At 44.9% G+C, this 144,179-nt stretch overlaps 5 protein-coding genes, 1 long non-coding RNA gene and 1 pseudogene across 8 annotated transcripts in view; 4 read left to right on the forward strand and 3 right to left on the reverse strand.

Moving 5' to 3' along the window:
- Positions 1-10,729: 10,729 nt before the first annotated feature.
- LOC121586798 (serine/threonine-protein kinase Sgk1-like) lies at positions 10,730-22,003 on the forward strand. Its single transcript, XM_041903793.1, has 9 exons — positions 10,730-10,977; positions 12,748-12,823; positions 14,953-15,025; positions 15,271-15,456; positions 15,637-15,881; positions 18,532-18,751; positions 19,086-19,241; positions 19,836-19,925; positions 20,154-22,003. Exons 1-9 carry the CDS (start codon positions 10,908-10,910, stop codon positions 20,313-20,315), a joined length of 1,278 nt encoding a protein of 425 aa, XP_041759727.1. The 5' UTR covers positions 10,730-10,907; the 3' UTR covers positions 20,316-22,003.
- Positions 22,004-25,168: 3,165 nt separating this feature from the next.
- LOC121586793 (eyes absent homolog 3-like) lies at positions 25,169-71,901 on the forward strand. Of its 3 annotated transcripts, none has more exons than XM_041903785.1 (18): positions 25,169-25,257; positions 42,633-42,731; positions 45,319-45,368; positions 47,137-47,231; positions 48,911-48,980; positions 49,753-50,033; positions 51,201-51,347; positions 51,623-51,690; positions 52,456-52,642; positions 58,068-58,237; positions 60,126-60,209; positions 60,473-60,562; positions 60,795-60,853; positions 61,153-61,304; positions 69,250-69,373; positions 69,520-69,641; positions 70,010-70,110; positions 71,726-71,901. In XM_041903785.1, exons 2-18 carry the CDS (start codon positions 42,672-42,674, stop codon positions 71,804-71,806), a joined length of 1,941 nt encoding a protein of 646 aa, XP_041759719.1. In that variant the 5' UTR covers positions 25,169-25,257; positions 42,633-42,671; the 3' UTR covers positions 71,807-71,901. The 3 variants fall into 3 exon arrangements, with proteins under 3 accessions (XP_041759719.1, XP_041759721.1, XP_041759720.1); XM_041903787.1 differs by having other exon boundaries at positions 69,250-69,364; XM_041903786.1 differs by having other exon boundaries at positions 48,914-48,980.
- LOC123492882 lies at positions 67,985-69,200 on the reverse strand. Its single transcript, XR_006661912.1, has 3 exons — positions 69,176-69,200; positions 68,398-68,538; positions 67,985-68,082 (listed from the first exon to the last, which is right to left on the reverse strand). It is a non-coding gene; the product is annotated as an uncharacterized LOC123492882 (long non-coding RNA).
- A 5,518-nt stretch (positions 71,902-77,419) lies between the features above and the next one.
- On the reverse strand, positions 77,420-90,730 carry LOC121586799 (XK-related protein 8-like). Its single transcript, XM_041903794.1, has 3 exons — positions 90,273-90,730; positions 89,421-89,611; positions 77,420-78,738 (listed from the first exon to the last, which is right to left on the reverse strand). Exons 1-3 carry the CDS (start codon positions 90,590-90,592, stop codon positions 77,984-77,986), a joined length of 1,266 nt encoding a protein of 421 aa, XP_041759728.1. The 5' UTR covers positions 90,593-90,730; the 3' UTR covers positions 77,420-77,983.
- Positions 90,731-95,950: 5,220 nt separating this feature from the next.
- Positions 95,951-98,911, reverse strand: LOC121585814 (annotated as a pseudogene).
- Positions 98,912-110,828: 11,917 nt separating this feature from the next.
- LOC121586800 (serine/arginine-rich splicing factor 4) lies at positions 110,829-129,258 on the forward strand. Its single transcript, XM_041903795.2, has 6 exons — positions 110,829-111,067; positions 119,769-119,977; positions 122,019-122,131; positions 122,753-122,970; positions 127,759-127,824; positions 128,259-129,258. The coding sequence occupies exons 1-6, from the start codon at positions 110,961-110,963 to the stop codon at positions 128,779-128,781; spliced, it is 1,236 nt and encodes a 411-aa protein (XP_041759729.1). The 5' UTR covers positions 110,829-110,960; the 3' UTR covers positions 128,782-129,258.
- A 3,029-nt stretch (positions 129,259-132,287) lies between these two features.
- Positions 132,288-144,179, forward strand: part of LOC121586795 (transmembrane protein 200A) — a 15,394-nt gene continuing 3,502 nt past the window's right edge. Inside the window, exon 1 of the mRNA XM_041903789.1 lies at positions 132,288-132,637. The gene's annotated coding sequence lies outside the window, so the exon portion shown is untranslated. The remainder of the gene's footprint in view (positions 132,638-144,179) is intronic.

The raw sequence follows: 144,179 nt of genomic DNA on the forward strand, positions 1-144,179 counted from the left end.
CTAGTTGATGATTCCTGCCCTACAGGCTGCGGTGCATGTGACCACCCGGTCCCACCAAGACATTGGGTCACTGAGCAGTTCAGTTGGATTGAGAGGGGAGAGGTGCAGGCTGGCGTCTTCGCACTCTAGAGACTAGGCATTAAACATCCCATCCCCTGTTAGATCCCTGCAGGGCCAGTGACTAAGTAGTTCAGCTGGTTTGAGAGGAGAGGTGCTGGCTGGTGTCTTTGTTTGCACTCTAGGCATTGGAGAGCTTGTCCCTCCAAGACACTGGGTCGCTAAGTAGTTCAGATGGACTGAGAGGAGAGTGCTGAGGTGCTGGTGTGTGTCTACTAGTCATCGGAGAACTCAGCTTATGATAGGAGGTATAAATAGCTGTCCCACTGAGGTGTTTAGAACCTGTGATCCTAAAGGTGAACTGTTGAGTCACTGTTGAAAGCCAGGGATCGATTTAAGTCGCTAACGCTTTGGCACAGCCCGCTGTTGCAGGTAGTTACCTATAAATTACTTATTAGCAATATGCCAATACTATGTCAAGTTTTATTGCCAAGTATGAGGGTGGGGGCGGTTTCAAAATATATACAGTGGGGGAAGAAAAGTATTTAGTCAGTCACCAATTGTGCAAGTTCTCCCACTTAAAAAGATGAGAGAGGCCTGTAATTTTCATCATAGGTACACGTCAACTATGACAGACAAAATGAGAGAAAAAAAATCCAGAAAATCACATTGTAGGATTTTTTAATGAATTTATTTGCAAATTATGGTGGAAAATAAGTATTTGGTCAATAACAAAAGTTTCTCAATACTTCGTTATATACCCTTTGTTGGCAATGACACAGGTCAAACGTTTTCTGTAAGTCTTCACAAGGTTTTCACACACTGTTGCTGGTATTTTGGCCCATTCCTCCATGCAGATCTCCTCTAGAGCAGTGATGTTTTGGGGCTGTCGCTGGGCAACACGGACTTTCAACTCCTTCCAAAGATTTTCTATGGGGTTGAGATATGGAGACTGGCTAGGCCACTCCAGGACCTTGAAATGCTTCTTACGAAGCCACTCCTTCGTTGCCCGGGCGGTGTGTTTGGGATCATTGTCATGCTGAAAGACCCAGCCACGTTTCATCTTCAATGCCCTTGCTGATGGAAAGAGGTTTTCACTCAAAATCTCACGATACATGGCCCCATTCATTCTTTCCTTTACACAGATCAGTCGTCCTGGTCCCTTTGCAGAAAAACAGCCCCAAAGCATGATGTTTCCACCCCCATGCTTCACAGTAGGTATGGTGTTCTTTGGATGCAACTCAGCATTCTTTGTCCTCCAAACACGACAAGTTGAGTTTTTACCAAAAAGTTCTATTTTGGTTTCATCTGACCATATGACATTCTCCCAATCCTCTTCTGGATCATCCAAATGCACTCTAGCAAACTTCAGACGGGCCTGGACATGTACTGGCTTAAGCAGGGGGACACGTCTGGCACTGCAGGATTTGAGTCCCTGGCGGCGTAGTGTGTTACTGATGGTAGGCTTTGTTACTTTGGTCCCAGCTCTCTGCAGGTCATTCACTAGGTCCCCCCGTGTGGTTCTGGGATTTTTGACCCCACGGGGTGAGATCTTGCGTGGAGCCCCAGATCGAGGGAGATTATCAGTGGTCTTGTATGTCTTCCATTTCCTAAGAATTGCTCCCACAGTTGATTTCTTCAAACCAAGCTGCTTACCTATTGCAGATTCAGTCTTCCCAGCCTGGTGCAGGTCTACAATTTTGTTTCTGGTGTCCTTTGACAGCTCTTTGGTCTTGGCCATAGTGGAGTTTGGAGTGTGACTGTTTGAGGTTGTGGACAGGTGTATTTTATACTGATAACAAGTTCAAACAGGTGCCATTAATACAGGTAACGAGTGGAGGACAGAGGAGCCTCTTAAAGAAGAAGTTACAGGTCTGTGAGAGCCAGACATCTTGCTTGTTTGTAGGTGACCAAATACTTATTTTCCACCATAATTTGCAAATAAATTCATTAAAAATCCTACAATGTGATTTTCTGGATTTTTTTTCCTCAATTTGTCTGTCATAGTTGACGTGTACCTATGATGAAAATTACAGGCCTCTCTCATCTTTTTAAGTGGGAGAACATGCACAATTGGTGGCTGACTAAATACTTTTTTCCCCCACTGTATGTAATTCTTCTTGATGAATTTGCTTTAAATTAGAACGTCACACACCATCAAAAAGACACACTGGAGACTTGCTTGACAGGTGGAGAGTGGAAATAGCCTTGCAGGTATCTTGGTCCAAGGTCAGCAGCAGTCCAGGTAGTGAGTCAGCCCACAGGGCCTGAATTAAATAGATCTTACGATCCTCCCCCACATGACCAGCTAATCAGTCTATAGTTGGCAACAGGCAGGGCCTGTTTAGAGGGTGTCCTACTGTACAGACAGCGTCCGTAAACTCAATCCATCACCCCTCCTCACCATCCCTCCTTCCCTGAGCCGGCCGCCCAGAGTTCCCCTTCCTAATTCATTCTCTACAACGTCAAGATAAGATGGGAATTACTTTTTCAGTTTCATGTTTCCCTTCGTCATACATTTTTGTCTGAATTTTTTTCTATTTTACATACTGAGTTTAATCTAATCTTGGCACCCAGAAGCAAATCTGAGCTATTCCATTAACGTTTAACATTTTAACTTAAAGGCTGTGTCACGAGAGACTGTGGTTGCATCCTAAATCGCACACTATTTCCTATGTAGTGCACATAGTCCCATAGGGCTCTGGTCAAACGTAGGGCACTATGTAGGGAATAGGATGCCATCTGGAACGCAGCCTATACCTCCACAAAAATAAAACAATTACAACATCCCTAATCCATTTATTTGGTCAGGTGCCATGATTTCTAGGGTTTATGACTAATTTAGTTTTACCGGTAGTCATGTGTTATGGGGGACAGTACTGGCCATTTACTAATACGGTCACTTTCAACCTCATACTGTGCTCTGGCCTGCTTATCAATCACGTGCACTTGAGATTATGTGATACCCAGTACAGCATTGACATTTACTTGTATCTATTGGTCTGTGCTCAGTTAGACAGAAAACAAAAGAGATAAGGTTCATGGCTCAATACAACCGTTGAACTGTTGTTTAGTAGAAACTAGTGTATGACTATTATGGGATAGGTGGGTGCCTGTAGAAAATGCAGGACATTTCGCAGAAACGTGTTGGAAGAAAAATACATGATTGTGGTGCTCTTTTCAAAGTGCCTGGAACTAAAACGTTATGGCCAAGGGCAAATATATATGTGACTTGTTATTAACCATAAAACAGACTGTATATTAGCAGCAATAACATAACAACTATTCAGTCGGGTAAAGCCTGTGCCTTCAGTAAATGGGCAACATACTCAATCGTCTTTTGAGCCTTTTTATTTCCATTGTGGTTGTCATTGTTGTTTCTCTCCTGTCATCTGAGAGAAAACTTAACGTCATGACAGATGAGACCAGCTGTGACCAGCTGTGACCAGCTGAGGGACTAACACTATGACAGATGAGACCAGCTGTGACCAGCTGAGGGACTAATATCATGACGGAAGAGACCAGCTGAGGGACTAATATCATGACGGAGGAGACCAGCTGAGGGACTAATATCATGACGGAAGAGACCAGCTGAGGGACTAATATCATGACGGATGAGACCAGCTGAGGGACTAATATCATGACGGAAGAGACCAGCTGAGGGACTAATATCATGACGGAAGAGACCAGCTGTGACTAACTGAGGGACTAACATCATGACGGAAGAGACCAGCTGAGGGACTAATATCATGACGGAGGAGACCAGCTGAGGGACTAATATCATGACGGAAGAGACCAGCTGAGGGACTAATATCATGACGGAAGAGACCAGCTGAGGGACTAATATCATGACGGATGAGACCAGCTGAGGGACTAATATCATGACGGAAGAGACCAGCTGAGGGACTAATATCATGACGGAAGAGACCAGCTGTGACCAACTGAGGGACTAACATCATGACAGATGAGACCAGCTGAGGGACTAATATCATGACGGATGAGACCAGCTGAGGGACTAATATCATGACGGAAGAGACCAGCTGAGGGACTAATATCATGACGGATGAGACCAGCTGAGGGACTAATATCATGACGGAAGAGACCAGCTGAGGGACTAATATCATGACGGATGAGACCAGCTGAGGGACTAATATCATGACGGAAGAGACCAGCTGAGGGACTAATATCATGACGGATGAGACCTGCTGAGGGACTAATATCATGACGGAAGAGACCAGCTGAGGGACTAATATCATGACGGAAGAGACCAGCTGTGACCAACTGAGGGACTAACATCATGACGGAAGAGACCAGCTGAGGGACTAATATCATGACGGAGGAGACCAGCTGAGGGACTAATATCATGACGGAAGAGACCAGCTGAGGGACTAATATCATGACGGAAGAGACCAGCTGAGGGACTAATACCATGACGGATGAGACCAGCTGAGGGACTAATATCATGACGGAAGAGATCAGCTGAGGGACTATTATCATGATGGAAGAGACCAGCTGTGACCAACTGAGGGACTAACATCATGACAGATGAGACCAGCTGAGGGACTAATATCATGACGGATGAGACCAGCTGAGGGACTAATATCATGATGGAAGAGACCAGCTGAGGGACTAATATCATGACGGATGAGACCAGCTGTGACCAGCTGAGGGACTAACACCATGACTCCCGAGTGGCGCAGTGGTCTAAGGCACTGCATTGCAGTGCTAGCTGTGCCACTAGAGATCCAGGCTCTGTCGTAGCCGGCCGCGACCGGGAGACCCATGGGGCGGCGCACAATTGGCCCAGCGTCGTCCAGGGTAGGGGAGGGAATGGCCGGCAGGGATGTAGCTCAGTTGTGGGTTCGATTCCCACGGGGGGCCAGTATGAAAAAAAAAATTTTTAAAAGGTCAAAAATAAGACAAAAACTATGAAAAAAAATTGTACTATAAAGAAATAAAAATTTGAATAACATACAATAAAAATATTATAAAAATAAACTAAAATAATAATAAAAATGTATGCACTAACTGTAAGTCGCTCTGGATAAGAGCATCTGCTAAATGACTAAAATATAAATGTAATGACAGATGAGACCATCTGAGGGACTAACACTATGACGGATGAGACCAGCTGTGACCAGCTGAGGCAGCCATCTCACGGCAAAAATCACATTTGATTCAATGTGTGGTACATCTTCATTTTTTTTGTCATTTAGCAGACGCTCTTATCCAGAGCGACTTACAGTTAGTGAATACATTTTTTTTTTTATACTGGCCCCCCGTGGGAATCGAACCCACAACCCTGGCGTTGCAAACACCATGCTCTATCAACTGAGCTACATCCCTGCCGGCCATTCCCTCCCCTACCCTGGGCCAATTGTGCGCCGCCCATGAGTCTCCCGGTCGCGGCCGGCGGCGACAGAGCCTGGATTCGAACCAGGATCTCTAGTGGCACAGTTAGCACTGCGATGCAGTGCCTTAGACCACTGCGCCACTCAGGAGTACTACTTCATGTTTTCCCAATGCTGGGTGATGACTGCAGAAGAATAGCAATGAGAACGAGACAAACCCTTACCCTACTCCTCTCTCAAATCTGTTCAAGTCAGAGTAGGAGTGCTGATGCAGGTCTACGATCGGTTTAGCCTTTTAAATCAGAATGGAACACAACTGTATGGACAAGGGGAACCTGATCCCAGAGCAGCTTTGTGAATACAGGCCCTGTTATCAAGTTCCATTGAATCAGCCAATATCTCTGTTTGCTTTCCCTGTGAAACGTTTGCTTTAGACTGTTCAGTGTAATGCAAAAAACATGAAAAGAACATCAGGCTCAAGATATAAGATGACGCACTCATCAAAACATTGAAACCTTTCAAGAAAAAGCACATTTTGTATTTCAATACAATTCCATGAAATGAGTGATACTGTTGTAAAAGATACACCAATTTAACAACTCTTACTAACCTCCAAAGATCTGCATTCTTCAATAAGTACAATTTCAAACAGCTTGTGAGCGTGGCTTTTTGTTCAAACTCATGGGTTCAACGCCAGTGCAAATAAGCTTTACTGCATCCACTGCAATATTATACTGGCTTCATCCCAAAATTGCACCCTATTCCCTATATAGCGCCACTATTCCCTATGTAGTGTCCTACTTTTGACCATAGGGTCCTGGTCAAATGTAGTGCGCTAAATAGGGAAATAGGGTGCCATTTGGGACACAGATACTATTGCCTCAATATCAATACAGCAGCAGGATGAATGAATGGGCTGCAGAATGCGGGACTTGGACAGAAGCATTAGAACATGTGGATCTAACGGCCACAGCAAGTCTACTGTTTTACTCCGAGTCATTAAGCACTGTTTTATCACTGAGCTAGCAGAGGCAGCCAGGACGTTTTTCTGCATGGAATAGCACATCTCATTTCCAGAGCCTGTAGATTAAGAATGGGGTGCGTCACAAATGGCACCCTATTCCCTACATAGTGCACTACTTTTGACCAGAGCCCCATAGGGAATAGGGTGCCATTTGTGACGTAAAGTGGGTCTCTGTAGCTCAGCTGGTAGAGCACGGCGCTTGTAACGCTAAGGTAGTGGGTTCGATCCCCGGGACCACCCATACACAAAAAATGTATGCACGCATGACTGTAAGTCACTTTGGATAAAAGCGTCTGCTAAATGGCGTATTATATTATTATTATATTATTACAGCAAGGCCATTAAAACAAAAACAATGTCCATCCTTGGGATATACACTACATTTTTTTTGGGTCCAATAAAATAACATCAAATTGATCAGAAATACAGTGTAGACATTGTTAATGTTGTAAATGGCTATTGTAGCTGGAAACTGCAGATTTTTTATGGAATATCTACATAGACGCACAGAGGCCCGTTATCAGCAACAATCAGTCCTGTGTTCCAATGGCACGTTGTGTTTGCTAATCCAAGTTGATCATTTTAAAAGGCTAATTGATCATTAGAAAACCCTTTTGCAATTATGTTAGCACAGCTGAAAACTGTTGTGCTGATTAAAGAAGCAATAAAACTGGCCTTCTTGAGACTAGTTGAGTATCTGGAGCATCAGCAATTGTGGGTTCGATTACAGGCTCAAAATGGCCAGAAACAAATAACTTTCTTCTGAAACTCGTCAGTCTATTCTTGTTCTGAGAAATGAAGGCTATTCTATGCGAGAATTTGGCAAGAAACTGAAGATCTCGTACAACGCTGTGTACTACTCCCTTCACAGAACAGAGCAAACTGGCTCTAACCAGAATAGAAAGAGGAGTGGTAGGCCGCGGTGCACAACTGAGCAAGAGGACAAATACATTAGAGTGTCTAGTTTGAGAAACAGACGCCTCTCAGGTCCTCAACTGGCAGCTTCATTAAATAGTACCCGCAACACACCAGACTCAATGTCAACAGTGAAGAGGCGATTCCCGGGATGCTGACCTTCTAGGCAGAGTTGCAAAGAAAAAGCCATGTCTCAGACTGGCCAATAAAAAGAAAAGATTAAGGGCAGTCTGAGATATGGCTTTTTCTTTGCAACTCTGCCTAGATGGTCAGAATCCCAGAGTCGCCTCTTCACTGTTGACGTTGTGACTGGTGTTTTGCGGGTACTATTTAATGAAGCTGCCAGTTGAGGACCTGTGAGGCGCCTGTTTCTCAAACTAGACACCCTAGCTGCTCCCCTGTACCATCCACTGAACTGTGCTGAGATAACTAATGCTGAGGAAGTCAGTTATGCGTGACAGGGTACCATTTCGAAGAACAGTCTCAGGTTTGAATTTGGCTTTTCACCATAACACAATGATTATTATCATTAGTAAAGCTTTACTTAAAAATAATAGTAGTAGCAGTAGCTAGCTAGCTAGCTAAAAGTAGTAGTAATGATATAGCAGCAGTTAAATAATGTGATGTGGTGACAGGCCTAGTACATTTAAAAAACAGTGAACCTGTTAAACTCCACCATAAAGCCAACTGTCTGTCCCAGGCATTAGCTAGCATGGGTCGCTCCACTATAGAGCCAACTGTCTGTCCCAGGCATTAGCTAGCAGGGGTCGCTCCACCATAAAGCCAACTATCTGTCCCAGGCATTAGCTAGCAGGGGTCGCTCCACTATAGAGCCAACTATCTGTCCCAGGCTTTAGCTAGCAGGGGTCGCTCCACTATAGAGCCAACTATCTGTCCCAGGCATTAGCTAGCAGGGGTCGCTCCACTATAGAGCCAACTGTCTGTCCCAGGCATTAGCTAGCAGGGGTCGCTCCACCATAAACCCAACTGTCTGTCCCAGGCTTTAGCTAGCAGGGGTCGCTCCACTATAGAGCCAACTGTCTGCCCCAGGCATTAGCTAGCAGGGGTCGCTCCACCATGAAGCCAACTGTCTGTCCCAGGCTTTAGCTAGCAGGGGTCGCTCCACCATAAAGCCAACTGTCTGTCCCAGGCTTTAGCTAGCAGGGGTCGCTCCACCATAAAGCCAACTGTCTGTCCCAGGCATTAGCTAGCAGGGGTCGCTCCACCATAAAGCCAACTGTCTGTCCCAGGCATTAGCTAGCAGGGGTCGCTCCACTATAGAGCCAACTGTCTGTCCCAGGCATTAGCTAGCAGGGGTCGCTCCACTATAGAGCCAACTGTCTGTCCCAGGCTTTAGCTAGCAGGGGTCGCTCCACCATAAACCCAACTGTCTGTCCCAGGCATTAGCTAGCAGGGGTCGCTCCACCATGAAGCCAACTGTCTGCCCCAGGCATTAGCTAGCAGGGGTCGCTCCACTATAGAGCCAACTGTCTGTCCCAGGCTTTAGCTAGCAGGGGTCGCTCCACCATAAAGCCAACTGTCTGTCCCAGGCATTAGCTAGCAGGCCAGAGCAGAGGAGAGACAGTGTTAGTGTTATGACACACTTCCATAATAGACAGGGTTAGTGGACCACATATATGGCTGCTGCTGGACAGAGCACTGGGCTTAAAGATCATCATGTCCTTCATAAATATATAGTTTGTGTAACATACATTGGGCCAAGTCACCTCACAGCCTCACAGCCTCACAACCTTGACCAGCACAGTCACTTTAAGCACAGGTCCACAACTGGGCCTTATATCAGGATAGGGGTAAAGGACATTTTGTAGACATCTGTTTTCAGATGTGATGGTGCATTATAGAAATACTCTACTGTGCACACACTGGTTGAATCAACATGATTGTTTCCACGTCATTTCAATGAAATTACGTTAAACTAACTTGTTATAGATGTTGAATTGACGTCTGTGCCCAGTGGGATTTTGCATGCAGAATGTAATTGAAAATAACTTTTTATTGTTTTATTTTACCTGCATTTGAATTTTTCCTGCATTGACTTACTTCCATCCCACATATTGGATATTTGCTGATGATGCAAACAGGGAATTGGCTGCAGAAACTGAAATGTTTTAATCATGAAATGCATTTCTTTATCCTCATTCAGTATAAAGGAATACTGTTCATTGGTGAAAGTAGCCTGTATTGAGCTCATTATTGTATGAAGCTGGTAACAGTAGTCAGTGACGGGTAGTGCTGAGCGATCAGTGCTTTTTTTCGGTCTTTTTGAGATCGGTTTGGTTTCGGTTCGATTATTTAAAGAATATCACGGTTTTGAATTTATTTTTGTAGACATTAAATGCAATATGCATTATGTGGGTTGAATGCTGTAACAACACTGAATAAAACAATTAATAAAAGTCCCCACAATGGTAGTGACTGCCCATTAATGCTTATCACTTATTAACCATCAGTTATTCACATTACTTTACTTTAATAAAATGTTTGTTTTATTTGATGACTTTATTATTTCATTCCAAGTCATCATCTCATCTCTATAGAGCTGCTGCCTATGCTGTCTGACAAAACCACTATTTTAGTAGTTCTTCAACGTAAATAAAAGCATACTTTTATGACTGCTCAATACAATACCAACTATCAATCACTCAGATCATGTATCTTCAGGCTAGCGAAGCAACTGCTATCTATCCCTCTCAATCGTTCGTTCTCTCTTCAGTCTCTGTGTCTGCTCCGCATAGACCGGACATGTTTAAACTGATACGCAATGGATTATGGTCATTGAAGTTAATTACTATGTTTTCTGCACTAAACTATGTAGAATATTGGCCTGTTGGAAACTACAACTCCCTACGACATGGAAGAGGTCAGGCTTCATCTGATTTATCTCTACAGAAACTGCACATCGAGCTCACAGAAAAAAACTAACGAAAACAGAAAAAAACGAACGAAATGGAATTCAATTATTCAAATTGAACCGACGTCGATCAATTAGTTGTTAAAAAAACGAAAAATAAACCGAAATGTCGGTTAATTGCTCAGCACTAGTGAGGGGTCAATGTAGGCTACTTGTGATTATATCCATGTTAATTATAAACCGATCCAGAGTGCCATTAATCCTATAGGTTCTGGAGAGATTATGGCCAGCAGTATTTTTCCATTGATACATTTTTGGGGGGTTAGTATACAGTCAATGCGCACCACATACGGAGCGCAGCGCACCTCTCGTCATCCCACGCCGCCTGCACGCAAGAGATGGAGCTGCTGAATCCGGTTACATCAGCGCCCCTGACAGTTGCTTGGCAACCAAGTGATGTCAGTGTGCCTCTCCTCCTCAAACCACGTGTTCCGTACATAATAACTTGCTGCTCAGCGCACTGGATAGGCACTTATGACTGATCGTTTTCTCGGGCAGGGCTCTCGCTGTACTCACTTTACGCATGAAGTGGAGCCATTGGTTCTAGAGCAACCAGCGTCTTCTCCATAACGGAGCTCTCTATTTCTACTGCTTGTTTTTTGCAAGTGGATTTATCTTTTTGTTCAATATGGCTGTTACGGAGGCTCCATGCGACTTGTCTTATTGCAAGATGAGAGGAATTGTGTCAGTTCTCACTGGTAGGCATGTTATTCTGTTATTTCTGTTATTCTGAGTTCAATGTTTTTATTTAGATTCTAGGCTTACATTGTGCTGTTGAATGGAATGTGCATCGGTATGCTTTAGATTGTGAGTTTTTGCTGGACAGTCTATTGGTGTATATTCTTTCCTGAGTTGTTATTGTAGCCTTCGATCTGAAACTTGCATAACTGGCAATGGGAGTGCATGCACTAAATTAAACATTGGAATGCGCCCATATGTCAATTGATAATGAGTTGTCCCGATATATAGTGCACTTGTCGCACTATGTAGGCCTATGTGATATAGGCTATGAGCGTTATATTTCACTATGCGACGCTCGGGGTCGCAGAAGGAATAGGCTATATACAGTAATATTGTGTTGCGTAACGACTACATTACGCAGATAATGCGTTATAACGGGATCCATTCAAGCATCATTTTGAAGCTCCGAAAAAATACAACATGACAATTATGCACAGTTTTAGTCCGGCTATATATTTATGTTGACCTGTGTGACGAAATGTAGGCTATGGTTTCCCAGATATCAATGTCCCAGTATCTAGCCTATAGGTAGACTAGATATACAAAAAAGTATGTGGACACCCCTTCAAATTAGTCGATTCGGCTATTTCAGCCACACCCGTTGCTGACAGGTGTATAAAATCGAGCACACAGCCATGCAATCTCCATAGACAAACATTGGCAGTAGAGAGCTTAGTGACGGTCAACGGGGCACCATCATAGGATGCCACCTTTCCAACAAGTCAGTTCGTCAAATTTCTGCACTGCTGGAGCTGCCCCGCTCAACTGTAAGTGCTGTTATTGTGAAGTGGAAACATCTAGGAGCAACAATGGCTCAGCCACTAAGTGGTAGGCCACACAAGCTCACAGAACGGGACCGCCGAGTGCTGAAGCACTTACGTAGCGTGTAAAAATCGTCTGTCCTCGGTTGCAACACTCACTACCGAGGTCCAAACTGCCTCTGGAAGCAACGTCAGCACAATAACTGTTCGTCGGGAGCTTCATGAAATGGGTTTCCAAGGCCGAGCAGTCACACATAAGCCTAAAATCACCATGCGCAATGCCAAGCGTCGGCTGGAGTGGTGTAAAGCTCGCCGACATTGGACTCTCGAGCAGTGGAAGTGCGTTCTCTGGAGTGATGAATCACGCTTCACCATCTGGCATTCCGGTGGACGAATCTGGTTTGGCGGATGCCAGGAGAATGCTACCTGCCCCAATGCATAGTGCCAACTGTAAAGTTTGGTGGAGGAGGAATAATTGTCTGGGGCTGTTTTTCATGGTTCGGGCTAGGCCCCTTAGTTCCAGTGAAGGGAAATCTTAACGCTACAGCATACAATGACATTCTAGACAATTCTGTGCTTCCAACTTTGTGGCCTGCACAGAGCCCTGACCTCAACTCCATCGAACACCTTTGGGATGAATTAGAACGCCGACTGCAAGCCAGGCCTAATCGCCCAACATCAGTGCTGACCTCACTAATGCTCTTGTGGCTGAATGGAAGCAAGTCCCCGTAGCAATGTTCCAACATCTAGTGGAAAGCCTTCCCAGAAGAGTGGAGGCTGTTATAGCAGCAAAGGGGGGACCAACTCCATATTAATGCCCATGATTTTGGAATGAGATGTTCGACAAGCAGGTGTCCACATACTTCTGGTCATGTAGTGTATATTGAAATACAATGCTCAATCTGATCAGTGACGTTGTATTCTCTGGGCACCCAGCTGACATAAATGCCTCTTTTTGAATTGCAGCTTTTATCAAGGAGAGGAAAATGGGCCTGAACGACTTAATCTCGAAGTTGGTGTCAAACCCACATATCTGTCAACAGTAAGTATTATGTGGAGCACTTGTGTGACCAAAAATGAGATGTTTGGATATTATATAGGCCATCAACTTCCGTCGCAACATAACAATAATTTAAGTATAAATATTTATCAAATAGTATCTGCACTGCACACATTAGGCCCCCTCTGTGGGTCAGTTCATCCACTTCCCACAGCATTACATCAGGCCTCTCTGTGGGTCAGTTCATCCAATTCCCTCAGCATTACATCAGGCCTCTCTGTGGGTCAGTTCATCCACTTCCCACAACATTACATCAGGCCTCTCTGTGGGTCAGTTCATCCACTTCCCACAGCATTACATCAGGCCTCTCTGTGGGTCAGTTCATCCACTTCCCACAGCATTACATTAGGCCAATGCATTTATTTATAATTGTATAGGTTTACCCCGCAGGTCAGTGAGTAATCCAATCCAATAAGCCTTTACGTGACGTAACTATCATGAGTGTGCTGGCCGTACATTCTAAGTCAAAGCAGTAATCTGGTGCCAAGCAGGCAAAGCCAGCGCAAGAATAGTTATTTCATGTCAAGTGTGTTCCTGCCCGCTGCCTAAGCACCTTTTCTGCAAATCCCCAGTGTCCCCTAGACAGGGATAGCTGGGTAATTCAATTAAGCACTCACCACACACGATATGGTTTGTTCTCAACAGCCTGGCAAGCGGCCAGGTGGGGGTCTGGCTCAGAGGGACATTCCCAAGCACCTTATCTACCCTCTTCAGTAGCTCTCAAGAACCCAAGTGGGCCCTGTTCACAGCCTCTTAGGTTCTCAGCTGATGGTACTGATCACAGCTCCACTCATGAACTACAATCCCGACCCTCTGTTTAATCCCAACGCTCTGTGTAAATGAAAATAAGCCTAAATTGCAATACGGTTTTGTAAAACCTTTGTAACTTAACTTTTATATAAGCGAGATAGAATCTTTCGAATAGAAAAGATACACCTACTGTGTGCAGTTTAGCAAAGTTGCACCCGGCTGTTTTCACCCGTTGCCTCTGCTACGACACATCCTCATTCCATTGGACCATTCCATTCCACATTTCCTGTGTTTCTCAAAATATAGCCGGGTGCAACTTTCCTAAACTGCATGCAGTAAGTCTATATTTTCTATTAGAAAAATGCGTTCTCGCCTAAACGAAAGTTACATTTAAAATGTCTCCAAAACTGTATCGCGTGTGAGGCGTATATTTGCGTTTAGACAAAGCATGGGCAGTATCGGAGGCGGCAGACAGCTTTGTGAATAGACAATATAACATTTACCGTCTATTTGAATGGGCTACCTTCTCCTGATGCTAGATGCTTACAGCAGTCTGAATCTGGGCTGACGCGCAGAGAGGCTTAATATGTGCAAACTTGTCAAAAAGGAATCCTGGACTATTTGATGAATATTTATACTTTCACAAAAGTTTGTCATATTATTGTCATGTTGCAATGTAAGTTGAGAGGCCTGCTTAGAACTAATGTTCAGATGGTGCTGCAGGTAGCGTTGGGCCAGTAACCGAAAGGTCACTGGTTTGAAACCCAGAGACCGACTTGGTGAAAAAAATCTGCCAATGTGCCTTTGAGCAAGGCACTTAACCCTAATTGCTTCTGTAATCTCGTTATGGATAAGAGCATCTGCTAAATGACTAAAATGTCAAATTTACATGGTGTATTTAGTGGGTCAACAACAACTTAATTGTCTCTCAGTTAGAAAAGAGACCCTTATTGTCTATCAGGAGTTAGAGAAAATACCCTTTTTGAAAGCCTGCTTGTCCTCATGGGTCAGATCAACTTTAAATGACAGATGGAACCTTCTCTATCTATTTGCTAAATGTAATCACTGTAAAACTCACCCTTGTTCACCTGATATACCAACAGTCACAGGCATTGCAATGTCCGACTTCCAAAATGAGTACCAATCATAGTAATTGTAATACTGGCCTTCGATGCCACGCGAATTGATACTGTTATAATTTATGCGCTCTAGAAAATACGATGTCATCAGAGGTCATCCCTAAAAATCACAAAGTGGCAAATGTCAGTCAAAATAACATCAGAGAATCATCAGTGGCGGAGGATTCCATTTGAACGTTCTAAAGTTTTAACGTTCTAACATTCTCTCTGTTCATTCCTCAGCTCTGAAGTTGACTTCCTCAAGATCAATGAGAACCAGAATGAAGAGCTGGATGATGATGAACTTCTGAATCCAGTGAGCATAACACTTGGCTTGGCCCTTGGGGCAGACAGAAAGAGTTAAACCCAAATGGCACCATGTTCCCCATAGTGCACTCCTTTTGACCATGGCTCATAGGGCTCTCTGGTCAAAAGTAGTGCACTATATAGGGAATAGGCTGCCATTTGGGACGTATACTGAAAGATTCACATGGGTGTGAATAGATCATTTAATCCAGAGATGGTTGTTCTTACCTTCCTCCTCTCTCCTACTTTTCCCAGATGTTCCTGACCTCCCCCAGAAGCTCACTGGCTGAGGAGTTGGCGATCAAACCATGTGATTTTGACTACCTGAAAATCATCGGCAAAGGGAGCTTTGGGAAGGTGCTGCTGGCTCGACACAGGGACAGCAACGAGTATTACGCCGTCAAGGTTCTACAGAAGAAAATCATCTTGAAGAAGAAAGAGGTGAGTCTTTACTGATCTTCACTATAAAACACACAATCAATACTCCAAGCCTACTGCAATGGCCACAAACACATACAACCAGTTAGCTGCTCACTCAGAGGTTTCTATTGGTTACTTAATCAATATATTACTGTCATTGTGAATGGTATGCTCACCTCTCTCTTTCTCTTCCTCATCCAGCAAAAGCATATCATGGCGGAGCGAAGTGTCCTGATGAAGAATATCAAACATCCTTTCCTGGTGGGGCTGCACTACTCCTTCCAGACTACTGACAAACTCTACTTTGTCCTCGACTACGTGAATGGAGGAGAGCTGTTCTACCATCTCCAGAGAGAGAGGGTGTTTCTAGAACCCAGAGCCAGGTTCTACGCTGCAGAGATCGCCAGTGCTCTGGGATACCTCCACTCCCTGCATATTGTTTACAGGTACAAACTAAGATCCTATCCTACACCATCCCCTGGTGGTGGCTATATGTAATAGCACATGACAGGAAAAATACCACTCATAATGTGTAGTCTGGTTTTTGCCCTAAAACGTGCACCCGGGGAGGGGGGTTCCCTGGACCGAGTTTGGGAAACCCTGGTCTAGTCTAGTGAATAAGGACCGTAGTGGAAGTTAAACGCTCGTAGATACTGTTTACCCCCCTTTTTTTATTTTGCATGAGCGTTTACCCACCTTTTGTGCAAAAATGCATTGACAGTATAGGAAGCGTTACTTTACTCACCGCAAACCGCGATCATCGTTTACCCACCAATTGTTTTTACCATTACATCACCTAACCACGTTTCAATCCACAGTTTTAATGCGAGTAAAGTCATACTGTATAAAATACAATAAAAAATCAGGACAGCCGTGATGGAAAAAGGAAGTTTCGGTACAATTTAATAAATGCTGAAAGATCATTTCGACAAGGTGGTATCTTTTTGTGTCTGTAAAATTAATTATGCAAGAAATGGATGTGGAAACTCCTTAATGCGCAAATATTGATATAACAACCATCATATCGATATGGTGTGTGGTCCTCCCACTCCATTAAGGGAAACCATGCAGTTTATTAGGCTACAGATTAAATAAATTGAGATGAACTTCACTGGGTGGTGAAAGTTCATCTCAGGCTCTGTCGTAGCCGGCCGCGACCGGGAGACCCATGGGGCGGCGCATAATTGGCCCTGCGTCGTCCAGGGTAGGGGAGGGAATGGCCGGCAGGGATGTAGCTCAGTTGGTAGAGCATGGCGTTTGCAACGCCAGGGTTGTGGGTTCAATTCCCACGGGGGGCCAGTTTGAAAAATAAAAGAATGTATGCACTCACTAACTGTAAGTCGCTCTGGATAAGAGCGTCTGCTAAATGACTAAAATGTAAAATGTAATGTAAATGTATAGAGCACGGTGGTCTTGATGCTCCTTTCCAATACATATCGAGGGGATTATTCTGATGACTGATGCTTTACTGCTGTTTGACAAATACTCACTCTTATCCAGTGCTTAATTTGTAAATCTGGAAGAGCCGGAAAAAAAAGTGACCTGGGGAGCTCTGAGGTACCGGAACACATGAGAAGAAAAACTAATCACCTTTATAATAAAGCATTTCATGCATATCATCACATTTGCGTAGTGGCATAGCGCAGTAGAGTAGAGGACACATGGACACATGGAGGAAAAAATATGTGGCCTAGGGTACGGGACATTTTTGTATTTTTATAAACGCATTTCAAATGCAATTCTACATGACTGGAGATTTAGGCATAATCTTTTTTAATGCCACGTTCAAAACAACTGGGAACTCAGAGCTGGGAAATCTCAGACTTCCGAGCGTTCAAGACAACTGGGAAATCGGGGGGGAAATGAGCTCCGACTGGGAAAATTCGTTTTGAACTGTCATCCAACTCGGAATTCCAAATAGGGAACTCTGGCCTCTTTCTAGAGCTCTGACTTTCCGACCTGAAGATCGCTGACGTCATGATTCGACCTCGTATTCTTTCTATTTCCCAGTTGTCTTGAAAGCACCATAATACAGCACAAAATGTCAGCAAATCAAATGACCGAAATGAGAGGCTACTTTGACGCAGACAAAATGAGAATCTGAGATCAATGAAAACGACCTTGTCTTGAATCCATCAATATCCTAGGCCTAGGTGTGTGGAGACATATTGTAGGCTACAATATGAGGAGGAAATTATAGTCCTAAAAATGCTTTCCAGTTTTACTGACTCACCCAATGATGTTCAGCTCACTCGCTGGTGATGGCCGATGCGCTCGTGCCAAAAGCCTCTCTCTCTCTCTTATTTTACTTTGTAAAATAATATTTTGATGTTGATCAAATATTTTGGTATCCTACAGCTGACAGATTAGTCTTCTCTTTTCAGCAGGAGACATTTGCTTTCCAACCTATGTTTTCCGGCGATTGTAGACTATTTTAAATATTGCGAAAGGCCAGTTTTGTCTGCATAGCACTGCTATCCATAATAATCATGTAGACTAGCCTACCCGCGCTGTATCTGTTAGCTGTTGGCTAGAGAATGCCAAGAACAGAGTAGGCACATTTGCTATTTAACTTAACAGTTTTTGTGACAAAACTATCCGTAGAGTTGAAAATGCGATGGAAACACATTGAACTTTAGATTTCTATTCAGTACATAAAAACTTAAGCGAAAAAGTACATTTTGTGTGCACTACGTCAACACCCACTGATTTTTATCTGCAGCAAGTCTGTTTGGTGGAAACACACCGCTGGTGGGAGAATGCGCATATTGTCTTTGTGCGGAATTTAGAATATTTGCATTAAAATCTGTCGCCCGATTGGATGGAAACCTCGCTAGTGATAAAAGGACTGAATGCTAAAAGGGATACTGAAAAGGACTGAATGCTAAAAGGGATACTGAAAAGGACTGAATGCTAAGGGATACTGAAAAGGACTGAATGCTAAGGGATACTGAAAAGGAGTGAATGCTAAGGGATACTGAAAAGGACTGAATGCTAAGGGATACTAGGTAATGAATGTGACTAGAACAATCTAAATATTGTATTTATTTGGGTGCCTTTTTCATAAACCTCTCCCCCTTCTCTGCCCCTTCACAGAGATCTGAAGCCTGAGAATATCCTGCTAGCCTCTACAGGCCACATCGTCCTGACAGACTTTGGCCTCTGCAAAGAGGGCCTGACGCCCACTGGGACCACTAGCACCTTCTGTGGAACCCCAGAGTACCTGGCCCCAGAGGTGCTGCAGAAGCAGGCGTACGACCGCACAGTGGACTGGTGGTGCCTGGGCTCAGTGCTGTACGAGATGCTCTACGGACTGGTGAGTCATCCGTACGCTTTTTCACCATCTCTGCCTTTCATGGTTCAGTTTTCTTTCACTTTTCACAATGCATCTAAATGTGTTATTCAATATGGTACCCTAAAAAATGGCACCCCTATCCCAAATTGTACCCTATTCCCTGGTCAAAGTTAGGGTACTATAAAGGGAATAGGGTGCCATTTGGGATACAAGCCTATGACACTATGTCACTATGTCAGTTCAATATAGAGAATGCCATTACAAATCACAAGTACACTGACAATCATGGTGCCTGGTGCGTTAGGAGCTTGACTAAGTAGCGTGTACACATTTCTTCTCTTTGTCTCCTCCATAGCCACCCTTCTACAGTCGTAACACAGCTGAGATGTACAGCAATATCCTGAACAAGCCTCTGATACTGAAGCCTAACGTGTCCAACTCAGGCAGGGAAATGTTGGAGGGACTCCTGCAAAAGGACCGCACCAAGAGGCTGGGAGTGAAAGACGATTTTGTAAGTATATATATATATATATATATATATACATTTACATTACATTTTAGTCATTTAGCAGACGCTCTTATCCAGAGCGACTTACAGGAGCAATTAGGGTTAAGTGCCTTGCTCAAGGGCACATCGACAGATTTTTCACCTAGTCGGCTCGGGGATTAGAACCAGCGACCTTTCGGTTACTGGCACTACGCTCTTATATATATATATATATATTATATATTGTGACAGATATATATATCACAAGATGTTGGTGCCACCTTAATTGGGGAGGACGGGCTCACGGTAATGGCTGGAGCGAAATGGTGGAATGGTATCAAATACATCAAAAACATGGTTTCCATGGTTTCCAGGTGTTTGATGCCATTCCATTTGCTCCATTCCAGACATTATTATGAGCTGTCCTCCCCTCAGCAGCCTCCACTGATATACACACACACACACACACACACACACACACACACACACATACACAAAACAACGCAGAACAATCAATGTACTATACAAGACATAAAACAATTCTAACAAGGTGTCAGTAAAGTTGTTCTGTAGTGTTCTGTGCCAGTGGGTTGATGTAGTGTCTCTATGTACCTGTAGATGGAGCTGAAGTGCCACAACTTCTTCTCACCCATCAACTGGGATGACCTGATGGCCAGGAAGATCACACCACCTTACATTCCCTCAGTGGTACGTACATTTATCAGAAGACTGTATGCTGTAGATGGGGAACTCCCTCTAGCCCACGCCTCCACCGATCCAATGCTTTTAGATTTGTGGGGAAGTAGTGAACAAGTTCACACTTCAGGATGAAAGGAGATATTGGAACTTACCTTTATGCGTGTGAAATGTGAATTTAATGTTTGTTGTTTCGGAGCCCGTCTCTAATGCACTTCTCTGGTTGGTTGGCTTTCACAGAGCGGGCCCACGGACCTCAGGCACTTTGACCCAGAGTTCACCCACCTCCCTGTGACCTCGTCGCTGTGCAACACGGACGGCCTGATGGTGACCAGCAGCATCAAGGAGGCAGCTGGAGCCTTCCCAGGCTTCTCTTATGGGCCTGCTGACGGCTTCATGTGAAGGAGTCCTCTGTCCACCTCTATCCTCATCACCTCTGTAGAACAAATAAAACACAGAGATACACGTACTGTATGAGTGATGTGGGAGGTGTGCATGACCCGCTAATAAGGCTCCTGAGAGGAAAAGGGGGTCTAGAACTCCAGATCTTGTGGGATTGTTGCATGAGGGGTGTACATTGCACGGGACTCCAATCTTCAACGCCAACGATCCTAACCTACCTGATGCAAAAGTGTGCCAAGGTGGGACATCGTTTTTTTCTTACCACAGGGAGAAAGGACATTTCTCTCTAATCGCTGTGGACCACGACCACTGTCAGAAGAAAAGAGTGAAGTGCCTGAAGTTTCAAGTTAGCGAGAACAGAGAGCAGCACTGTACCAGCAGGGTTGTATCAAACACAAAAGACTGTCCAGTCTGTTTAGACCTATGACCCCTGGCGCTAGCTGTAGAGGGCCTTGCCTTCCTGATCATTCTGTATATATTGAAGACTTACATTGTCACAATGCATTTGTTGTCATTTGTTGTGTGAATGCTGGATTGCACTTGAGGCATTAAGGGTGATGAAGGTGATTGCATTGCTTAAGCATCCACTCTGTCTCTTGTTCAGCTGCATATCTGTTCACCCCTGAAAATCGTAATATGAATATCTGTTCACCTTCAAAATATTAATATTAATATCTGTTCACCATCACAATCCTATTAGCTAAACAAGTAGGAAAACACCAGAATGGATCAACATGAAATACGTTTGTTTTGGATCAAATAGGGTACTATGGTACAATCTGAACTCAATTCTACCGCGTGACCAATTTTTCTCCACATGCAGAAAATGTTGGGGCAAAAAAATTACAATGTGTAGAAAGCAGACACAAAATATTTTATTTTTTACAAGAAATCTGCAATATAATTTCATGTTATATTAACTGAATCTGACCAAAAAGTCCATTGGTTTTCCATTTCCAGGTACTGTTCATCTTAATACTATATATCCGTCCCGAGTAATTACAAAGCACTCTTTTAAAAACATGTTTTTCACTTGGCTCCTTAACAGAAAGCAAATAGAAATATATTACCAAGCTCTAAACAATTTATACATCTAAAAAGAAATGTACTCCCTAAGTGGGAAAAACCCTGTCTTATTTTCTAACCTATCTTCTTCTAATACCTGCACTTTACACATTTACCCACCTAAGACTGTGTTGACAACTTGTGTTGACATGCTGTTTGTAGAACTCATTCATATATTTGTATCATAAATACAGAAAATGGGGTAAATGATTTTACCAGCAATACTAGGTCTTCTGCAGTAATAGCACATATTATATCAATCATTGTTATTCTCGTGAGTGAAAGTGATTGCTGTTTTGCTGGCAAAACACTAGATAATCCCATTAGATTGTTATGTACTGTATACCCATTTGCATCGTGTACAGAACTCCTGCTAGATTGATAGGAAGGTACTGTGAATGTCTTTCATTTAAAGTGTGCCTGTCTGTCCCAGCCATGTTAGGATAGGAAGTCCTGATCCATATGTGCGTATCTATTTATTCCCTGTTATCCTCATGGTCTAGATCAGTGTTTCCCAAACTCGGTCCCAAACTCTGTATTTTTTGCCCTAGAACTACACAGCTGATTTAAATAATAATAATAATATGCCATTTAGCAGACACTTTTATCCAAAGCGACTTACAGTCCCGTTTGCATACATTTTTACGTATGGGTGGCCCCGGGGATCGAACCCACTACCCTGGCATTACAAGCGCCATGCTCTACCAATTGAGCTACAGAGGACCAACTCATCATCAAGCTTTGATTATTTGAATCACACTGTGTAGTTCTAGGGCAAAAACCAAAACGTGCACCCAGTGTGGGCCCCGGGACCGAGTTTGGGAAACCCGGGTCTAGACAACGACCTGAAAAGTTGTGCTGCTACAATGATGAGAGCTTAGACTGAAATGACTCTTTGTAGACGGTTTATTTACTGATGGCCATGAATAGTGTAATAACCATCACAGGCTTTCTCCATGTATATTTATTTACATGTCATGACACATAATGTACTGTGTTTAAAGACCAGAGGACAAATTCCTAGTATGGATAAATTAAAGATTGAATTGTAATCTATCTTTTCAAAATGGTAAATAAAATGTATTGACCAAATTCAAATGGAATGTGTCAACCGAGTGTTTTTCTGGAGGCCAGTTTGATATTGAATCAAGGAGTTACAAAAATATATACAGTGGGGAAAAAAAGTATTTAGTCCGCCACCAATTGTGCAAGTTCTCCCACTTAAAAAGATGAGAGAGGCCTGTAATTTTCATCATAGGTACACGTCAACTATGACAGACAAAATGAGAAAAAATAATCCAGAAAATCACATTGTAGGATTTTTAATGAATTTATTTGCAAAATATGGTGGAAAATAAGTATTTGGTCAATAACAAAAGTTTCTCAATACTTTGTTATATACCCTTTGTTGGCAATGACACAGGTCAAACGTTTTCTGTAAGTCTTCACAAGGTTTTCACACATTGTTGCTGGTATTTTGGCCCATTCCTCCATGCAGATCTCCTCTAGAGCAGTGATGTTTTGGGGCTGTCGCTGGGCAACACAGTTTTTCAACTCCCTCCAAAGATTTTCTATGGGGTTGAGATCTGGAGACTGGCTAGGCCACTCCAGGACCTTGAAATGCTTATTACGAAGCCACTCCTTCGTTGCCGGCGGTGTGTTTGGGATCATTGTCATGCTGAAAGACCCAGCCACATTTCATCTTCAATGCCCTTGCTGATGGAAGGAGGTTTTCACTCAAAATCTCATGATACATGACCCCATTCATTCTTTCCTTTACACGGATCAGTCGTCCTGGTCCCTTTGCAGAAAAACAGCCCCAAAGCATGATGTTTCCACCCCCCATGCTTCACAGTAGGTATGGTGTTCTTTGGATGCAACTCAGCATTCTTTGTCCTCCAAACACGACGAGTTGAGTTTTTACTAAAAAGTTATATTTTGGTTTCATCTGACCATATGACATTCTCCCAATCCTCTTCTGGATCATCCAAATGCACTCTAGCAAACTTCAGACGGGCCTGGACATGTACTGGCTTAAGCAGGGGGACACGTCTGGCACTGCAGGATTTGAGTCCCTGGCGGCGTAGTGTGTTACTGATGGTAGGCTTTGTTACTTTGGTCCCAGCTCTCTGCAGGTCATTCACTAGGTCCCCCCGTGTGGTTCTGGGATTTTTGCTCACCGTTCTTGTGATCATTTTGACCCCACGGGGTGAGATCTTGCGTGGAGCCCCAGATCGAGGGAGATTATCAGTGGTCTTGTATGTCTTCCATTTCCTAATAATTGCTCCCACAGTTGATTTCTTCAAACCAAGCTGCTTACCTATTGCAGATTCAGTCTTCCCAGCCTGGTGCAGGTCTACAATTTTGTTTCTGGTGTCCTTTGACAGCTCTTTGGTCTTGGCCATAGTGGAGTTTGGAGTGTGACTGTTTGAGGTTGTGGACAGGTGTCTTTTATACTGTTAACAAGTTCAAACAGGTGCCATTAATACAGGTAACGAGTGGAGGACAGAGGAGCCTCTTAAAGAAGAAGTTACAGGTCTGTGAGAGCCAGAAATCTTGCTTGTTTGAAGGTGACCAAATACTTATTTTCCACCATAATTTGCAAATAAATTCATAAAAAATCCTACAATGTGATTTTCTGGATTTTTTTTTATCAATTTGTCTGTCATAGTTGACGTGTACCTATGATGATAATTACAGGCCTCTCTCATCTTTTTAAGTGGGAGAACTTGCACAATTGGTGGCTGACTAAATACTTTTTTTCCCCACTGTATTCACACCCGGTACATTTTGATTATTGGTGCTGCTCTTTTGGAAAAATAGGCTACATTCAATTATTATATTCCATATAATTTCATAAACATGTTTTAATGTAGAAACAAGTTTAGGGGTAATGCCAGGACAACCGCATCAAACAGGCCATAAATCAAAATCACAACAGAGCCTCTACTTCAGGGGTTCCCAAACTTTTCCTGCCTACGACCCCAAATTGACACTAGAAAATGCAGGGGACTCCATTTCGAAAAATGATATTCCATAGTTAACCCTGTTTGATCATATTCACAAAAATGTTGGGTCCGGCATGCTGTCCCAACTCATAATAATGACATGAAAGCGCATAAAAGGCCCTTAGTTGACATTAACATTTGTATTTCATTTTAAGAAAAAATAGTTGTTAATTTGTTTAGAGATTTTGTCACGGGAGCCCATTTCAATTTCAGGGGACCGACCCCAAGTTTGGGAACCGCTACCTCCTTTCATGGAGCACCATCTGTAAAAAAATCCACATGCTGTTACATTGTTACGTTTCATTACTCCACTTTTCATGCTGTTACATTGTTACGTTTCATTACTCCACTTTTCATGCTGTTACATTGTTACGTTTCATTACTCCACTTTTCATGCTGTTACATTGTTACGTTTCATTACTCCACTTTTCATGCTGTTACATTGTTACGTTTCATTACTCCACTTTTCATGCTGTTACATTGTTACGTTTCATTACTCCACTTTTCATGCTGTTACATTGTTACGTTTCATTACTCCACTTTTCACGCTGTTACATTGTTACATTTCATTACTCCACTTTTCATGCTGTTACATTGCAGAATGTAGTCTAAACCAGAGACATGTATAAAAATTGGCACAACTCAAAATATATAGCTCTGGGCCCGGTTCTCCCAAAAGCATCTTAAGGCCAACTGAGTTAATTTTGGGAAACCGGGCCCTGGTCTAGACTGAATATTCAGGAAAACGGCACGCATGCGTACCACAAACAGTAAAAACTTCCTGCGAAATAGTGGTCCCTAACAACAGACAAAGCGGTGTGGAATCAATACGAAGGAATTCAACTAAAATAAAACACATTATCCCAATGGTAAGGTAAATTTGACTAACTCTAATCATATACGTAGCTATATGGCCTACATCCATGTTGGTGAATTTTCGAAACTTTGGAAGGGAAGTTCCATCACTCCGTTGGCTAGCTAGCCAGCTAACGTTGGCCAGCGTAGCATCTCGAGAGAGTTAGTTAGCTAAGCTAACAGCTAACGTAGCTAAAAACAATGCACTTCGCGAACTAGCTAACCAACTCGCTAGCTATGGCCCCGGTACTCACCTTTAATTAATTGCAATATCTCCAAACATATTTATAACGTTCCAATGCCTCCTTTTTTTGCAGTTAGCTAAACGAGAAGCCACCTACTAGCTAACTAGTAATTATTTGCTAACTGGACTTCACCTTACATTTACATTTTTGTCATTTAGCAGACGCTCTTATCCAGAGCGACTTACTGGCCCCCCGTGGGAATCGAACCCACAACCCTGGTGTTGCAAGCGCCATGCTCTACCAACTGAGCTACACGGGGCCCATCATGCAGACCGTGATAATACACAGCAGCTAGCCATTGTCACCTTTTCTTCTAACAGTACAGAAATATACACATGTACTACACATCCTGTGGACAATCATCCTTTTTTCCTACTCTGTCGATTGGTTCAATTTACAAGCGGTTAACTGGGCAGGGTTAGAGTCCATGCCATTTCACTTAAGTCAATTCAGGAAGTAATCTTTCTCATGAAAAAGCTGTGAGGAAAATTTGAATTTGAATTTCAGCTACTGAAACGGACTTCATTGAAATGTAATAGACCCCAGCCCAGATCACAAGTGCTCCCTTACTAACTGGCAGCTTTCGGGAGTAAAACTGCAGCAACGGCTATACTATACACAGGTGTAACATTGCAGCACGCTGTCCTTTAGTAAGCGTGCCATCGCTAGCGCCTTTATTTCCTGAAAATAATTTTAGCTATGTGGAACCTGATTATGTTAAATTCAGTGTTGTTGCTAATGTGTGTAACGTTAGCTAGCACACACTTCTGTTTTGGGCATGCGTGCTAAATTATCTATTTGAAAGTCCCCCCGCTAATTGTTATAGAATGGAACTTGGATTTGCGTAGAAAGCAGAGTTGGTTAGATAACTATGTATCATCCACAACTTCTTGAATATTGAAGTGACAGACTAGAGCAGGGTTTCCCAAAGCACGTTTTGGTTTTTGCCCTAGCACTACACAGCTGATTCAAATAAAATAAAATCAAAGCTTGATGATGAGTTGGTTCTTTGAATCAGCTGTGTAGTGCTAGGGCAAAAACCAAAATGTGCACCCCCGGTGGGCCAGGACCGAGTTTGGGAAACCCTGGACTACAGAAAGGCAGTTATGTCACTCACCCACCACCACAGATTTACATTGACATTTTAGTCATTTAGCAGACGCTCTTATCCAGAGCGATTTACAGTTAGTGAGTGCATACATTTTCATACTGGTCCCCCGTGGGAATCGAACCCACAACCCTGGCGTTGCAAGCGCCATGCTCTACCAACTGAGCTACACTGGACTGAGCTACACAGATAATGCCAGCATGGTCATTGGTAGCTAGCAGATTGTAAGGGGCTGATAGCATGGTCATTGGTAGCTAGCAGATTGTAAGGGGCTGAGAGATTTTGTCTTGGAAAAGTTGAATATTTTGCAGTGTTTGTTATATGTGTCACTTTTATGGGCATGTCGCAGCAGTGTGCAGGAGGACATGGGACAGAGGAATGTGTAGTTTTCGGTGGGAAAAGTTGTGTACTGTAGGGGTGCCCATGTTGCTGGGGATCGGATTTGTCCGGTGCGAGAGAGGCAGGTTGAGGTGGCCAGAGTCAGAGTAGTGCAGAAGATGTATGCTGAGGCAGTGAAGAGAGTAGAGGGAGGATCAAGGGTGAGGGATTCTGAGAGGATCCCTGTGAATAGTAGATCTGTGCCAGAACAGAGGGTTACGCCAATGAGTTATATGTTTCAATAAGGTTGGCTTCTTAGCATTCGTAGCAATGGTTATCAACTGTACCGCAGAGATGGAACGTAAGTCACAGAAAATAGATGTTGTGGTGGCAGCTGCAGTGAAGTACTTGGGGGGGTACGAGATTTGACTTCAGAAGAGATGAGTGGTAGTGTCCCGTCCTCCCAGGTCGTTGGCCTGGGGTAGGATCAGATAGGGTTAAAGTAGTGGAATAAAGTTGTGGCTTTTAATGAGTGTGGGGTTAGTTGTTAGGGTTATATATACAGTACCAGTCAAAAGTTCAATAAACATTTGGAGACTAAATATAGTTTACACGTTGTCAACATTCTTCTAAGCCAAACCCATCTGTTTTGCCCCATAGTTGCGCACGTATCGGGTTTGTTGCTAAACAACCAACCCGTCTATAGCTAGATAACTAGACAGTAGGTTATTTGTTACCAATAGTCCATGAATCAGGGGGGTCAGTCAGAACAAGGAAGTAAGAACAGAATCCAAAGGAAAATCAGTTCTATGGGCCGGTTTCCTGGACACAGATTTAGCCTTGGTCCTGGACTAAAAAGAATGCCAAGTTTGGGTTTAGGCCTAATCTGTGTCCAGGAAACGGGCCCTATATGTTTTTTCTCATAATGTTGCTCATAGAGTTTGATTTGATTTAGATTCATTTAACAAAGATGAGGCTAATGCAAGGACCATGTCAGGGACCATATCAGGGACCATGACTATAGACCAAGCCAGGAGTCAGCTAGGCCTGTGTCTTCATGGAGAGTTATGCTCAATCCCCAACACTTTGCAGACTAAATCTCAGTTCAGGTGATGCAATGATGACAAGACCAATCTTTTGTCGATCCATGTTTTAGTCCAGTTAGCACAGTGCTCCTGTAAACAATCCATGTTTTAGTCCAGTTAGCACAGTGCTCCTGTAAACAATCCATGTTTTAGTCCAGTTAGCACAGTGCTCCTGTAAACAATCCATGTTTTAGTCCAGTTAGCACAGTGCTCCTGTAAACGATCTATGTTTTAGTCCAATTAGCACAGTGCTCCTGTAAATGATCCATGTTTTAGTCCAATTAGCACAGTGCTCCTGTAAACGATCCATGTTTTAGTCCAATTAGCACAGTGCTCCTGTAAATGATCCATGTTTTAGTCCAATTAGCACAGTGCTCCTGTAAATGATCCATGTTTTAGTCCAAATGGCACAGTGCTCCTGTAAATGATCTATGTTTTAGTCCAATTAGCACAGTGCTCCTGTAAATGATCTATGTTTTAGTCCAATTAGCACAGTGCTCCTGTAAACGATCTATGTTTTAGTCCAATTAGCACAGTGCTCCTGTAAATGATCCATGTTTTAGTCCAATTAGCACAGTGCTCCTGTAAATGATCCATGTTTTAGTCCAATTAGCACAGTGCTCCTGTAAATGATCCATGTTTTAGTCCAATTAGCACAGTGCTCCTGTAAATGTCACCTTGTCTCATTATAGCGGGCAATAATAACAGAAAATTCATCATAATACTCACAAGACGTTTGCTTCTCAAGAGAATACTCCTAGGCAGCACAGAGACGTCCCCATATTTGTAGTCAAGCCATCCCACGTGCGATAGGCCTACAGGAAATTCACCCATTATTAGGTGATAAAATATGATAAACAACAGATCTGTCAAATATTTAATAAAGGAGACTATAGCCTATTTATAAAGAGAACGTACGTCTGTGGAGCAGATAGCAAAGCAGTTCTCTCCTTAGCTTGTAGGCTTGCTTCATTGTTGTGCAAAAAGAGTGTGTGTGTGCGCATGCGTGTGTGTGTTGTGACGTCACGAGAGGCTACACAGCTTTCAGCGGGATTGCTCAAGTAGTGCAAGGAGACAAGGTTCAAACAAAACAAGGATTTTATTATAGGTCTTGGGAAATTAACGAAAATATAACAAAATTCTGTTCTCTTGTGGCTCTTTAAGGGTTAACAGTTCAGGGATGTCTCTTCCACATCCAAAATCATAATTCTCACTCGCTCAGATAACTTTTCCCCAGCCTTACTGTAGTCCACGTTGCAGCTGGTGGCCAACCCAGCAAAAAGTCCTTCCAAATGTCTCTCACGTATTTCCACAGGTGCATATATCCAAAGGTGAGTGTTTCCCAAAGGTAAGTATCTCCAAATCCTTATATTCCTCATGGAAGTGGACGTGCAGCACTCTTGTCCTCCAGAGAGCCCAGGTTGGAGACTGTGTCTCTTCACCCCCCACACACTCCCTCAGTGTGTCTCTTCCCTTCCCAAACCTTCAGCTCATCAGCTCCTCATTTGTTTCAGCTGCGTGGGACGATTGGCCATAGAGGGGTGGAGTTCCCGACCATACCAGCAGATGGAGCCATAGCTGTCTGGGTTTGCAGCCACCTCAGGGGGATGTAACGTCCCTCCAGGACACAGCCTCTCGTGACATCACACATCCCCTCTCTCGGGACCGACGTCCTCGTCGGGTAAAGGCAGCGAAGAAGGCATCACGCCGGGAGAGGGCGTCCGCATTGCCGTGGTGCTTGCCAGCCCTGTGGACAACAGAAAAGTTAAACGGTTGCAAGCTCAAAACCATCTGGTTACTCTACTGTTTGATTCCTTGTTCTTGGCCATCCACTGCAGAGGGGCGTGATCAGATACCACCATGAAACGTCGGCCCAGGAGATAGAACCGAAGGGACTCCAGGGCCCAGACTACAGCCAGACATTCTTTCTCCACCGTTGAATAGTTATTCTCTCTTGGAAGTAACTTTCTGCTTAGGTAGAGAATGGGATGTTCTTCACCGTCATGTGCCTGGGTGAGGACAGCACCCAGACCCACCTCCGAAGCATCCGCTTGGACAATGAATTCCTTCTTGAAGTCTGGTGCTACCAGGATCGGACTGGAGCAGAGTGCTCGCTTCAGGTTGAGGAAAGCCGCCTCCGCCGCAGGGTTCCACTTCACCATTCGTGAGTGGCGTTTGGTCGTCAGCTCCGACAACGGTGCAGCTATGGTAGCAAAATCTGCAATAAAGCGTCTATAGTAGCCAGCGAGGCCCAAAAATGACCTTACTTGCTTCTTGGTGATGGGCTGCGGCCAGTCCTGTATGGCCCGCAGTTTGGCTTCCTGTGGTTTGACCAACCCCCGCCCAATGGTGTACCCCAGGTAGTTTGTCTCACTGAAGGCCAGCTTGCACTTCTTCGGGTTTGCCGTGAGCCCTGCTTCCCTGAGCGAATCCAGCACCGCTTGTACCCGGGGTATGTGGCTGGCCCAATCCGGACTTTGTATAACAACATCATCCAAATAAGCCGCTGCGCACCTCTTGTGGGGGCGCAAGGACTCGATCCATCAGGCGTTGGAACGTGGCAGGTGCCCCGTGGAGACCAAACGGAAGTCGGGTATACTGGTAGAGCCCCTCCGGGGTGGCAAAGGCTGTCTTCTCCTTAGACGCCGGGGTCAGGGGCACCTGCCAGTAGCCTTTTGTGAGATCAAGAGTGGTTAGGAAACGAGCATGCCCCAAGGAGTCTATTAAATCATTGACACGAGGCATTGGGTATGCATCAAATTCAGACACTTCATTCAACTTTCGATAGTCATTACAAAATCGTACTGAACCGTCTGGCTTGGGAACTAGTACGATGGGACTTGCCCAGGCACTGTGGGACTCTTCGATTACTCCCAACTCCCGCATCTTCCTTACCTCCTTCTGTATAACCACTTTACGAGCCTCTGGCACGCGGTACGGGCGCTGGTTTACCGTTCGGCCAGGCATGGTGCGGATCTCATGTTGGACCACCTCTGTGTGACCGGGAAGGGAGGAGAAGACATCCTGGTTCTGCTCCACGAGTTCCAGGGCCATCTGTCGTTGATGTGGGGACAGATTTGGACCCAGCTGAACCTCTTCTCGCGCTCGGTTCCTTGGTCTCTGTGGGGGGTAGACAGCTGAACAGCGCCTCTCTGGCGTGCCACTTCTTTAAAAAGGTTAACATGATAAATCTGCTCAGTTTTCCTTTTATCTGGTTGCCTCACCTTGTAGTTTACTTCTCCCATGCGTTCAATGACCTCATATGGTCCTTGCCAGGTTGCCAGGAATTTACACTCAACGGTTGGCACCAGGACCAGCACTCTGTCCCCCGGCTTAAACTCCCTGGGTTGAGCAGATCTGTTGTAGGAGGCTTGCTGTTGCCGCTGACTGGCCTCCAGGTGTTCCCGCATCATGGGATAGATGGCCTTCATTCTCTCCCCTCATAGCCCCGACATGGTCGATCAGTGTCCGCTGTTGGCATGGCTGCTCCTCCCAGGCCTCCTTGGCGATGTCGAGCAGTCCTCTGGGTCTGTAGGAAAGCAAGAGCTCAAAGGGTGAAAAACCAGTAGAAGACTGAGGTACCTCTCTCACCGCAAATAATATGTAGGGTAACAGCTGATCCCAGTTGCGCCCATCTTCCCCTACCGCTTTCCGCAGCATGGATTTTAGTGTTTTGTTAAAACGTTCGACTAGGCCATCTGTCTGGGGTGGTAGACCGAGGTTCTCAGCTGTTTGATTTTCAGTAAAGCACAGAGTTCTTTCATCACTCTGGACATGAATGGAGTCCCTTGGTCCGTCAATATCTCTTTTGGGATTCCCAGACTAGTTGAGAGACGGAACAACTCCTTGGCGATTTGTCTGGATGTAGCCTTCCTCAGCGGAATGGCCTCCGGGTACCGGGATGCATAGTCCAGAATGACCAGAATGTATTGATGTCCCCTGGAACTTTTCGGTAAGGGCCCGACTATGTCTAATCCAATCCTCTCAAAAGGAGTTTCGATAATGGGCAAGGGAATGAGCGGGTTTCTATATGTGGGCTTTGGCGCAACCTGCTGACACTCAGGGCAACTACGGCAGTAGTTCTCTATCTCTTTGTGTACTCCTGGCCAAAAGAAACGTTGCATGATTCTTTCCTTAGTCTTCTCTACCCCCAAGTGGGCCCCCTAGCGGGTGTGTGTGTGCTAGGTTGAGTACTGTGGCCCGATAGGGCTGTGGCACGAGGAGCTGTTCATGCACTTCATCATTTTTCTTGACTATCTGATATACTAACCCCCGGTTTACTGCGAAATGGGGGTAAGTAGGGTTTGTCTTATCACCTAACACTACACCTTCTAATACCTGCACATTTCTTAAGGCATTTGCAAGAGTAGGATCTTGTAATTGAGCCGTACCATACTGGCCTGTGAGAGGGGGAAGCTCTTGGGTGCCTGGGACGTCTTCTTCACTGGAGAACGGAGCACTTTCCTGGGCTGCGTTCTCTTCTCCCGTATCCGGACCAGTCTCGGTGTCGGTCTGGGCACCTGCCATCCCTATCAGAGCCCGGGCGGGAGTGAGTAACTCGGAGGATTGCACCGGAGCCTTCCCAGGATGAGTCTTGCCTCTCCGTTTCCGAGGTACTCGGGTTATCCTCTCCTGAGACTCTCTCCAGAGTGGGTAAAAGGCTGGGCAGTCTCGTCCAATTAGGACAGGGACGGGAGGGAATCAACCACCCCCGCGTCGTCGTGTATGGTTCCCCGTGTGCTGGTCATTGTAAGTTCAGTAATGGGGTATTCTCTGGTGTCCCCATGGACACAGGAAACTGGGAGGACTTTCCCCGGGGTCAGACATGTTGGGCCCACCAAATCCTTACGCACCAGGGTGGCCGGCTACCAGAATCCAGTAAGGCCTCCACATCATGGTGATTCACAGTTACCGGGCAGGTGGGGGGGTCGATCTGGGCCGCCATCTACGACTCCCAAGAGCGAGGCAAAACGGTGTGTGGGTGCTGAGCTGGAGGACTCCGCAGTGGGCATAGGTTCATCGGCTGGTTTCCCACACTGCCAGGAGATATGTCCCATCTCCCCACACCGGTAACACTGTCGAAGTTTCCCCTCCTGGTGTACTCTTCTTGGACCCGCCTGGTTTCTGGCTCCCCCTGGAGCCGGGATAAGTCCTGACGTGGCTGGGTTCGAGACCTTGGGGTCCTTTGGACGGGTTCTTCCCATTTGTGGTGGGGGCCGCACTCCTGGGGTCTTTTCGGGAAGCATTCAGCATCTCCGCTGTGGCCTGGTACTTTTCCACAGCTTCCACGGTCAGATCAGCCGTGGTCAAGGCCTGTTGACTGATGAACCGTTTTGCCTCATAAGGCAGGGCGCGTAGGTAACGATCCACCACAACGGCCTCCACCACCGCCGCTGCTGCATTCCTCTGCGGATCCAGCCATTTCCTTGCGATTCGGACAAGTTCATGCATCTGCGCCCGAGGAGGTTGGTCTGGTTGGAAGGTCCAGCCGTGAAAGCGCTGGGCCATACCAAACTTTGTGAGTCCATATCTGCTGAGGATCTCAGACTTCAGGGCATCATAGTCAGTAACCTGGTCAGGGCCCAGGTCCCGGACAGCATTCAGCGATTCCCCGGTTAGAAAGGGGGCTAACAGACCAACCCACTGTTGCTTGGGCCAGGCTTCCCTAGTGGCCGTGGCCTCAAATGCATGCAGGTATGCCTCAATGTCATCGGTAGCTCCCATCTTAGATATAAAGTCACTTGCCTTTATTGGGCGGGTATTTTGGACAACCCTCTGTCTCTGCAACTGCAATTCCTCTGCCTTCAGAAGGTTGGCTTTCTTTTGCTCCTCCAAGAGAGCCACGTTTGCTTGCATCTGGGCTTGCTGGCCAGCAACAAGGGCTTTCAATATGTCCTCCATTTCAGTCGGGCGGGGAGCCTACGGCCAACTTGGAAAACTGGGTGATCAAACCTTCGGTATCCTCCTCTGACATGCACTATTAACGCTTGAGCGTGCCCGTATTCTCCACCATCTGTGACGTCACGAGAGGCTACACAGCTTTCAGCGGGATTGCTCAAGTAGTGCAAGGAGACAAGGTTCAAACAAAACAAGGATTTTATTATAGGTCTTGGGAAATTAACGAAAATATAACAAAATTCTGTTCTCTTGTGGCTCTTTAAGGGTTAACAGTTCAGGGATGTCTCTTCCACATCCAAAATCATAATTCTCACTCGCTCAGATAACTTTTCCCCAGCCTTACTGTAGTCCACGTTGCAGCTGGTGGCCAACCCAGCAAAAAGTCCTTCCAAATGTCTCTCACGTATTTCCACAGGTGCATATATCCAAAGGTGAGTGTTTCCCAAAGGTAAGTATCTCCAAATCCTTATATTCCTCATGGAAGTGGACGTGCAGCACTCTTGTCCTCCAGAGAGCCCAGGTTGGAGACTGTGTCTCTTCACCCCCCACACACTCCCTCAGTGTGTCTCTTCCCTTCCCAAACCTTCAGCTCATCAGCTCCTCATTTGTTTCAGCTGCGTGGGACGATTGGCCATAGAGGGGTGGAGTTCCCGACCATACCAGCAGATGGAGCCATAGCTGTCTGGGTTTGCAGCCACCTCAGGGGGATGTAACGTCCCTCCAGGACACAGCCTCTCGTGACATCACAGTGTGTGTGTGTGTGTGTGTGCACGTGCGCTGTGATTCAGATAGCTAGAAGCGTAGTGGGCAATTCCAGCGTTATGGATGTAATATTTGCACACAAAATGAGAAACAAAATGTCTCCAGAAAATTGACTTATCAAGCATAAATGTTAATGTGTATATTTGTAGAACCCTGTAGGGGAAGTGTAGACACACAATTACAAAGTTCTAAAGTAATACCGCATTGAAATAACGGAACAACAACTTGCGTTATGGATGTGACGGAAATGGACAGGCATTTTTGGGAGAACGGACACAACAGCAAAATTCTGTGAATCTCAAATATTAATAGCCACTTTGAAAGTAAGGCTTGGCTACGCACAAAAACAACAGTGATGAAAATATAACAATGGTCAATAATACTTTAGAGAGGAGGGCTTACTGTTATGGATGTAACGCTGTGAAAAATGAGTGTTTTATATGTTAAAGATTTCTTCACCAAACTTCATCATAATACTTTTGTTGTCATCTGAAAATGCAGTGTACCTCAAAGAACTAGTATCGTGAATAGTTATTGCATAGGCTATCAAAGTGCACCCGTGGGTCCCGTCTTAACCAACCATACATGCACAAATGTGCTAAAAAAAGGCGTTTACAATTTGTTATTTGAAAATCTCTATTTTCATTGCGAATTAGTGTGCTGCATACCTCAACAATTATATCAATATTTTGACTTTCATAATAAAACTAGAGGAAAATGTTATGTATGTGACGTTCTGCGTTATGTGAAAGACAGACAGCAAATGATGACACTGCACTCAATTTCAAATGTACAATGTTTTAGTAATTTCATTCTAGATCATTAGTGACAGATGTTCTATTTAAAATATTAAATGTTATTATCAATCACCTACTGAGTAACACAATAAACATACAAAAACTCAAACTCAATTCAAAGTTTTTTTTATAAGCTCATGCTTTGTATTAACCTCACACCCTTTAATCTGCCAGCACAAGCTCTATGAAATGCTACCTCCTTCCCCTGATGTCCACAAAAGGACACAGGGACTGGACGACTTGACCTGCAGCCATCCAAGCATGGTCGTCCTTGGCTGGCAAGATGTACACAAATCATGTGTGGTCGTTTCTCTTCAAGAACTGCATTTCAATAGCAACAGAGTCAGTCTTTATCTGTTACCAGTCCCACAAACTGCCTGTATATACACTGAGTATACCAAACATTAGGAACACCTTCCTAATTAAGTCGACAGGTACAGCAAGTTCCAGGTTGCCTAGGTCGACAGGTACAGCAAGTTCCAGGTTGCCTAGGTCAACAGGTACAGCAAGTTCCAGGTTGCCTAGGTCGACAGGTACAGCAAGTTCCAGGTTGCCTAGGTCGACAGGTACAGCAAGTTCCAGGTTTGCGCCTACAGTACGTCGACAGGTACAGCACGTTCCAGGTTACCTACATAACAGCAGGTGCCGGGATTAGGTCGAGCTTGCGTAATGGTTTTCAAGACAACAGAGATGGATTTTGAATTCACAAAAATCTCACGAGCCAGATCTTAACGCTGCATTAGCCTAGAGGCCAGATTCACAATAGGCCTAAATTCAATAGAAAATGCCAAGGTCAGGTCTATTCGCAAACCTTTAAACCACCTGATTTTAGAATTCGTATGTTAAAAATCAATCAGTGTTACACTGCACTGCAGATGACAGGAATGTTTTATACTTTTAATTTTGTCATAAGTGCCCTCATTAGATTCTACAGCTTTGCTTTTTGGTCTTGCCTGCTAGTGTTACTGGGCGATTCCAGCGTTATGGACGTTACGTGTGCACGCAAAATCACAACATTAATGTCTCAGAGAATGGACCTTTTTCTATAGTACCCCCTTCTTTGGGGGAGTGACTTCTAAATATTGGCCATGTTGGAGAAATGGGAGGCGTTATGGATGTTACATGATCAAAATCTATCATAACACATTTGTCATTTGGAATGTTTTAAAAATGTTAACAGAAGGCATATAATCTAAAAGGGTGTTTCCTTCTCTTATATATCAACTGGTAAAATTAACATTTACCAGTTGAAGGTATACACAAATGTTATATTTTATTGTATTACAATTGTTTGCATCAAAAATAGCTAATGAGACAATATACATGTGCTAATACCATCAATCCACTTTTCTAGACACTGGATTAAAGTCAGTATATTTTGGGGTGCTTTTGTTTCAAAAATGCACTCCATGACTATTTACAGATCTTTCGATCTAAAAAAACCCAGTACTGCCACATATGAGATGCATTTCAGCATATATTTTCGAAGAGAATCTTAGCTAGAACTCCATACTTTTCAAGATATCAACAATTGCTTCAGTGAAAGTCTGAAGAATGCATCTCAGAACAAGCGCACAACATGTGGTGAATGCACAACCTTCTGAAGCTAAGATATGAAACATCAATGTCAACCGTTATGGATGTTACGGATATCATTATGCTGGAAAAGGATACTGACAATGAAAAGAGAAACCAATTATAGACCATATAAAGCCTTGATGAAAGTTAGCTTTACAGAGAACGTTTCAAGATGATCCACTGTAAAGTGCATGTTTTACAAAAACGTTAGTGGTCCATGTACTGGGAAGGGTTGCATTGATTGATAAAATAATGGCGCTGGAGAAGATGGCTGCCGTTTTACAGCCCTCTAACCAATTGTACTATTATGTGTGTTTTTCCGCGTTATTTGTAATTTATTTTGTACATAATGTTTCTGCCATCGTCTCTTATAACCAAAAAGATTTTTTCTTCAACGAGACGGCCGCGAAGGATATCCTACAGACACCCGACAAGGCCCAAATCCCCGTCATTCGCATGAGGAAGAGACGGAGATATCGTGGACGTAGGTCTGGGTGCCTCGTAAGGATCCGACGGCGAGCGAGTAAACTGCCGCTCCCATCAATCCTATTAGCCAATCTTCAATCATTTGAGAATCAATTGGATGATTTAAGATTACGGTTATCCTACCAACGGGACATTAAAAACTGTAATATCTTATGTTTCACCGAGTCGTGGCTGAACGACGACATGGACAACATACAACTAGCGGGCTATACGCTACATCGGCAGGATAGAACGGCTGACTCCGGTAAGACAAGGAGTGGCGGTCTGTGTATATTTGTAAACAACAGCTGGTGCACAAAATCAAATACTAAGGAAGTGTCGAGGTTTTGCTCGCCTGAGGTAGAGTACCTTATGATAAGCTGTAGACCACACTCTTTACCAAGAGAGTTTTCATCTATTTTTCATAGCTGTCTATTTACCACCACAAACCAATGCTGGCATTAAGATTGCACTGAATGAGCTGTATAAGGCCATAAGTCAACAGGAAAACGCTCATCCAGAGGCAGCGCTCCTAGTGGCCGGGGACTTTAATGCAGGGAAACTTAAATCCGTTCTACCTCATTTCTACCAGCATGTGAAATGTGCAACCAGAGGAAAAAAAACTCTAGACCACCTTTACTCCACACACAGAGACGCTTACAAAGCTCTCCCTCGCCCTCCATTTGGCAAATCTGACCATAACTCTATCCTCCTGATTCTTGCCCTTAAGCAAAAACTAAAGCAGGAAGCACCAGTGACTTGGTTAATAAAAAAGTGGTCAGATGACGCAGATGCTAAGCTACAGGACTGTTTTGCTAGCATAGACTGGAACATGTTCCGGGATTCTTCAGATAGCATTGAGGAGTACACCACATCAGTCACTGGCTTCATCAATAAGTGCATCGATGATGTCGTCCCCACAGTGACCGTACGTACATACCCCAACCAGAAGCCATGGATTACAGGAAACATCCGCACTGAGTTAAAGGGTAGAGCTGCCGCTTTCAAGGAGCGGGACTCTAACCCGGACGCTTATAAGAAATCCGCTATGCCCTCCGGACGAACCATCAAACAGGCAAAGAGTCAATACAGGACTAAGATTGAATCGTACTACACCGGCTCTGACGCTCGTCGGATGTGGCAGGGCTTGAAAACTATTACAGACTACAAAGGGAAGCACAGCCGCGAGCTGCCCAGTGACAACAAGACTTCCAGACGAGCTAAACCACTTCTTTGCTCGCTTCGAGGCAAGCAACACTGAAGCATGCATGAGAGCACCAGCTGTTCCGGATGACTATGTGATCACGCTCTCCGTAGCCCGATGTGAGTAAGACTTTTAAGCAGGTCAACATTCACAAGGCCGCAGGGCCAGACGGATTACCAGGACGTGTACTCCGAGCATGTGCTGACCAACTGGCAAGTGTCTTCACTGACATTTTCAACATGTCCCTGACTGAGTCTGTAATACCAACATGTTTCAAGCAGACCACCATAGTCCCCGTGCCCAAGGACTCTTACGATAACCTGCCTAAATGACTACCGACCCGTAGCGCTGACGTCTGTAGCCATGAAGTGCTTTGAAAGGCTGGTCATGGCTCACATCAACACCATTATCCCAGAAACCCTAGACCCACTCCAATTTGCATACCGCCCCAACAGATCCATAGATTATGCAATCTCTATTGCACTCCACACTGCCCTTTCTCAACTGGACAAGAGGAACACCTACGTGAGAATGCTATTCATTGACTACAGCTCAGCATTCAACACCATAGTGCCCTCAAAGCTCATCACTAAGCTAAGGATCCTGGGACTAAACACCTCCCTCTGCAACTGGATCCTGGACTTCCTGACGGGCCGCCCCCAGGTGGTAAGGGTAGGTAACAACACATCTGCCACACTGATCCTCAACACGGGGGCCCCTCAGGAGTGCGTGCTCAGTCCCCTCCTGTACTCCCTGTTCACCCATGACTGCGTGGCCAGGCACGACTCCAACACCATCATTAAGTTTGCCGACGACACAACAGTGGTAGGCCTGATCACCGACAACGATGAGACAGCCTATAGAGAGGAGGTCAGAGACCTGGCCATGTGGTGCCAGGTTAACAACCTCTCCTTCAACGTGACCAAGACAAAGGAGGTGATTGTGGACTACAGGAAAAAAAAGAGGACTGAGCACGTCCCCATTCTCATCGACGGGGCTGTAGTGGAACAGGTTGAGAGCTTCAAGTTCCTTGGTGTCCACATCACCAACGAACTATCATGGTCCAAACACACCAAGACAGTCGTGAAGAGGGCACGACAAAGCCTATTCCCCTCAGGAGACTGAAAAGATTTGGCATGGGTCCTCAGATCCTCAAATTCTACAGCTGCACCATCGAGAGCATCCTGACTGGTTGCATCACCGCCTGGTATGGCAACTGCTTGGCCTCCGACCGCAAGGCACTACAGAGGGTAGTGCGTACGGCCCAGTACATCACTGGGGCCAAGCTTCCTGCCATCCAGGACCTCTATACCAGGCGGTGTCAGAGGAAGGCCCTCAAAATTGTCAAAGACTCCAGCCACCCTAGTCATAGACTGTTCTCTCTGCTACCGCACGGCAAGCGGTACCGGAGTGCCAAGTCTAGGTCCAAAAGACTTCTCAACAGCTTCTACCCCCAAGCCATAAGACTCCTGAACAGCTAATCATGGCTACCCGGACTATTTGCACTGCCCCCCCACCCCATCTTTTTACGCTGCTGCTACTCTGTTAATTATTTATGCATAGTCACTTTAACTCTACCCACATGTACTTATTACTTCAACTACCTCAACTAGCCAGTGCCCCCGCACATTGACTCTGCACCGGTACCCCCCTGTATATATAGCCTCCCTACTGTTATTTTATTTTACTTCTGCTCTTTTTTTCTCAACACTTTTTTTTGTTTTATTCTACTTTTTTATAAAAAATAAATGCACTGTTGGTTAAGGCCTGTAAGTAAGTATTTCACAGTAATGTCTGCACCTGTTGTATTCGGCGCATGTGGCCAATAAAATTTGATTTGATAAGTGTTTTTTGATTTAGCCTATAATTCTGGTGGCTGGCATGGGACATCCTGTTCATGGTTTCCTTAACAAGTCAGTGTCTGATAAATTAGTGCTTATTTTCTAATTTGTTCTTCCTGCACATGACAGTTATGTCAATGTTCAATGGCCAGTGCATTCGGAAAGTATTCAGACCCCTTGACTTTTTCCACATTTTGCTACATTACAGACTTATTCTAAAATTGATTAAATTGTTTTTTTCCTCATCAATCTACACACAATACCCCATAATGGCAAATCAAAAACAGGTTTTTAGAAATCTTTGCAAATGTATAAAAAAATAAAAACTGAAATATTACATTAACATAAGTATTCAGACCCTTTACTCAGTACTTTGTTGAAGCACCTTTGGCAGCGATTACAGCTTCAAGTCTTCTTTGGCATTACGCTACAAGCTTGGCACACCTGTATTTGGAGAGTTTCTCCCATTCTTCTCTGCAGATCCTCTCAAGCTCTGTCAGGTTGGATGGGGAGCGTCGCTGCACAGCTATCTTCAGGTCTCTCCAGAGATGTTCGATCGGGTTCAAGTCTGGGCTCTGGCTGGGCCACTCAAAGACATTCAGAGACTTGTCCTGAAGCCACTCATGCGTTGTCTTGGCTGTGTGCTTAGGGTCGTTGTCCTGTTGGAAGGTGAACCTTCCCCCCAGTCTGAGGTCCTGAGTGCTCTGGACCAGGTTTTCATCAAGGATCTCTCTGTACTTTGCTCCATTCATCTTTCCCTCGATCCTGACTAGTCTCCCAGTCCCTGCCGCTGAAAAACATCCCCACAGCTTGATGCTGACACCACCATGCTTCACCGTAGGGATGGTGCCAGGTTTCCTCCAGACGTGACGCTTGGCATTCAGGCCAAAGAGTTCAATGTTGGTTTCATCAGACCAGAGAATGTTGTTTCTCATGGTCTGAGAGTCCTTTAGGTGCCTTTTGGCAAACTCCAAGCGGGCTGTCATGTGTATTTTTCTGAGGAGTGGCTTCCGTCTGGCCACTCTACCATAAAGGCCTGATTGGTGGAGTGCTGCAGAGATGGTTGTCCTTCTGGAAGGTTCTCCCATCTCCACAGATGAACTCTAGAGCTCTGTCAGAGTTACCATCGGGTTGTTGGTCACCTCCCTAACCAAGGCCCTTCTCCCCCGATTGCTCAGTTTGGCCGGGCGGCCAGCTCTAGGAAGAGTGTTGGTGGTTCCAAACTTCTTCCATTTCACAATGATGGAGGCCACTGTGTTCTTGGGGACCTTCAATGCTGCAGCAATGTTTTGGTACCCTTCCCCAGATCTGTGCCTCGACACAATCCTGTCTCGGAGCTCTACGGACAATTCCTTCAACTTCACTGTCAACTGTGGGACCTTATATAGACAGGTGTGTGCCTTTCCAAATCATGTCCAATCAATTGAATTTACCACAGGTAGACTCCAATCAAGTTGTAATTTAATAATTTAATAAATTTTAGAATAAGGCATTAACATAACAAAATGTGGGAAAAAGTGAAGGGGTCTGAATACTTTCTGAATGCACTGTATCAATGTTCCATGGCCAGTTATATCAGTGTTCTATTGCCAGGGCCCACAGACAGAAGGCTAACGTGGGGAGGTTGGTGGCTGAAAATGAGGTTAGATCTTATCCAGCGGACCACCTATTGATACAACAGCTTGCACCTGAACACCTAATGCCTCTGATATAATTCGCAGAGAATACATTTCCCCAAATGTAGGCTAAGTCACATGTAAGGAGGCACGCTCCCCTTAATCCAACTGTAAACACTGGAGTGGTGGGGCCACGGTGCAACGTCAGTGCTGCACGTGGCTCACCGGTCTCGCCTGCCCTCCCGTGCGGGCGATTAGACCAACCGTGCCCCACTTCCTCCCCCGGTGGGCGACATCGCGCCTCTGTTGATCAAATCCTACGATAGTAGGTGGGCGTGGGGCACCGGAGATGCGTCACGGGGGATGGGGGAAGGGATCGTGGCTGGTCAAAGGGAGACTACTTAAAGCAGTGGTCCTGTCCACTCACACTGTGCATACTGTGTTTTGTCTGTCTGTATACGTTTGTGTGAAGCAGTGTCCAGACAGCCTCCCCAAGACGTAGAGAGTGGACATGTCAGGAGGACGTGGCTCAGCGGACATGGACGATGCGCAGGACCTGCCTGAATTGCCGGTGAGTTCACACTTCACACTGACATTTACCACACTGTCACCTCACACCTTGACATACACTATTGTTTACACCAGTGGCGGTTGGTGACGTTTAAAATGAGGGAGGATGATTTTTTTTTTAAATGAGCATGACATATCTATTACAGCATATTGGATGACTGTCATTCATATTCCATTTACCCAGCTAAATGTAATATCGATAGGTTTAGGCTACTACGTGATACTCCAATTTTTCCTACACCCATCATGAGGTTTCTACAACCTAGCCTATGAATGAAAGCTTAAAATGTAGGTGCACAGGTAGAGAGAGAATTTGGAGTAATCAAGGTGACAGACAGTGACACATTCAGTACCGCCTTCCACACTCTTGCCTGCATCTAGCTGATCTAGGGTGTAATCATTAGTCCAACAGTTGGAAACGAGAGTTTCTATTGGACAAATTCAGTTATGTTTATCTCCATTCCGTTTGCTTCAGTTCCAGAAATGTTTTTCAACAGAATCAGCGGAATGACTACACCCCTGAACACACGCAAACACAGTTCACTTTCATAGCAGCCACATGAAAACAGCATGATAATTTTGCTCGTTGTATAATTCCTTCAAGCATCTACACACTCTCCTCCTCTCACCTTTTCTCTTCGCTTGTGGACTTTTTGTGTTTAACACATTAGCTGTCTGTGACCAGGCGAAAAAAACCTTTCCAAGCCAAACCTTCGTATCATAACCAGTAAACGCTACACCCAGCCTACATCGTTCTCACCATATTAGCTAACGTCATAGTCAACATAGCTACTAGAACTAACACGTTAGTAAACTCTCTACAATCATGCAGTACAGTCAGCAAGCAGTTTAGCAGTTACACCAGTGGGCCCAGGTGGCAATAAATTAATAAAACCAAAAGCTTACATTGACTTGGAAGTGTTGGATAGGCATAGCCAGCTAGCTAACATAGCATCCCTCTTTGTTTGAGCCGGGTGTTTGAGTAGGCTAAACTAGCTAGCTTCATTTGCTAGCAAAGCGAAAAAAATACAATGAAATATAGCTAGCTCGCTCTCTCTCTCTTGCTTCTCCTTCATTTGTAAATAAATACATTTGTTCCAAACTGTTAAACTATTGTCTTTCTCTTTGAGTCAACTACTCACCACATGTTATGCACTGCAGTGCTAGCTAGCTGCAGCTTATGCTTTCAGTACTAGATTCATTTTCTGATCCTTTGATTGGGTGGACAACATGTCAGTTCATGCTGCAAAAGCTCTGATAGGTTGGAGGATGTCCTCTGGAAGTTGTCATAATTACTGTGTAAGTCTATGGAAGGGGGTGAGAACCGTGAGCCTCCTAGGTTTTGTATTGAAGTCAATGTACCCAGAGGATGACGGAAGCTAGCTGTCCTCCGGCTACACCATGGTGCTACCCTACAGAGTGCTGTTGAGGCTACTGTAGACCTTCATTGCAAAACATTGTGTTTTAATCAATTATTTGGCGACGTGAATATATTTCGTATAGTTATCTAAAAAGGATAACTTTTTTTATTTTTATGAAATTCACTCCTCCTCTAAGGAGCCTCCACTGGTTGACACTCCAACTGACTGTCATCGTTTGAGGGTCGTTCCACGAAATGAGTGCCTTTTTCGTCCATTTGATATTTTAAATAGAAATTGTGCACAAATATTGAATTTTTAAAAGCCTCATTAAATTAAGTGTCCTTTTTTTAATATGACAAATATAATAAATCAGATTTCTTATATGAATATAAACTTGCTGAAGTGCCAAAATTCTGCATGTCCCTCTGTGACTTCTAGGAAGATTTTAACCCACCTAATCCCAACATTTCTCCATGTTTTCACCATCATTGTAAAACCCTAGTTATTTTGTTGCTTTGACAGTCATTTCTGAAAATTCTAATTAATTTAATGTGGTTAGTGATTCATTGTAACGTAAAAATAAATTAAACTGGCCCTCATTTTAAGGTCAGTCCTGTTAGGTGAACTGAACTCTCGTTTTAATATGGTGAAAATGTTGCTTGAAAAAACTCTAAAGAAACATTAAACATCTAATGTATCTCTTTGAACAGAAACTAGTAGTCAGATCATAGAGTAAAAGAGCTGGTTCTACTCTTTTTGGCCATTTTCTGGTGGAAAATTGAGCGGGTCGAGCAAAACATGTCAGCCCAGTTACCCATAGATAGACCGGCTAGAAATGTTTTAACATTTAAAAAATTTTTTATAAAGCTTTCATTCAATTGCCTCTCCCTGTTGCACACAACAAGCTTCCATTCATCCTGTCACAAGGGGATTTATGGATTATTTAAGATGAAGTCGTCAACCCTGTTAGTCTTCCGTGTTTATTTGGCACTTAATAGGCAGTTACTATAGTTTTTATTTTATTTAACCTCTTGAGATGGGAAATCATGTTTTTATTAAGTTGAACGTGCTCTTTGACAGAATATTAAAATTAGGTGAAATATATATATATTTTTAAATCACCTGCGTTAACTACTCAAAAGGCACCTAATTGGTGGAACGCCACTTGTGTTTTGAGACTTAAAAGAAGAGTTAACGTCATGTAGCCTATGTGTCTTACTTTCACAGACCAAGAAGGCCAGACATGTGCTGGACGTTGGACTGGACCAAGAGCCAAGGTCAGTATTAATTCTTTTATTTTCTAACCTTCAATGCTTTTTAAAATGGCCAATTTCGTCTCCCCTGGAAAGTCACTCAGAATGAATAAGATGCATGTTGTGATAATGTGACCGAAGGAGCAGACATTTGAGAGGGCCTATCCGCTTTGTCACTCACACACACTAGAAGATTCTTGAGTGATTGTTTCTTATTTTTTTTGTATTGTGGCTGTTAGTGGTGTGTTATGCTGTTCATGGCCTTTCAAAGATTCTCATATGGATGGCTAGACCAATAAGTGCATTGCTGAATAGTTTGATGGTCCATTTTGACTTTACTCTCATTACCACAGGTAATGCTGACCAGAGTATGTGAGTGGCGCTGGAGCGGAGCGTGTCCAATTTGACTGGAGTGCGGAGCAAGATTCCCAAAGGCTGGAGCATCGGCCTTCTCGCCCCGCTCCAATTTTCCTCCAATAGCGCTCACTTCACGAGCTCAGGGCATGCCCGGCCCAGCATGCATTTGTAGTCTACTTGTGTGCTGCTATAGCCCCTTGCTTTAGCTACTGTCATGGAGTTCGCTAAATATTTTCATAAAGAAACTGATAAAACACACAGGTGCTAAATCAAGGTGACTTACAAAGATGAGGACCAAGAGCAAGAGAGGGAGTGCGGTGATGTAGTGTCCACAACTAAAGAATCACTGTGGAATCTGAAAAGACACGCATCCTGAAAGCATGATGGGGTACTTATTACTACGTGCACATGCTAAAAGAAAGGAACGAGGTGGGTAGATAATTAAGTGTGTCATTGTAGCAAAGTATTTATACACTAAAAATCAGATCTCTTAAAAGTTTCCTTCATTTTTGTTCTATTATCTATACAACAGGCCATCATTGATTTTGGCCCAATAGGCCTGGCATATTCCCACGTTCAAGGAGCTTTCCGTTTTGATTGAGTTATTTTGCCTTAAAACCTTTAGGTCTACCTATAGAAAAAAAACAACTCTGCATCTCTGCCCAGCCTGGCGAGAGAGGCCTAAAGGGTGTTTAGCGTCCCCAGTGGCTCTGCAAGCGCGGAGAATCTCCGCTGCTGGCCTGACTCAAGGCGCGGTCGCATGAGCCTGAAGCCAGAGACTGGACAAACTCGGGTTTCTAAAAATGACACTGTAGACTGAGCCTAATAAGGCATTTCATTTAATTTGTATTGAATTCTAAGTAAGTAAGTAATTTCTAGGCTATAATGATTTAATAAAATGAAATGTTGTTTAAATGCTGAGCGCTTTAGGTTCCTACCAGCCTAGTGTGTCGCACTCGCTAATGCTTCACAATGTATTTATTTGTAGGCTGTAGCCTTGAAATAATACAGCCCTAAACAATTAATTTTCATTCCTTCTAAGGATCCCTGTCTGTCTCCTGACCTATTCAGAGTGTTTATATGCTGTTTAATATGACATGTAGCCTATTTGAAATGATGTGCGCTTCTTACATTCAGCTTTTCATGTTTATTAAAATACTTTTCATTCAAATCCATATGGTTTTGTTTCAATACTTCAAAACCAAACGGTAGGTCCAGGTAGTCACAAAAATAGATGTGTGTTTAGTTAAATTGTGATTTTAATGAATGGAGAGAATTTGGAGCGGCAGTTTTTTTTTTTTTCTTCCTGTGAGTGCGGAGCGGTATTTAGCGGAGCGGTTGGAAAGGACACTCACATACTCTGGTGCTGACTGTGCTGTGGGTTAGTAAATAGGCCTGTGGTATTTGGTAAATGGATGTCGATGTGTGTTTTTAGGGGATTGGGTGATGACCAGATCCCCCCTACTCTCTTGGGCTCAGGAGATCAGGACAATTCATACTCTACATTGTCTAATGCCCAGCTTGATAGAGGTGAGTGGGTATTAAAAGAAGATGTCTATCTATTGGGGTGTGCGGGAATGAAGAATAGATGGAATTATACTGTCGGTTGAAAAGACAACATTGAATGGGCATCAGTGGTGGTTCATTGGTACAGATGGTTGACTGTTGGTTCAGACAGAGGAGGAGTGGGGCCTTGGGCTTGTGACTAGTCCATAATTCCTACACACACCGATACGAGCACCACACACCACAAACACACACACCGATACGAGCACCACACCCCACACACACACACACCGATACGAGCACCACACCCCACACACACACACACACACACCGATAAGAGCACCACACCCTACACACACACACACCGATACGAGCACCACACCCTACACACACACACACACACACCGATATGAGCACCACACCCCACACACACACCGATACAAGCGCCACACCCTACACACACACACACCGATACGAGCACCACACCCTACACACACACACACCAATACGAGCACCACACCCTACACACACACACACACACACACCGATACGAGCACCACACCCCACACACACACACACACTGATACGAGCACCACACACACACACACACCAATATGAGCACCACACCCTAAACACACACACACCGATACGAGCACCACACCCCACACACACACACTGATACGAGCACCACACCCTACACACACACACACACTGATACGAGCACCACACCCTACACACACACACACACTGATACGAGCACCACACCCTACACACACACACACTGATATGAGCACCACACCCTACACACACACCGATACGAGCACCACACCCCACACACTGATACGAGCACCACACCCTACACACACACACACCGATACGAGCACCACACCCTAAACACACACACACACACACTAATACGAGCACCACACCCTACACACACACACCGATATGAGCACCACACCCCACACACACACCGATACGAGCACCACACCCTACACACACAAACACCGATACGAGCACCACACCCTACACACACACACACACCGATACGAGCACCACACCCTAAACAAACACATACCGATACGAGCACCACACCCTAAACACACACACACCGATACGAGCACCACACCCTACACACACACCAATACGAGCACCACACCCTACACACATACACACACACCAAAACGAGCACCACACCCTAAACACACACATACGATACGAGCACCACACCCCACACACACACACACACACACACACAAACCGATACGAGCACCACACCCTAGACACACACACCGATACGAGCACCACACCCTAGACAACCAGACACACACACCGATACGAGCACCACACCCTAGACAACCACACACACACACCGATACGAGCACCACACCCTTGACAACCACACCCACACACCGATACGAGCACCACACCCTAGACAACCACACCGATACGAGCACCACACCCTAGACGACCACACACACACACCGATACGAGCACCACACCCTAGACACACACACACCGATACGAGCACCACACACTTGACACACACACACCGATACGAGCACCACACCCTTGACACACACACACCGATACGAGCACCACACTCCTTGGGTCTACACACCCTTTTAATTTGTCATAATGAGACCATGTTTTGATAAAATAAAATAAGCTGAAGCTAAGCTACCATTGTTCTTTCTTTCCAGCAGTGGCCTGCAGAGTGCTCACCACCACAACAGCTTCTGACTATAACTCCCACATCTACCAAGGAAGCAGGTGAGTATCCTCTGCTCTGATAGGTTATTCAGTGTTTCCTGGTCCTGCGGAGCCAAATGGAAGCACACATTTGTTTCATGCCTAGCACTAACACACCTGAAAAGGTGTGATGATGAGTTGATTTGTTGAATCAAGTGTGTTAGTGCTAGGACAAAAACCAAAATGCGCACCCCTTTGGGTCCCCAGGACCAGGATTGGGAAACACTGGGTTACTTGTATGTTGGGACTTGCATGCCTGTTCAATTCAATTAAAACATGATTGTTCCCGCAGGGAAATGCATTGTGCAGCCAGAAGTAATCAGTGTTACGATGATTTCTAGTTCTACTGTATAAATGCTAACATAAGACTGTTGAAAGTCTGTAGAGACCTTTTATTGAGCATAGCTGTTCAGGACCCATATTTATCAAGTGTTTCAGAGTAGGAGTGCTTATCTAGGATCAGGTCCCCCCTGTCCATAATAATCTGATACAATGTAAGCAAAAAGGCTAAACTAATCTTAAATCAGCACTCCTCCACTGAGACTCTTGATAAATGCGGGCCCAGTTCTCCTTCGCATGCTATTGGGTAGAACTTAAGTATAGGGTTGCAAAATACTAGTAACTTTCCCAAAATGTCAAAGTTTTCCAAAGATCCCTGTTGGAAGATTCAGGAAGGACTAAGCAGGAGATCTGTGAAACCTTCAACCGGAATTTCTAGAAAACGTTTTGGAAAGTTTCCAGAATTTTACAAACCCTACTCCAGTATGTCTTACAGTTCCTATGTGTCCCACAGACCAGCAGTCACATCCTACACCACCAGCCAGGGTGCCTTTCCTCCTCAGACCCAGCCCACAGTCTACACCGCCTTCCCCCAGGCAGGACAGACCCAGCCCACAGTCTACACCGCCTTCCCCCAGGCAGGACAGACCCAGGCCACAGTCTACACCGCCTTCCCCCAGGCAGGACAGACCCAGCCCACAGTCTACACCGCCTTCCCCCAAGCAGGACAGACCCAGGCCACTGTCTACACCGCCTTCCCCCAAGCAGGACAGACCTACGGCCTCCCACCATTTGGTCAGTCCAAAGTCTTCTTCTAACATGGTGTAAAGCAGGAATGGGCAATGGGGCTCAGTCGGGTCTCAACTTACTGCTGAGAGTTAGAATAGTAGAATATACAAGGTCCAATTTCGATTACATGGTTGTGCATCTTATGTCAGTCACTGACACACTCAATTAGCCCTTGTCAGCTAAAAATGTTTTGATTTGTAAGTTAGTCTAGCCAGTGAGTCACTCTCACTCGAATATCATATTACAAACTGCAAACATTTCTCTCCGCCCCATTGCAAAATGTGTAGAATTGCAGGAAATTAACTCTAAAAGTCTTTTTTTTTTTCTCTCCGCTGTCAAGGGGGGCGGCCGCTACATTTTTTTGCTCGCAGTTCAGATTTTTTTGTGGCCCCCACCCCCATCAAAGATGCCCATCTGTGGTGTAGAGTCAAGTTGCCTCTAGACACTGATCTTGTTGCATTTTCCCCACTAATGGTTAAGGTTGGGATTTGGGAAGCTGATCCTAGATCCGTATCTAGGGGAAACTTCACCCCTGAGTCTCCTAACATCCCCTGCACAATAACCCAACACTACGCTTCGGTTTGTTTATTACACTGAAAGCTAAACAGCTACGTCATGCAACAAATAACTTGACTGAAAAGTTTTTATTTCTAACTTGTTTCCTTCTCTACATCTCTCTTCTTCTTTCCCGTTCCACCTCCTTTTGTTCGCTCCCTCACTCCCTCCCTCCCTCCCTCCTGCCCTCCCTCCCTCCCCTCCCCCGCCTCCTGCCCTCCCTCCCTCCCTCCCCTCCCTCTCCCTCCTCCCTCCCTCCCTCCCTCCCCTCCCTCCCTCCCTCCCCTCCCTCCCTCCCTCCCTCCCTCCCTCCCTCCCTCCCTCCCTCCCTCCCTCCCTCCCTCCCTCCCTCCTCCCTCCCTCCCTCCCTCCCTCCCTCCCTCCCTCCTCCCTCCCTCCCTCCCTCCCTCCCTCCTCCCTCCCTCCTGCCTCCTCCCTCCTCCCTCCTCCTGCCCCTCCCTCCCTCCCTCCTCCCTCCCTCCCTCCCTCCCCCCTCCCTCCCTACCTCCCTCCCTCCCTACCTCCTGCCCTCCCTCCCCTCCCTCCCTCCCTCCCTCCCCTCCCTCCCTCCCTCCCTCCCTACCTCCCCTCCCCTCCCTACCTCCTGCCCTCCCTCAGGTGCTATGTGGCCAGGTATTAAGTCAGAGACGAGGCTACCTGATGCAGCGCCCTCTGTTGGCCAGCCTGGGTTTCTCAGCTTCAGATCTGCATATACCTCAACCCAGCCAGGCCCAGACCATGTGCACTGCTCATACCCCAGCCAAGGCAAGCCATCTATCTCACCGCCGTGCTGGAAAAGACTATCAGAGCCAGCACATTCCGGTTCTGATCGGTCCCATAGTGTGAACCAGGAAGTTTACTGGACAAGACTATCAGGGGGGCTATAATTTAAACAGATGTGTTCTTGCACTTTTCACTACTGATGCTACTGCGGACCCTGGAGTGAAGGATCTATTCATTGAATAGTCAGAATGAGTTGAAGTATTGATTCCAGTCGGTGTTTTTCCAATGTTTTGACGTGTCTAGTTTTTGTCCGCCAGGCTCCAGTTTCACTACATCCAGCGTGTTCACTAGCATCCCCTCTACAACCGCTACGGTGGCTCACCAGGTAAGGACTGGCCGGCTGGCCTGGAACAGGGAAATTACAGCAAAATGTCACTGGAGCCTATGTGAAGTGAACTATCTAAGGCATGCACAAAAATCTCTATACAGAGCCTTCCGTGCGGTGCGTGGTGAAGTCACTATGCTGTTACGTATGGAGGATGTCTAATGGAGTAGATCTGCATCCCAAATGGCAGCCTATTCCCTACATAGTGCACTACTTTTGACCAGAGCCCTGTAGTACCACCCCCTTTTGCCCTCAGAACAGCCTCAATTCGTCGGGGCATGGACTCTACAAGGTGTCGAAAGCGTTCCACAGGGATGCTGGCCCATGTTGACTCCAATGCTTCCCACAGTTTGGGTGGTGGACCATTCTTGATACACACGGGAAACAGTTGAGCGTGAAAAAACCCAGCAGGGTTGCAGTTCTTGACACAAACTGTTGCGCCTGGCACCTACTACCATACCCTTTTCAAAGGCACTTAAATAGTTTGTCTTGTCCATTCACCCTCTGAATGGCACACATACACAATCCATATCTCAAGGCTTATAAGTCCTTCTTTAACCTGTCTCTTTCCCTTCATCTACACTGATTTGAAGTGGATTTAACAAGTGACATCAATAATGGATCATAGCTTTCACCTGGTCAGTCTATGTCATGGAAAAAGCAGGTGTTCTTAATGTTTTGTACAGTCAGTGTATAGGGAATAGGCTTCTCATTTGGGACGCATTGATCTTCATGTCTCGTCTCTGTATGTCTGTCCTGCTGCAGGGGTTCAGCAGCTATAACGTCAATTCTCTGGGCCAGACCCAGTTACCTCAGTACACCGCCCCGCCCCTTAGCTACGTGCCCGCCGGGCTGCCCAATGGCGAAGAGAATGGATCCAGTGTGGGTGTTGGCGGGTATCCAGCCATAAAGACGGAGGGCAGTGCCTCGGCTGGACTCACCAGCACTACAGGTACTTCAGCCGTTCCTCATAACAATAGCTACTAGTTACCTGTTGTACCAGTTACAATAGCTACTAGTTACCTGTTGTACCAGTTACAATAGCTACTAGTTACCTGTTGTACCAGTTACAATAGCTACTAGTTACCTGTTGTACCAGTTACAATAGCTACTAGTTACCTGTTGTACCAGTTACAATAGCTACTAGTTACCTGTGGTACCAGTTACCATAGCTACTAGCTACTTGTGCTAAGCAGTTATCATGGCTACTAGTTACCTGTGCTAAGCAGTTATCATAGCTACTAGTTACCTGTGCTAAGCAGTTATCATAGCTACTAGTTACCTGTGCTAAGCAGTTATCATGGCTACTAGTTACCTGTGCTAAGCAGTTATCATAGCTACTAGTTACCTGTGCTAAGCAGTTATCATAGCTACTAGTTACCTGTGCTAAGCAGTTATCATGGCTACTAGTTACCTGTGCTAAGCAGTTATCATAGCTACTAGTTACCTGTGCTAAGCAGTTATCATAGCTACTAGCTACCTGTGGTACAAGGTACCATAGCTACTAGTTACCTGTAGTACCAGTTACCATAGCTACTAGTTACCTGTGCTAAGCAGTTATCATAGCTACTAGTTACCTGTGCTAAGCAGTTATTATAGCTACTACATTTACATTTACATTTACGTCATTTAGCAGACGCTCTTATCCAGAGCGACTTACAAATTGGTGCATTCACCTTATAGCCAGTGGGATAACCACTTTACAATATGTTTTTTTTGGGGGGGGTGGGGTAAGGGGGGGGCGGGGTAGAAGGATTACTTTATCCTATCCCAGGTATTCCTTAAAGAGGTGGGGTTTCAAATGTCTCCGGAAGGTGGTGAGTGACTCCGCTGTCCTGGCGTCGTGGGGGAGCTTGTTCCACCATTGGGGTGCCAGAGCAGCGAACAGTTTTGACTGGGCTGAGCGGGAACTGTGCTTCCGCAGAGGTAGGGGGGCCAGCGGTCCAGAGGTGGATGAACGCAATGCCCTCGTTTGGGTGTAGGGACTGATCAGAGCCTGAAGGTACGGAGGTGCCGTTCCCCTCACAGCTCCGTAGGCAAGCACCATGGTCTTGTAGCAGATGCGAGCTTCAACTGGAAGCCAGTGGAGTGTGCGGAGGAGCGGGGTGACGTGAGAGAACTTGGGAAGGTTGAACACCAGACGGGCTGCGGCATTCTGGATGAGTTGTAGGGGTTTAATGGCACAGGCAGGGAGCCCAGCCAACAGCGAGTTGCAGTAATCCAGACGGAAGATGACAAGTGCCTGGATTAGGACCTGTGCCGCTTCCTGTGTAAGGCAGGGTCGTACTCTCTGAATGTTGTAGAGCATGAACCTACAGGATCGGGTCACCGCCTTGATGTTAGCGGAGAACGACAGGGTGTTGTCCAGGGTCACGCCAAGGCTCTTCGCACTCTGGGAGGAGGACACAACGGAGTTGTCAACCGTGATGGCGAGATCATGGAACGGGCAGTCCTTCCCCGGGAGGAAGAGCAGCTCCGTCTTGCCAAGGTTCAGCTTGAGGTGGTGATCCGTCATCTACACTGATATGTCTGCCAGACATGCAGAGATGCGATTCGCCACCTGGTTATCAGAAGGGGGAAAGGAGAAGATTAGTTGTGTGTCGTCTGCGTAGCAATGATAGGAGAGGCCATGTGAGGATATGACAGAGCCAAGTGACTTGGTGTATAGCGAGAATAGGAGAGGGCCTAGAACTGAGCCCTGGGGGACACCAGTGGTGAGAGCACGTGGTGCGGAGACATATTCTCGCCACGCCACTTGGTAGGAGCGACCGGTCAGGTAGGACGCAATCCAAGAGTGAGCCGCACCGGAGATGCCCAACTCGGAGAGGGTGGAGAGGAGGATCTGATGGTTCACAGTATCAAAGGCAGCAGACAGGTCTAGAAGGACAAGAGCAGAGGAGAGAGAGTTAGCTTTAGCAGTGCGGAGAGCCTCCGTGACACAGAGAAGAGCAGTCTCAGTTGAATGACCAGTCTTGAAACCTGACTGGTTTGGTTACCGTTGGTACCAGTTACCATAGCTACCTGTGGTACCAGTTACCATTTTTTTTTTTTTTTTTCACCTTTATTTAACCAGGTAAGCCAGTTGAGAACAGGTTCTCATTTACAACTGCGACCTGGCCAAGATAAAGCAAAGTAGTGCAATAAAACAACACAGAGTTACATATGGGGTAAAAACATAAAGTCAGAAATACAACAGAAAAATATATATACAGTGTGTGCAAATGTAGCAAGTTATGGAGGTAAGGCAATAAATAGGCTATAGTGCAGAATAATTACAATAGTATTAACACTGGAATGATAGATGTGCAAGAGATTATGCAAATAGAGATACTGGGGTGCAAAAGAGCAAAATAAATAACAATATAGGGATGAGGTAGTTGGGTGGGCTAATTTCAGATGGGCTGTGTACAGGTGCAGTGATCGGTAAGGTGCTCTGACAACTGATGCTTAAAGTTATTGAGGGAGATAAGTGTCTCCAGCTTCAGAGATTTTTGCAATCGTTCCAGTCATTGGCAGCAGAGAACTGGAAGGGAATGGCGGCCAAAGGAGGTGTTGGCTTTGGGAATGACCAGTGAGATATACCTGCTGGAGCGCAGACTACGGGTGGGTGCTGCTATGGTGACCAATGAGCTAAGATAAGGTGGGGATTTGCCTAGCAGTGATTTATAGATGGCCTGGAGCCAGTGGGTTTGACGACGAACATGTAGTGAGGACCAGCCAACAAGAGCGTACAGGTCACAGTGGTGGGTAGTGTATGGGGGCTTTGGAGACAAAACGGATGGCACTGTGATAGACTACATCCAATTTGCTGAGTAGAGTGTTGGAGGCTATTTTGTAAATTACATCGCCGAAGTCAAGGATCGGTAGGATAGTCAGTTTTACGAGGGCATGTTTGGCAGCATGAGTGAAGGAGGCTTTATTGCGAAATAGGAAGCCGATTCTAGATTTAACTTTGGATTGGAGATTCTTTATGTGAGTCTGGAAGTTGAGTTTACAGTCTAACCAGACACCTAGGTATTTGTAGTTGTCCACATACTCTAGGTCAGACCCGTCGAGAGTGGTGACCCATTGCTACTAGCTACCTGTGGTACCAGTTACCATAGCTACTAGTTACCGTTGGTACCAGTTACCATAGCTACTAGCTACCTGTGGTACCAGTTACCATAGCTACTAGTTACCTGTGTTAAGCAGTTATCATAGCTACTAGTTACCTGTGCTAAGCAGTTATTATAGCTACTAGTTACCTGTGCTAAGCAGTTATCATAGCTACTAGTTACCTGTGCTAAGCAGTTACCATAGCTACTAATTACCTGTGCTAAGCAGTTATCATAGCTACTAGTTACCTGTGCTAAGCAGTTATCATAGCTACTAGCTACCTGTGGTACCAGTTACCATAGCTACTAGCTACCTGTGGTACCAGTTACCATAGCTACTAGTTACTGTTGGTACCAGTTACCATAGCTACTAGCTACCTGTGGTGCCAGTTACAATAGCTACTAGCTACCTGTGGTACCAGTTACCATAGCTACTAGCTACCTGTGGTGCCAGTTACAATAGCTACTAGCTACCTGTGGTACCAGTTACCATAGCTACTAGCTACCTGTGGTACCAGTTACCATAGCTACTAGCTACCTGTGGTACCAGTTACCATAGCTAGTAGCTACCTGTGGTACAAGTTACCATAGCTAGTAGCTACCTGTGGTACCAGGTACCAGTTACCATAGCTACTAGCTACCTGTGGTACCAGTTACCATAGCTACTAGCTACCTGTGGTACCAGTTACCATAGCTAGTAGCTACCTGTGGTACCAGTTACCATAGCTACTAGCTACCTGTGGTACCAGTTACCATAGCTACTAGCTACCTGTGGTGCCAGTTACAATAGCTACTAGCTACCTGTGGTACCAGTTACCATAGCTACTAGCTACCTGTGGTACCAGTTACCATAGCTACTAGCTACCTGTGGTACCAGTTACCATAGCTAGTAGCTACCTGTGGTACCAGTTACCATAGCTACTAGCTACCTGTGGTACCAGTTACCATAGCTACTAGCTACATGTGGTACCAGTTACCATAGCTACTAGCTACCTGTGGTACCAGTTACCATAGCTACTAGCTACCTGTGGTACCAGTTACCATAGCTACTAGCTACCTGTGGTACCAGTTACCATAGCTAGTAGCTACCTGTGGTACAAGTTACCATAGCTAGTAGCTACCTGTGGTACCAGGTACCAGTTACCATAGCTACTAGCTACCTGTGGTACCAGTTACCATAGCTACTAGCTACCTGTGGTACCAGTTACCATAGCTAGTAGCTACCTGTGGTGCCAGTTACCATAGCTACTAGCTACCTGTGGTACCAGTTACCATAGCTACTAGTTACCTGTGTTAAGCAGTTATCATAGCTACTAGTTACCTGTGCTAAGCAGTTATTATAGCTACTAGTTACCTGTGTTAAGCAGTTACCATAGCTACTAGTTACCTGTGCTAAGCAGTTATCATAGCTACTAGCTACCTGTGGTACCAGTTACCATAGCTACTAGCTACCTGTGGTACCAGTTACCATAGCTACTAGTTACTGTTGGTACCAGTTACCATAGCTACTAGCTACCTGTGGTACCAGTTACCATAGCTACTAGCTACCTGTGGTGCCAGTTACAATAGCTACTAGCTACCTGTGGTACCAGTTACCATAGCTACTAGCTACCTGTGGTACCAGTTACCATAGCTACTAGCTACCTGTGGTACCAGTTACCATAGCTAGTAGCTACCTGTGGTACCAGTTACCATAGCTACTAGCTACCTGTGGTACCAGTTACCATAGCTAGTAGCTACCTGTGGTACCAGTTACCATAGCTAGTAGCTACCTGTGGTACCAGTTACCATAGCTACTAGCTACATGTGGTACCAGTTACCATAGCTACTAGCTACCTGTGGTACCAGTTACCATAGCTACTAGCTACCTGTGGTACCAGTTACCATAGCTACTAGCTACCTGTGGTACCAGTTACCATAGCTACTAGCTACCTGTGGTACCAGTTACCATAGCTACTAGCTACCTGTGGTACCAGTAGCATCTTACCTTAGGACCACGCAGGTACTTCTGATACCTCCCATTATAGGTGTCAGTCTGTCTTACTGTATGAATGTCAGTCCCATATTCATTCCATGTGGACATATACCTGGATGGATAGCACTGTGGGATCAAGTAAGAAGTTAAAAACCATTGTTTTGTGTTATCTACATTGCCTTGATTATGGGCTTGTTAGGCCATTTTGGCTGAGGTGTTCAAATTTCAGAAACATGGAGGATTTAATGTCTTTATGTGTGCAGTGTGTCAACTGTCAGTCTTCAACATGTCTGTGCCCTCTACCTCAGATGCGTGCCCAAGTGAGAACCTCCCGACCGGGGTTGCCCTGCCTACAGGTGTGGCCCTCCCCATGGGGGCCCTGGACCAGGATGAGGCGGGGAGGAGGAACCCTGCTGGGAAGGCCAAGGGGAAGGCCAAGAAATCAGACAGCAACCAGCCTACTGACGCTGACCTGGAGGTAACTATAAGGCCCACATGAACACAGATATACAACCAGTCATTCATATAGCTACAGTGCCTTGCAAAAGTATTCAGCCCCCTTGGCGTTTTTCCAATTTTGTTGCATTACAACCTGTAATTTAAATTGATTTTTATTTGGATTTCATGTAATGGACATACACAAAATAGTCCGAATTGGTGAAGTGAAATGGAAAAAATTACTTCTTTCAAAAAATTCAAAAAAATTAATAATGGAAAAGTGGTGCGTGCATATGTATTCACCCCCTTTGCTATGAAGCCCCTAAATAAGATCTGGTGCAACCAATTACCTTCAGAAGTCACATAATTAGTTAAATAAAGTCCACCTGTGTGCAATCTAAGTGTCACATGATCTGTCACATGATCTCAGTATATATACACCTGTTCTGAAAGGCCCCAGAGTCTGCAACACCAATAAGCAAGGGGCACCACCAAGCAAGCGGCACCATGAAGACCAAGGAGCTCTCCAAACAGGTCAGGGACAAAGTTGTGGAGAAGTACAGATCAGGGTTGGGTTATAAAAAAAAAATATCTGAAACTTTGAACTTCCCACGGAGCACCATTAAATCCATTATTAAAAAATTGAAAGAATATGGCACCACAACAAACCTGCCAAGAGAGGGCCGCCCACCAAAACTCATGGACCAGGCAAGGAGGGCATTAATCAGAGAGGCAACAAAGAGACCAAAGATAACCCTGAAGGAGCTGCAAAGCTCCACAGCGGAGATTGGAGTATCTGTCCATAGGACCACTTTAAGCCGTACACTCCACACAGCTGGGCTTTACGGAAGAGTGGCCAGAAAAAAGCCATTGCTGAAAGAAAAAAATAAGCAAACACGTTTGGTGTTCGCCAAAAGGCATGTGGGAGACTCCCCAAACATATGGAAGAAGGTACTCTGGTCAGATGAGACTAAAATTGAGCTTTTTGGCCATCAAGGAAAACGCTATGTCTGGCGCAAACCCAACACCTCTCATCACCCCGAGAACACCATCCCCACAGTAAAGCATGGTGGTGGCAGCATCATGCTGTGGGGATGTTTTTCATCGGTAGGGACTGGGAAACTGGTCAGAATTGAAGGAATGATGGATGGGAAGTTCTTGAGGGAAACCTGTTTTAGTCTTCCAGAGATTTGAGACTGGGATGGAGGTTCACCTTCCAGCAGGACAGTGACCCTAAGCATACTGCTAAAGCAACACTTGAGTGGTTTAAGGGGAAACATTTAAATGTCTTGGAATGGCCTAGTCAAAGCCCAGACCTCAATCCAATTGAGAATATGTGGTATGACTTAAAGATTGCTGTACACCAGCGGAACCCATCCAACTTGGAAGGAGCTGGAGCAGTTTTACCTTGAAGAATGGGCAAAAATCCCAGTGGCTAGATGTGCCAAGCTTATAGCGACATACCCCAAGAGACTTGCAGCTGTAATTGCTGCAAAAGGTGGCTCTACAAAGTATTGACTTTGGGGGGGTGAATAGTTATGCACACTCAAGTTTTCTGTTCTTTGTCTTATTTCTTGTTTGTTTCACCCCCCCCCCAAAAAAAAAAAATAGCATCTTCAAAGTGGTAGGCATGTTGTGTAAATCAAATGACATAAACCCCTCAAAAATCCATTTTAATTCCAGGTTGTAAGGCAACAAAATAGGAAAAATGCCAAGGGGGGTGAATACTTTCGCAAGCCACTGTACAGACTAACACATTAATCAGCTACTCAGGTGATTCTCTTTAGGTCTCTGCTCTACTAAAATGTGTTGTTCTTGTTTCATATATGAATGTTATTTAATAAGATCGTGGAATCATGAAAATAATTTCTGATTAATGCCTTAATTCCTTAGTTACTTACTAATTTGTCCTCTCTCCTCTCTTTCAGCGAATCTTTCTATGGGATCTGGATGAAACCATCATCATTTTCCACTCTCTGCTCACTGGGTCCTTCTCTCAGAAGTTTGGCAAGGTAGGTCAAAATCATACTGGATATATTTTGAGCCATCATGTTATTCAAGGCAGTATATTAAGATTTTATTTGTAGATTAAAGATGATCAGATGGCTTTCCGTTGACGCTAACCTCCATATCTCCTCTGTATTTGGGGCTGTGCAGGACCCCAGCCTCTGTACCGACATCTGTTATAATAGAGATGAATTTCTCTATTGATATGCGATCAGATTTATATTGCTATGAGTATAAACCTCTGTCCTGTCCTGTTGGGGTTGTGTAGGACTCGGGCACTGTGCTGAACCTGGGTCTTCAGATGGAGGAGCTGATCTTTGAGCTTGCAGACACACATCTCTTCTTCAATGACCTGGAGGTAGCTGCAGTCCCTGACTACTCACTGTCTTTCTCAATGAGCTAACGGTCAGAAGAGGCTAAGCACGTGGCAACTAGGCGACTGTACACGTCGAATGAAGTTCTAAAGCTGTTGCCGTTAGATTAGCCGTTGTTGGTGCGAGTTAAGGACTGTGTCAATGAGAGCATGTTGGATTGAATGGAGACCATTTTCGACTAACGGGTTGACACCCCCCTTCCTTTTCTATTCTTAGGAGTGTGATCAGGTCCATGTTGAAGACGTAGCCTCTGACGACAACGGACAGGATCTGAGGTATGTCTGTGATGCTACTGTAACCAACCAAGACATTCAGATACCCTCCTTTGTTCAGTGGTCACATACAAACCTCTCTGTATTATGATGATAGTCGAATTGAATAATGCTTTTATGTCCACCAGCAAACACAGGAGTCCCTACTTTCCTTACTAGACACATACAAAACATCTCTCTCTCTCCTAACTAGCCACATCTCTCTCTCTCCTAACTAGCCACATCTCTCTCTCTCCTAACTAGCCACATCTCTCTCTCTCTCTCTCTCTCTCTCTCTCTCTCTCTCTAATTCCTCCTCTCAGCGCCTACAACTTCCTGGCGGATGGCTTCAACGGCCCCAGTGGTGGAGGGGTCACCACTGGAGTCCAGGGTGGGGTGGAGTGGATGAGGAAACTGGCCTTCCGTTACCGCCGCCTAAAGGAGATCTATAACAGACACAAAGGGAACGTAGGAGGTGAGATGCGTGTCAACTGTATTTGTGTTCAAATTCTGACTAATCACCTGACTGGGGCTTGCAGGGAAACGCTTATGGCACGATGTCCACAGTCCTCACGAATTACATTTAAATAGTTGCTGCAATGTTTATCTACTTTGTGACTATTTGAGATGTTAAAGTTAGCAGATAATGTGTTCTTCAAATTAAAAAAACATGCACCTCTTTATGCTTTTGCCTGCCATCATATTTCCTAGAAGAGTATTCTTGTTGGTGAAGGAATAACATTCTTGAATTAGTTCCATACTGGAATCTACAATCTATCCAGACATTTTTCTAGTAGTCAAATCCTGATTATTATTATTTTTTTACCAGGTAAGTTGACTGAGAGCACATTCTCATTTACAGCAACGACCTGGGGAATAGTTACAGGGGAGAGGAGGGGGGATGAATGAGCCAATTGGGAAGCTGGGGATGATTAGGTGGCCATGATGTGATGAGATTGGGAATTTAGCCAGGACACCAGGGTTAACACCATGGGATCTTTAGTGACCACAGAGAGTCATCTGTCCCATCCGAAATACGGCACCTTACACAGGGCAATGTCCCCAATCACTGCCCTGGGGAATTGGGGGATATATATATACACTGCTCAAAAAAATAAAGGGAACACTTAAACAACACAATGTAACTCCAAGTCAATCACACTTCTGTGAAATCAAACTGTCCACTTAGGAAGCAACACTGATTGACAATACATTTCACATGCTGTTGTGCAAATGGAATAGACAACAGGTGGAAATTATAGGCAATTAGCAAGACACCCCCAATAAAGGACTGGTTTTGCAGGTGGTGACCAAAGACCACTTCTCAGTTCCTATGCTTCCTGGCTGATGTTTTGGTCACTTTTGAATGCTGGCGGTGCTTTCACTCTAGTGGTAGCATGAGACGGAGTCTACAACCCACACAAGTGGCTCAGGTAGTGCAGCTCATCCAGGATGGCACATCAATGCGAGCTGTGGCAAGAAGGTTTGCTGTGTCTGTCAGCGTAGTGTCCAGAGCATGGAGGCGCTACCAGGAGACAGGCCAGTACATCAAGAGACGTGGAGGAGGCCGTAGGAGGGCACCAACCCAGCAGCAGGACTGCTACCTCCGCCTTTGTGCAAGGAGGAGCAGGAGGAGCACTGCCAGAGCCCTGCAAAATGACCTCCAGCAGGCCACAAATGTGCATGTGTCTGCTCAAACGGTCAGAAACAGACTCCATGAGGGTGGTATGAGGGCCCGACGTCCACAGGTGGGGGTTGTGCTTACAGCCTAACACCGTGCAGGACGTTTGGCATTTGCCAGAGAACACCAACATTGGCAAATTCGCCACTGGCGCCCTGTGCTCTTCACAGATGAAAGCAGGTTCACACTGAGCACATGTGACAGACGTGACAGAGTCTGGAGACGCTGTGGAGAACATTCTGCTGCCTGCAACTCGGTATTGAGTGTTGCAACTGAGGACAGACGATTTTTACGCGCTTCAGCACTCGGCGGTCCCGTTCTGTGAGCTTGTGTGGCCTACCACTTCGCAGCTAAGCCTCCAGCAAGACCGGTTTGGCGGTGGGTCAGTCATGGTGTGGGGTGGCATTTCTTTGGGGGGCCGCACAGCCCTCCATGTGCTCGCCAGAGGTAGCCTGACTGCCATTAGGCACCGAGATGAGATCCTCAGACCCCTTGTGAGACCATATGCTGGTGCGGTTGGCCCTGGGTTCCTCCTAATGCAAGACAATGCTAGACCTCATGTGGCTGGAGTGTGTCAGCAGTTCCTGCAAGAGGAAGGCATTGATGCTATGGACTGGCCCGCCCGTTCCCCAGACCTGAATCCAATTGAGCACATCTGGGACATCATGTCTCGCTCCATCCACCAACGCCACGTTGCACCACAGACTGTCCAGGAGTTGGCGGATGCTTTAGTCCAGGTCTGGGAGGAGATCCCTCAGGAGACCATCCGCCACCTCATCAGGAGCATGCCCAGGCATTGTAGGGAGATCATACAGGCACGTGGAGGCCACACACACTACTGAGCCTCATTTTGACTTGTTTTAAGGACATTACATCAAAGTTGGATCACCCTGTAGTGTGGTTTTCCACTTTAATTTTGAGGGTGACTCCAAATCCAGACCTCCATGGGTTGATAAATTTGATTTCCATTGATAATTTTTGTGTGATTTTGTTGTCAGCACATTCAACTATGTAAAGAAAAAAGTATTTAATAAGATTATTTCATTCATTCAGATCTAGGATGTGTTATTTTAGTGTTCCCTTTATTTTTTTGAGCAGTGTGTGTATATATATATATATATGGGAGACCAGATGCTGGATGGGAGACCAGATGCTGCTGGAAGTGGTGTTGGAGGGCCAGTTGGAGGCACTCTTTCCTCTGGTCCCCCATATATACATATATATATATACATACACAGTGGGGGAAAAAAGTATTTAGTCAGCCACCAATTGTGCAAGTTCTCCCACTTAAAAAGATGAGAGAGGCCTGTAATTTTCATCACAGGTACACGTCAACTATGACAGACAAATTGAGGAGAAAAAATCCAGAAAATCACATTGTAGGATTTTTAATGAATTTATTAGCAAATTATGGTGGAAAATAAGTATTTGGTCACCTACAAACAGGCAAGATTTCTGGCTCTCACAGACCTGTAACTTCTTCTTTAAGAGGCTTCTCTGTCCTCCACTCATTACCTGTATTAATGGCACCTGTTTGAACTTGTTATCAGTATAAAAGACACCTGTCCACAACCTCAAACAGTCACACTCCAAACTCCACTATGGCCAAGACCAAAGAGCTGTCAAAGGACACCAGAAACAAAATTGTAGACCTGCACCAGGCTGGGAAGACTGAATCTGCAATAGGTAAGCAGCTTGGTTTGAAGAAATCAACTGTGGGAGCAATTATTAGGAAATGGAAGACATACAAGACCACTGATAATCTCCCTCGATCTGGGGCTCCACACAAGATCTCACCCCGTGGGGTCAAAATGATCACAAGAACGGTGAGCAAAATCCCAGACCCACACGGGGGACCTAGTGAATGACCTGCAGAGAGCTGGGACCAAAGTAACAAAGCCTACCATCAGTAACACACTACGCCGCCAGGGACTCAAATCATGCAGTGCCAGACGTGTCCCCCTGCTTAAGCCAGTACATGTCCGGGCCCGTCTGAAGTTTGCTAGAGTGCATTTGAATGATCCAGAAGAGGATTGGGAGAATGTCATATGGTCAGATGAAACCAAAATAGAACTTTTTGGTAAAAACTCAACTCGTCGTGTTTGGAGGACAAAGAATGCTGAGTTGCATCCAAAGAACACCATACCTACTGTGAAGCATGGGGGTGGAAACATCATGCTTTGGGGCTATTTTTCTGCAAAGGGACCAGGACGACTGATCCGTGTAAAGGAAAGAATGAATGGGGCCATGTATCGTGAGATTTTGAGTGAAAACCTCCTTCTATCAGCAAGGGCATTGAAGATGAAACGTGGCTGGGTCTTTCAGCATGACAATGATCCCAAACACACCGCCCGGGCAACGAAGGAGTGGCTTCGTATCTCAACAGATCTCAACCCCATAGAAAATCTTTGGAGGGAGTTGAAAGTCCGTGTTGCCAAGCGACAGCCCCAAAACATAATTGCTCTAGAGGAGATCTGCATGGAGGAATGGGCCAAAATACCAGCAACAGTGTGTGAAAACCTTGTGAAGACTTACAGAAAACGTTTGACCTGTGTCATTGCCAACAAAGGGTATATAACAAAGTATTGAGAAACTTTTGTTATTGACCAAATACTTATTTTCCACCATAATTTGCAAATAAATTCATTAAAAATCCTACAATGTGATTTTCTGGATTTTTTTTCCTCATTTTGTCTGTCATAGTTGACGTGTACCTATGATGAAAATTACAGGCCTCTCTCATCTTTTTAAGTGGGAGAACTTGCACAATTGGTGGCTGACTAAATACTTTTTTCCCCCACTGTATATATATATATATATATACATACATACACTGCTCAAAAAAATAAAGGGAACACTAAAATACGCTAGTGTATATATATAATTTTTGGGGGGACCAGAGGAAAGAGTGCATCCAACTGGCCCTTCAACACCACTTCCAGCAGCATCTGGTCTCCCATCCAAGGACCGACCAGGACCCAGGGTGGTAAAAACAATTATAGAATGGGTGGTTCAAGCCCTGAATTCTGATTGGCTGAAAACATTTATTTGTACTGTTCTAATTACGTTGGTAACCAATTTAGAATAGCAGTAAGTTACCTCAGGGGTTTGTGGTATATGGCCAATATACACTACATGACCAAAAGTATGTGGACACCTGCTTGTCGAACATCTCATTCCAAAATCATGGGCATTAATATGGAGTTGGTCCCCCCTTTGCTGCTATAACAGCCTCCACTCTTCTGGGAAGGCTTTCCACTAGATGTTGGAACATTGCTACGGGGACTTGCTTCCATTCAGCCACAAGAGCATTAGTGAGGTCGGGCACTGATGTTGGGTGATTAGGCCTGGCTTGCAGTCGGCGTTCCAATTCATCCCAAAGGTGTTCGATGGGGTTGAGGTCAGGGCTCTGTGCAGGCCAGTCATGTTCTTCCACACCGATTTCAACAAACCATTTTTGTATGGACCTCGCTTTGTGCACAGGGGCATTCTCATGCTGAAACAGGAAAGGGCCTTCCTCAAACTGTTGCCACAAAGTTGGAAGCACAGCATCATCTAGAATGTAATTGTATGCTGTAGCATTAAGGTTTCCCTTCACTGGAACTAAGGGGCCTAGCCCGAACCATGAAAAACAGCCCCAGACCATTATTCCTCCTCCACCAAACTTTACAGTTGGCACTATGCATTGGGGCAGGTAGCATTCTCCTGGCATCTACCATACCCATATTCGTCCGTCGGACTGCCAGATGGCAAAGTGTGATTCATCACTCCAGAGAACGTGTTTCCACTGCTCCAGAGTCCAATGACGGCGAGCTTTACACCACTCCAGCTGACGCTTGGCATTGCGTATGGTGATCTTAGGCTTGTGTGCAGCTGCTTGGCCATGGAAACCCATTTCATGAAGCTCCCGACGAACAGCATTTAATGTGCTGACGTTGCTTCCAGAGGCAGTTTGGAACTCGGTATTGAGTGTTGCAACTGAGGACAGACAATTTTTACGCGCTTCAGCACTCGGCGGTCCCGTTCTGTGAACTTTTGTGTCCTACCACTTTGCGGCTGAGCCGTTGTTGTTCCTAGACGTTTCCACTTTACAATAACAGCACTTACAGTTGACCGGGGCAGCTCTACAAGGGCAGAAATATGATGAACTGACTTGTTGGAAAGGTGGCATCCTATGACTGGGCCAAGTTGAAAGTCACTGAGCTCTTCAGTAAGGCCATTCTACTGCCAATGTTTGTCCATGGCGATTGCATGGCTGTGTGCTCGATTACTATTTTTTATAAAAAAAATTGTGGCTGAAATAGCAGAATCCACTAATTTGAAGGGGTGTCCACATACACGGCTAAGGGCTGTATCCAGGCACTCTGCGTTGCGTCGTGCGTCTCCTCGATCTTCCAGGCGTGCTGTGGTAGTAACACCTCTAACCTCTCTCCTCCAGGCCTGCTGTGGTAGTAACACTTCTAACCTCTAACCTCTCTCCTCCAGGCCTGCTGTGGTAGTAACACCTCTAACCTCTAACCTCTCTCCTCCAGGCCTGCTGTGGTAGTAACACCTCTAACCTCTAACCTCTCTCCTCCAGGCCTGCTGTGGTAGTAACACCTCTAACCTCTAACCTCTCTCCTCCAGGCCTGCTGTGGTAGTAACACCTCTAACCTCTAACCTCTCTCCTCCAGGCCTGCTGTGGTAGTAACACCTCTAACCTCTAACCTCTCTCCTCCAGGCCTGCTGTGGTAGTAACACCTCTAACCTCTAACCTCTCTCCTCCAGGCCTGCTGTGGTAGTAACACCTCTAACCTCTGTCCTCCAGGCCTGCTGTGGTAGTAACACCTCTAACCTCTAACCTCTCTCCTCCAGGCCTGCTGTGGTAGTAACACCTCTAACCTCTAACCTCTCTCCTCCAGGCCTGCTGTGGTAGTAACACCTCTAACCTCTAACCTCTCTCCTCCAGGCCTGCTGTGGTAGTAACACCTCTAACCTCTAACCTCTCTCCTCCAGGCCTGCTGTGGTAGTAACACCTCTAACCTCTAACCTCTCTCCTCCAGGCCTGCTGTGGTAGTAACACCTCTAACCTCTGTCCTCCAGGCCTGCTGTGGTAGTAACACCTCTAACCTCTAACCTCTCTCCTCCAGGCCTGCTGTGGTAGTAACACCTCTAACCTCTAACCTCTCTCCTCCAGGCCTGCTGTGGTAGTAACACCTCTAACCTCTGTCCTCCAGGCCTGCTGTGGTAGTAACACCTCTAACCTCTAACCTCTCTCCTCCAGACCTGCTGTGGTAGTAACACCTCTAACCTCTAACCTCTCTCCTCCAGGCCTGCTGTGGTAGTAACACCTCTAACCTCTAACCTCTCTCCTCCAGGCCTGCTGTGGTAGTAACACCTCTAACCTCTCTCCTCCAGGCCTGCTGTGGTAGTAACACCTCTAACCTCTAACCTCTAACCTCTCTCCTCCAGGCCTGCTGTGGTAGTAACACCTCTAACCTCTAACCTCTCTCCTCCAGGCCTGCTGTGGTAGTAACACCTCTAACCTCTAACCTCTCTCCTCCAGGCCTGCTGTGGTAGTAACACCTCTAACCTCTGTCCTCCAGGCCTGCTGTGGTAGTAACACCTCTAACCTCTAACCTCTCTCCTCCAGGCCTGCTGTGGCAGTAACACCTCTAACCTCTAACCTCTCTCCTCCAGGCCTGCTGTGGTAGTAACACCTCTAACCTCTCTCCTCCAGACCTGCTGTGGTAGTAACACCTCTAACCTCTAACCTCTCTCCTCCAGGCCTGCTGTGGTAGTAACACCTCTAACCTCTAACCTCTCTCCTCCAGGCCTGCTGTGGTAGTAACACCTCTAACCTCTCTCCTCCAGGCCTGCTGTGGTAGTAACACCTCTAACCTCTAACCTCTAACCTCTCTCCTCCAGGCCTGCTGTGGTAGTAACACCTCTAACCTCTAACCTCTGTCCTCCAGGCCTGCTGTGGTAGTAACACCTCTAACCTCTAACCTCTCTCCTCCAGGCCTGCTGTGGTAGTAACACCTCTAACCTCTCTCCTCCAGGCCTGCTGTGGTACCAACACCTCTAACCTCTCTCCTCCAGGCCTGCTGTGGTAGTAACACCTCTAACCTCTAACCTCTAACCTCTCTCCTCCAGGCCTGCTGTGGTAGTAACACCTCTAACCTCTCTCCTCCAGGCCTGCTGTGGTAGTAACACCTCTAACCTCTAACCTCTCTCCTCCAGGCCTGCTGTGGTAGTAACACCTCTAACCTCTAACCTCTCTCCTCCAGGCCTGCTGTGGTAGTAACACCTCTAACCTCTAACCTCTCTCCTCCAGGCCTGCTGTGGTAGTAACACCTCTAACCTCTAACCTCTCTCCTCCAGGCCTGCTGTGGTAGTAACACCTCTAACCTCTAACCTCTCTCCTCCAGGCCTGCTGTGGTAGTAACACCTCTAACCTCTAACCTCTAACCTCTCTCCTCCAGGCCTGCTGTGGTAGTAACACCTCTAACCTCTAACCTCTCTCCTCCAGGCCTGCTGTGGTAGTAACACCTCTAACCTCTAACCTCTCTCCTCCAGGCCTGCTGTGGTAGTAACACCTCTAACCTCTCTCCTCCAGGCCTGCTGTGGTAGTAACACCTCTAACCTCTAACCTCTCTCCTCCAGGCCTGCTGTGGTAGTAACACCTCTAACCTCTCTCCTCCAGGCCTGCTGTGGTAGTAACACCTCTAACCTCTAACCTCTAACCTCTGTCCTCCAGGCCTGCTGAGTCCCATGAAGAGGGAGCTTCTCCTCCAGCTGCAGTCTGAGATGGAGAATATGACAGACGCCTGGCTCAGCACGGCACTCAAATCCTTGCTGCTCATCCAGTCCAGGTCAGCACAGTGAGTTGGACATTTAGAGAGTGTACTCTCATCTTACAGTTTTTAACTAGATGGTTTTATTTAGGTCAGACCGTGTGTATATATAGTAGTGGAGTTTTTTTGTGTGTCTTTGCTCTCTTCTGACGTGTCCGTGTGGGTGTCCACAGGGGTAAGTGTATGAATGTCCTGGTGACGACCACCCAGCTCGTACCTGCTCTGGCCAAGGTGTTGCTCTACGGTCTGGGGGACGTCTTCCCCATAGAGAACATCTATAGTGCCACCAAGATCGGTAAACCAAACCACTCACACACGCACGGCACGGCACACACTGACCTCAACATGTGTTTTACTTAGCTTTTGGGTTTAAAGGGATGCTTTGGGATTTTGGCAATGTGGCCCTTTATCTACTAGCACGCTAGCTGATACCATAGACTTCCAGTCATTGCGCTAACACTAATTAGCATTGGCTCGCAAAACTACCTCTAACTTCCTTCGTACTGGACACAGAGACACATAAAAGATGGTATCGACAAGTTCATCTGACTCTGGGGAAGTAGATAAAGGACCTCCTTGCCAAAATTTGAAAGATTTGTATTTGATCCAAGTTGGATGAAATTGATTAACTCCAGAGTTGCTTTTCCTGTGGTCTTTCCGTAGGGAAAGAGAGCTGCTTTGAGCGCATCGTGTCTCGCTTTGGGAAGAATGTGACCTATGTGGTGATAGGAGACAGCCGTGATGAGGAATTGGCAGCCAAACAGGTAGGCTTAGTGCAGTATGTGCATTTGGGAAACACTTTTAGGGTTGCACGTACGATCAAAGCATTTTGGCAAGTTATTAAGACTGAACCAAACAGCCGGGAGTAATTATTCGGTGTTGCATACAGTATGTCAAGTACTTCTGCTGTTCACCAAGGCCCCGATTCTGACTTAGGAAATTAGGCCTTGCTTCCGCATGCCTTTTCCACGCACTTCTCAGTAGTTGGTATTCAGACTTACCTTATGAAGGCGCGTATCAGGCTTTGCAGGTGTGGTTCCCTTTGCGCGCGATGAATAAATGTAAAATCGACCGCTGAAAACCATCCCACTTGCTGGCCAACAGATTTTCTCGTGGAGTTTTCATTCAATAGGGTTTTCAGTACAATTATCTTAAGCCAGCCCTTTAAAAATCGGTGCACCTACAGGGATCAATGAAAGAAAGACATCTATGCATCTTGGTCTCTGTTTCAGCACCAACTGGTAGATTTAAAAACACTCTGATCTGGTAGATTATTTAGGCACATTTCAGGGTTTGAAAGTATGTATGAATCATAAAACAAACTGGTTTGGAGAGCCTTGACGCACAAAATATATTGATGAATTAAAAATAGTGGTTTGATTCAATCCATGAACTACTGGAAGGTGGATTATTGTAGAACAATAATCCTATAAATTGACCCTAATTCTCGCTTATCGTGGAACTGTTCTGACAACGGTCCAGTCATCATGAACCAGGCTCCAGGTTTAAACTGATACGTGTGGTCTGAGTTCCATAACGATTCAAATAGGCTACATGTCCCATTATTATTGCACAACATTAGCCTAATATGATCCACTAATGCAAGCGACCCTCAGTAACAACTACACAGACGTGACAGAGGAAGGAAAGGTACACGGAATGGAAATGACGCAAAATGTAAACTACAAATTTAAAACTAATACTAAAGTGACAGTTATACATATATGTGGGTATTACTGACGGTGGCTCCTTATAGTGGCTAATATTTAACATGATACAAATGGTAAAATAAAAACGGAGAAAAGCCCGGGCATAATTAAAACATTGTAATGCGCATACATCAGCTAGGTAGGTTCAGCCCTATAGAGGCCTATAGCTTGGGTGTCCAAATTTAATCCACGCAAATTATGAGCGCACACAATTCAAATTCTGAGTAACGACACAGCTATTTATAGCCTATATAAAACAAAGTAGATGCTTTTTCCACTCGGAAACGGCAGGTTCGCTCGACCTTATTCATGGTTTCCTCGTGCATGAAGGTGGTGGAATTATAATGGAATGAAGTTCCAGGTCAGAATACAGTGTATCTGTAGACACGCCTCCGCCACACCTTCATGTATTAGATCTCCACCCTGAAGGAATAGTGGGTGAATAGCATCCTATTCTGATGCTTAAGTTCCAGGTCAGAATACGCTTAGAGAGAAAAGTGCATAAAAAAGGAATTACGTTCCATTTATGCGCGATTTAATTCGGGTCGGAATCGGGGCCCAAGTACTTCTGCTATTCACCACTTACACTCAGCACTGCAGTAAATAAGTCTTGGAGTATTGATTAGACTCTGGTGGTTTCTCATGACGTCTCCCTGCTCGGTCTTTGCAGCACAACATGCCTTTCTGGCGCATCACCACCCACGGGGACCTGGTGTCCCTCCATCAAGCCCTGGAACTAGACTTCCTGTAGAGCGGAAGGAGTGGGGGTTAGACACAAAGGGAAACTTGGTCCACAGACACCAACCGACCAACAGACACAGACCAACCGACAGACACAGACCGACCGACCAACAGACTGACACACAGACACAGACCAACCGACAGACACAGACCAACCGACACCGACCGACCGACACACAGACACAGACCAACCGACAGACTGACACAGAGACAGACCAACCGACAGACCGACACAGGTTAGACACAAAGGGAAACTTGGTCGACAGACACCGACCGACCGACACACAGACCGACACAGACACAGACCAACCGACCAACAGACTGACACACAGACACAGACCAACCGACAGACTGACACAGAGACAGACCAACCGACAGACCGACACAGGTTAGACACAAAGGGAAACTTGGTCGACAGACACCGACCGATACACAGACACCGACCGACCGACAGACACTGACAGACAGACAAACACCGGCTACTTAGGAATGACCTTCTGGATGTTACCTTTCCACTAGTTCACTAACGGTACTGACGTGTTCTCCATAGAGACCTCCGCTGTCCTGACCTCTCCACTGTGTCACAGACTTCAACAGCCTAACGGACTTCTGTGGTCTTTTTACATAACAAACTGATGTGTGGTCAGAAGGACTCAATGAAGACCCTAACTAACCTGTATTCCACTGCATGATATTAAGGACGCCAGGTTGCTGTGTAGTTCAGCGTAAGACGAGCCAAACCAGGCCTTTCTATCAATTTAATTTAAGAAGCCAAGGATGGGCCTTCGAAAACAATGTGCATCTTCTTCAGCATGATGCTGATGTGAACGTGTGTACATGTATACATAACCTTTAGAAGAAACCTCTCCTTGGGATAACTTGTTCCTCAGAGCACAGCCGTACGTGTCCTTGAATTCCTGCAAAGAGACTTAACTTGACAGTGAGCATTTAAAAGCAGTTGGAAGGGAATAGCAAATCGCACAATGCAATCACGTTATGTTAGATACAGTGGAATTGTTATCTGTTATTGTGTTGGACCAAGAAGTCACCTGAGGTTTGCCTGGCCAAGGTGATCCCAATTTCCTCACAACGTGACAGAAATATTTGCATCACAAAGATCAACTGTTGTCATTGATCAATGGAAATGTTTCTAGGTCTCTGTTGTAGAATCAATCTCTAGTTGATTTTCCTCCATTTGAATCGTGAGGGTCAGACAAAACCCCATTATTTTATAGTGCTGGTTACCATAGTGCTGGTTACCATAGTGGTGGTTACCATAGTGCTGGTTACCATAGTGCTGGTTACCATAGTGCTGGTTACCATAGTGGTGGTGTATTGGGGAATCACCTCTAAATGTGCTAATGATTGTGCAGCACCGCAGCCCAGAAGATACCGCCACTGTCTGTGTGCAGTGTAGTCAGTCTACCCTTGTCATTATACACATTGGAAAACACCAGGAATGACTGTGCAATACATTTCTGCTCGGGGGAATGCCTGTTAACTAACTAGCCTGTATTTCAAGGGACATTTTGTTGCTGCATGTAGCTGGTCAAGAGGTGGTTCGAGGGTAGATATTATTGATCCCTGGTCCATGTGAGATATACGACTGAACAATACTGAGCCTAAAAGGAGATGATCATTTTGACACACACTTGCAGCTTGACCATTAAGAATGTTTTCTTTGTGTATTTGTTTGAGTGTCTGTGCATACGTATACTGTGCCTTTCTAACCATCAATGTTATATATACATGCGTCATCTCTACAGGAAATGCTTACGATGTGTTAAACGCATGATCAAACATGGTTGTCGTCTTTATTTTACTACGCCTACCTTTTTTATACTTGTCGTTAATCTGCTGAAACCTTTTATTTTTAACCATCGGTAACTTTTATTTTTAACCGTCGGTAACACGGAAATGGTTACTATGTGAATGTCATTTTCCCCTTTTACAGTTTTTAGTGTAATTCTTTTTTTGATTGTTTTGCAGACGCATAAATGTTACAGCTGAAACACTCAAGACGAGTCACAGCTTTGCCCACTAAATCAGAGCATCCTTCTCCTTTCCACTAAATCGGAGCATCCTTCTCCTTTGTTGAAAACGAGTCACAGCTTTGTCCACTAAATCGGAGCATCCTTCTCCTTTGTTGAAAACGAGTCACAGCTTTGTCCGCTAAATCAGAGCATCCTGCTCCTTTGTTGAAAACGAGTCACAGCTTTGTCCACTAAGTCAGAGCATCCTTCTCCTTTGTTGAAAACGAGTCACAGCTTTGTCCACTAAATCGGAGCATCCTTCTCCTTTGTTGAAAACGAGTCACAGCTTTGTCCACTAAATCAGAGCATCCTGCTCCTTTGTTGAAAACGAGTCACAGCTTTGTCCACTAAGTCAGAGCATCCTTCTCCTTTGTTGAAAACGAGTCACAGCTTTGCCCACTAAGTCAGAGCATCCTTCTCCTTGTTGAAAACTTAATCCCTGCTGTCACCACCTTAAGTGTTGATTATTTTAGCATTTTTTTGAGTCGCTGTCTTGTTTTCACTGCTTAGACAATCACATCTCAACCATGCACATGTATAAAGGAGAGGTTACAGTATGTTTGTCCGAAACAGTACATGTTTCTACCTAATGGAGTTGAGAGAATGTAAGCATTGTAAAAATGATGAATTAGATCCCCTTGGAATGAAAGGTTGTCCTGGACATGGAATTTTGTGAGGTTGACAGACAGACCGGTGTCTTTAATTGACTGACTGCACATTCATATTACGGTCTGTTTCCACACGTTTATTTTGTCAGAGATGTGAATATAAAAAAATCAGCCAATCCTGATCCTCCGACCTACATCTTGAATATCTTACGTCATGGAAATCAATCTACCACAACCAAAAACATTGTCATCATTGTGCTGATCACATCTCTAGTGTTGCTTTTCACCCTTTTTGGTTGGTATGATTTAGTTTTTTTGTTGTCATGGAAGGTGTTTACAGTGCATTTATTTCTATCAGTGATGGTTTCTGTTTTAAAGTACTCTGTTGCTAATAAAGAGTATGATTCTGGATTTTTTTTTTTTTTTTACTTATTAGTCGGGGATGGGACTGTTTTATGCATCCCTTTGATTTGTGTTCAAGGCCAAGAACTATGTACCATTTATATGCTCTTAACAAACCGTTTGTTGAAGTGCATTTTGACCAGTCTGTGTTGGCTGTCATGTAGAAATGTTTAGTTTTTCTGTTGTAATAATTCAACTGTCGAATGCTATGAAGGTACATAGCTTTGTACGGATACATCTGGCTCAACTTGATCATGTACTTTGTAGGGATATATCTGGCTCAAATTAAGACGTTGAAACTTACACTATATATACAAAAGTATGTGGACACCCCTTCAAATTAGTGGATTCTGCTATTCCAGCCACACCCGTTGCTGACAGGTGTATAAAATCGAGCACACAGCCATGCAATCTCCATAGACAAACATTGGCAGTAGAATGGCCTTACTGGAGAGCTCAGTGACTTTCAACGTGGCACCGTCATAGGATGCCACCTTTCCAACAAGTCAGTTTGTCAAATTTCTGCCCTGGTAGAGCTGCCCCGGTCAACTGTAAGTGCTGTTATTGTGAAGTGGAAACGTCTAGGAGCAACAACGGCTCAGCCGAGACCGCCGAGTGCTGAAGCGTGTAAAAACCGTGTCCTTGGTTGCAATACTTACTACCGGGGGACACAAACACCATATTAATGCCCATGATTTTGGAATGAGATGTTCGACGAGCAGGTGTCCACATACTTTCGGTCATGTGGTGTATAACTGACTCATGTGTTTTCCCACCCCACTTTTCTGTATGGGACCGGAACACTGTTGAAGGCCCAATAAGGTTGTCCTGTGTACATTAACAATACTCATGGTAGTGTAAATACAAATAAAAGTACTTTGAAAGGTGCCTGGTTTCATTGTCAGTGTTTTAGTGCATGCATACATAATTTACAGCAGAATGTAACAATAAAACAAAAATACTGTACGTCGTCTAACTTTAGACTTCAGAACCTCGCCAGCAGCTGTAGGGGAAAAGTACCTTTGGGAAAGAAAGAATATAACTTGGTCCATCCGTGATGGAAATGTGCCTTTGGCATCACTGTACAAAAAGGATCACATTCGCATCACACACATGAAAATCAGGCAGTCCAGAACACTGCAGTCGTGGTCAAAAGTTTTGAGAATGACACAAATACTAATTTTCACAAAGTCTGCTGCCTCAGTTTTGATGATGGCAATTTGCATATACTCCAGAGTGTCATGAAGAGAGATCAGATTAATTGCAAAGTCCCTCTTTGCCATGAAAATGAACTTAATCCCCAAAAAACATTTCCACTGCATTTCAGCCCTGCCACAAAAGGACCAGCTGCCATCATGTCAGTGAATCTCTCGTTAACACAGGTGAGAGTGTTGACGAGGACAAGGCTGGAGATCACTCTGCCATGCTGATTGAGTTAGAATAACAGACTGGAAGCTTTAAAAGGAGGGTGGTGCTTGAAATCATTGTTCTTCCTCTGTTAACCATGGTTACCTGCAAGGAAACACGTGCCGTCATCATTGCTTTGCACAAAAAGGGCTTCACAGGCAAGGATATTGCTGCTAGTAAGATTGCACCTAAATCAACCAATTATCGGATCATCAAGAACTTCAAGGAGAGAGGTTCAATTGTTGTGAAGAAGGCGTCAGGGCGCCCAAGAAAGTCCAGCAAGTGCCAGGACCGTCTTCTAAAGTTGATTCAGCTGTGGGATCGAGGCACCACCAGTGCAGAGCTTGCTCAGGAATGGCAGCAGGCAGGTGTGAGTGCATCTGCACGCACAGTGAGGCAAATACTTTTGGAGGATGGCCTGGTGTCAAGAAGGGCAGCGAGGAAGCCCCTTCTCTCCAGGAAAAACATCAGGGACAGACTGATATTCTGCAAAAGGTACAGGGATTGGACTGCTGAGGACTGGGGTAAAGTCATTTTCTCTGATGAATCCCCTGTCCGATTGTTTGGGGCATCCGGAAAACACCTTGTCCGGAGAAGACAAGGTGAGCGCTACCATCACTCCTGTGTCATGCCAACAGTAAAGCATCCTGAGACCATTCATGTGTGGGGTTGCTTCTCAGCCAAGGGAGTGGGCTCACTCATAATTTGGCCTAAGAACACAGCCATGAATAAAGAATGGTACCAACACATCCTCCGAGAGCAACTTCTCCCAACCATCCAAGAACAGTTTGGTGACGACCAATGCCTTTTCCAGCATGATGGAGCACCTTGCCATAAGGCAAAAGTGTTAAGTGGCTCGGGGAACAAAACATCGAAATGTTGGGTCCATGGCCAGGAAACTCCACAGATCTTAATCCCATTGAGAATTTGTGGCCAATCCTGTGCATTGATTATGCAAGAATGGGCTGCCATCAGTCAGGATGTGGCCCAGAAGTTAATTGACAGCATGCCAGGGCGTATTGCAGAGGTCTTGAAAAAGAAAGGTCAACACTGCAAATATTGACTCTTTGCATAAACTTAACGTAATTGTCAATAAAATCCTTTGACACTTATGGAATGCGTGTAATTATACTTCAGTATACCACAGTAACATCTGACAAAAATATCTCATAACACTGAAGCAGCGAACTTTGTGAAGACCGATACTTGTGTCATTCTCAGAACTTTTGACCACGACTGTACACACGAAGACCAAGGAAACGTTCACTCAGAACTGCACTGTTAAAATCCCATTCTGAGATCCCCTGAAGGTTTTTACCGTCTAGTCCTGACAGAGTGCACACCCTGCTAACATTTAGTGTGTCACACTGTAGAGATGGTTCATTTAAGTAGGACTCGTTCCACTGAGTTTGTTTTTTTCCTTTCAATTAAGACCTATATACAAACAGGTGAGGGGAGTTCCTTACTAATTAGTGTCGTTGATTAATTAATTGATTGATGAATTAATCAAGTACACGGATGGATCGTAAACCGACAGACCCTTTACTCATTGTGGGTAAATTTTACTCATTGTGGGTCAATTCTGACTGACTGATCTACAAATAATGAGTAGTTATTTATGATGCAAGGTGATTTGTAGATCAGTCAGTCGGCAGTCGCCTGGCTGGGTTGTCGGCTACAATGTTGAACAAGCCCATACAGTCTTCTCAATGTGTAGGAGGCATCTGATAATCCGGATTAAGAGTAGAAGTTATCAGCTAAATTCCTCATCCTGTTATTGATCCTGACGGCCGGTTCCGGAGGGCCTAAGTAGGTTCTGACGGGCTCTGTAAGACCCCTACTACGGTTCATTAACCCAGAGTCAACTACATCCCCATCTGTGGGGACCTCCTCCGACCTCGGCTCAAGGTGATACTCAACTTCTCCCAGCTTTGTAATCTTTGGGTGACAGAATTTGTAGTATATCACCTTAAGACAGAGCCCAGCTATGTAGAGTGAGATCATAATGCCAAGGATGACATAAGGATCTAGGGGCAGTTCAAAATATGGAGGGTTCTTGCTCATCTGCCACACCCAAAGACCACAAAGCATCCCAATATCCACTCCTATCCAGGTGTGGTAGAAGGTGCTCTGCCACCTGGTGTGCCCCTCCGCCACGTTGAACCAGCTGAAGTACCAGATGAGACCTACGGTGGCCCGGTAGAGCCATTCTCCGCCGGCGCTCTCCATGAAGTCCGTCTTCAGTCGCAAGACGAAGAAAAATAGAACCATCCAGGAAGACAGGAAGTGGGCAGCGATGAAGCAGGGGAAGACCGAGGTGAAGAGGGCGACTGCTGCCACGCGTGGACCAATCAGGAGCAGGTTCCACATGAAGAAGACCACTGAGGAGCACCAGCCCTGCTTGGCCTTGTCTGGGAGGAAGGAACGCAGGGAGCGGTGGTACATGGTCACGCTGACGGCGATGGCAGACACTGAACCAAGTGCCTTTAAGACTGAGGAAGAGACAAAACATAAATTCAGGATGTTATAACAAGTAAACTGTCAATGAAAGGAATTATAAAAATGTATCATCAGGTTTGGAGTCAGTCACCTCTTAAAGGAGTTTTTCCTAAACAAACGACCTGACCATGGAAAAATCTGGGGCCTAGTTACATATCACTTATATCCACCAGATATACAGTTGAAGTCTAAAGTTTACATACACCTTAGCCAAATACATTTAAACTCAGTTTTTCAAAATTCCTGACATTTAATCCTAGTAAAACTTCCCTGTCTTAGGTCAGTTAGGATCACCACTTTATTTTAAGAATGTGAAATGTCAGAATAATAGTAGAGAGAATTATTTATTTAAGCTTTTATTTATTTCATCACATTCCCAGTGGGTCAGAAGTTTACATACACTCAATTAGTATTTGGTAGCATTGCCTTTAAATTGTTTAACTTGGGTCAAACGTTTCAGGTAGCCTTCCACAAGCTTCCCACAATAAGTTGGGTGAATTTTGGCCCATTCGTCCCGACAGAGCTGGTGTAACTGAGTCAGGTTTGTAGGCCTCCTTGCTCGCACACGCTTTTTCAGTTCTGCCCACACAGTTTCTATAGGATTGAGGTCAGGGCTTTGTGATGGCCACTCCAATACCTTGACTTTGTTGTCCTTAAGCCATTTTGCCACAACTAAGGAAGTATGCTTGGGGTCATTGTCCATTTGGAAGACCCATTTGCGACCAAGCTTTAACTTCCTGACTGATGTCTTGAGATGTTGCTTCAATATATCCACATAATTTTCCTTCCTCATGATGCCATCTATTTTGTGAAGTGCACCTGTCCCTCGTGCAGAAAAGCACCCCCACAGCATGATGCTGCCACCCCCGTGCTTCACGGTTGGGATGGTGTTCTTCGGCTTGCAAGCCACCCCCTTTTCCTCCAAACATAACGATGGTCATTATGGCCAAACAGTTCTATTTTTGTTTCATCAGACCAGAGGACATTTCTCCAAAAAGTACGATCTTTGTCCCCATGTGCAGTTGCAAACCGTAGTCTGGCTTTTTTATGGCGGTTTTGGAGCAGTGGCTTCTTCCTTGCTGAGCGGCCTTTCAGGTTATGTCGATATAGGACGTGTTTTACTGTGGATATAGATACTTTTGTACCTGTTTAGTCCAGCATCTTCACAAGGTCCTTTGCTGTTGTTCTGGGATTGATTTGCACTTTTCGCACCAAAGTACGTTCATCTCTAGGAGACAGAACGTGTCTCCTTCCTGAGCAGGATGACGACTGCGTGGTCCCATGGTGTTTATACTTGTGTACTATTGTTTGTTTTTTTTCTATCTATTTTTTCCTTTTTTTTTTCTTCTTTTTTTTCATTTTTGGGGGGGAATGGATCAGCTTAATATTGCAGATAGATTGTATCTTCTATCAATGTAATTGTCTGCATCACTTCCAATCCCCCATGTTTTGTTTTTATATATATACTCCCCTTTCTTTATATTTTCCACTTGTATCCTGCTAATAACGGTCCTCTTAGTATATCAAAAAAGGTTTGGTATACCTCGACTGGTATGCCATCCAACCCTGGAGTTTTCCCGTACTTAAAGTCTTTAATTGCATCCAGAAGTTCCTCCTCTGTAATTGCACCTTCACATGAGTCTTTCTGTGTGGCTGTTAATTTGACATTATCAATAGAAAAAAATCTCTACAATTAGCTTCAGTTAGAGGAGATGGAGGCAACTGAAAAGAAAACATATGCTTAAAGTACTTTGTTTCTTCCTTCAAAATATCATTTGGTGAATTATGGGTGACTCCGTCAATTGTAACCAGTTTCATTAAGTTATTTTTGGTAGCATTCCTATGTTGAAGATTAAAAAAGAATTTTGTGCATTTTTCCCCATATTCCATCCAGTTTGCTTTATTTTTATAATATATTACACTTGATCTTTCTTGAATAAGTTTCTCCATTTCTTTTTGTTTTTCCTCTAATTTATTCTGAGCCTCTATGTTACAGTTTTTATTGCCATCTATCTGTTCTGTTAGACTTTCTATTTCCTTTCTTAGTATAAACTCTTTTGACCTAAATTGCTTTTGTTTTCGAGATGAGTACTGAATTGCATGGCCTCTAAAGGCACATTTAAAGGTGTCCCATACAATAAGGGGATTCGCTGTACCTATGTTATGTTGGAAAAAGTCCATTATAAATTCCTTTGTTCTAATTATAAATAAATTATCATCCAATAGGCTTTGATAAAATTTCCAATATCCTCGCCCACGTGGAAATTCAGTAAGAGTAATGTATATGCCTATTATATGATGGTCCGACCGCATTCTGTCCCCTATCAACACTTTTTTTTTACTTTTGGTGCCAACGAGAATGAGATAAGAAAGAAGTCAAGACGACTAGCTTGATTCAGTCTCCGCCATATATATATCTCACTAGATCAGTATATTTAAGCCTCCATATATCTACTAGTTCTAATGTATCCATGACATTCACAATTTCCTTAAGAGCATGTGGGTGATTGTTTGTGGTGTGATTTCCTTTACGGCCCATTGAGCTATTTAAAACAGTATTATAATCCCCCACCATAATAATATTGTCTTGAGTTGCTTGCAGGCTTGATAATTTATTATATATATTGTCAAAGAATTGTGGATCATCATTATTTTGTCCGTAAAGGTTAATGAGCCATATCTGTTTATGGTCCAATAACATATTTAAAATAATCCATCTACCTTGCGTATTTATTTGGACAATTTGCACATTCGGATCGAAGTTACTATTAATTAATATCATCACCCCTTTTGAATTTCTTTGCCCATGGGAGAAGTATATTCCCCCCATTCTTTTTTCCACGCAACTTCATCTCGAATTGTTGAATGAGTTTCCTGTATACAATAGATATTATATTCCTTCTCTTTGTATCTAGGTCAGTATCAGGTGCTCCAATATTTGACTCCTCTATTACAACTTTTAGAATAGCCATGGAGTAGTCTTTGTGTCTCTGAACATTTTGTTGTCAATATATAATTTATCCACCACGAGTGCAACACGTTTCCCTTTTAATCTGTTTCCTTGAAGATTGGATACAGAACTTTGCGCCTTTCTACAATCTCCCTCGGGAACTGATCATTCATGCCTATTTTCGTGCCAGCAAGTCTTTTTCCTAGGCTTTTCACCATAGCTTTATCCTTAAAAAAAGAAAATTTGGCAACGATTGGGCGCTCATATTTCTGTCCTCTTTTTCCGAAACGATGTACACGTTCGAGTTGGATTTTATCGACAGCCTCGAGTGGGATTTGTAGCGCTGTATTTTATTTTATTTATTTATTTATTTCACCTATATTTAACCAGGTAAGCCAGTTGAGAACAAGTTCTCATTTACAACTGCGACCTGGCCAAGAAAAAGCAAAGCAGTGCGATAAAAACAACAACACAGAGTTACATATGGGGTAAAACAAAACATAAAGTAAAAAATACAACAGAAAAATATATATACAGTGTGTGCAAATGTAGCAAGTTATGGAGGTAAGGCAATAAATAGGCTATAGTGCAAAATAATTACAATTAGTATTAACACTGGAATGATAGATGTGCAAGAGATGATGTGCAAATAGAGATACTGGGGTACAAATGAGCAAAATAAATAACAATATAGGGATGAGGTAGTTGGGCGGGCTAATTTCAGATGGGCTGTGTACAGGTGCAGTGATCGGTAAGGTGCTCTGACAACTGATGCTTAAAGTTAGTGAGGGAGATAAGTGTCTCCAGCTTCAGAGATTTTTGCAATTTGTTCCAGTCATTGGCAGCAGAGAACTGGAAGGAATGGCGGCCAAAGGAGGTGTTGGCTTTGGGGATGACCAGTGAGATATACCTGCTGGAGCGCATACTACGGGTGGGTGTTGCTATGGTGACCAATGAGCTAAGATAAGGCGGGGATTTGCCTAGCAGTGATTTATAGATGGCCTGGAGCCAGTGGGTTTGGCGACGAATATGTAGTGAGGACCAGCCAACAAGAGCGTACAGGTCACAGTGGTGGGTAGTATATGGGGCTTTGGAGACAAAACGGATGGCACTGTGATAGACTACATCCAATTTGCTGAGTAGAGTGTTGGAGGCTATTTTGTAAATGACATCGCCGAAGTCAAGGATCGGTAGGATAGTCAGTTTTACAAGGGCATGTTTGGCAGCATGAGTGAAGGAGGCTTTGTTGCGAAATAGGAAACCGATTCTGGATTTAACTTTGGATTGGAGATTCTTAATGTGAGTCTGGAAGGAGAGTTTAAAGTCTAACCAGACACCTAGGTATTTGTTGTTGTCCACATACTCTAGGTCAGACCCGTCGAGAGTAGTGATTCTAGTCGGGTGGGCGGGTGCAAGCAGCGTTCGGTTGAAGAGCATGCATTTAGTTTTACTAGTGTTTAAGAGCAGTTGGAGGCTACTGAAGGAGTGTTGTATGGCATTGAAGCTCGTTTGGAGGTTTGTTAACACAGTGTCCAATGAAGGGCCAGATGTATACAAAATGGTGTCGTCTGCGTAGAGGTGGATCTGAGAGTCACCAGCAGCAAGAGCGACATCATTGATATACACAGAGAAAAGAGTCGGCCCAAGAATTGAACCCTGTGGCACCCCCATAGAGACTGCCATAGGTCCAGACAACAGGCCTTCCGATTTGACACATTGAACTCTATCTGAGAAGTAGTTGGTGAACCAGGCGAGGCAGTCATTTGAGAAACCAAGGCTATTTAGTCTGCCAATAAGAATGCGGTGGTTGACAGAGTCGAAAGCCTTGGCCAGGTTGATGCAAACGGCTGCACAGTACTGTCTATTATCGATCGCGGTTATAATATCGTTTAGGACCTTGAGCGTGGCTGAAGTGCACCCATGACCAGCTCGGAAACCGGATTGCATAGCGGAGAAGGTACGGTGGGATTCGAAATGGTCGGTGATCTGTTTGTTAACTTGGCTTTCAAAAACTTTCGAAAGGCAGGGCAGGATGGATATGGGTCTGTAACAGTTTGGATCTAGAGTGTCACCCCCTTTGAAGAGGGGGATGACCGCGGCAGCTTTCCAATCTCTGGGGATCTCAGACGTTACGAAAGAGAGGTTGAACAGGCTAGTAATAGGGGTTGCGACAATTTCGGGGACTAGTTTTAGAAAGAAAGGGTCCAGATTGTCTAGCCCAGATGATTTGTAGGGGTCCAGATTTTGCAGCTCTTTCAGAACATCAGCTGTCTGGATTTGTGTGAAGGAGAAGCGGGGGGGCATGGGCAAGTTGCAGCGGAGGGTGCAGAGCTGGTGGCCGGGGTAGTGGTAGCCAGGTGGAAAGCATGGCCAGCCGTAGCAAAATGCTTGTTGAAATTCTCGATTATTGTAGATTTATCGGTGGTGATAGTGTTTCCTAGCCTAAGTGCAGTGGGCAGCTGGGAGGAAGTGCTCTTATTCTCCATGGACTTTACAGTGTCCCCAAACTTTTTGGAGTTAGTGCTACAGGATGCAAATTTCTGTTTGAAAAAGTTAGCCTTTGCTTTCCTAACTGCTTGTGTATATTGGTTCCTAACTTCCCTGAAAAGTTGCATATCGCGGGGGCTATTTGATGCTAATGCAGTACGCCACAGGATGTTTTTGTGCTGGTCAAGGGCAGTCAAGTCTGAGGAGAACCAGGGGCTATATCTGTTCTTAGTTCTGTATTTTTTGAATGGGGGTGTTTATTTAAGATTGAGAGGAAATTACTTTTAAAGAACAACCAGGCATCCTCTACTGACGGAATGAGATCTATATCCATCCAGGATACCTGGGCCAGGTCAATTAGGAAGGCCTGCTCGCTGAAGTGTTTTTGGGAGCGTTTGACAGTGATGAGGGGTGGTCGTTTGACCGCGGACCCGTTACGGACGCAGGCAATAAGGCAGTGATTGCTGAGATCCTGGTTGAAGACAGCAGAGGTGTATTTAGAGGGTAAGTTAGTCAGGATGATATCTATGAGGGTACCCATGTTTACGGATTTAGGGTTGTACCTGGTAGGTTCGTTGATGATTTGTGTGAGATTGAGGGCATCTAGTTTAGATTGTAGGAAGGCCGGGGTGTTAAGCATATCCCAATTTAGGTCACCAAGCAGTACGAACTCTGAGGATAGATGGGGGGCAATCAATTCACATATGGTGTCCAGGGCACAGCTGGGGGCTGAGGGGGGTCTGTAGCAAGCGGCAACAGTGAGAGATTTATTTCTTGAAAGGTGGATTTTTAGAAGTAGAAGCTCAAGCTGTTTGGGCACAGACCTGGATAGTATGATAGAGCTCTGCAGGCTATCTCTACAGTAGATTGCAACTCCACCCCCTTTGGCAGTTCTATCTAGACGGAAAATGTTATAGTTGGGGATGTACATTTCAGAATTTTTGGTGGCCTTCCTAAGCCAGGATTCAGACACTGCTAGAACATCAGGGTTGGTGGAGTGTGCTAACGCAGTGAATAACTCAAACTTAGGAAGGAGGCTTCTGATATTTACATGCAGAAAACCAAGGCTTTTACGGTTACAAAAGTCAACAAATGATAGCTCCTGGGGAGTAGGAGTGATACTGGGGGCTGCAGGGCCTGGGTTCGCCTCTACATCACCAGAGGAACAGAGGAGGACTAGAATAAGGATACGACTAAAGGCTTTAAGAACTGGTCTTCTAGTGCGTTGGGTACATAGAATAAAGGGGGCAGTTCTCCGGGCGTTGTAGAAAAGATTCAGGGCATTATGTACAGAAAAGGATATGGAAGGATATGAGTACAGTTGAGGTAAACCTAAGCGTTGGGTAACAATGAAAGAGATAGCATCACTGGAGGCACCGATTGAGCCGGTCTCGGCGTGTATGGGGGGTGGATCAAAGGAACTATTTGAGGCAGTTTGAGAGGGACTAGGGGTTCTACAGTGAAATTGTATAATAAGAACTAACCCAAACAGCAATAGGCAAGGCATATTGACATGGGAGAGAGGCATAAAGCAATCACAGGTGTTATTAGAGAGAGCTAAGACAACAACTGGTAATAGCGATAAAGTTTGGGCTGAGGCTAAACAGATAAACAGGACAGGGTACCGTGTAAAGGAACAGTCCAGCAGGCATCAGCTGTGCAGCTGAGTGATCATAAGGTCCAGTGAACAGCAATATGTGAGTCCGAGAGCAGTTCAAATTGGTGCTTCAGCACAGCTAGCAGGGAGCACAGTTGTAGTTTGCGTGTGCTAGCGGGCCGGGGCTAGCAGATGGATCTTCGTGGTCGTCGCAACGGGAAGCCTGTTGAAACCACATCAGACGATTTGCGTCGGCAAACCAGTCGTGTTGGATCGGCGGGGCTCAGTGTCAACACTAGGAGGTCCCGTCCGGTTGACAGAGAGGTAGATAGCCGGGAGATGGGCCTGAGGCTAGCTCAAGGCTAACTGGTGCTTGCTATGGGGCAATGGTAATTAGCCAACAACAGGTTGCAGCTAGCTAGCTGGTTGCAATGATCCGGCGCTAGGGTCCAGTGATTCCGGCAGAAAGTCCAATAAGCTCTGGGTCGATAGCACGCTGTGCAGACTGGCCGACGAATTGTCCAGGCTAGAGCTAGAGCTGGCTGGTGGATAGTGTAGGCCACGGACAATGGTGAAGATGCTAACGGTGGCTAATAGCAAGTAGCCATTCAGTTGCAGCTACACTAGTTTCAGCTTAAGGTTCTTGATGAAAGTTGCAAAGAAATAATAGAATCCTTTCCACGTTGGGTGAGGCGGGTTGCAGGAAAGTATATTTAGTTAAAGAATGAAAAGTAAAATTGAGAAATACAGTGGGGAAAAAAAGTATTTAGTCAGACACCAATTGTGCAAGTTCTCCCACTTAAAAAGATGAGAGAGGCCTGTAATTTTCATCATAGGTACACGTCAACTATGACAGACAAACTGAGAAAAAGAAATCCAGAAAATCACATTGTAGGATTTTTAATGAATTTATTTGCAAATTATGGTGGAAAATAAGTATTTGGTCACCTACAAACAAGCAAGATTTCTGGCTCTCACAGACCTGTAACTTCTTCTTTAAGAGGCTCCTCTGTCCTCCACTCGTTACCTGTATTAATGGCACCTGTTTGAACTTGTTATCAGTATAAAAGACACATGTCCACAACCTCAAACAGTCACACTCCAAACTCCACTATGGCCAAGACCAAAGAGCTGTCAAAGGACACCAGAAACAAAATTGTAGACCTGCACCAGGCTGGGAAGACTGAATCTGCAATAGGTAAGCAGCTTGGTTTGAAGAAATCAACTGTGGGAGCAATTATTAGGAAATGGAAGACATACAAGACCACTGATAATCTCCCTCGATCTGGGGCTCCACGCAAGATCTCACCCCGTGTGGTCAAAATGATCACAAGAACGGTGTGCAAAAATCCCAGAACCACACGGGGGGACCTAGTGAATGACCTGCAGAGAGCTGGGACCAAAGTAACAAAGCCTACCATCAGTAACACACTACGCCGCCAGGGACTCAAATCCTGCAGTGCCAGACGTGTCCCCCTGCTTAAGCCAATACATGTCCAGGCCCGTCTGAAGATTGCTAGAGTGCATTTGGATGATCCAGAAGAGGATTGGGAGAATGTCATATGGTCAGATGAAACCAAAATAGAACTTTTTGGTTAAAACTCAACTCAGTCGTGTTTGGAGGACAAAGAATGCTGAGTTGCATCCAAAGAACACCATACCTACTGTGAAGCATGGGGGTGGAAACATCATGCTTTGGGGCTGTTTTTCTGCAAAGGGACCAGGACGACTGATCCGTGTAAAGAAAAGAATGAATGGGGCCATGTATCATGAGATTTTGAGTGAAAACCTCCTTCCATCAGCAAGGGCATTCAAGATGAAACGTGGCTGGGTCTTTCAGCATGACAATGATCCCAAACACACCGCCCGGGCAACGAAGGAGTGGCTTCGTAAGAAGCATTTCAAGGTCCTGGACTGGCCTAGCCAGTCTCCAGATCTCAACCCCATAGAAAATCTTTGGAGGGAGTTGAAAGTCCGTGTTGCCCAGCGACAGCCCCAAAACATCACTGCACTAGAGGAGATCTGCATGGAGGAATGGGCCAAAATACCAGCAACAGTGTGTGAAAACCTTGTGAAGACTTACAGAAAACGTTTGACCTGTGTCATTGCCAACAAAGGGTATATAACAAAGTATTGAGAAACTTTTGTTATTGACCAAATACTTATTTTCCACCATAATTTGCAAATAAATTCATAAAAAATCCTACAATGTGATTTTCTGGATTTTCTTTTCTCATTTTATCTGTCATAGTTGACGTGTACCTATGATGAAAATTACAGGCCTCTCTCATCTTTTTAAGTGGGAGAACTTGCACAATTGGTGGCTGACTAAATACTTTTTTTCCCCACTGTATATACAAAATAGACAAAAAAAAACAAGAAACGGGATATTTACACTAGGACACAGAATAAAACCACGACCGCACTGCTACGCCATCTTGGAGGAAGTCCTTCATAATATTCTGTTATTTCTCCCTCCTTTTCCTGAATACCCGTAAGTACTAGATTTTCCCTCATCGATCTAGTTTGGATGTCTAGTAAGGCTTCTCTCAGAAGGTTGTTCTCCTTTTTTAGTTCCCTAACGTCCGTTTCCATTTTAGTCACTTTTAATTCTTTGGTTTCTTTCTCCATTACCAAAGCTTTTTCGTCACTCATTTGAAGACTCGCTTTCAACTCTTTTACGTCCTAACTGACCAATTCTAGTATGCCCAATTTGTCATTTATCGACTTCAACAGGTCGCTTTCCACACTTACCATACCCAGTGGTGAAAAGCATATATCATCTGCATCAGTCGATGAGTCGCGTTTCCTTTTGGGGATCGGCTCTCCACGCTTGTCTTCAGTCATGTTTGGGTGTTGCGTGTTGTTGTAATATTTGTCGATATATTTCTCTAGCCTTATGATCTGTTTTGTGTTATTATCCAGATTGAATTATATTAGCTGCGAATATATGAAATGCTAATATTTAGTCTAACTTACTGATTTTGAATATTATGTTTTTATCTTGAGGTGTTTTGTACCGATTTCTATTCAATACGCCATCTTGTCTACGCGTGCCCCGCCAATCTATTGTTTGTACAGATGAACGTGGTACCTTCAGGCATTTGGAAATTGCTCCCAAAGATGAACCAGACTTGTGGAGGTCTACAATTATTTTTCTGAGGTCTTGGCTGATTTCTTTTGATTTTCCCATGATGTCAAGCAAAGAGGCACTGAGTTTGAAGGTAGGCCTTGAAATACATCCACAGGTACACCTCCAATTGACTCAAATTATGTCAATTAGCCTATCAGAAGCTTCTAAAGCCATGACATCATTTTCTGAAAATGTCCAAGCTTTTTAAAGGCACAGTCAACTTAGTGTATGTAAACTTCTGACCCACTAGAATTGTGATACAGTGAATTATAAGTGAAATAATCTGTCTGTACACAATTGTTGGAAAAATTACTTGTGTCATGCACAAAGCAGATGTCCTAACCGACTTGCCAAAACTATAGTTTGTTCACAAGAAATTTGTGGAGTGGTTGAAAAAAACGAGTTTTTTTAATGACTCCAACCTAAGCGTATGGAAACTTTACGACTTCAACTGTACCTCTAGGTCTTTGTGTTCTAATTAATGGTATGTTTGTTTGCTTGTACGTACTTGTGATGGGCTCCACCTCTCCCCTCTGGATGATGATGGTGAGCATGAGGACAAGCTGTGGGGCGCTCTCAGAGAAGGTCTCGATGAGGCGCAGCATGTTGAGGTCATGGGTCAGAAATACAGCATCGCCCTCCGTGTAACGCTTTCCACAGCAGAAGCCACATATCGAGATCCTCACCACACCAGCGTATCTAAAATGACAGCCATTTGATATTTTTGGATTTTATACACGGTATTCACAGTGAATATAATAACTATCTTCATTTTATATTCTAGAAAGGAGTTTGGTTACAAAGGTGTTTCCGCCTTGAGGTGAGATGGAAACACATAAAGCAACCAAATTCTTAAAGGAGCCTTGCTTGCCAGACTTAAAGCTCATAAGGATTGTGAAAACCAGTGGTGCAAAGTACTTAAGTAAAAATACTTTAAAGTACTACTTAAATGCTTCATTTCTAAATGATGTCTGAGTGTTGGAGTGAGCCCCTGGCTATCTGTGAATTAAATAAAACAAGAAAATGGTGCTGTCTGGTTTGCTTAATATAAGGAATTTGAAATGGTTTATACTTTTACTATTGATATTTGAGTATATTTTAGCAATTACATTTACTTTTGATACTTAAGTATATTTAAAAACAAATACTTTTTGACTTTTACTCAAGTAGTATTTTACTGGGTGACTTTCACTTTTACTTTAGTCATTTTCTATTAAGGGATCTTTGCTTTTACTTAAGTATGACAATTGGGTACCTTTTCCACCACTGGTGAAACAAGTTATTTAGGTTATAAACACAGTCTGTGGCTGTTTCTGTTCACAGTTCAACATCAAGTTTAGTCAACAAAGTTTAACTGAACCTGAGGTAGACTCCCATCTGGAACACATGGAGGATCTTGAGGGAGCGGAGGCTCTTCACAAGGCTCTCTGTCCTGGTCTCAGTCCTGTCCTTGTCATAGTGGTACCACAGCCAGCTGAAAGCCTGGACCAGGGCTGAGGAGCCCAGTAGTAGAAACACCAGCATTCCCATGAACACGTAGGCCTCTTGTCGGTAAAAAGACACCACCGCCAACACGTCTAGTACCACATCCGTGAGAAAAAACAACAGACCACTGACAGTCAACAAGAAGTCAGAGGCGGGGTACTTGAACGGGACAGGGATTCCCACTTCCTCCTCCATGGTGGCTGTGTAAACAGAAATCCCACACGTTAGCGTTGGCTCTAGCACTTATCTACCCCAAGGAAAGAGAGAGAGCGAGAGAGAGAGAATGAAAAGCGAAGAAAAAAAGTTGCTGTGGAGGAACCTTTGTACTGTGAAACTGAAAGTAAAGTCCAGCAGGTTTTCAAGTCTACACCTTCCCATTCAAATTCCTCCCGCCCCCTAACATGCTTTGGGGAGGGACAAGAGAAATATGTATATTTGCATTCAACAGAGTATTTCAAGTTGTAGACAACCTGACGTGATAATAAAGTAATGTTCCCATACTGTTTTACCCACTTTATATGTATAGTATTCATTATACTGTATTGTAGTCATGGCTCATTCTATATAAATACTGCTGTACACACCTTTTTCTAGTCATATACTGTCCATAATGTCTATACACACCATTATAAACTGAGTATACAAACCCTTGAATGAGTAGGTGTGTCCAAACTTTTGACTGGTACTGTATACGCTATCTGTCAAAGGTTTTAGAACACCTACTCATTCAAAGGTTTTTCTTTATTTTTTACTATTTTCTACATTGTAGAATAATTGTGAAGACATCAAAACTATGAAATAACACATATGGAATCATGTAGCAACCAAAAAAAGAGTTAAACAAATCAAAATATATTTTATATTTGAGATTCTTCAAATAGCCACCCTTTGCCTTGATGACAGCTTTGCACACTCTTGGCATTCTCTCAACCAGCTTCACCTGGAATACTTTTCCAAAAGTCTTGAAGGACTTCCCACATATGCTGAGCACTTGTTGGTTGCTTTTCCTTCACTCTGCAGTCCGAGTCATCCCAAACCATCTCAGACAGTGTCACCACCAAAGCACCCCAACACCCCCTCCTCCATGCTTCACAGTGGGAAATACACATGCGGAGGAACCAAAAATCTCAAATTTGGACTCCAGACCAAAGGATACATTTCCACCGGTCTAATGTCCATTGCTCGTGTTTCTTGGCCCAAGCATGTCTCTTCTTCTTATTGGTGTCCTTTAGTAGTGGTTTCTTTGCAGGAATTTGACCATGAAGGCCTGATTCACACAGTCCCCTCTGAACAGTTGATGTTGAGATGTGTCTGTTACTTGAACTTTGTGAAGCATTTATTTGGGCTGAAATTTCTGAGGCTGGTAACTCTAATGAACTTATCCTCTGCAGCAGAGGTAACTCTGGGTCTTCCATTCCTGTGGCGGTCCTCATGAGAGCCAGTTTCAACATAGCGCTTGATGGTTTTTGCGACTGCACTTGAAGAAACTTTCAAAGTTCTTGAAATGTTCCGTATTGACTGACCTTCATGTCTTAAAGTAATGATGGACTGTCGGTTCTCTTTGCTTATTGGAGCTGTTCTTGCCATAATATGGACTTGGTCTTTTAGCAAATAGGGCTATCTTCTGTATACCCCCCTACCTTGTCACAACACAACTGATTGGCTCAAACTCATTAAGAAGGAAATACATTCCACACATTAACTTTTAAGAAGGCACACCTGTTAATTGAAATGCATTCCAGGTGACTACCTCACGAAGCTGGTTGAGAGAATGCCAAGAATGTGCAAAGCTGTCATCAAGGCAAAGGGTGGCTATTTGAAGAATCTCAAATATATTTTTATTTGTTTAACACTTTTTTGGTTACTACATGATTCATGTGTTATTTCATAGTTTTGATGTCGTCACTATTATTCTACAATGTAGAAAATAGTAAAAATTAAGAAAAACCTTTGAATGAGTAGGTGTTCTAAAACTTTTGACCGGTAGTGTATACAGTATATATATATATAAATATACTGTATAGTCCGGACTGACATTGCTCGATCTGATATTTCTTAATTTCTTTATTTTTACTTTTTGGATTATGTGTGTATTGTTAGGTATTACTGCACTATTGGAGCTAGAAACACAAGCATTTCGCTGCACCTGCGATAACATCTGCAAATCTGTGTAGACAACCAATAAACTTTGATTTGATTTGTAAAGAAACAATTAAAGACAAGCAAATTAACAAAGTTCCTGAAGTCACTATGGGTCCTCAGGTAGATAAAGTTACTGAAATCACTAATGGGTCCTCAGGTAGAAAAAGTTAAAGTACAACAATGCAATACTAGCTAGTACACTTCAACTTACAGTGGAGAAAAAAAGTATTTAGTCAGCTACCAATTGTGCAAGTTCTCCCACTTAAAAAGATGAGAGAGGCCTGTAATTTTCATCATAGGTACACGTCAACTATGACAGACAAAATGAGATTTTTTTTCTCCAGAAAATCACATTGTAGGATTTTTAATGAATTTATTTGCAAATTATGGTGGAAAATAAGTATTTGGTCAATAACAGAAGTTTCTCAATACTTTGTTATATACCATTTGTTGGCAATGACACAGGTCAAATGTTTTCTGTAAGTCACAAGGTTTTCACACACTGTTGCTGGTATTTTGGCCCATTCCTCCATGCAGATCTCCTCTAGAGCAGTGATGTTTTGGGGCTGTCGCTGGGCAACACGGACTTTCAACTCCCTCCAAAGATTTTCTATGGGGTTGAGATATGGAGACTGGCTAGGCCACTCCAGGACCTTGAAATACTTCTTACGAAGCCACTCCTTCGTTGCCTGGGCGGTGTGTTTGGGATCATTGTCATGCTGAAAGACCCAGCCACGTTTCATCTTAAATGCCCTTGCTGATGGAAGGAGGTTTTCACTCAAAATCTCACGATACATGGCCCAATTCATTCTTTCCTTTACACGGATCAGTCGTCCTGGTCCCTTTGCAGAAAAACAGCCCCAAAGCATGATGTTTCCACCGCCATGCTTCACAGTAGGTATGGTGTTCTTTGGATGCAACTCAGCATTCTTTGTCCTCCAAACATGACGAGTTGAGTTTTTACCAAAAAGTTCTATTTTGGTTTCATCTGACCATATGACATTCTCCCAATCCTCTTCTGGATCATCCAAATGCACTCTAGCAAACTTCAGACGGGCCTGGACATGTACTGGCTTAAGCAGGGGGACACGTCTGGCACTGCAGGATTTGAGTCCCTGGCGGCGTAGTGTGTTACTGATGGTAGGCTTTGTTACTTTGGTCCCAGCTCTCTGCAGGTCATTCACTAGGTCCCCCCGTGTGGTTCTGGGATTTTTGCTCACCGTTCTTGTGATCATTTTGACCCCACGGGGTGAGATCTTGCGTGGAGCCCCAGATCGAGGGAGATTATCAGTGGTCTTGTATGTCTTCCATTTCCTAATAATTGCTCCCACAGTTGATTTCTTCAAACCAAGCTGCTTACCTATTGCAGATTCAGTCTTCCCAGCCTGGTGCAGGTCTACAATTTTGTTTCTGGTGTCCTTTGACAGCTCTTTGGTCTTGGCCATAGTGGAGTTTGGAGTGTGACTGTTTGAGGTTGTGGACAGGTGTCTTTTATACTGATAACAAGTTCAAACAGGTGCCATTAATACAGGTAACGAGTGGAGGGCAGAGGAGCCTCTTAAAGAAGAAGTTACAGGTCTGTGAGAGCCAGAAATCTTGCTTGTTTGTAGGTGACCAAATACTTATTTTCCACCATAATTTGCAAATAAATTCATTAAAAATCCTACAATGTGATTTTCTGGAGAAAAGAAAATCTCAATTTGTCTGTCATAGTTGACGTGTACCTATGATGAAAATTACAGGCTTCTCTCAACTTTTTAAGTGGGAGAACTTGCACAATTGGTGGCTGACTAAATACTTTTTTTCCCCACTGTACATCATGTTTGAAGACAGATATGTGAGCATTACTCATATGAGATGATATTATACTAATGTCTTGACGCTGTCAAAATGTGCAGCCCTGGAAGAACACTTGAGGAACTTTTAAGAAAATAACATTGAAACCACAGATATAAACGACACAAAAGATAAGGCATAACTACATAACTCTGTGATTGTCTTATGATTTTAATAGCCCGGCATTCCATGCCCTTTAAATGATGAGGTAAGAGAAAGGTTGAAGTGTTGACCTTCAGGGGAAAAGGTTCACACAACACATTGTGTGACAACAATCATGTGCAGAACGAATGAGATGACAGTTAAAATATGGAATATTGGGTTCCATTCTGCAGTATCCAATAATGTTACACACAGAAATCTTAACATTCTAGGAACATAACTTCACAAGGCCACAGGTATGGCTATAGGGCCAGAACATTGTCCAGAACATTGGGCCCATTGGGCTCTGGTCAAAAGTAGTGCACTATAGCGGGAATCGGGTGCCATTTGGGCCATACAGTGTGATTAAAAAGTAACTGTATTGAAGTTCCCTCCATGTGTACGTACAGTGTGGCCTACATAGATTTGATATATACAAAAAAAAGACTACTGAAGCTGGTGGATGAGTGAACGTCACAGTCATTAGTGGGTGCACTGTCTGCACAGATACAGACACGGAACACAAAAAGAACACACTAGTTACAACGGGAAAGCGAGGAACGTGATAGTCCATCCTACATTCATTGTACTTCCAAAAATAGTAAACAAAATGTCAAATAACTATCAGAATGCTATAGATAGGTAAAAAAAAATATATATATATATATATTTTCACACAATAATAAAAACGGATAAAATAGTACCATTACTACTTCTTCTAATTACCTTTGGCAGCATGAACGGTAGCAGGGTCATTTCACAAAATTAGTTCCTTTTTATATTTTAAGTAGAAATTGTGCACCAATATTGAATTTTACAAGCCTGTTATATTAAATGAAGTGCCCTTTAAAGGGATACTTTGGGATTTTGGCAATGAGTCCCTTTAGCTACTTCCCCAGAGTCAGATGAACTCGTGGATACCATTTTTATGTCTCCATGTGTAGTTTGAAGGAAGTTGCTAACTAGCTCTACTGCAATTGCTAACTAAGATACCCATTGACTCCCAGTCATTGCGCTAACGCTAGTTAGCATTGGCTGACGACGCTACATCTAACTTCCTTCATACTGGACATACAGACATAAAAATGATATCCGCATCTAAGTCTGGGGAAGTAGATAAACAGCCTCATTGCCAAAATCCCAAAGTAACCCTTTAATATTGACCAAATAGAAAAGTATATCCCAATGGGCCCTGGCCAAAAGTAGTGCACTATATAGGGAATAGGGTGCCATTTGGGACGAAACTTCAGAGTGAGCTTATCACTGTTTCCCAAAATATGCTAATTTGAAAATCAACTCTGATTTACAATGAGTTGTGCAGCACCTGATTTCTACAGAAATACAGCATGAAAAAGAGGACGGTCTAGAAAAAGACAGAAGACATTCCATCATCACTCGGTCATCGCATGTAAAGTCTAGTTCAAGCACATCCAGTCAGACAACAGTGTTGGCCTTGGGCCCGGTTGTCCTACTGAGCTGTCTGGTTTCCTCCTCGGAGTAGAAGTGAGTGGCATGGCTTGCCATCCTCTTGTTACGGAACCGGGGAGTGCCAGTTTGGGGGCCGATGGTTCTAAACACCATCTCCTGACCATCAGGCAGCCCCTCTTCTAACTCTATCTCCCTGACGGGGGGGCTCCACAGCGTGGGGTGGAAATAGCAGTAGTAGAGGGTTTTAAACAGGACCCCCATCAGGTAGGTGAGGGGCAGAGTGGCCAGCAGGATGGGGGCATAGGACTGCGTCAGGACCGGGTCTCTGTAGAACCACCATGTGACCAGCAGGATCCCTCCGTCCGTGGCCATGAAGGAGTGATAGATGATGCTCCTCCCTCTGGTCCCTCCCTCCGCCACGTTGAACCAGCTGAAGTACCAGATGAGACCTACGGTGGCCCGGTAGAGCCATTCTCCGCTGGCGCTGTCCATGAAGTCCGTCTCCTGCCTCCACACCCAGAACACCAGCACTGGCCAGATAAGCAGGAAGTGGGCAGCCACGTAGGAGGGCAGGACTGTGGCGAAGAGGGCGACTGATGCCACGCGCGGGGCGATGAGAAGCAGGTTCCACAGGAAGTAGACCAAGGCGGAACCCCAGCCTTGCTTGGCCTTGTCTGGGAGGAAGGAACGCAGGGAGCGGTGGTAGTCCACCACCATCCAGGCTATGGAAGTAGTTGACGCCACGACACTCACACCTACAAAAGAGATGACAAGAGGAAGTTGACAGGCCAAAGATCGTTGAACACATAGAAGTGCTGGGCGATGCTTTTTGAAGTCTGTAGAAAGGGTTATACATGTTACCCAAAAGGGTTCTACCTGGAACCAAAAGGGTTGTACCTGCAACCAAAAAGGGTTCTTCAAAAGGTTCTCCTATGAGGACAGCCGAAGAACCCTTTAAGGTTCTAGATGGCACCTTTTTTTTTTTATTAAAGTAAAGGGTGCCATTTTTGTAACTAACCCCAGGTGTCGAGGTGACAGCAACTCACACTGCACAGTGCTAGCCTTGTTGGTGTGCAGCATGGTGTGGGTCATGAGGGTGAGCTGCGGTGCGCTCTCACAGAAGGTCATCGATGAGGCGCAGCATTCTCAGGTCGTGGGTCAGGTACACGGCGTACCCCGAGCACTGCTCCCACCGCCACAACACACGGAAGCCCTGCCATATGGCTGAGATGTTTCTGTGGACAAACACGGTCTGTTAGTCGGAGCAGCATTAAACAGGAAACACCTGCCAAGGACAATAGAACATGCACACATGGACATCATTCAAAAAAATGTCCACTTAGCTAACTTATCATCTGTGTAGGTCGGGAGTAAAGCTGGCGGAACAGAGCACTATCATTACATTTACATTTTAGTCATTTAGCAGACGCTCTTATCCAGAGCGACTTACAGTTAGTGAGTGCATACATTATTTTTTTATACCCCCCATGGGAAACGAACCCACAACCCTGGCGTTGCAAACGCCATGCTCTACCAACTGAGCTACATCCCTGCCGGCCATTCCCTCCCCTACCCTGGACGACGCTGGGCCAATTGTGCGCCGCCCCATGGGTCTCCCGGTCGCGGCCGGCTACGACAGAGCCTGGATTCGAACCAGGATCTCTAGTGGCACGACCACTGCGCCACTCGGGAGGTATCATGAGCTGAATGGTCCTTGTACCACCGAAATAGTTTGAATTCCCATCTTGTGTTACTAAGCGGCAATAAACCAGAAGACACCGATCATTGTCAGAGAACCGGATGCAAACATAGGTCTATTTACGCCATAAAAATAAATAAAAATCCACTTATCTGTGTAGGTGGGGAGTGAGCATGTCAAGACAGAGCCTACTGGCTATGTTTACATACCTGACACACCCCGAGTGGTAACTTGATGGTTTCCACACAAGTCAAATGTTATTAGCTGCGCATGAGCTGCTCCGTGAGCCTCAGTGTTAACACCACAAAGAGAAAATTATACAAATATGAGCATCATGAGCTGTAAGGATCATTCTTGTACTTCGCCCAAATAGTTTGAATTCCCAATGAACTATCATGTGTGTTATTATGCACTTATTACTTTATATGTGCAGCCCAATGACTGGCTTTTCTTGCTGACACAACTGTCAGTTATGTAGAACCCATCAAGTTACCTAAGTCAAATGTTATTAGCTGTCCACGAGCTGCTCCGTGAGCCTCAGTATTAACAAGACTAAGAGGAAATTATACATTTCACAAATAGCATGCAGCACATCATGTCTTATTGTGAACTCCCTGACATGTATTTCTCTTTTTTTGGATAGATGGCTTAGGAAATCAATTTCATAGGCTACATAAAAACTTCAGAGGAAATTATAGCTATTATTATAATATGACCAAATTATAATAAAGAATTATTAACTACACTGTAGCCATAGAATAAATCAATGACAATGTATTTCCCAATCAATGTAGATTGTGTTTTTAGACTACTTTGTCTAGTACATTGTGATAAACCAGGTGTAGTTAACAAAGATGGTCCACATGAGAATCAAGTGCATGCAATCCAAGTGTCAAAATAAAAATCTAGCTACAGTACCTGCAAAAGAATCCGAGCTGAAGTACATGTAGCAGGAATGAAAGTTTGACACAGCCTCCAAAGAGGACATGCTTGGCAGTTTGCTCATCGAATCCCTCAAGCTCGCGGTCGTATTTGAACCAGAACCAGCTAAACATCTGGACCACGACCGAAGACAGGACCATAAGGCCGATCAACACTCCGAACCAGAAGAAATCCCCACGCGAGTAGAACTCCGTAGCGACGCAAATATCGGATCCCACGTCAAACAAGAAGGTACACACACCGACTACCGAGAAAAGAAAATCGAGCCATGAATACTTGGAAAACATTGGGCTAGCCATAGCTAAATATCACCTGTCCGGCCGCTCTCTAAAGTTTTTCCGTTAGCTGTCAGACATTGTAGCTTGCGATCACATCTCCATTGTAAAGTGGATCTCAAGAGGTGCGTTCAGTTCGATTGAACGTTTGCTACGTTGCGTAACGGTTTGTACTGGACGACAAGTTTCCCCAAAAGGTTCTTCAACGTTCTTGAACAGACTTGGAGGTACGTTTTCTCCGGTTGGTGGGTGTGGCATGAAGCAAAGCGTGAAGTAATTTAAGGGCAGCGGCCATGCTGACAGCGTTCCCCAACACACAATTCAACCATTCCCCGTTTTGAACTGGTCGTTCAGAACAGCACCGTTTCCGTTTATTTTAATGTTGCATTACGTTTCTTCGTACTGAACGCAGCCCAGTTTGAAGTGATGCCAGTGACATATGTCCCACACAACGATCAGCGTCCAAATGTATAGAAGCCCCTTCCAGAACAACACGTCGGAAACATTACATTTGACATTTTAGTCATTTAGCAGACGCTCTTATCCAGAGTGCATACATTTTTATAATTTTTTTTCAAACATCCGAGGTGCCAGTTAGTGGTCAGAGAAGATTGATGGCTTCAGTGGTACAAATGAAAGAAAACTATCTTTGTATTGACCATCCCATATAAGATTATTCACATGTGCTATGAACAAATCCACATGCGTGAACAACTATGCATTAGGCAAACATATATAATCTTCTATACTACTCAATGATTTATAAATCATTGATACTACTAGGCAGACAAGTCAACTTTACCTTGTTTATTCACACAGTTATTTCATTTACATTTTAAGGTCATTCTGATGTTATGAAATTAAACTGGGATTCATGTAAAGACCGTTGACATACAAAAGATCCAATCAATCTGGCCTAAAAAAAAAGATGTCCATGACATTCACTGTTGAATGAACAATGGAACGCTGTTATATATGGAATGAACATTGGAATGTGAATGAACTACACTATTCCCCCCAAAAGACAGAACAAACTTGCTAAATTTGAACAGTTCTTGGAACCAGTTGCACTCTTGGCGCTACAGTATAAAGAACAATGGAACGACTTCTATTGATGGGGAACAGCTTGTAGTGTTGTTTGAGTCAAATCAGTTTGTTTTGGCGGAAGGATAGAGGAGTAGGTGGGATAAATCGTTGAAAAACGAACAAACCTTACTCGGTGTGGCGGCGGTTCGGCACGGCCGTGCTGTGAATGGGTCAGAGATGGTAGGAGATAGTGATGGAGAAGAAAGTGAAGCAAGTATGGAACATAGTGGTACAATTAAAGGAGGGAGTAAGAAATAAAAAAAATAAAGCGGGAGAGAAAGGGAGAAGGAGTTTGAACGGGAGCGAGGGGTCTATGGAGGCAGAAAAGGAAGTCTGAGGAGAGCAACCTAGCTTCCAACGCTAGCGGAAGTTTGGATGTAGAAAGTGCCGAGGAAGGGCAAGATAAGACACGAGAGGAACATGGAGGTGAGGAGGAGCATAAAGTTATTCTGAAGTTTAGGGAGGAAGGGGGAGTTGGGGCGATGAGTCCGATAAGGTTGACAGCTGTGATAAAGGAGTTGATTGGGGAAGTTGTCAATGCTAAAGTGTTAAGAGATGGGAGCTTGTTGGTGTGCTGTAAGGACATGGCGCAGAGTGAAGCAAATAGGGAAGTGTAAAGTGGAGTCGAGCACGTGGATTTATCAAGCAGGGAAGCAGTGGATTAAAGGGGTGATGACAGGAGTGCCTGTGAGTGGTAGCACTAAAGCGATAAGGGACAATTTGAGAGGAGGCGTTCTAGTGAATGTTAAAAGATTGCTAGCAACAAGGTGTGGAGATAGAGTAGATAGCCTGTCTATTCTGTTACACTTCAAGGACCGGGTACTGCCAAATAAAGTAACAATAGGATATATGAGTTATTATGTGTGGGCTTATGTACCGAAGCCTTTAAGATGTTATAACTGCCAGAGGTTTGGGCATGTGGCAACAGTCTGTAAAGAGAAAAATAGGTGTGCCAGGTGTGGAGGAGAGCATGAGTATGGGAAGTGTGGGGATGGTGGACAACCAAAGTGCTGCAACTGTGGGAGTGCTCATAGTGTGGCATATAGTGGGTGTGAGGCTATGAAGAAGGCAGTGGAGGTGCAAGAGGTAGTGAACTACTATAATCCGTGTCAGATATTGGACATGGAAGTGCTGGAGAGGGTGGAGGGCCAGGAAAGAAGTAAGGTAATGTGGCGATTTTAATGCCCACAACACGCTTTGGGGGGGAACGGATGGATGGAAATGGCCAAGTGATGGAACATTTGATAGAAAAGAAAGATCTGGTGTGCCTGAATAATGGCCTACGGACCTCACTCTGGTATCTAGTGCGATGGCAGGAATATGGGAGTGGGAGGTATGGGAGGAGTCGACAGTAGGGAGTGATCATTACCCCATAGTATGCACAGTAGGGAGGAGGAGGTGTCAACGGATGGAGTAGGCAGGTGGGTGTTTGGAAGGGCAAAGTGGGATCAGTTTCAGGAGCTGAGTGAGCAGGTGATGGCTCGGGTGGATATGAGAGGGGATGTGGATAGTATGAATAACTGGGTGAGAACAGCGTTAGTGGGGGCAGCTACTGAGGCTATACCTAAGAGTTCAGGGAGGAGGAGGAGGAAAGCAGTCCCATGGCGGACGGAGGAATGTGGGGCAGTGGTGTGGATTAGGAGCAGGGCATTTAGAGGACTGAAAAGGACGCATAACTTCCAACATCTGATTCAGTATAAGCAGGCCCAGGCCCTGGTGAGGAGAACTATCCGTCAGGCAAAGAGGTCATGTTGGCATCGGTTCTGTGACACCATTGGAAGGGAGACACCTGTGGGAGAAGTGTGGGGGATGATTAAGAGGATGAGTGGGGTCAGAAGGGAGTGGGATTATCCGGTGTTGACGAGTGGGGAGGATGTGGCAGTAACAGATGAGGAGAAAGCAGAGATGATGGCCAAAGTGTTTGTCCAAGTGCATAGCTCCGCAAATTTGTCAGAGGGGCAGAGAGGGAGAGAGAGGAGCATCCTGGAGTGCTGGATAGGAGGGAGGATGTATATGATGTGTTGAATGCACCATCTACCAGGGCAGAGGTGAAAAGAGCAATAGGTAATGCTGGGTTAACTTCACCTGGGAAAGATGAGGTGTGCTATGTTATGTTGGCCCATCTTAGTGATGAGGCACTGGATAAGGTATTGGTGTTGTACAACAGAGTGTGGGAGGAGGGCAGTTGGAACTACCAGGCAGTTGGAAGGAGGCAGTAGTGGTACCAATCCGGAAGCCCGGGAAGGATCCAACGAGGCCAACAAGCTATCGGCCAATAGCTTTAACATCACGTGTTACGAACCCCGTGGCTTTAACAGTCATGGGTGGATAGAAAAGAGACCCGTAACATAACTCATGCGAATTAGAATATTGACACGGAACAGAGAGAACAAAATACACAGACAACCATAAGCTACCCTCAAACACAAAATGTTTATTATAAACACACAGTAAATGGTTTGGGGAAAAGGGGCTGAGCTGGACCCAAGGAATGAAACAATAAAGTCAAACACCCCTAAACTGATCTTGCCTGCCTCAAGAACCGCTAAACTTACTGCTAACCATACAAAAATACAGTGGGTGATCCGCTCAGGTCTAACTAGTGTTTTTAGACAAGGTTTTCCTACGGGTAGTGTATGTCCAAGGGTGACTTGCTAAATCCCCCTTTTCCCAGGCACAAACAAACAACATAGGTACAATATGGGCTAAACAGCAAACAAGTGAGTACACAAAAACAAGACACCACAGTATACATACTCACAAAGAAAAAAGAGTCTCTGTCAGAAAACACAACTGACTGGCTTTTAAAACCAGGGGATTTGATATGGTAATGTAAAACCAGAAACAGGCGGTGCAATACGGAGGAATGTCCATGATTGGTCCACCTCAGCAATCAGCAGACGAACGGATGTCGGACAGGTGGGACACCCCAACGACCACCAATCAGGAACACAAGGGACACCTGTGATTAGGGCTGAAGGAGAGGAAAAAACAAATACACATACAGGATACCTATATCCGTAACACACACCATGAGAGACAGGTCCTCTACCTAGCCAACTGTCACACCATGAGAGACAGGTCAGACCCTCTACCTAGCCAACTGTCACACCATGAGAGACAGGTCAGACCCTCTACCTAGCCAACTGTCACACCATGAGAGACAGGTCAGACCCTCTACCTAGCCAACTGTCACACCATGAGAGACAGGTCAGACCCTCTACCTAGCCAACTGTCACACCATGAGAGACAGGTCAGATCCTCTACCTAGCCAACTGTCACACCATGAGAGACAGGTCAGACCCCCTACCTAGCCAACTGTCACACCATGAGAGACAGGTCAGATCCTCTACCTAGCCAACTGTCACACCATGAGAGACAGGTCAGACCCTCTACCTAGCCAACTGTCACACCATGAGAGACAGGTCAGACCCCCTACCTAGCCAACTGTCACACCATGAGAGACAGGTCAGACCCTCTACCTAGCCAACTGTCACACCATGAGAGACAGGTCAGACCCTCTACCTAGCCAACTGTCACACCCTGAGAGACAGGTCAGACCCTCTACCTAACCAACTGTCACACCATGAGAGACAGGTCAGACCCTCTACCTAGCCAACTGTCACACCATGAGAGACAGGTCAGACCCTCTACCTAGCCACCTGTCACACCATGAGAGACAGGTCAGACCCTCTACCTAGCCAACTGTCACACCATGAGAGACAGGTCTTCTACCTAGCCAACTGTCACACCATGAGAGACAGGTCAGACCCTCTACCTAGCCAACTGTCACACCCTGAGAGACAGGTCAGACCCTCTACCTAACCAACTGTCACACCATGAGAGACAGGTCAGACCCTCTACCTAGCCAACTGTCACACCATGAGAGACAGGTCAGACCCTCTACCTAGCCAACTGTCACACCATGAGAGACAGGTCAGACCCTCTACCTAGCCAACTGTCACACCATGAGAGACAGGTCAGACCCTCTACCTAGCCAACTGTCACACCATGAGAGACAGGTCCTCTACCTAGCCAACTGTCACACCCTGAGAGACAGGTCAGATCCTCTACCTAGCCAACTGTCACACCATGAGAGACAGGGCCTCTACCTAGCCAACTGTCACACCATGAGAGACAGGTCAGACCCTCTACCTAGCCAACTGTCACACCATGAGAGACAGGTCAGACCCTCTACCTAGCCACCTGTCACACCATGAGAGACAGGTCAGACCCTCTACCTAGCCAACTGTCACACCATGAGAGACAGGTCAGACCCTCTACCTAGCCACCTGTCACACCATGAGAGACAGGTCAGACCCTCTACCTAGCCAACTGTCACACCATGAGAGACAGGTCAGACCCTCTACCTAGCCAACTGTCACACCATGAGAGACAGGTCAGACCCTCTACCTAGCCAACTGTCACACCATGAGAGACAGGTCAGATCCTCTACCTAGCCAACTGTCACACCATGAGAGACAGGTCCTCTACCTAGCCAACTGTCACACCATGAGAGACAGGTCCTCTACCTAGCCAACTGTCACACCATGAGAGACAGGTCAGACCCTCTACCTAGCCAACTGTCACACCATGAGAGACAGGTCCTCTACCTAGCCAACTATCACACCATGAGAGACAGGTCAGACCCTCTACCTAGCCAACTGTCACACCATGAGACAGGTCAGATCCTCTACCTAGCCAACTGTCACACCATGAGAGACAGGTCCTCTACCTAGCCAACTGTCACGCCATGAGAAACAGGACAGACCCTCTACCTAGCCAACTGTCACACCATGAGAGACAGGTCAGACCCTCTACCTAGCCAACTGTCACACCATGAGAGACAGGTCAGACCCTCTACCTAGCCAACTGTCACACCATGAGACAGGTCAGACCCTCTACCTAGCCAACTGTCACACCATGAGAGACAGGTCAGACCCTCTACCTAGCCAACTGTCACACCATGAGAGACAGGTCAGACCCTCTACCTAGCCAACTGTCACACCATGAGAGACAGGTCAGACTCTCTACCTAGCCAACTGTCGCACCATGAGAGACAGGTCCTCTACCTAGCCAACTGTCACACCATGAGAGACAGGTCAGACCCTCTACCTAGCCAACTGTCACACCATGAGAGACAGGTCAGACTCTCTACCTAGCCAACTGTCACACCATGAGAGACAGGTCCTCTACCTAGCCAACTGTCACACCATGAGAGACAGGTCAGACCCTCTACCTAGCCAACTGTCACACCATGAGACAGGTCAGACCCTCTACCTAGCCAACTGTCACACCATGAGAGACAGGTCAGACCCTCTACCCTAGCCAACTGTCACACCATGAGAGACAGGTCAGACCCTCTACCTAGCCAACTGTCACACCATGAGAGACAGGTCAGACCCTCTACCTAGCCAACTGTCACACCATGAGACAGGTCAGACCCTCTACCTAGCCAACTGTCACACCATGAGAGACAGGTCAGACCCTCTACCTAGCCAACTGTCACACCATGAGAGACAGGTCAGACTCTCTACCTAGCCAACTGTCACACCATGAGACAGGTCAGACCCTCTACCTAGCCAACTGTCACACCATGAGAGACAGGTCCTCTACCTAGCCAACTATCACACCATGAGAGACAGGTCAGACCCTCTACCTAGCCAACTGTCACACCATGAGAGACAGGTCAGACCCTCTACCTAGCCAACTGTCACACCCTGAGAGACAGGTCAGACCCTCTACCTAGCCAACTGTCACACCATGAGAGACAGGTCAGACCCTCTACCTAGCCAACTGTCACACCATGAGAGACAGGTCAGACCCTCTACCTAGCCAACTGTCACACCATGAGAGACAGGTCAGACCCTCTACCTAGCCAACTGTCACACCATGAGAGACAGGTCAGACCCTCTACCTAGCCACCTGTCACACCATGAGAGACAGGTCAGACCCTCTACCTAGCCAACTGTCACACCCTGAGAGACAGGTCAGACCCTCTACCTAGCCACCTGTCACACCATGAGAGACAGGTCAGACCCTCTACCTAGCCAACTGTCACACCATGAGAGACAGGTCAGACCCTCTACCTAGCCAACTGTCACACCATGAGAGACAGGTCAGACCCTCTACCTAGCCAACTGTCACACCATGAGAGACAGGTCAGACCCTCTACCTAGCCAACTGTCACACCATGAGAGACAGGTCCTCTACCTAGCCAACTATCACACCATGAGAGACAGGTCAGACCCTCTACCTAGCCAACTGTCACACCATGAGAGACAGGTCAGACTCTCTACCTAGCCAACTGTCACACCATGAGAGACAGGTCAGACCTATATCCGTAACAACATGTACAGTCGTGGTCAAAAGTTTTGAGAATGACACAAGTATTGGTCTTCACAAAGTTTGCTGCTTCAGTGTTTTTAGATATTTTTGTCAGATGTTACTATGGTATACTGAAGTATAATTACAAGCATTCCATAAGTGTCAAATGATTTTATTGACAATTACATTAAGTTTATGCAAAGAGTCAATATTTGCAGTGTTGACCCTTCTTTTTCAAGACCTCTGCAATCCGCCCTGGCATGCTGTCAATTAACTTCTGGGCCACATCCTGACTGATGGCAGCCCATTCTTGCATAATCAATGCTTGGAGTTTGTCAGAATTTGTGGGTTTTTGTTTGTCCACCCGCCTCTTGAGGATTGACCACAAGTTCTCAATGGGATTAAGGTCTGGGGAGTTTCCTGGCCATGGACCCAAAATGTCGATGTTTTGTTCCCCGAGCCACTTAGTTATCACTTTTGCCTTATGGCAAGGTGCTCCATCATGCTGGAAAAGGCATTGTTCGTCACCAAACTGTTCTTGGATGGTTGGGAAAAGTTGCTCTTGGAGGATGTGTTGGTACCATTCTTTATTCATGGCTGTGTTCTTAGGCAAAATTGTAAGTGAGCCCACTCCCTTGGCTGAGAAGCAACCCCACACATGAATGGTCTCAGGATGCTTTACTGTTGGCATGACACAGGACTGATGGTAGCGCTCACCTTGTCTTCTCCGGACAAGCTTTTTTTCGGATGCCCCAAACAATCGCAAAGGGGATTCATCAGAGAAAATGACTTTACCCCAGTCCTCAGCAGTCCAATCCCTGTACCTTTTGCAGAATATCAGTCTGTCCCTGATGTTTTTCCTGGAGAGAAGGGGCTTCCTCGCTGCCCTTCTTGACACCAGGCCATCCTCCAAAAGTCTTCGCCTCACTGTGCGTGCAGATGCACTCACACCTGCCTGCTGCCATTCCTGAGCAAGCTCTGCACTGGTGGTGCCCCGATCCCGCAGCTGAATCAACTTTAGGAGACGGTCCTGGCGCTTGCTGGACTTTCTTGGGCGCCCTGATGCCTTCTTCACAACAATTGAACCTCTCTCCTTGAAGTTCTTGATGATCCGATAAATGGTTGATTTAGGTGCAATCTTACTAGCAGCAATATCCTTGCCTGTGAAGCCCTTCTTGTGCAAAGCAATGATGACGGTGTCACGCCCTGGCTCTGGGGACTCTTATATGTTGAGCCAGGGTGTGGATTTTCTATGTGTTATTTTCTATGTTTTGTTCTAGTTCGTGTATTTCTATGTTGGCCAGGGTGGTTCCCAATCAGAGGCAGCTGTAGCTTGTTGTCTCTGATTGGGGACCATACTTAGGCAGCCTGTTTGGCACTGTTTATTGTGGGATCTTGTTCCGTAAGGTTTGTTTTGGTGTTAACCTAGGACTTCACGTATCGTTTGTTTTGTTGTTTTGGTTCGTGTTGTGTACTGCAATAAAATAATGTACGCATATCACGCTGCGCCTTGGTCCGCTGCATCTAAAGACGATCGTGACAGACGGCACGTGTTTCCTTGCAGGTAACCATGGTTAACAGAGGAAGAACAATGATTTCAAGCACCACCCTCCTTTTAAAGCTTCCAGTCTGTTATTCTAACTCAATCAGCATGACAGAGTGATCTCCAACCTTGTCCTCATCAACACTCACCTGTGTTAACGAGAGAATCACTTACATGATGGCAGCTGGTCCTTTTGTGGCAGGGCTGAAATGCAGTGGAAATGTTTTTGGGGGATTAAGTTCATTTTCATGGCAAAGAGGGACTTTGCAATTAATTGCAATTCATCTGATCACTCTTCATAACATTCTGGAGTATATGCAAATTGCCATCATAAAAACTGAGGCAGCAGACTTTGTGAAAATTCATATTTGTGTCATTCTCAAAACTTTTGACCACGACTGTATGTAAGATTATAGAATGTATGATTACGGAGAGGCTAACTTACTTCCTGGAGAGCAGAGGGCTAGTATCGCCACATCAGAGTGGGTTCAGGAAGGGTACGGCAACTATGGATCCAGCAGAGGTCATGAAGGCTCAGGTGAACAAGGAGACTGTTGTAGCTGTCTTTTTTTATGTGGAGAAGGCGACTGATATGATGTGGAAGGAGGGGTTGTTAATCAAGCTTGATATTATTGGGGTAGGAGGAAGAACATACAACTGGATAAAGGATTTCCTGTTTGGAAGGTCTATCCAGGTGAGGGTGGGGAAGTCTTTATCAGGCAGCTACTTGGTGGATAACGGTACACCACAGGGGAGCGTGATTAGTCCTCTGTTGTTCTCAATCATGATCAATGATGTTTACACTCAGTTACAGCCGGATATAGGGAGGTCGTTATTTGCAGATGATGGGGCCTTATGGATGAGGGGAAGAAATGTGCCATACATAGTCAGGAAGGTACAGGAAGCAATTGATGAGGTAGAGCGGTGGGCATTAATGTGGGGATTCAGGTTCTCTGTAGAGAAAACTCAAACAGTGTTCTTTACCAGGAGGAAGGTGGGAGATGAGGTATGCTTGAGGTTATATGGGAGAAACTTGGAGAGGGTGGGGGCCTTCAGGTTCCTTGGGGTATACTTTGACACTAGACTGACCTGGGCAGAACACATTGAGAGAGTGGTGGGAAAGTGTAAGAAGGTGCTAAATGTGATGCACTGTCTGACGGGGAAGGAGTGGGGGGCTTGGCGTTCCTCATTGAGGACCATGTATGTTGCATTGATCCGATCTGTAATAGACTATGGCAGTATAGCATATGGTTCGTCAGCCCGGACCTCACTGGAAAGGTTAGATGTCATACAGGGGCAAGGACTCAGAATATGTAGTGGGGCGTTTCAGACGTCCCCAGTGGCTGCATTACAGGTGGAGATGGGGGATATGCCGTTGCAGATTAGGAGACAGCAGCTGGCAATGAATTATTGGGTCAACCTACAAGGACATGGGGTGTCTCATCCTGTGAAAGGGATTTTACAGGCATGCTGGGAACATGAGCGAAGACAGAACACAAGCTTTGGGTGGGTAATACCCAGGCGAAGGAGATGGGACTGGATGGAAGGAAGTTTAGTCCAACGGTAGTTATTCCTGTAAATCCACCATGGCTACTCCCGCCTCCAGTAGTTGATCTAGAAGTGTTGGAGAGACTACAGAAAGATAGGAAGGGGGTTGATCCATCTGATTTGTTTAATAGACGTCTGGAAACTGTGTATCAGGATTTTGTGGCTATTTACACAGATAGTTCAAAAGATCCAAGGACAGGATGTACTGGGTCAGCATTTGTAGTGAAGGAATGTGGGGTGGAAGTCAGGAAACGTATTACAGATCATCTGGCTGTATATACGGCGGAGCTGATGGCCATACTGTTGGCCTTGCAGTTGGTAGAGGAAGTCAAACAAGACAGAGTAGTTATTTGCTCTGATTCATGTGCAGTGTTAATGAGTCTCCAGTCCTTTGGCTCACGTAGCAGACAAGACCTGCTTTATGAGGTGCTACAAACCCATGGCAGGATTAAACAGATGGGAATACAGATAAGATTTACGTGGGTCCCAGCCCATGTTGGGGTGAAGGGGAACGAGGCAGTAGATGAACTGGCTAAACAAGCACTTAGTAGTGGGGCTGGTCCTCTGTAGCTCAATTGGTAGAGCATGGCGCTTGTAACGCCAGGGTAGTGGGTTCGATCCCCGGGACCACCCATACGTAAAAATGTATGCACACATGACTGTAAGTCGCTTTGGATAAAAGCGTCTGCTAAATGGCATATTATTATTATATTATTGATGTTGAAGTTTCAATGAGCAAGGCAGAGGCAAAAATACTGATATATACAGTGATGGTGCAGAGATGGCAGGAGCAGTGGAATAGAGATAAGGGAAGGCATTTATTTCAGGTACAGAGGAAAGTTGGGGAGGGGAGGACGGCAGGAAGGGACAGAAGAGAGGAGTCTATTTTTACAAGATTAAGGGTGAGACACAGCCAGTTGAATAAGACATTAAATGTGATAGGAAAGCATCCAACAGGAAAGTGTGACCATGGAGCATGTATTGCTACAGTGTGGGCAGTATCAGAGGGAAAGAGAGAGGATGAGATCTAGTATGAGGGAGGAGGGGATACAGGAAATTAGTTTAAAGAGTATATTGAGTAAAACGTCATTAGATATAGTCTCAAATATTTTGTTATCTTTTTTAAGAGCAACGGGACTGGCAGGTAGACATTTACATTTACATTTTAGTCATTTAGCAGACGCTCTTATCCAGAGCGACTTACAGGAGCAATTAGGGTTAAGTGCCTTGCTTAAGGGCACATCGACAGATTTTTCACCTAGTCGGCTCGGGGATTAGAACCAGCGACCTTTCGGTTACTGGCACAACGCTCTTACCCACTAAGCTACCTGCCGGTAGGATTTAGTTTCTCCCTGTCTCTGGCCCACACTCCAGTACAGTAGGTGGCGGTAATGCACCATAACGTTGGATGCCAACCGCAGATAAACCCCACTGAAGAAGAAGAAGAAGAAGTCTATTGATGGCTCGCCCACTTTTGCGCGCGATCCTACAGTGTTCAGGAGAGCGTGTATAATTTATGTGCCTTTTCCACTACCGCCTAACTGTGTGTTTGTTCCTGAGAGTGTGTGAGCGACACACAAAATCATCACAGGGGAAATGTCGAGAGTTTACATTGGAAGATTGAGCTATCGAGCAAGGGAAAAGGACGTCGAGAAGTTCTTCAAGGGCTATGGGAAGATACTTGAAGTTGACCTGAAAAACGGGTAACAAAATGAACGCCGCTCTCTCGTAGCTCTGTAGCTAACGCTAGCTAGCTTACCGCGTTGTGTTTGTGGCCTAGTCCTAGTAGCTAGGCCCAAGCCTGTTGAAGCGCCGTTTATTGATAATTATCGTACATTGTTTGGCAACCTGGTTGATGTATTATTAATTTCTATGGATTAGAATGTCAAGATGTTTGCTAGACAACCAAAGTTTGCTAACTAATTTTGTTTAGCTATCGTTAGCTAGCTACTAGTACCTAGCTAACGTTAGCACTTAATTGTTTTGTTTTCAGAGTACTAGACGTTTCCTATTTTTCATGTAATCGCAAGCCACGTGTCAGAAAGGTAGTTAAATGTTTATAGCTAAAATCTTAACTAGGTAACGTTAGCAAGCACCTTAAAATAACAGTTGGGCATGCTAGCTATCTGCTTGACTTGCACAACGACGTTACGCTAGTTAGCTAACTTACCCCCCTAACTGGCGACGTGGACACGTTTTCTGTAACTTGGCTTGCTGTACAGCCAACGATAATGGTGATATTTGGTATCTGGTGGATCAGATGAGACTCCATTTGCAAAGGCAGTTACTAACACTATTACGTGGGATCAAAAACCAAATGCGGATTATTTCGACATAGCTAGTCTAAGCCGTCTCATAACGTTAACTGTACGCAAAACTGCACCATGTTTGCAGATGGAACGTGGCCCTCTAGCACCCTGTATTGATGGCACGTGTATAATAATAATAATGATATAATAATAATAATATGCCATTTAGCAGACGCTTTTATCCAAAGTGACTTACAGTCATGCGTGCATACATTTGTTTTTTGTGTATTGGTGGTCCCGGGGATCGAACCCACTACCTTGGCGTTACAAGCGCCGTGCTCTACCAGCTGAGCTACAGAGGACCACGTGTATGCTCGTGTTGTTTTCGTGTGATTCGTGAGATGAGACCTACATGAGACATTTTTAATGAGGCCAAGCACAAATGATTGTGCCGTTATACAATACATAAGCCTATATGATATAGGCTACTGCACATTACGCACGACAGAAAAACAAAAGCCCATATGTAGTTAGCTCTATGCTCTCTTGGATAAATAAATGAAACTAGCTCCAGTAGGCAAATCTTTTTGAGTCTGAACTTTTATTGTATTATATGGACTGGAATTATGCACATCCTTCAAACCATGGTAAAGCATTAAGGGAAAATGCGATTCTGGTGTAGCACATGCGGCCTACAAAGTTAAGTATAGGCTAGTGAATTAGATTTTCATTTTGAAATATAATAGGGCCTATTGGTGTAATTAGTAGGCTGATGCTTTTATACCTTTCATAATAGTTCCCCTAATGTTATTAGCCTACCTCCTTTCTCTACAGTTGCTTCATTCCTTCCTCACTTTCAACTGTTAAATGACATTTGTTTCGTTGTCCTTATCTTCATCATTCTGACATCCTTGAATAATATAGGACTAGAATTAGATGCAGGAGGCTTTCACTTCTCTTTACGAAGATTGAATGGTTATGGGTCTGAATAAATAACTGCTATAGACTACCGCCATCGCGCATTCACTCTTCTTTCAAACTACCCGTGAGTTCTATTGGCTGCTGTATTTAACATTCAGCAAACGAGGTTGTGTCCCTCTTCGAATAGTCTGTTGGGTAGAAGAAACCCCCCAAAAAGAATGTCTCCAAGAGACTCCAATGGGACTCCAAGAGCTATGGGATGTTTTTTAAGGAGAGGGGCCAGCGGAGCACATATGCATACGCAAGAGACTGAGGTTATAGGCCAAATTATGCGCTTATTTTGCATAACCCATAATTAATTGTTCAAATATAAGGCTAATACTGCATTTAATTTATTACCTGAAAGGGGTAGGGTAAGTCATTATTTATGTGTGTATATATAGATATAGATATATATATACACACACAAACACTACCAGTCAAAAGTTTGGACACACCTACTCATTCAAGGGTTTTTCTTTATTTGTACTATTTCGTACATTGTAGAATAATAGTGAAGACATCAAAACTATGAAATAATACATATGGAATCATGTAGTAGCCAAAAAAGGTTCGATTCCCACAGGGGGCCAGTATGAATTTTTTAAAATAAAATGTATGCACTCACTAACTGTAAGTCGCTCTGGATAAGAGCGTCTGCTAAATGACTAAAATGTAAATGTAAATATATTTGAGATTCCAAGAGTGAATGCCAAGAGTGTGCAAAGCTGTCATCAAGGCAAAGGGTGGTATTTGAAGAATATATTTTGATTTGTTTAACACTTTTTTGGTTACTACATGATTCCATATGTGTTATTTAATAGTTTTGATGTCTTCACTATTATTCTACAATGTAGAAAATAGTAAAAATAAAGCAAAACCCTTGAATGAATAGGTGTGTCAACTTCTGACTGGTAGTGTGTGTGTGTATATACACTACCTTTCAAAAGTTTGGGGTCACTTAGAAATGTCCTTGTTTTTGAAAAATCTAATTTTTTGTCGATTTTAAAATAACATCAAATTGATCAGAAATACAGTGTAGACATTGTTAATGTTGTAAATGGCTATTGTAGCTGGAAACGGCTGATTTAATGGAATATCTACATAGGTGTACAGAGGCCCATTATCAGCAACTATCAGTCCTGTGTTCCAATGGCACGTGTTTGCTAATCCAAGTTTATAATTTTAAAAGGCTAATTGATCATTAGAAAACCCTTTTGCAATTATGTTAGCACAGCTGAAAACGTTGTGCTGATTAAAGAAGCAATAAAACTGGCCTTCTTGAGACTAGTTGAGTATCTGGAGCATCAGCAATTGTGGGTTCGATTACAGGCTCAAAATGGCCAGAAACAAATAACTTTCTTCTGAAACTCGTCAGTCTATTCTTGTTCTGAGAAATGAAGGCTATTCCATGCGAGAAATTGCCAAGAAACTGAAGATCTCGTACAACGCTGTGTACTACTCCCTTCACAGAACAGCGCAAACTGTCTCTTAACAAGAATAGAAAGAGTGGGAGGCCCCGGTGCACAACTGAGCAAGAGGACAAATACATTAGTGTCTAGTTTGAGAAACAGACGCCTCACAGGTCTTCAACTGGCAGTTTCATTAAATAGTACCCGCAAATACTAGTCTCAACGTCAACAGTGAAGAGGCAACTCCTGGATGCTGACCTTCTAGGCAGAGTTGCAAAGAAAAAGCCATATCTCAGACTGACCAATAAAAAGAAAAGATTAAGATGGGCAGTCTGAGATATGGCTTTTTCTCTTCCGTGCACTGATTTTAAAGAAACAATATTCGTGTGATGGGCTGTTTTTAAAACTCTGCAGCGGCAAAAAAAAAAAAGATATCTTACAATAAAAATAAATTAAAAAAAGCTGCCCCCCGAAAGCCAGACGGAGATGGGTAAATTAGACGCGCGTTCTGTCTTCTATTACTGTAGCATAGACTATGCTGCAGCAAATGCAAGCCTACCTGTCACAAAGTGTTCCCATGATCGGTCTACATGCATTGTGTACTGCACTCCATACTGAGATGAGCTGTCTGTCCCCACCCTGAGCGTTGATGATTCATCATGCAGAGGCCGTAGAGAAGCCAGATTTAGACATTGCATGTAGTTTCAGTTCCAGTTCATATAAATAATTTATTGTATTCTCAGTTATTTATCCTGGGGAAGGGGAGTGGTTTTGGGCTGTAAATCTCAGTAACCGGGTTCCCGACCTTCAACCCTAGTACACATAGGCAGGACCGTTACGAACGCAAAGCATCACAACTATGGCAGCAGCATAGCTATACATTGTGATGGTATATGTGAATGCTCCCATACAGCCGGTACACCTTAGCTAGTGTAAAGCACCGGCAGCAATTTTTCAACTGACCTTTACATGGCGATTTACTACAGAGGTGTAAGTAAACCAGTCCGGCACAGAGTACCGGCAAAATAAATAGTGGGGATATGTCGTACTGGTAAAACGCCTATCACAATAATTAAAACATAATTACCGCATGAAACATTTAGGAATGGACTTAATGATGTGGAAATACGCTCCCAAATACGGTGTGGTTCGACGATAACGGTAACATTTTGCCACGGCAGATACTTTTGTATGTATAGTGTTGGTGGACACCCCTTCCAATTTGTGGATTCTGATTTTTCAGCCACACCCGTTGCTGACAGGCGTATAAAATCGAGCGCACAGCCATGCAATCTCCATAACCAAACATTGGCGGTAGAATGGCCCGTACTGAACAGCTCAGTGACTTTCAACGTGGCACCGTCATAGGATGCCACATTTCCAAGAAGTCAGTTCGTCAAATTTCTGCCCTGCCAGAGCTGCCCCCGGTCAACTGTAAGTGCTGTTATAGTGAAGTGGAAGCGTCTAGGAGCAACAATGGCTCAGCCGCGAAGTGGTAGGCCACACAAGCTCACAGAACAGGACCACCGAGTGCTGAACCGCGTAGCACGTAAAAATCGTCTGTCCTCGGTTGCAACACTCACTACCGAGTTCCAAACTACCTCTGGAAGCAACGTCAGCACAAAAACAGTTCGTCGGGACCTTCACCATCTGGCAGTCCAACAGACAAATCTGGGTTTGGCTGATGCCAGGAGAACGCTACCTGCTCGAATGCATAGTGCCAACTGTGAAGTTTGTTGGAGGCGGAATAATGGTCTGGGCCTGTTTTTCATGGTTTGGGCTATGCCCCTTAATTCCAGTGAAGGGAAATCTGCACCAACTGCAAAGCCAGGCCCAATCGCCCAACATCAGTGCCCGACCTCACGAATGCTCTTGTGGCTGAATGGAAGCAAGTCCCCCCCAGCAATGTTCCAACATCTAGTGGAAAGCCTTCCCAGAAGTGTGAAGGCTGCAGCAATGGGGGAACCAACTCCATATTAATGTCCATGATTTTGGAATGAGATGTTCGACGAGCAGTTGTCCACATACTTTTGGTCATGTAGTGTATGTTTGGCTGAGATGTGCGCGGACAGCTGTGAATGCATCAATTCAGTTAGGCCTATTTGACAATCACCGAAAGTCATTCATTACACTTTTGGTGTTTTGTAACAATGTCTCTATCAATTCATCAAATTGCAGGTGCACAGTGCACTCTATGGATGCAGGAATTATTTTAGTGGATGAATGGTCCTTTGTTTTTACACTGCTGCTACTCGCTGTTTATTTACCATGCATAGTCACTTTACCCCTACCTACATATGCAAATGACCTCGACTAACGGGTACCCCCGCACATTGGTACCGGTACCTAATGTTTATAGCCTAGTTATTTTATTGTGTTTTTATTTTATTTAGTAAATATTTTCGTAACTTTCTTGAACTGCATTGTTAAGGGCTTGTAAGTAAGCATTTCACGGTAACCTGTTGTATTCGGCACATGTGACAAATACATTTGTATTTGATGTGCACAGGTAGCCAGGCTTACAGAATCCTTGAAGTGATTTTGACAAAAACATAATGAGTGTTTGTGTTTATGCTAGGGCTGTCCCCGACAAAAAATTAAATAATTGGTCGACCAAGAGTCGTCTGTCTTTCGACCCACCGATTGTAAGATTTTTTATTTTTTATACCCGTGTATTTTTCCAGATATTGACACATCCTATGTGTTTTTAATCAAATCAACTATATTCACTGAGCTTGTCTGACGCTTTAAGCACACGGTTTGATTAAATAATGACGACGCACAAATGACTAGAGGGAGTCCGACCAGCAATTTATTTGATTGTGCCGGGCTCAGACCTGCTGCGCTTTGTTTAAAAAAAAGACCGCATGTGACTGACTAGTACATTTTACATTTACATTTTTTACATTTTTAGTCATTTAGCAGACGCTCTTATCCAGAGCGACTTACATGAGCAATTAGGGTTAAGTGCCTTGCTCAAGGGCACATCGACAGATTTTTCACCTAGTTGGCTCGGGGATTAGAACCAGCGACCTTTCGGTTACTGGCACAACGCTCTTAACCACTAAGCTACCTGCCGCCCCGTTGTCTCTCTCCTCCCTGCTGCAGTGACCACAGAACATCAGTGTCCGTGTTGCGGAAGCTGCAACATAATTACAGCGGTTTATGACTGAAAAGTTCTGTTTCCCGAAATCGCTAATTTGTTTAGGAAAAGCATTCCCTATTTCCTCAACCCTTGCTGTCTTTACGTGACACATGGATGCATCGCACCATGGCCAGCAAAACTACCCCTTGGTACTCAGTTTTTTATTAGAAATTTGACAGTTATGACGGAAGCCTGGAGGTGTGAAGATAAAGTATTTCAACATTTCCAGGTGATAGGGCCACACTCAACTCCAGCTTGGTTCCCAAGTTTCTAAACCAAACCATCTTTCCTATAGTGTCGCCATAATACATATAAACAAAAGCATTCATAGGATAAATGTAGGTCATTCATATATATAGCTTATGCGCAGCACTTATTTCAATTTATCGAATCAGTTATTGTTTTCATGCCCAAACCACGAGCAACACCTGTGAAACTCAGATATTTCTCTCAAAACACAGGAATGTCGATTCACACGGGACTAGTATTACCAGAGGACCTTGGAGTTCGCCAAAAAACAGGTTATTCTGGCTGGAATTGTTACACTCCTGCCATATAAAAAATTACTGCCATGGCACATTCGGACAGAACTAAAATTACTGATGTGGTGTTTTGTGCTCGTGCAAATAATTACAATTACCTGACCTCCCCCGGTAAAACTTATCCCGTCCCAATGGGGCACAATAGGGGCCTGACCTATGGCATCATCACATCAATAAATTGGTTATAACAAACTCTGAACACCGTAACACGTGACAGCAAAATGGATGCAGAGGACGTGACAAATATAAACTCTAAAACGGGGGAATGTTTACCGGTTGCTCAGGAGGTAAAGGGGAGGTCAGCTGTGTGGAATACATGTGACTAGTAGTGGAAAATAATGGAGATCAAGAAAAACAAGGTAAGGAGCAAGCTCTGCTTGCATATTATGCCAAACAGGTGCTGTATTTATAATATAATTTATATAACAATATGATTTTTCTGACCGTTTGGAACAATATAAACATTGTAAGCGTACCAGAGTAAACATTTTGTTTGTTTGTTTGTTGCGCCTTTTATTGCAGCAAAGACTAAAAACAGTCACATTCATTCGTGAATGCAATTTCCCGAAATGGAACGGTTTATTTATTGTATAAGCTAATTATTCAAGGCTCGCTTTATTTTTAAACTAATATGCTTGATTGCATTTCAAATCATGAATGACTCGTATGCTCTGTGATGACATGAATGAATGATTTGATACAGTATCCTATAGATGTATTGAAATATAGGCCTAAGTAAGTTATGGTATTAAGACTAAACAGGATGTGCTCTTAGGCCTACAGCTCGATGGTGGTTATACAAGGCTGCTATACTAAGACTACTAATGATGATGACATCACTTATTATAATAACAAGAAGGAGATCAAGAAAAAGGAGCATTATTATAATAAATGCAAATTCAGACAATTTGGAACAGTGTAAACAACACTAAATAAATAATACCAGGTATGCTGTTCTAACGAAAAAAATGTAAAGTTTAAAGCCTTTACTACAGTAAAGCAAAAAAATGAATTTGTGAAATTGTTTACTTGACATGTCGTTGCGTGAGGCTTAGTGCTCACGGAATCAGCAGGCATTAAACAAACACAGAAGCAGGATCTGTCTTATTTATATATATATATATATATGATTTATAAATTGTGTTCCTTTATTATTATTATTTTTTTTATAAAGCCAGGCCCATTTAACAGTTAGGCTATTGATTATAGACCTAATTAAGTTGGGGTTTCCTCTCTCCTCACTTTTCGTAGACTATAAGTCAAGGGCTGTTTTCTCATCTCATTCTACTGCTGCCTCCGCCACATTGTTCTCAACACCAATATGCTGGTTAACTTTTCTATTATGCACATAGCAACATGGTCTAGGAAAAGGCGCCAATTCAACAGCGCGCTGAAGTGTTTCAGAACCGTGTACAGCGGCCGCTATCCAACGAGGGAGAAAGTGCATTTGTTATAAAATATTTGTATTAGTGTTGCACCATTGTTATGTAATATAACCATATATAATTTTAGTAGCACGTGTCTTAGACTGATGGGCGGTGCCATCCCCACGGCCTCCACACTAGATCAGTCCACTCTGCGCGAATCGGACACCATGAGATTTTGTATTTTTTGGGGGGCTACTGTTCGACTACAGAAATCTCGGTCGACCAACAGCCAATCGACCAGTCGACTAAATGGGGTTTATGCCACCTTTTTAAAAGGTAATGTATTTTAAAAGTTAAAATGAATAGGGGAGTCTATATGGAATTATATGATTAAGCCCATAACAATTTTTCACAAAAAAATGCTCCCGTACTGAGAAGAAATACAAAATTACTTTCAAATTTCACCCCTGCTTAATTCTCAACTTGGAACTTATCAGTCTTCTCAACTCCCATCGCTAGTTGCAGGTGGAATGTTGGAATTGAGAAAAGGTTCCGTTATTACATTAAATCAACAAGGTGTCTTGAGTGTGAGCGATTCAAAATGTTACTTTGTGATTTATGAAAGGGGTCATATACATTTGAGTCTGGCTGTAGTTTTTAGTCAAATCATTTGATCCCAAATCTGTGCCATGTCTCTGGCCTAACATGCTTTGTCTCCTCTGTGCAAAGGTATGGGTTTGTTGAATTTGATGACCCCCGCGATGCAGATGATGCTGTGTATGACCTGAATGGGAAAGACCTGTGTGGGGAGAGGGTTATTGTGGAGCACACAAAGGGGCCGCGGCGGGACGGCAGCTACGGCTCAGGAGGAGGAGGAGGAGGCGGCGGAGGAGGAGGCGGCGGCGGAGGAGGTGGTGGTGGTGGTGGAGGTGGAAGAAGTAAGTTTACAATGCAGTGGTGCTTTAACATTAGTTGAAATGTAATTGAGGAGGCCAACATGGCAGTGTATAGTATGTAGGATAGGAGACTACTGCATAACGTCTCAAGGTTTGTCCTTGGTGGTTGTAGTTCATATAATTGTGTTCCTTTACATTTAGGTAATTTCGCAGACGCTCTTATCCAGAGTGACTTAGTCAGTGCGTTCAACTTCAGGTATTGGGGAAGGTAGCCGCATATCTTAGTTAGTAAAACACATACTTTGTGTTTCAGCTATTTGTTAATGCTGTTAATGCTGCATTTGATGACGTGTCCACCAGATGTCAGTTTTTTTTTAACCTTTATTTACCAAGTGGTTTTATGTTTAATCTGATGGACTCTGTTCAAATGCTTGTTGCTTCCTTGGGGATAGTAGTGATGGTAACTTGTAGTCAGTGAAAATTGTACCACCAATACCATATTGGTATCCATGGTCACAGCTGGCACTGTCATACACTCCATTCATCATCTGGGTTGTGCTCTGCTCACGCCATGGTCCCACCGCACTGATTCCATCCCTTTTATGATTGATTAATTGCACCTCAAGTAGTTTTTCTGTGACTTTTTTTATGAGGACACATTTAACTAATTTGCTGTAGTTTCAGCTAGTTTCTGGGACAAGGGGTTGCCAGTGTTCTGTTCTAAATCCGGCCTATTAGGTCACTCCTAAGTCTAATTAGCATACGTGTGTCGCATTCTAGCAGATACCCATAGACTTCCAGGCGTTGCGTTAATGCTAGTTAGCATTGGCTCGCAAAAAAAAAAATACCTCCAACTTCTGTCATGCTGGACACAGACATGAAAATGGTATCCATGAGTTAATCTGACTCTGGGGAATTAGATAAAGGGGTGTCGTTGCCAACATCCCAAAGTATCCCTTTTTAAGACACCGTTTTTGTATTGTCTTGCAGATGTAGTCACATCACGGACAAGCTAGTACTACAAAATAAAGCCTTTTATGGTACTTAACAGTAATTGTTTGAGTAATGGGTGTAGAGAACACATTTTATATTTGAGTTGAATGAGGGAATTAAAATTACATGCACCACAGCCACCAAATGACATGCCGTTATCTTGGGAACCTGTATGCTTGATTTGAAACTGTTACAGGGAAACAAATGCACTTGTATTCGTTCAAATTGTCAGGGGAAAACTAGCTTGAGATTCACTACCGTTGAATATTTGCTGATTAAATGATCTAATGTGATTTGAATAGAATAACTAGCTAATTTGTTTGAATAATTTGAGAATCGTGTAATCTACTGTTTTTATTCAGGATTCTTTTTATTTTGTTTAATTAAATGAATGTTGAATAATAAAGGTAAAGATTTAACAAAGAACCTCAATGTTTTAATTGAAAGAGTCCTTTGCTGACTGCCTGCCCCTATTGCTGGCCTGGCCATGGTGTCCCCTTTCCAACCAAGAGTGTGGTTTGACCATTCTGGGCCCCTGGGCAGACCAAAAAAGGGAGCCATTGTGAATGAAGACCGCTTGTCCCATTAGCCCCAGGCCGGGTGGTGAGGATGCCATTGGGTTAGGAACAGATGTGGGTTGAGCTCTTATCGGTGCCTGAAACAAATGTGAAATGTCTCTAGATTTAGATGTGCTAGTTAAAAAACTTAAACTTTAGTGTCACCGTAAGTACTGTCTTCAGTGAGGTTTTTTTTATCTAGCTTTTCATTTTGATTTAAGTTTGTATGTAGAGTTTTGTATTCAGTTCTACCCAAACTTGAATCAGTTAATGATTTTAGTTGTTAAGATGCTGTTGAAGATTAAGGATAGGCTATGTCAGTGTTCCTGATGGAAATGTGCAATTTTCTAGATAATATAGCCTAAACACAGGTTTGATTACCTTTTTTTGGTTAGCCCGTTATCTATTTAATTTCTCCCAGATTTTACAAGTGGCCATTGTTTACGTAATGTAGCTTGGAGTTTAGTATTGAGGCTGTCCTCTAGGTGTGTCCCTGCCCTAATTGCTGCTGTTCTGTCCTTGTTACCTTGAAGGCGGGGGCGGGTATGGGCGTGGCGGCAGAGACCGATATGGCCCACCAGCAAGGACAGACTATCGGCTGATTGTTGAGAACCTGTCCAGCCGCTGCAGCTGGCAGGACCTGAAGGTATGGTGGCGACGGGTTATTCAGCAATGATAACGCTCTCTTCCTTTATGATTTCGGCATCCCATGTTAATGTTTGGAGAGAAACATTTTTAGCCTTTTTGCATGTACAGTGAGGGAAAAAAAGTATTTGATCCCCTGCTGATTTTGTACGTTTGCCCACTGACAAAGAAATGATCAGTCTATAATTTTAATGGTAGATTTATTTGAACAGTGAGAAACAGAATAACAACAACAACAAATCCTGAAAAACGCATGTCAAAAATGTTATAAATTGATTTGTATTTTAATGAGGGAAATAAGTATTTGACCTCCTCTCAATCAGAAAGATTTCTGGCTCCCAGGTGTCTTTTTATACAGGTAACGAGCTGAGATTAGGAGCACACTCTTAAAGGGAGGCTAAGAGTTAACAATGTCTACACTGTATTTCTGATCAATTTGATGATATTTTAATGTACAAGAAAATTGCTTTTCTTTCCAAAACAAGGACATTTCTAAGTGACTCCAAACTTTTGAACGGTAGTGTATATAACATGAAACATGTATATAACGTATACCATATTAATTCAATTGTATCTTTTGTGGTTTGCTCACCTAATGCCAACCTTTCCGTTCCTTCACCAGGACTACATGAGGCAGGCGGGTGAGGTGACGTATGCTGACACCAATAAGGGGCGCCGGAACGAAGGGGTGATAGAGTTCAGGCTGTACTCTGACATGAAGAGAGCCCTGGAGAAGCTGGACGGCACCGAGGTGAACGGCAGGAAGATCCGGCTGATTGAGGACCGCCCGGGGGCCAAGCGCAGCAAGCGCTCCTACTCTCGCAGTCGCAGCCGCTCCAGGTAAATAATAATATGCCATTTAGCAGACGCTTTTATCCAAAGCGACTTACAGTCATGCACGCATACATTTTTGTGTATGGGTGGTCCTGGGGATCGAACCCACTACCTTGGCGTTACAAGCGCCGTGCTCTACCAGCTGAGCTACAGAGGACCAAGAATGCTGATTTAGCTAGAAGTCTCAGTTTTTTATGATGCAAGATTTGTTTAGTCTGTGATCAGTGACTGAAGCTAAGGCTGCATTTACAATTTTGATCTTTCTTTGCCACTAATTGGTCATTTGACCAATCAGATCTGTTGCCCATAATTGGGCAAAATATCAGCGTTGATTGGCTGTGTAAACACAGCCTAATTGATCGTGTCCAACATGGAGTAGGTCTTCTAGAAGAGGATGTGATTTCAGCTGTATATGAGACTGACTGATCTCTAAATCTAAATGATTAGTGGTTATTTATGATGCAAAATGACCTTTCGATCTGTCAATCAGAATCGATGCTCTCAAACACGGCCTGTATCTTCAAGGGGATTTTAGTTTTCTAGGGCTGTTGCGGTGACTGTATTACCGCCACACCGGCAGTCATGACCGCATTAAAATTCCACGTGACCGTTGAGTCACGGTGATCTCCTGTTATGCACTCTGGACATGCTTTGGTAGTACCCAACTCACTAACGACCATCAGGTCCTAGTGGCCTGGTACTCAGGGCTCTATTGTCCCTCTAACCATCAGGTCCTAATGGCCTGGTACTCAGGGCTCTATTGTCCCTCTAACCATCAGGTCCTAATGGCCTGGTACTCAGGGCTCTATTGTCCCTCTAACCATCAGGTCCTAATGGCCTGGTACTCAGGGCTCTATTGTCCCTCTAACCATCAGGTCCTAATGGCCTGGTACTCAGGGCTCTATTGGCCCTCTAACCATCAGGTCCTAATGGCCTGGTACTCAGGGCTCTATTGTCCCTCTAACCATCAGGTCCTAATGGCCTGGTACTCAGGGCTCTGTTGTCCCTCTAACCATCAGGTCCTAATGGCCTGGTACTCAGGGCTCTATTGTCCCCTCTAACCATCAGGTCCTAATGGCCTGGTACTCAGGGCTCTATTGTCCCTCTAACCATCAGGTCCTAATGGCCTGGTACTCAGGGCTCTATTGTCCCTCTAACCATCAGGTCCTAATGGCCTGGTACTCAGGGCTCTATTGTCCCTCTAACCATCAGGTCCTAATGGCCTGGTACTCAGGGCTCTATTGTCCCTCTAACCATCAGGTCCTAATGGCCTGGTACTCAGGGCTCTATTGTCCCTCTAACCATCAGGTCCTAATGGCCTGGTACTCAGGGCTCTATTGTCCCTCTAACCATCAGGTCCCAATGGCCTGGTACTCAGGGCTCTATTGTCCCTCTAACCATCAGGTCCTAATGGCCTGGTACTCAGGGCTCTATTGTCCCTCTAACCATCAGGTCCTAATGGCCTGGTACTCAGGGCTCTATTGTCCCTCTAACCATCAGGTCCTAATGGCCTGGTACTCAGGGCTCTATTGTCCCTCTAACCATCAGGTCCTAATGGCCTGGTACTCAGGGCTCTATTGTCCCTCTAACCATCAGGTCCTAATGGCCTGGTACTCAGGGCTCTATTGTCCCTCTAACCATCAGGTCCTAATGGCCTGGTACTCAGGGCTCTATTGTCCCTCTAACCATCAGGTCCTAATGGCCTGGTACTCAGGGCTCTATTGGCCCTCTAACCATCAGGTCCTAATGGCCTGGTACTCAGGGCTCTATTGTCCCTCTAACCATCAGGTCCTAATGGCCTGGTACTCAGGGCTCTATTGTCCCTCTAACCACTCTGACATCAATGCAAATGCAATCGAAAATCACATCAAACACTTATCATCAAAACAGTAGGCCTATAGTACTTTTAAAACTGTGATGATCAATTTGAAGAAAGTTCACCAGCAGGTTGAAACAGTGTAAAACATGGTTGTTGTGGATGTTGTTTCAAAGCCTAACACATGGAAATGGACAGGCTTTCTAGGGTGATGATTAATTCAAAACACCTGTACACATATTAGATCATATGCATAGGCTTATTAGCCCAAGCCTGAAAAAATAAAAACTGAATTAAAATGGATTTTGCCGTTATACAGTACATAGCCTACCACATATTACACATGGCAGAAAAACATAAAATATAACTGATTTAAATTGTCTTTGGTACATAATTGGTCTAACCTATACTCCAAAATTAAACAAATTAGAGTAATTGCCTTTGAGTGTGGACTGTATTGCATACTGGATGGACTGGTTATCATGCTACTCTCCCACATTTCTATATATTAGTATAGCCCTAGTCATTAAAAAAATATATATATATATATTTTACCTTTTATTTAACTAGGCAAGTCAGTTTAGAACAAATTCTTATTTACAATGACGGCCTACACCGGCCAAACCCGGACGACGCTGGGCCAATTGTGCGCCGCCCTATGGGACTCCCAATCACGGCCGGTTGTGATACAGCCTGGAATCGAACCAGGGGGTCTGTAGTGACGCCTCAAGCACTGAGATGCGGTGCCTTAGACCGCTGCGCCACTCGGGAGCCCAATGCTGTTGGTTCATTGATTGTGCAGGGCGGTTTACAGTTAGCCTACAATTATAGTGAATTTGATTTTTAATAGCCTAGTAATAGGGCATTTAAAAAAAATATTTTCATAGTTAATTGACACATTACCTTTTTTAGCTACATAATATCTCACCACCATGCGTTTCCATCTCCCCTCGCTCCTTTATTCCTTTCTCCAGCGCACAGACGGGCTGTCAACCAGTTTAGTGAAAACATGTTACTATCGATGTTCCCGAACATACTTGACTTGGTTTCCCCAAATGAAGCACTGGGTAGCTGCAGGAACGAGGTTGGAGAGCCCCATGGCACACAGAGTGGATGGACGTTTGGGTGGAACGTCACCTGTCGGGGCAGCGAGAGCACGCTCCTCAATGGTTGACCCGTGGAGTGAAATAAGTGTTATAGTTCTTTCTCAGCTGCTCATATTAAGCACATGCTCCTCTATAAAACCAAAGTAGCTTACAAAAACGGCGGGAAAGCGGCCTCCATTCGCTATTTGAGTGCCTACAGATGACATGTCTTTTCTCCCGTGCCCCTCTTCCTGCCCATTTTGATAACGGGCCATCCTAAAGCTAAACAAATTTTACATATTAGTAAAGACAAGATTAAATTGAGAATAGTCTGATGGGTGAAAATACGATGACTTGATGAGAGAACAGCGTGTGCAGCCGGAGGCAATGAACAGAGCTCAAGCTTTTTTTCCCCTTCTACTTTCTCGAATCATCAATAGCCTATAGTCACACCATGCAGCCCATATGTTTTGATTTCTGAGTCATTCTATGGTTTATCATTCACAAGTAAAGTTGCCAAATAACTCTAAATCTAGCGTATAGGACCTGTTTTCAAATGATCACGTTTACGCTCAACATAGCTCTGTAATGGGAAAAATATCCTTTCTATTGTATTCAGCTAAGTTGAGTTATATTCTTCTTTTTAGTATTAAAATCCTATAGAATAATGGCACAGGACTTATAAGCATATCTTGTCGGCTAAATGAACAGGCCTATGGCATGGAGCATAGCCAGGTAACATACAGTAGGCCAACTCCTATTCTGTTCTTCAGAAATGCATTTTCTTCCTATCATGTTTTTTAAGACCTGACTAAAATAATGCATTTATTCTAATTGTTAGAGCCGATTTGGGCATATTTTGTATAAAAGACTGAACATACTGAGCTCCATGTACATTTGTGTAAATATATTAAATATTAATGTATATGATGAAATATTAGGTACGTACCTTTATGATTTATTTACTGGATTAAGATATATTTATTTGTTATTAATGTAACTCAGTTTTTGGCCCCCCCTCTTGCCCATTCATTGTACTGTGTTAATTGTGTTAGTATAAAGGCAGGAAGTTGGGCCTTCGGGGGGGGGGAGTCCTTGCTAGATGCGGGAGCGGTATAGTTTTTTGACCATATAGACATACAGAAATACAGACAGACAGGTCATATTATATTATGTATTTGCATTTCAAGTAATCTCTGCTTTAAGTTGATTGGAGAATACCTTTTTGTTAGATAAGAAGAATAAACATTTTTTGTTGCACTATATCCCTGGATCTCATTGAATGTTTGGCCGTTTGGAAACGTTGAGTGTGGACTGTATGCGTCCGAAACAACCCCGCTTCAGGCTAGGGCAGTGGCTATGGTAAAGAGGAAAGGAAGCCACTACACTAATGGTGTATATTAACTTATTTGATTTTTTTTTTTTTTTTATGTAAATGTTCCAACGGCGCCCATCAGCGGCTTGTATTCCTGGCGACGCTAAACGTGTTTGTTAATTAACGGTAAATTACCGTGGGACCGGCAGCTTTTGCGTGACAATAACCGACCGACAAAAAGTAATGACCGCCACAGTCGTAGTTGTGTCCCACAATTCATTGCTTTGCCACAAGTTCAATAACGTGGTTATGAGACTGATTGATCTATAAATCGTAACGAGTAGTTATTTGATGGAAGGTCTTTAATCATCGACTGAGCAAAATGAATGCGTTTAAAACACGGCCTATATATATTGAAAGGACTCTTAGTTATTTCAGTTGCCCCCCCTCAATGCATTGCTTTCTCACCAGTTCACAGTTAAGATTCACTCTTCGATTGGTCTGCACGTCACTCTTAAGCTTCTTTCATGTACATGGCTTACCTTTTTTAACGTACGTTCTCCTTCCTCTGTCTCCAGGTCCCGTTCCAGGAGCCGTGGGTCCCGTAAGAGCCGCAGCGACAGCAGCAGTCGTAGCCGCTCCAGGTGAGGCCAGGCAACGTTTGACTCATATGCAAGGGTGACCCCTGACCTCTTTTTTAATGTGTCCCAAATGGCACCCTATTCCCTATGTAGCGTACTACTTTTGACCAGGGCTTTGGTCAAAATTAGTGCACTATATAGGGAATAGGGTGCCATTCATATCTCTACTTCTGCCCTTATCTACTGCGACTATACTTAGTCGTTTTCTGAGGGACATCTGTATCACCCGTTTCTCAAGTCACTGTGTGTAGTAAATATCCACTTACCCAGAGCTCTTGACTCAGTATGGACTTTGCCCCCCTTTTTTTGTTTCTACCCAGATGTCCTAACAGATGTCATGACCAGTTAGTGCTAGGGGTGGTGGCTATTTTTACATTGCTGCAGTTCAATTACATTTTAGTTGACTGGTTGTCTGTCTGCTCCTTCCTGTTCCCCAGGGGTGCTGCCTCACGCTCACGTAGTCGCTCCCACAGCAAGAAGGACAAGACCAAGGGCCGCAGAGAGGAGGAGCGCACCAACGGTGCCCACAAGGCCAAGGAGGGGCGCGGGGGCCGAGACGAGGGGCGCAGCAGGAGCCGCAGCAGGAGCCGCAGCAAGAACAAAAAAAGCATCAAGAAAGAAGGGAAGAGGGACAGGAAGGATGAGTCCAGGTCCCGCTCTCGCTCCAGATCGGCAGCCAAGGATCGCTCCAGGAAGTCTGGCTCCAAGAGCCGCGAGCCGGCCAAGAGCGACGACGAGGGAGCTGCAGCCGAGAAGGCGGCCCCCCGTACCCGCTCTCGCTCCCATACTCCCACTGAATCTAAACCTAAGTCAAAGTCTAAGTCCAAGTCCAAGTCCAAATCTCCATCTCCCTCCCCGGCCAAAGCCCGCTCCCGTTCCCCCTCCGTCTCCCGCTCAGAGTCCCGCTCCAAATCTCGCTCCGCGTCTCGTTCTCGCTCCCGTTCTCGATCACAGTCCTGAGCTGGGGATACCAACATCACCCATAGTGTTTCCCCTCCCCGTTTCTTCTCGTCCACTGTCTCCACCCCTGCGTCTGTCCCTTTATTTTTATTTTATTTTTTTGAGTAATAGTTTTATGAAAACTCCAGGCACTCATGCTCGAGGTGTCTTTCACACACTCTCCCCCATTTCTTTTAAATATACAGTGCTTGTCGGTCATTCTGCATATTTTTCCAGTAGCGTTGTCTCTCTTAATTGAGGTGTTTGTAAAATATGAAAATGTAAGTTCGAGGGTATTTGCTTGGATAGATTTTTGTAAGTAGAAATGAAGTTTTAAAAGTGCTGTAGTAAGTGTGTTAACCTTTATGACGTACTTAAGCATACCGTGCTGTCAATGTTGTTGCAGGGTGGGGTTGTTTTATTCTGTTGCATCTTTTCACTTTGTGGAAAATCCTTTTACCGGTTTTAAAAAATAAAAATAAAATCCTGATCTCGAAATGGAGTTGTCTTTTGGTTTCTAAAATAATTTGGGTTGCACGAACATAGCATACTGATCAAATTGGTGCTGAGGTTAGTACTGTTGGAACCAACGTCTCTGCTCCAGGGTGGAGTGTGTGTTTAAGCGTGACACCCTGGACCAGAGCTAAACCCTACACAACTATAGGGGCAACAAGAATGCCAACATATAGAGTAGCACAGTATGAGTCATAATACCCATAAAACCTAGCGGTCAAACGGGGGAAATGGTTCCAATTGTTTCTCCACAATTTATTTTTCCCATAGGGGATTGTAGAAACACTTAAAGGCTGTGTTTCGTGTGGGCTTACCCTGGCATGATGTTTGCATAACAGTGTAAATCTCTAGGACAATGTGGCTTTTCAATGTATTTGCCTGTATTTACCCCACCAAAAACTGAAACGCTAATGTGGTTATCATACAGAACTACACTGCTCAAAAAAATAAAGGGAACACTAAAATAACACATCCTAGATCTGAATGAATGAAATAATCTTATTAAATACTTTTTTCTTTACATAGTTGAATGTGCTGACGACAAAATCACACAAATTATCAATGGAAATCAAATGTATCAACCCATGGAGGTCTGGATTTGGAGTCACCCTCAAAATTAAAGTGGAAAACCACACTACAGGCTGATCCAACTTTGATGTAATGTCCTTAAAACAAGTCAAAATGAGGCTCAGTAGTGTGTGTGGCCTCCACGTGCCTGTATGACCTCCCTACAACGCCTGGGCATGCTCCTGATGAGGTGGCGGATGGTCTCCTGAGGGATCTCCTCCCAGACCTGGACTAAAGCATCCGCCAACTCCTGGACAGTCTGTGGTGCAACGTGGCGTTGGTGGATGGAGCGAGACATGATGTCCCAGATGTGCTCAATTGGATTCAGGTCTGGGGAACGGGCGGGCCAGTCCATAGCATCAATGCCTTCCTCTTGCAGGAACTGCTGACACACTCCAGCCACATGAGGTCTAACATTGTCTTGCATTAGGAGGAACCCAGGGCCAACCGCACCAGCATATGGTCTCACAAGGGGGTCTGAGGATCTCATCTCGGTACCTAATGGCAGTCAGGCTACCTCTGGCGAGCACATGGAGGGCTGTGCGGCCCCCCAAAGAAATGCCACCCCACACCATGACTGACCCACCGCCAAACCGGTCATGCTGGAGGATGTTGCAGACAGCAGAACGTTCTCCACGGCGTCTCCAGACTCTGTCACGTGCTCAGTGTGAACCTGCTTTCATCTGTGAAGAGCACAGGGCGCCAGTGGGGAATTTGCCAATCTTGGTGTTCTCTGGCAAATGCCAAACGTCCTGCACGGTGTTGGGCTGTAAGCACAACCCCCACCTGTGGATGTCGGGCCCTCATACCACCCTCATGGAGTCTGTTTCTGACCGTTTGAGCAGACACATGCACATTTGTGGCCTGCTGGAGGTCATTTTGCAGGGCTCTGGCAGTGCTCCTCCTGCTCCTCCTTGCACAAAGGCAGAGGTAGCAGTCCTGCTGCTGGGTTGTTGCCCTCCTACGGCGTCCTCCATGTCTCCTGATGTACTGGCCTGTCTCCTGGTAGCGCCTCCATGCTCTGGACACTACGCTGACAGACACAGCAAACCTTCTTGCCACAGCTCGCCTGGATGAGCTGCACTACCTGAGCCACTTGTGTGGGTTGTAGACTCCGTCTCATGCTACCACTAGAGTGAAAGCACCGCCAGCATTCAAAAGTGACCAAAACATCAGCCAGGAAGCATAGGAACTGAGAAGTGGTCTGTGGTCACCACCTGCAAAACCAGTCCTTTATTGGGGGTGTCTTGCTAATTGCCTATAATTTCCACCTGTTGTCTATTCCATTTGCACAACAGCATGTGACATTTATTGTCAATCAGTGTTGCTTCCTAAGTGGACAGTTTGATTTCACAGAAGTGTGATTGACTTGGAGTTACATTGTGTTGTTTAAGTGTTCCCTTTATTTTTTTGAGCAGTGTATAAATGCCATTATCTGGATGATACTGCCTAATCGAGGCAAAAGTAAGTATCTCTTAGCTATCTAATGTTAGCTAAATGTATTAATGAATAAATTGGCTACATTTCTTTAAATGGACAATTCTGTGGACTGTCTTGTGCAAGTTTTAAATTGACACAATACCTGTTAGCAAAGGTGTCAGCTAGAGATGACGCGCAGGGATTTGTAGTTAATCATGTCTACTTTCATGTTAAATAGCATTTTCAAATCTGAGTAAATAGAGACCAATATATTGATAAGTCACCTTGTCTGAGAGATTTACATGGTTATCAAAACGTCACGCCAGGGTAAGCCTACGCGAAACAGCCCTTATTTTAACTGTTTCTAAAATCCTCTATGGGGGAAAATGAATGGTGGAAAAACGATCGGAACCATTTCCCTGTTTGACCGCTAGGTTTTATGGGTATTATGACACCTCCACAGTGTGGCTCTGTTGTTGACCATAAAGGTTTGGGGTATGTGCCCCTGTTTAGCCACAAGATGGCAGTACTAATTTGACAGTCCTGTATTCAGAAATGCCCTCACTGTCAATGTTAATTAGCGATGAGTAACCATGGGAATAAAATGTATTCCCTTCCAATGTTTTGGTTTTAATTATCACAATTAACTCGCAGCAATTGCAGCAATTAAAGCTCATTACAGTGAGTAGTAGGGCCATATTACATTGGCATATTTATCTGATAGAGTTACCAGGCACCACAACTTGACCACCAATTAATTATATTTAAAAGTCTACAGTGATTTTATCTAGGTGGAGGCCATTAATGGTGTTTCATGTCACTAAAAGCATGGGAATAGTTCTGAGATTGTTTATAAGTGTACGTTATAAATGAGTTTAGCCTTCCATATTAAAATATGTTTTAGACCACTTCTAAGGGTTGGCTACGATTATGGTCGTCGGTCAAGTCAGACAACAGTGCGCATATGGAATAATCCTGCAACAGTGGCCTGCTCCATTTCCATGAACGTGCAGTGCGCATAGTATCACTGCTCTTGAAGGAATGGAAGCGCCAAGGAAAGTAGCAGTGGGAAGGTTCGGCCAGTTTTGTGAGGGGGGCGGCACATGTAGCGTCATTTTTGCCTAATGCTTTTGAAAATGCGTCTTTTCCCCCCAGTAACGAACCAGAAACGTATTGAATAAAGAGATCGAGCTCATAGGAGACGGCGAACAGCAGAACCACACGCATCCTTGATCCTTCGGTTTGGGATTAAAATTATAGGCAAATTAAATTGCTTCACCGACAAGATTTTAAGGCTACATGACAGAACAAACCAAACGATACTGTATCAATATGTGTCGGGGGACAATGAATAGAACCGAAGAATTCTGCATCAAAGGCAAGTAGGCTATAACTTTCCCCGGTATAAACATTCAAAAGTAGGCTATCAACCGGTTATAGAAAGATTGTTGTTACAGTGTTGCGGAATCTTTGTAGGAGAGCGCCAACTTCAGACAATTCACGTTGAAACATTGTAGCCTTTTCTGGTAGGACAGAAGAGAGAGATTATATTTTGGCACCGCGCATCTACTGAAGTTCAGGACAATCAGTGAAGCTGTCTCTGTCTGGTTTCCACTCACCTATTAGCCTATTTCAACTGTAGGTTATTTGGGAGATTTGAGCTGTATTTAGAGGAAATGAAAATATGATGAGACTAGGCAATGTATAAACAGTATGTACCGAAGGAATGTAACAACACTCCATCGTTTTCCCCCGCCGTAGGCTGCTATGACGCGACCGATATAGAACCGTTATTTGCGAGGGGGTTTGGATATCTGTAGAATTTTCCCAATATGGGTCTTCAAGGTGGGATATTATACTCCATTTATTATACAGATAATTGATAAAGTAGTCGAATATGATATAGTTAATTTGGAGTGCGCATAATAGCGTTTTGCACGCAATAGTTGTATGCTAATCAGTGTAGATTTAAAAATATATATATATATATATATATATATATAATAACAGAAAGATATTGAAAGCACGACGCATGGCTCTACTCCTACATAGTATGTGGACCTCTTTTGCATAGGCAATGATCTTGGCAATCATCAAAATAAATATTTGCCGTGCGTCATACATGTCTAGGAACAGGATTCAGAAGAAGAATATTGCCCTAAGTAAAACAGTAAAAACGCAGAAACTGTCAAGTGACTTGCATTTTGAGAGTGGACTGTCAAAGGTTCGGTCTCATTCTCTCCCTGCTATAAGAGGCTGTCTTGGGACCAAAGGCACTTTAGCTAATACTTATATAACTTCATATATTTCTTACAGAATTCAAACAAAAGATTGATCTTATTCCACTGTTATGTGGTACTGCTTATTCCTGACTCATTAAAAGTCAGAGTGGGAAAAACAGCTAGCTAATGAAAGGTGAGGTCTGGTTTGCCTCACTCATTTATGATCAGTGGACATATGAGCATAGGGATAGTTCTTGCTCCTGGCAGCCAGCCATCTAGAGGGAATGTTCTTGCTCCTGGCAGCCAGCCATCTAGAGGGAATGTTCTTGCTCCTGGCAGCCAGCCATCTAGAGGGAATGTTCTTGCTGCTGGCAGCCAGGCATCTAGAGGGAATGTTCTTGCTCCTGGCAGCCAGCCATCTAGAGGGAATGTTCTTGGTCCTGGCAGCCAGGCATCTAGAGGGAATGTTCTTGCTCCAGGCAGCCAGCCATCTAGAGGGAATGTTCTTGCTCCAGGTAGCCAGCCAACTAGAGGGAATGTTCTTGCTGCTGGCAGCCAGGCATCTAGAGGGAATGTTCTTGCTCCTGGCAGCCAGGCATCTAGAGGGAATGTTCTTGCTCCTGGCAGCCAGCCATCTAGAGGGAATGTTCTTGCTCCTGGCAGCCAGCCATCTAGAGGGAATGTTCTTGCTCCTGGCAGCCAGCCATCTAGAGGGAATGTTCTTGCTCCTGGCAGCCAGCCATCTAGAGGGAATGTTCTTGCTGCTGGCAGCCAGGCATCTAGAGGGAATGTTCTTGCTCCTGGCAGCCAGCCATCTAGAGGGAATGTTCTTGGTCCTGGCAGCCAGGCATCTAGAGGGAATGTTCTTGCTCCAGGCAGCCAGCCATCTAGAGGGAATGTTCTTGCTCCAGGTAGCCAGCCAACTAGAGGGAATGTTCTTGCTGCTGGCAGCCAGGCATCTAGAGGGAATGTTCTTGCTCCTGGCAGCCAGGCATCTAGAGGGAATGTTCTTGCTCCTGGCAGCCAGGCATCTAGAGGGAATGTTCTTGCTCCTGGCAGCCAGGCATCTAGAGGGAATGTTCTTGCTCCTGGCAGCCAGGCATCTAGAGGGAATGTTCTTGCTCCTGGCAGCCAGCCATCTAGAGGGAATGTTCTTGCTCCAGGCAGCCAGCCATCTAGAGGGAATGTTCTTGCTCCAGGCAGCCAGCCATCTAGAGGGAATGTTCTTGGTCCTGGCAGCCAGGCAACTATTCTCAGATCAATTTATCAGCAGTACATGCTGTAATGCTTTCATTCGGCCGATAGCTGAGGTAATTCAGTATCAGCAGCTTTTAAAGCTGCAATAAGTAACCTTGTGGGCGACCAGACCAAATGCACATAGAAATGTTAGTTATAGATCTGTCATTCTCATTGAAAGCAAGTCTAAGAAGTGGTACAGCTATTCTATGTGCTCTATTTCTCCCGAGAAATTGGGCTCCCGAGTGACGCAGCGGTCTAAGGCACTGCATCTCAGCGCTAGAGGCGTCACTACAGACCCCGTATCACAATCCGGCAGTGATTGGGAGTCCCCATAGGGCGGCGCACAATTGGCCCAGCGTCGTCTGGGTTTGGCCGGGGTAGGCCGTCATTATAAATAAGAATTTGTTCTTAACTGACTTGCCTAGTTAAATAAAGGTACAAAAAGAAAATAAATTCTATGCTTCCCATTCTTAAGTTTAGCTCTTGCGTCTTTTACTTTCGGTTTTGTACACCAGCTTCAAACAGCTAAAATACAATATTTTTGGTATGGAAAAAATATTTCACAGTGGTTTAGATGGAACAATGATTATTTACAATATTGCTTGTTTTGTCACATCAACTGGAATTAGGCGAACTATTTGAATTTTTGCAACCAGGAAATGGCGGAGCGATTTCTGCATAGTGCAACTTTAACTATCCAGATCACTCAGAAGGCATTCAAACCTACAACCCTCTGGTCTGGACACAAGTACAACCCATTTGACACAATGCTTGTGAGTTTTTCTGCACAAAAATGATTAGGCCCTACACAAACATTGTGGAAACAATGATTGTGTAGACATCTTGGTTCATGCAAAGTCTCTGTTGTATCATAACCATTGAGTCAAATGCATCAGTTGTACAACCCGAGTGTGTACAGGGCCTTAATTGATCAACATCTCTTTGACTGAACTGAATTGCTCTCTTGTGTCCCAAATGGTACCCTATTCACTTTATAGTGCACTACTTTTGACCAGAGCATAGGGAATGAGGTGCCATTTGGGACACAGTGGCTGTCTAAACCAGCCCTGCATCTCCATTGAGGTCAAATAAGCCAAACCAAATCAGGACGGGATTCAAAGTAGTGTTGTAAATTACATGCCACAGTAGAGAGTACCCTCGCTCTGAGACTCCTGCCAGAGTAGAGAGTACCCTCGCTCTGAGAGTAGAGAGGACCCTGGCTCTGAGAGTAGAGTACCCTGGCTCTGAGAGTAGAGAGGACCCTGGCTCTGAGAGTAGAGAGGACCCTGGCTCTGAGAGGAGAGAGGACCCTGGCTCTGAGAGTAGAGAGGACCCTGGCTCTGAGAGTAGAGAGTACCCTGGCTCTGAGAGGAGAGAGGACCCTGGCTCTGAGAGTAGAGAGGACCCTGGCTCTGAGAGTAGAGAGGACCCTGGCTCTGAGAGTAGAGAGGACCCTGGCTCTGAGAGTAGAGAGTACCCTGGCTCTGAGAGGAGAGAGGACCCTGGCTCTGAGAGTAGAGAGGACCCTGGCTCTGAAAGTAGAGAGGACCCTGGCTCTGAGAGTAGAGAGGACCCTGGCTCTGAGAGGAGAGAGGACCCTGGCTCTGAGAGTAGAGAGGACCCTGGCTCTGAGAGTAGAGAGGACCCTGGCTCTGAGAGTAGAGAGGACCCTGGCTCTGAGAGTAGAGAGGACCCTGGCTCTGATAGTAGAGAGGACCCTGGCTCTGAGAGGAGAGAGGACCCTGGCTCTGAGAGTAGAGAGGACCCTGGCTGAGAGTAGAGAGGACCCTGGCTCTGAGAGTAGAGAGGACCCTGGCTGAGAGTAGAGAGGACCCTGGCTGAGAGTAGAGAGGACCCTGGCTGAGAGTAGAGAGGACCCTGGCTGAGAGTAGAGAGGACCCTGGCTCTGAGAGTAGAGAGGACCCTGGCTCTGAGAGTAGAGAGGACCCTGGCTGAGAGTAGAGAGGACCCTGGCTCTGAGAGTAGAGAGGACCCTGGCTCTGAGAGTAGAGAGGACCCTGGCTGAGAGTAGAGAGGACCCTGGCTCTGAGAGTAGAGAGGACCCTGGCTCTGAGAGTAGAGAGGACACTGGCTCTGAGAGTAGAGAGGACCCTGGCTCTGAGAGTAGAGAGGACCCTGGCTCTGAGAGTAGAGAGGACCCTGGCTCTGAGAGTAGAGAGGACCCTGGCTGAGAGTAGAGAGGACCCTGGCTCTGAGAGTAGAGAGGACCCTGGCTGAGAGTAGAGAGGACCCTGGCTGAGAGTAGAGAGGACCCTGGCTGAGAGTAGAGAGGACCCAGGCTGAGAGTAGAGAGGACCCTGGCTCTGAGAGTAGAGAGGACCCTGGCTCTGAGAGTAGAGAGGACCCTGGCTCTGAGAGTAGAGAGGACCCTGGCTCTGAGAGTAGAGAGGACCCTGGCTCTGAGAGTAGAGAGGACCCTGGCTCTGAGAGTAGAGAGGACCCTGGCTCTGATAGTAGAGAGGACCCTGGCTCTGAGAGTAGAGAGGACCCTCGCTCTGAGAGTAGAGAGGACCCTGGCTGAGAGTAGAGAGGACCCTGGCTCTGAGAGTAGAGAGGACCCTGGCTGAGAGTAGAGAGGACCCTGGCTGAGAGTAGAGAGGACCCTGGCTGAGAGTAGAGAGGACCCTGGCTGAGAGTAGAGAGGACCCTGGCTCTGAGAGTAGAGAGGACCCTGGCTCTGAGAGTAGAGAGGACCCTGGCTGAGAGTAGAGAGGACCCTGGCTCTGAGAGTAGAGAGGACCCTGGCTCTGAGAGTAGAGAGGACCCTGGCTGAGAGTAGAGAGGACCCTGGCTCTGAGAGTAGAGAGGACCCTGGCTCTGAGAGTAGAGAGGACACTGGCTCTGAGAGTAGAGAGGACCCTGGCTCTGAGAGTAGAGAGGACCCCTGGCTCTGAGAGTAGAGAGGACCCTGGCTCTGAGAGTAGAGAGGACCCTGGCTGAGAGTAGAGAGGACCCTGGCTCTGAGAGTAGAGAGGACCCTGGCTGAGAGTAGAGAGGACCCTGGCTGAGAGTAGAGAGGACCCTGGCTGAGAGTAGAGAGGACCCAGGCTGAGAGTAGAGAGGACCCTGGCTCTGAGAGTAGAGAGGACCCTGGCTCTGAGAGTAGAGAGGACCCTGGCTGAGAGTAGAGAGGACCCTGGCTCTGAGAGTAGAGAGGACCCTGGCTCTGAGAGTAGAGAGTACCCTGGCTCTGAGAGTAGAGAGGACCCTGGCTCTGAGAGGAGAGAGGACCCTGGCTCTGAGAGTAGAGAGTACCCTGGCTGAGAGTAGAGAGGACCCTGGCTCTGAGAGTAGAGAGGACCCTGGCTCTGAGAGTAGAGAGGACCCTGGCTCTGAGACTCCTGCCAGAGTACAGTTTGTTATTTCAGACCAGTTGAATTGGACACATCTAGTCGTTCCTCTTCTTTTTATTTTATTTTTTATTTCACCTTTATTTAACCAGGTAAACCAGTTGAGAACAAGTTCTCATTTACAACTGCGACCTGGCCAAGATAAAGCAAAGCAGTGCGATAAAAACAACAACACAGAGTTACATATGGGGTAAAACAAAACAAAGTCAAAAATACAACAGAAATACATATAATATACAGTGTGCAAATTTAGCAAGTTATGGAGGTAAGGCAATAAAATAGGCTATAGTGCAAAATAATTACAATTTAGTAATAACACTGGAATGATGTGCAAGAGATGATGTGCAAATAGAGATACTGGGGTACAAATGAGCAAAATAAATAACAATATAGGGATGAGGTAGTTGGGCGGGCTAATTTCAGATGGGCTGTGTACAGGTGCAGTGATCGGTAAGGTGCTCTGACAACTGATGCTTAAAGTTAGTGAGGGAGATAAGTGTCTCCAGCTTCAGAGATTTTTGCAATTTGTTCCAGTCATTGGCAGCAGAGAACTGGAAGGAATTGCGGCCAAAGGAGGTGTTGGCTTTGGGGATGACCAGTGAGATATACCCGCTGGAGCGCAGACTACGGGTGGGTGTTGCTATGGTGACCAATGAGCTAAGATAAGGCGGGGATTTGCCTAGCAGTGATTTATAGATGGCCTGGAGCCAGTGGGTTTGGCGACGAATATGTAGTGAGGACCAGCCAACAAGAGCGTACAGGTCACAGTGGTGGGTATTATATGGGGCTTTGGAGACAAAACGGATGGCACTGTGATAGACAACATCCAATTTGCTGAGTAGAGTGTTGGAGGCTATTTTGTAAATGACATCGCCGAAGTCAAGGATCGGTAGGATAGTCAGTTTTACGAGGGCATGTTTGGCAGCATGAGTGAAGGAGGCTTTGTTGCGAAATAGGAAACCGATTCTAGATTTAACTTTGGATTGGAGATTCTTAATGTGAGTCTGGAAGGAGAGTTTACAGTCTAACCAGACACCTAGATATTTGTAGTTGTCCACATACTCTAGGTCAGACCCGTCTAGAGTAGTGATTCTAGTCGGGTGGGCGGGTGCAAGCAGCGTTCGGTTGAAGAGCATGCATTTAGTTTTACTAGTGTTTAAGAGCAGTTGGAGGCTACTGAAGGAGTGTTGTATGGAATTGAAGCTCGTTTGGAGGTTTGTTAACACAGTGTCCAATGAAGGGCCAGATGTATACAAAATGGTGTCGTCTGCGTAGAGGTGGATCTGAGAGTCACCAGCAGCAAGAGCGACGTCATTGATACACACAGAGAAAAGTGTCGGCCCAAGAATTGAACCATGTGGCACCCCCATAGAGACTGCCATAGGTCCAGACAACAGGCCCTCCGATTTGACACATTGAACTCTATCTGAGAAGTAGTTGGTGAACCAGGCGAGGCAGTCATTTGAGAAACCAAGGCTATTTAGTCTGCCAATAAGAATGCGGTGGTTGACAGAGTCGAAAGCCTTGGCCAGGTCAATGAAAACGGCTGCACAGTTCTGGGGGACGGTTTGTTAGTTTTTCTCTTCTCAAAGTTCTTCAAACCCAGAGAATACATCAGAGGGGCATGGTGGCCAGTGGCATGGTGGCCAGGGGCATGGTGGCCAGTGGCATTGTGGCCAGGGGAATGGTGGTCAGTGGCATGGTGGCCAGGGGAATGGTGGCCAGGGGAATGGTGGCCAGGGGAATGGTGGTCAGTGGCATGGTGGCCAGGGGAATGGTGGCCAGGGGAATGGTGGTCAGTGGCATGGTGGCCAGGGGAATGGTGGCCAGGGGAATGGTGGTCAGTGGCATGGTGGCCAGGGGAATGGTGGCCAGGGGAATGGTGGCCAGCGGAATGATGGCCAGGGGCATGGTGGCCAGGGGAATGGTGGTCAGTGGCATGGTGGCCAGGGGAATGGTGGCCAGTAGCATGGCAGCCAGGGGAATGGCGGCCAGGAGCATGGCAGCCAGGGAATGATGGCCAGTGGCATGGTGGCCAGGAGCATGGTGGCCAGGGAAATGATGGCCAGGGGCATGGTGACCAGAAGCATGGTGGCCAGGGGCGTTGTGGCCAGGCGTTCAAATGTTTAGTTGAATACATTTACATTCCAAATTCCAGATTCCACTCGCGAGCATTCCACTGACTCTCTCTTCAAATCAGTGATGACTGAGGTTGGGGGTTATGTAGTTCAGACAATGAGACACTTTAAAAGCAGTGCAAAAAGTCACCTTAATTTCCTCTCTTTCTTTGGAGTACAGACCACAAAGGCAAATCCAGCTGTGCGCTGCCCACCGAAGCCTCCCTCCCAGACCAGCTTAACACATTCTATGCTCGCTTCCATGCAGACAATACCGAGCCCTCAACAAAGACTCTCGCTACTCCGGATGTCCAGGTGTTTTCGCTCTCCGAGGCTGACGTGAGGAAAACTCTCAAAAGAGTGAATACTCACAAAGCCGCCGGCCAAATGGCTTCCCTGGCTGCGTCCTCAGAGTGTGTGCTGACCAGCTGGCGGGCATCTTCTCGGACATCTTCAATCTGTCCCAGACTGTAGTCCCCACCTGCTTTAAGGAGACTACCATTGTTCCAGTGCCCAAGAAAAACAAGATGACACGCCCAAATGACTATTGCCTCGTCACGCTCACCTCAGTCATCATGAAGTGCTTCGAGAGTCTGGTCACGGACCACATCAAGGTCAGCATGCCAGGCACACTGGACCCACTCCAATGTGCCTTCCTCACCAACAGATCCACAGATGATGCCATTTCCATCTCTATTCACACGGCCCTAGCACATCTGGACAAGAGGAACACCTACAGTGGGGAAAACAAGTATTTAGTCAGCCACCAATTGTGCAAGTTCTCCCACTTAAAAAGATGAGAGAGGCCTGTAATTTTCATCATAGGTACACGTCAACTATGACAGACAAAATGAGAAAAAAAAATCTAGAAAATCACATTGTAGGATTTTTAATTAATTTATTTGCAAATTATGGTGGAAAATAAGTATTTGGTCACCTACAAACAAGCAAGATTTCTGTATGTGAGAATGCTCTTCATTGACTACAGTTCAGCATTCAACACTATTGTTCCCTTCAAGCTCAACACCAAGCTCAGAGCCCTGGGTCTGGACACCACCCTCTGCAACTGGATCCTGGACTTCCTGACGGGCAGACCATTTGCTGTGAGGATGGGAAACAACACCTCCTCCACACTGACTCTTAACTCAGGGGCCCCCCAGGGGTGTGTCCTCAGTCCTCTGCTGTAGTCCCTGTTCACCCACGACTGCGTGGCTTTGCATGACACCAACTCCATCATCAAGTTTGCTGATGACGCCACATTGTAGACCTGATAACCAACAACAATGAGTCAGCCTATAGGGAGGAGGTAAGTGAACTGGCATTGTGGTGTCATGACAAAAATCTCTCCCTCAACTTCAGCAAAACAAAGGAGTTGATTGTTGACTTCAGGAAGCAGAGGAGGGAACATGCCCCGATCCATTTTCAACTGGACTGCAGTAGAGAGAGTCACGAGTTTTAAGTTCCTCGGCGTCCACTTCACTGAGGACTTGTCATGGACCACCAACACCACCACTCTTGTCAACAGGTCGCAACAGCGTCTCTACTTCCTAAGGCGGCTGAAGAAATTCGGCATGCCGCCCCGGGTCCTCTACAAATACTACCACTGCACCATCGAGAGCATCCTGACAGGTTGAATCATGGCCTGGTATGGGAATTGCTCCTTCCACGACTGCAAGGCCCTCCAGTGGGTGGTGAAGACGGCCCAGTACATCACCGGGACCGGTGCTCCCACCCATCCAGGACATCACCGGGACCGGTGTTCCCACCCATCCAGGACATCACTGGGACCGTGCTCCCACCCATCCAGGATATCTACTAGAAACAGTGCCTGAGGAAGGCCAGCAGCATCATCAAGGACCCCGCACATCCAAGCCATGAGCTGTTCTCTCCCTTACTGTCAGAGGTCTGATACCAACAGGCTCAGAGACAGTTTCTATCTACAACCCATCAGACTGCTGAACCCTTGAACTGGACATACACAGACAAACACACACACACACACACATACAGTCGAAGTCGGAAGTTTACATACACTTAGGTTGGAGTCAATAAAACTCATTTTTCAACCACTCCACAAATTTCATGTTAACAAACTATAGTTTTGGCAAGTCGGTTAGGACATCTACTTTGTGCATGACACAAGTAATTTTTCCAACAATTGTTTACAGACAGATTATTTCACTTATAATTCACTGAGACTCCTGCCAGAGTGGGTCAGAAGTTTACATACACTAAGTTGACCGTGCATTTAAACAGCTTGGAAAATTCCAGAAAATTATGTTATGGCTTTAGAAGCTTCTGATAGGCTAATTTACATCATTTGAGTCAATTGGAGGTGTACCTGTGGATGTATTTCAAGGCCTACCTTCAAACTCAGTGGCTCTTTGCTTGACATCATGGGAAAATCAAAAGAAGTCAACCAAGACCTCAGAAAAAAAATGGTAGACCTCCACAAGTCTGGTTCATCTTTGGGAGCAATTTCCAAACGCCTGAAGGTACCACGTTCATCTGTACAAACAATAGTATGCAAGTATAAACACCATGGGACCACGCAGCCGTCATACCGCTCAGGAAGGAGACGCGTTCTGTCTCCTAGAGATGAACGTACTTTGGTGCGAAAAGTGCAAATCAATCCCAGAACAACAGCAAAGGACCTTATGAAGATGCTGGAAGAAACAGGTACAAAAGTATCTATATCCACAGTAAAACGAATCCTAAATCGACATAACCTGAAAGGCCGCTCAGCAAGGAAGAAGCCACTGCTCCAAAACCGCCATAAAAAAGCCAAACTATGGTTTGCAACTGCACATGGGGACAAATATCGTACTTTTTGGAAAAATGTCCTCTGGTCTGATGAAACAAAAATAGAACTGTTTGGCCATAATGACCATCGTTATGTTTGGAGGAAAAACGGGGTTGCTTGCAAGCCGAAGAACACCATCCCAACCGTGAAGCACGGGGGTGGCAGCATCATGCTGTGGGGGTGCTTTGCTGCAGGAGGGTCTGGTGCACTTCACAAAATAGATGGCATCATGAGGAAGGAAAATGATGTGGATATATTGAAGCAACATCTCAAGACATCAGTCAGGAAGTTAAAGCTTGTTCACAAATGGGTCTTCCAAATGAACAATGACCCCAAGCATACTTCCTTAGTTGTGGCAAAATGGCTTAAGGACAACAAAGTCAAGGTATTGGAGTGGCCATCACAAAGCCCTGACCTCAATCCTATAGAAAATGTGTGGGCAGAACTGAAAAAGTGTGTGCGAGCAAGGAGGCCTACAAACCTGAATCAGTTACACCAGCTCTGTCAGGAGGAATGGGCCAAAATTCACCCAACTTATTGTGGGAAGCTTGTGGAAGGCTACCCTAAACGTTTGACCCAATTTAAACAATTTAAAGGCAATGCTACCAAATACTAATTGAGTGTATGTAAACTTCTGACCCACTGGGAATGTGATGAAATAAATAAAAGTTTAAATAAATCATTCTCTCTACTATTATTCTGACATTTCACATTCTTAAAATAAAGTGGTGATCCTAACTGACCTAAGACAGGGAATTATTACTAGGATTAAATGTCAGTAATTGTGAAAAACTAAGTTTAAATGCATTTGGCTAAGGTGTATGTAAACTTCCGACTTCAACTGTATACGTTCATGCTACACAAACACCACAACTGCTGCTACCAGACGCTGCCATTTCATTTACAGTTTATGAATAAAGAAGTCCTTTTGGGAGACCAGTACGGAGCCCATGAAGCTGGGCCGTGTTTCATCGTTCATTCTAAACCATATCTAAAGGGGCTTTTGATAAACTCAAGCCAAAGGATGTGGCCTGTGGCCCCCATCTGTCTCTGTGTATGAATATTTACCAAACAGTGGATAAGACATGCCTTCATCATGTGCCAGTTCCACTATTTAAGTACAGCGTTGCTGTTTTTCTTGGTGTTATCTGACCAGAACGAGGCTGCG

The sequence above is a fragment of the Coregonus clupeaformis genome, chromosome 17 (genome assembly GCF_020615455.1).
Source record: "Coregonus clupeaformis isolate EN_2021a chromosome 17, ASM2061545v1, whole genome shotgun sequence".
Taxonomy (NCBI): Eukaryota; Metazoa; Chordata; class Actinopteri; order Salmoniformes; family Salmonidae; genus Coregonus; species Coregonus clupeaformis.

Bases quoted from the DNA above. Each gene is read 5' to 3' on its own strand.
- LOC121586798 (XM_041903793.1), top strand. From the start codon at position 10,908: ATGGCTGTTACGGAGGCTCCATGCGACTTGTCTTATTGCAAGATGAGA. The intron at 10,978-12,747 runs GTAGGCATGTTA...TTTGAATTGCAG, and splicing joins AATTGTGTCAGTTCTCACTG to CTTTTATCAAGGAGAGGAAA. The intron at 15,026-15,270 runs GTGAGCATAACA...TACTTTTCCCAG, and splicing joins ATGATGAACTTCTGAATCCA to ATGTTCCTGACCTCCCCCAG.
- LOC121586793 (XM_041903785.1), top strand. From the start codon at position 42,672: ATGTCAGGAGGACGTGGCTCAGCGGACATGGACGATGCGCAGGACCTG. The intron at 51,691-52,455 runs GTAAGGACTGGC...GTCCTGCTGCAG, and splicing joins CCGCTACGGTGGCTCACCAG to GGGTTCAGCAGCTATAACGT. The intron at 52,643-58,067 runs GTACTTCAGCCG...CCTCTACCTCAG, and splicing joins TGGACTCACCAGCACTACAG to ATGCGTGCCCAAGTGAGAAC.
- LOC121586799 (XM_041903794.1), bottom strand. From the start codon at position 90,592: ATGGAGGAGGAAGTGGGAATCCCTGTCCCGTTCAAGTACCCCGCCTCT. The intron at 89,612-90,272 runs GTTCAGTTAAAC...CTGTCATTTTAG, and splicing joins CAGATGGGAGTCTACCTCAG to ATACGCTGGTGTGGTGAGGA. The intron at 78,739-89,420 runs GTACGTACAAGC...TCTCTTCCTCAG, and splicing joins AGAGGTGGAGCCCATCACAA to TCTTAAAGGCACTTGGTTCA.
- LOC121586800 (XM_041903795.2), top strand. From the start codon at position 110,961: ATGTCGAGAGTTTACATTGGAAGATTGAGCTATCGAGCAAGGGAAAAG. The intron at 111,068-119,768 runs GTAACAAAATGA...CTCTGTGCAAAG, and splicing joins GAAGTTGACCTGAAAAACGG to GTATGGGTTTGTTGAATTTG. The intron at 119,978-122,018 runs GTAAGTTTACAA...GTTACCTTGAAG, and splicing joins TGGTGGTGGAGGTGGAAGAA to GCGGGGGCGGGTATGGGCGT.